This window comes from Leishmania mexicana, chromosome 34 (assembly GCF_000234665.1).
Source record: "Leishmania mexicana MHOM/GT/2001/U1103 complete genome, chromosome 34".
NCBI classification, from domain to species: domain Eukaryota; phylum Euglenozoa; class Kinetoplastea; order Trypanosomatida; family Trypanosomatidae; genus Leishmania; species Leishmania mexicana.
This window is the reverse complement of record NC_018338.1, coordinates 188,299-310,399: the sequence shown is the minus strand read 5'-3', so window position 1 is coordinate 310,399 and position 122,101 is coordinate 188,299. Positions and strand designations below refer to the sequence as shown.

At 60.6% G+C, this 122,101-nt stretch overlaps 27 protein-coding genes across 27 annotated transcripts in view; all 27 read right to left on the bottom strand.

Moving 5' to 3' along the window:
* Positions 1-4,413: 4,413 nt before the first annotated feature.
* Positions 4,414-5,652, bottom strand: LMXM_34_0820 (putative aspartate aminotransferase; the record flags this gene model as incomplete). Its single annotated transcript, XM_003879030.1, has 1 exon — positions 4,414-5,652. One exon carries the CDS (start codon positions 5,650-5,652, stop codon positions 4,414-4,416), a length of 1,239 nt encoding a protein of 412 aa, XP_003879079.1.
* A 634-nt stretch (positions 5,653-6,286) lies between these two features.
* On the bottom strand, positions 6,287-10,909 carry LMXM_34_0810 (hypothetical protein, unknown function; the record flags this gene model as incomplete). The annotated part of the gene is made up of 1 exon (XM_003879029.1): positions 6,287-10,909. The coding sequence occupies one exon, from the start codon at positions 10,907-10,909 to the stop codon at positions 6,287-6,289; it is 4,623 nt and encodes a 1,540-aa protein (XP_003879078.1).
* Positions 10,910-15,029: 4,120 nt separating this feature from the next.
* LMXM_34_0800 (hypothetical protein, unknown function) lies at positions 15,030-18,068 on the bottom strand (the record flags this gene model as incomplete). The annotated part of the gene is made up of 1 exon (XM_003879028.1): positions 15,030-18,068. One exon carries the CDS (start codon positions 18,066-18,068, stop codon positions 15,030-15,032), a length of 3,039 nt encoding a protein of 1,012 aa, XP_003879077.1.
* A 2,460-nt stretch (positions 18,069-20,528) lies between these two features.
* Positions 20,529-22,091, bottom strand: LMXM_34_0790 (putative actin-like protein; the record flags this gene model as incomplete). The annotated part of the gene is made up of 1 exon (XM_003879027.1): positions 20,529-22,091. The coding sequence occupies one exon, from the start codon at positions 22,089-22,091 to the stop codon at positions 20,529-20,531; it is 1,563 nt and encodes a 520-aa protein (XP_003879076.1).
* Positions 22,092-22,817: 726 nt separating this feature from the next.
* LMXM_34_0780 (hypothetical protein, unknown function) lies at positions 22,818-25,190 on the bottom strand (the record flags this gene model as incomplete). Its single annotated transcript, XM_003879026.1, has 1 exon — positions 22,818-25,190. One exon carries the CDS (start codon positions 25,188-25,190, stop codon positions 22,818-22,820), a length of 2,373 nt encoding a protein of 790 aa, XP_003879075.1.
* Positions 25,191-26,789: 1,599 nt separating this feature from the next.
* LMXM_34_0770 (putative rRNA dimethyltransferase) lies at positions 26,790-28,184 on the bottom strand (the record flags this gene model as incomplete). Its single annotated transcript, XM_003879025.1, has 1 exon — positions 26,790-28,184. One exon carries the CDS (start codon positions 28,182-28,184, stop codon positions 26,790-26,792), a length of 1,395 nt encoding a protein of 464 aa, XP_003879074.1.
* A 2,352-nt stretch (positions 28,185-30,536) lies between these two features.
* Positions 30,537-31,982, bottom strand: LMXM_34_0760 (conserved CBS domain protein; the record flags this gene model as incomplete). Its single annotated transcript, XM_003879024.1, has 1 exon — positions 30,537-31,982. One exon carries the CDS (start codon positions 31,980-31,982, stop codon positions 30,537-30,539), a length of 1,446 nt encoding a protein of 481 aa, XP_003879073.1.
* Positions 31,983-33,931: 1,949 nt separating this feature from the next.
* LMXM_34_0750 (putative proteasome activator protein pa26) lies at positions 33,932-34,624 on the bottom strand (the record flags this gene model as incomplete). The annotated part of the gene is made up of 1 exon (XM_003879023.1): positions 33,932-34,624. One exon carries the CDS (start codon positions 34,622-34,624, stop codon positions 33,932-33,934), a length of 693 nt encoding a protein of 230 aa, XP_003879072.1.
* A 563-nt stretch (positions 34,625-35,187) lies between these two features.
* LMXM_34_0740 (conserved hypothetical protein) lies at positions 35,188-37,965 on the bottom strand (the record flags this gene model as incomplete). The annotated part of the gene is made up of 1 exon (XM_003879022.1): positions 35,188-37,965. The coding sequence occupies one exon, from the start codon at positions 37,963-37,965 to the stop codon at positions 35,188-35,190; it is 2,778 nt and encodes a 925-aa protein (XP_003879071.1).
* Positions 37,966-40,000: 2,035 nt separating this feature from the next.
* On the bottom strand, positions 40,001-42,202 carry LMXM_34_0730 (conserved hypothetical protein; the record flags this gene model as incomplete). Its single annotated transcript, XM_003879021.1, has 1 exon — positions 40,001-42,202. One exon carries the CDS (start codon positions 42,200-42,202, stop codon positions 40,001-40,003), a length of 2,202 nt encoding a protein of 733 aa, XP_003879070.1.
* A 644-nt stretch (positions 42,203-42,846) lies between these two features.
* On the bottom strand, positions 42,847-44,352 carry LMXM_34_0720 (conserved hypothetical protein; the record flags this gene model as incomplete). The annotated part of the gene is made up of 1 exon (XM_003879020.1): positions 42,847-44,352. The coding sequence occupies one exon, from the start codon at positions 44,350-44,352 to the stop codon at positions 42,847-42,849; it is 1,506 nt and encodes a 501-aa protein (XP_003879069.1).
* A 2,573-nt stretch (positions 44,353-46,925) lies between these two features.
* LMXM_34_0710 (conserved hypothetical protein) lies at positions 46,926-48,521 on the bottom strand (the record flags this gene model as incomplete). The annotated part of the gene is made up of 1 exon (XM_003879019.1): positions 46,926-48,521. One exon carries the CDS (start codon positions 48,519-48,521, stop codon positions 46,926-46,928), a length of 1,596 nt encoding a protein of 531 aa, XP_003879068.1.
* Positions 48,522-50,755: 2,234 nt separating this feature from the next.
* LMXM_34_0700 (putative vacuolar ATP synthase subunit d) lies at positions 50,756-51,586 on the bottom strand (the record flags this gene model as incomplete). The annotated part of the gene is made up of 1 exon (XM_003879018.1): positions 50,756-51,586. One exon carries the CDS (start codon positions 51,584-51,586, stop codon positions 50,756-50,758), a length of 831 nt encoding a protein of 276 aa, XP_003879067.1.
* Positions 51,587-52,048: 462 nt separating this feature from the next.
* On the bottom strand, positions 52,049-53,902 carry LMXM_34_0690 (conserved hypothetical protein; the record flags this gene model as incomplete). The annotated part of the gene is made up of 1 exon (XM_003879017.1): positions 52,049-53,902. One exon carries the CDS (start codon positions 53,900-53,902, stop codon positions 52,049-52,051), a length of 1,854 nt encoding a protein of 617 aa, XP_003879066.1.
* A 775-nt stretch (positions 53,903-54,677) lies between these two features.
* Positions 54,678-59,267, bottom strand: LMXM_34_0680 (conserved hypothetical protein; the record flags this gene model as incomplete). The annotated part of the gene is made up of 1 exon (XM_003879016.1): positions 54,678-59,267. The coding sequence occupies one exon, from the start codon at positions 59,265-59,267 to the stop codon at positions 54,678-54,680; it is 4,590 nt and encodes a 1,529-aa protein (XP_003879065.1).
* A 1,535-nt stretch (positions 59,268-60,802) lies between these two features.
* Positions 60,803-73,315, bottom strand: LMXM_34_0670 (conserved hypothetical protein; the record flags this gene model as incomplete). The annotated part of the gene is made up of 1 exon (XM_003879015.1): positions 60,803-73,315. One exon carries the CDS (start codon positions 73,313-73,315, stop codon positions 60,803-60,805), a length of 12,513 nt encoding a protein of 4,170 aa, XP_003879064.1.
* Positions 73,316-74,049: 734 nt separating this feature from the next.
* On the bottom strand, positions 74,050-77,844 carry LMXM_34_0660 (conserved RING finger protein; the record flags this gene model as incomplete). The annotated part of the gene is made up of 1 exon (XM_003879014.1): positions 74,050-77,844. One exon carries the CDS (start codon positions 77,842-77,844, stop codon positions 74,050-74,052), a length of 3,795 nt encoding a protein of 1,264 aa, XP_003879063.1.
* Positions 77,845-79,808: 1,964 nt separating this feature from the next.
* Positions 79,809-83,099, bottom strand: LMXM_34_0640 (beta-fructofuranosidase-like protein; the record flags this gene model as incomplete). Its single annotated transcript, XM_003879013.1, has 1 exon — positions 79,809-83,099. One exon carries the CDS (start codon positions 83,097-83,099, stop codon positions 79,809-79,811), a length of 3,291 nt encoding a protein of 1,096 aa, XP_003879062.1.
* Positions 83,100-85,013: 1,914 nt separating this feature from the next.
* LMXM_34_0630 (conserved hypothetical protein) lies at positions 85,014-86,807 on the bottom strand (the record flags this gene model as incomplete). The annotated part of the gene is made up of 1 exon (XM_003879012.1): positions 85,014-86,807. The coding sequence occupies one exon, from the start codon at positions 86,805-86,807 to the stop codon at positions 85,014-85,016; it is 1,794 nt and encodes a 597-aa protein (XP_003879061.1).
* A 546-nt stretch (positions 86,808-87,353) lies between these two features.
* LMXM_34_0620 (hypothetical protein, unknown function) lies at positions 87,354-88,487 on the bottom strand (the record flags this gene model as incomplete). Its single annotated transcript, XM_003879011.1, has 1 exon — positions 87,354-88,487. The coding sequence occupies one exon, from the start codon at positions 88,485-88,487 to the stop codon at positions 87,354-87,356; it is 1,134 nt and encodes a 377-aa protein (XP_003879060.1).
* An 852-nt stretch (positions 88,488-89,339) lies between these two features.
* Positions 89,340-96,857, bottom strand: LMXM_34_0610 (conserved hypothetical protein; the record flags this gene model as incomplete). The annotated part of the gene is made up of 1 exon (XM_003879010.1): positions 89,340-96,857. One exon carries the CDS (start codon positions 96,855-96,857, stop codon positions 89,340-89,342), a length of 7,518 nt encoding a protein of 2,505 aa, XP_003879059.1.
* Positions 96,858-98,041: 1,184 nt separating this feature from the next.
* Positions 98,042-98,581, bottom strand: LMXM_34_0600 (putative 60S ribosomal protein L18a; the record flags this gene model as incomplete). The annotated part of the gene is made up of 1 exon (XM_003879009.1): positions 98,042-98,581. The coding sequence occupies one exon, from the start codon at positions 98,579-98,581 to the stop codon at positions 98,042-98,044; it is 540 nt and encodes a 179-aa protein (XP_003879058.1).
* Positions 98,582-99,224: 643 nt separating this feature from the next.
* Positions 99,225-101,375, bottom strand: LMXM_34_0590 (conserved hypothetical protein; the record flags this gene model as incomplete). Its single annotated transcript, XM_003879008.1, has 1 exon — positions 99,225-101,375. The coding sequence occupies one exon, from the start codon at positions 101,373-101,375 to the stop codon at positions 99,225-99,227; it is 2,151 nt and encodes a 716-aa protein (XP_003879057.1).
* A 1,470-nt stretch (positions 101,376-102,845) lies between these two features.
* On the bottom strand, positions 102,846-103,520 carry LMXM_34_0580 (conserved SNF-7-like protein; the record flags this gene model as incomplete). The annotated part of the gene is made up of 1 exon (XM_003879007.1): positions 102,846-103,520. One exon carries the CDS (start codon positions 103,518-103,520, stop codon positions 102,846-102,848), a length of 675 nt encoding a protein of 224 aa, XP_003879056.1.
* A 1,861-nt stretch (positions 103,521-105,381) lies between these two features.
* Positions 105,382-111,708, bottom strand: LMXM_34_0570 (conserved hypothetical protein; the record flags this gene model as incomplete). Its single annotated transcript, XM_003879006.1, has 1 exon — positions 105,382-111,708. The coding sequence occupies one exon, from the start codon at positions 111,706-111,708 to the stop codon at positions 105,382-105,384; it is 6,327 nt and encodes a 2,108-aa protein (XP_003879055.1).
* A 983-nt stretch (positions 111,709-112,691) lies between these two features.
* Positions 112,692-115,952, bottom strand: LMXM_34_0560 (phosphatidylinositol-4-phosphate 5-kinase-like,putative; the record flags this gene model as incomplete). Its single annotated transcript, XM_003879005.1, has 1 exon — positions 112,692-115,952. The coding sequence occupies one exon, from the start codon at positions 115,950-115,952 to the stop codon at positions 112,692-112,694; it is 3,261 nt and encodes a 1,086-aa protein (XP_003879054.1).
* A 4,946-nt stretch (positions 115,953-120,898) lies between these two features.
* LMXM_34_0550 (proteophosphoglycan ppg1) overlaps positions 120,899-122,101 on the bottom strand; it is a gene marked incomplete at both ends in the record, with an annotated part of 4,719 nt that continues 3,516 nt past the window's right edge. Inside the window, one exon of the mRNA XM_003879004.1 lies at positions 120,899-122,101. This exon is cut by the window's right edge and continues 3,516 nt beyond it. Coding sequence (XP_003879053.1) covers positions 120,899-122,101 — 1,203 coding nt within the window.

Sequence of the window (122,101 nt, the reverse complement as noted above, 5' to 3'; positions counted from 1 at the left end):
TGTTGATGAGTATTGGAGGAGGATGGCAGGGGGAGCGCAAACAACAACATATATATATATATATAACGGCAAGCAGCAGAGACGACAACAGAAACACCCAAAAGATACAAAAACAAAGGAATTACGGGGGAGGAGGGGGGAGAGCAAGTAGCCCATCCGAGTCAGCAGAGAAAAAAACAAAGAAGTGGAATCGACGTTCTAGTTCAGGAACCAGAAAGAAAATGAGCGCCGTGCCGTTTCCCTCTCTCTCTTTTGCCTCTCACTATGCGTGTGTACGTGCGCGCCGTCGTACTCTCCACTGCCGTCTGCGAAGAGAAACCCAAAATGAGGGAGAGGTAAGGTGGCGGTTGTGTGGCGTGAAGGGGGGGGGGCGGTAGTGATGGCGGTGGTGACTTGAAGATGCGCGATGAAGCTCAAAGAGAAATGGAAAGTTGAATACTTGTGTACCCCTGTGTGTATGTCGGAAGGGGGCGGCGGGGGGGGGGTCTCTTCGGAGAGGAGGAAGGGGGAGGGGAGGTGGAGGGAAAGCGCGACTATTCGAGTATTCGCGTGCCAAGAAGCGAGCGTATCAGGAGCTCATGGCTTCCGACACGGAAACCGGGCTGATCGTCACTAGCGGTAAACCAGAGGGTCAGGACACCCAACACAAGCTGACACATCGTCTGCTCCCCATGCGCGTATTTTCCCTTCGCCAGCCTGTTATGCCTCTTCTATGGTCCACCGTTTCTACTCGGCTTGTCTCGACGCACCCCCCTTTGCTGATAGTGGAAGTATTATGGCCTTTCCTTTTTCAATGTGCCCATTTTCTGCGATAAAACGTGAGCTCCAGTCCGATCTACAAGGCCTGTCACAGGCCTATCTCGTAGTACGAAGCGGCAGTGGAGACACGCGTTACAGCGATGCGCCGACTCAATCATCTGAATACGGCCTCTGCCTGAAACTCTCTCCACCCTCGTTCTGCAGGTTGCCACCTCAGCCGCCCCGCCAGTGGGCAGTGCGAGGGCCGGGCGGAATGCATTCGAATCACGATGCGACTCTCCCCATCGTATGGGTGGTACAAACGTGTTCACTGTCGCAGGTCGCTCCGACGTCACCCAGAACCGCACCGCCGGCATCAACAGCGATGAATCGCTCTGACTTTACCATGTCGTGGGCCAGTTGATCCTGCCACTACCCGAAATGGTTTGTCATCGGCAGGGGATAGGGGGAGGGGGCTGCTTGGATTCCCCCTCCCTCCCCACACACAGAGTGGGTGTACTGGAGCCTGGATACCACGCGCTGGAGCCTACACTGTCATGCGGGTAGCAAACATGTTCACTTTCAGTGTGGCGCTCTCTACCACAACTCACCCATACACGCATGCCCGCACGACGACAGCCCACCCACCTTCGCAGGGATTCGGCTCATAACATGGGGCCCTCCGGGGCAGAGCCGTCCTGCCGCCGAGCCGGGCTCTGCACCCAACACGCCTTCATTGTCCCACCCCGGCCCTCACCAGATACGTGCCTCGCGGCCGGCGCCAGGCGGACGGCTTGTGCGGGCCACGTCTTGGGTCCTGCGTGCGGGCGGGGGCGCTGGCTTCCAGTCGTGCGGGGTGATGGAAGGCGCCACCTTCCGGGCGAGCACGGGGGCGGGGGACTCGCCTGCCTCGCCAAGGGGGTCCGGTCCTCCCAGACCCCCTGAGCTCGGCCTGTATGCAATATTTCGCCTTGAGTCTCTTCAAGCTGCTGCATTCCATAGGGTGATGTGGAGGGCGTGCACATGGGAGTCAGGAGGACTCAGCGGACCAGTTCGGGGTGTCGGCATCACGCTTCCGGCATCTATGCCTCATCAGTCGATTCAGCAGGGAAGGGGAAAGCGAAGGGGGCCAACAAAACGACAGCGCCCACAAATGTGCGCCGCCACAAGAAAATCGAAACCCCCCCAAATGCAAGGGGAGAAGTGGAGACAGTGTGTGTGTGGGGGGGGGGTCGGTGTATAGGGCACGGGGGGGAGTCAGGGAGAGAAGGGATGTAGGAAGACCGAGAGAGGTTTCAAGGATGGGGTGCTCATACCGGGGCACACGCACAGAGAGACCCGCGCAGGGGGTGGAAGAGGGACAGGACAATTGGCAGCGTTTTTTTTCTTATTTTTCAACATGACGTTCTATCACGATCAAGTGAAAAGAAATACGCATGCAGCCACAGCTCGCCTACCTCTGGTGGGCTGCGGCTGTGTACAGGAGCCGGGCCACCCCCCAACACCGTTTGGCGTCGTTCGGCCAACTGCAGTTCTACTGCATACAGCGTGGGCTATGCCCAGGATTACGCTCAGCATCTTCGCAGCGCAGCACAAGCAGCGAAACAGGGAGCAGAGACATGAATTTGCCAAATCGCCGACACTATCCGTGGTGAGCTGGTCCAAACGTGGTCATGGTCACAAGTTTCATCCGCACGGCGCCAGCCCAGACCTGTCCTGTCGGCACCAAGAGTCTGCAGCTGTTACCCGAGGGCAGACGGTGCAGGCGCTTGGCTTCCCAACAGAGAGTGTGAGTAACTTAGGCCCTGATATCACATACTGAGGTGGCCGGCATTGTCAAGGAATTGGTAGCGCAAAAAATTCAGGAATTCACTGGAGATGGTCGGGCTACAAAAGGAAAAAAGAACGAAAGAAAACGCATTCGCCATGGAGAGGAGAACAGCTGAGGGGGTCATGTGGGGAAGTGGGTGACACACAAAGCGAGTTGGGGGCGGAAGGGAGGGGGGAACGTAGACGACTAACCACCGTTGTGCAGTTCATCTACGGTTGCGCCTCATCTCTTCCCCCCTCTCCTACCACTGCGTTCTTCCTGCGCACATTTTCACTCTTTTAACCCCCCTCCCATCCTTTGCGCTTGCTTCGCCGTGTCACACCCTCTCTTTGCGTGGCGCCATGACAAACTTTGTCCGCCTCACCGAGAGGTGCGTCTACACTTGTCGTCCTCACTCTCCTGCCCTCTCTGCCGACAACGCCTTCCTCTCCTTCCGGACCGCGACGAGACACAGAAATATGCATTCTTGAATTGAGAAAACCCAAGAAAAAACGGTACTTATTGCAGAAAGCAACAAAGAGATGAGATGGTGGAGCTCAGGAGCACGCACAACGCTGTTGCTACCAAGAAAAAAACGACAACTTCTTCCCCCTGTGCTTTCCTGTGTGTGTGTGTGGGTGTGTGGGTGGGTGTGGGTGAGTGTGCCGACTGTGCGTGCTGAGCGTTCTCCCTTTACCATCAGTAACATTCTGCTACAGAAAGAGAACCATGCGCCTCTTCTACACGCAGAGGATGCGGACGCTGGCACATACACACACACACACACACGTTCCCTCTCTGCTACTCTCCCGCGTTTTTTTGTTTCTCTTTATACGCTTGTCGTATCGCTGGATATACAGTGTGAGTGAGGATGGTAACAGTGGGTGTGGGTGTGGTTGTGGTTGTGGGGCGGTAGCGGCGGACTACCACACATGAAACGAGTTTAAAAGAGAAGGAGAGAGAGACAACAACAACGATGGCAGCCAAAAAAACCGGAAGAGAGAGGGGCATGGGAGGACTCTTAGCGCTTCTTTAACTTTGTTTATTTTCAAGCGAAGAGCGAAAAAAAATGTCGGGAGGGAGGGATAAGGGCTTACATGCATGTGAGCAAACCGAACAAACACAGGCCGCTTATCCCAATCTCGAGAGACCTACACACATGAATGTATACAGCTGTCACCATCATAGAAAAATGCATCCAATGGAAAAATAAAAACGTCAACAAGTACAATTAGGCCAGGGGGGAGGAGGGGGAGGGAGAGAGACATGTTCAGAGAAGGAGAGTGCGCTTCATGCGCGAGTGCCTACTGTACACGCTGTGGTATGAGATAGGGGATGGATGGATGGATGGAGGGCGGCGCGGGACCTCTCCTCTACGCTGCATCCTCATTTGTTGCTTACATACAATTCCCTCCCCGTCTCAACGAAACAGCGCCACACGCATCAGCCGCGGCGACTGGCAGGCAGCAACTAAAAGCCGAACAAACGTACCTACACACGGGCCGAAGGGAAGAAGAAGAGAAAGCGAAACAATGCAACAACAACACAAAAAGTATGGGGAGGGGAGGTATTACGAAACACACACACACACACACACATATATACATATACATACATGCAGGAGGAGCAAAGAAGCGTCGGGGCATGATAGGCACGACCGCTGACGTTGCTGTTGCTTTTCGGCACATGCCGCGTCCACCTATCCTCGCGCTTTCTTCTACTGTCTCTCTATCTCTCTCTCGTTTTCAATGCGTCTATTGCCTTCTCAAAAAAAAAAATAAGCGTCTTTTACCATTTATATGCTACGAGCTATTTCGCTTTCGTGTTCGGCCCGCGGTGGCGCGCGAGCGCTGCTCGTGTCCCCGTCACTTGCGATTCACATTGCGCACAGCATCGTTGATCGTCTGTGCCAGCATCAGCGCCGTCTCGTGCGTCAGACCTGCAATGTTAGCGCGGCCCGACAGCGTGATGAAGATGTTGTGGTTTTGGCAGTATTCGCACTGCTCTTTCGACAGCCCGAGGAAGGAGAACATGCCAATCTGGTTAATGACGTGTTCCCAGCGTCCGGGCGTCTGCAGGCGCAGCAGCTCGTCGTACACGGTGCGGCGCATCGTGCGGATGCGCTCCGCCATGGCCGATAGCTCTGCTTCCCACTCCTTTCGCAGCTCGTTGTTGCTCAGGATGAGGTGAGCCAAATGGGCACCGTGGGCCGGGGGGCAGGTGTACTCCGCACGAATCAGCGAATCCATCACGCTCTTCACATCCGCGCGCTTCGTCTTGTCCTTGAGGAGCAGCGACAGCGTGCCCGCACGCTCGCTGTACAGGCCCATGTTCTTGGAGAACGACTGCGCCAGCAGTACCTCGATGCCGCGGCGGGCAAACAGGCGGGCAGCATACGCGTCTGTGTCGAGGCTGCCGCTCGCATAGCCCTGGTAGGCGGAGTCGAAGAACACCTGATGGTGCTTGGCCAGCATCAGTGACGCGATCTCGTTCCACTGCTCCTGCGACGGGTCCACGCCAGTGGGGTTGTGCGCGCACTGGTGCAGAAGGAACACAGAGCCGTCCGGCGCAGCCAGAATGTCCTTCTTCATGCCCTCAAAATCCAGCCCGAGCGTCTTGTGGTCGTAGTAGGCGTACGTGCGGATGTCCTTCCAGCCAGCAGCCTTCACGATGCTGTAGTGGTTGGGCCACGTGGGGTCGGCAAGGTAGATGGGCGTCTTCTCAGCGTCGAAGACGTGAGTCAGCAGCTTCGCGCCGAGAGAGAGGGCACCGGTCCCGCTCAGCGTCTGCACGGCAACCAGGTTCTCCAGCTCGACGGTATCGCCGTAGATCATCTTTACCGCCTCATCGATGAAGGGCTGGTAACCGGAGATGGGTAGGTACTCGTAGTTAAGATTCATGTCCAGAAGAAGCTGCTCAGCCTTGCGGACCACGCGTAGCGGGTAGGGAAGGCCCTGCTCGTCGCGGTAGGCACCAATGACGAGGTTGGCCTTGGGGCCCTTGGCAGCGGCGGCGCGTTTTGCGAGCTCGAAGATGGGATCGGGAGCTCGTCCCTGAATCTTCTGCCAGCGCTCCGTCGTGGTCATGGCTGCCTGCGTGGACATCTGTGCCTGGTGGATGGGGGAAGAGCGAAGCTTAGGGGCGAGAGGAATGTCGGAATTGTTTCGGGGTGGGGTAGGGTGGAGTGGAATAGCGTGGCTGTCGGGAAGGGAGAGGGAGAAGGCTGTAAAGGGTGAGAGAGGGAGGGAGCAGAATGATGGCCGTGGAGTTTGCGTAGGCAGGCCCATGAAGCGTCCTAGTGGTGACGACCTACCCCCTCCCCCTCCTCCCAACACGTGCAGTCACCGCATCACTGGTGGCGGCGTGCAGGAGAAGTGGGAAGTGGAAGGTCGGTGGCAAAGGTGTGTGCGTGTGTGAGTGGGAGGAGGGAGGGGGGGGGTGGGCACCTGCCATCCAGCAGGATGACTAATAAACAACGATACATGCACGAGTTCTCCCCCTGCAATGTAGTCACGTAACGAGAGAGAGAGACGAGACAGAGGTTGCGCACCCTAGCTCACCACCCACACACAGTGGTGTCGCTCAAGTGGCGAGGGGAGAGTCACCAGCACGTGTCTCGGTTCCGCTCTTCTGTATACATTCTTTTATTTTTTTGTCTTGCTTGTGGAGATCAAAGGAAAGCAGATGGGCGCCCACGGAAACGACATCCGGCAGAGCAACGGCGACGCGCTGCGTGAATCACGAGCCCGCCGTCCTCAGCACATCTTCCAGACGCTCCGTTTCGGGAACGCCGCCGTACTCTAGCGCCATACGGCGTTGTTCCTGCAGGACCGCCAGGTGGACGTCCCTCTCGGTCCACTGCGCTGCGGTGGGAGCGCCTGGGAGCCGTCGAGTTCCCAGAAAGGAGGCCACGGACAACGCTGCGGTGCCTCTACGGCGAGGGCTAGCGTCGTGCGCGCTCAAGGGGAAGAGCCGTTGTCGCGTCAGATGCACACTCGCATCCGCGCCGTCTTTGAAATCGCATTCCTGAGGTGCCGCCATCTCTGCCGATGCACCTGCGGCGGTGCTGTCCAGCGCTTGCACCGGAACCTTGCCATCTGTCGATGCAGACGCCCCAGTAAGATGTGCAATACCAGCTGCCGTCGCGTGCGTGCGCCAGGGTACAACGTATCCGTCGTTTAGCACCCCAGCGGCGACACCAGCGCTGGCAGCAAAGGGCTGTCCGCCGGAGTGCGGGCCGAAGGAAGCCGATGCATCCATTGCATAGCTGCTGGTCGGACTGCCCCCGGACGCGCGGCTCATGAGGGAGGTGAAAGACAACGCCTCCAAGACGCGCTCCACGGTGGATAGCGACTCATTAGGGGCCAAGCGATCGACTGGCGACGCGCCATCCGCCGAGGTCGGCTCCGGTGGTGCAGCCGGTGAAAGAGGCGCGCCGTGCAGCGAATCGGACACGGCAGCTGTGCCGCCGAAGATGTCGCGTAGGACATCCACGACACGCTCTGCATCAACTGCAAATGGCGCGGTTGACTGCGTCACAGGAGCACTTCCTCTCTCAAGGGAAGCAAGAAGCGGTGCGCACGGCTCCCTCGTGAGTGGCTGGGAGGCGATCGGTGATGCCGCCGTTTCTGGCAGTGGTCGAGCCGAGGCCGCGTGCGTCTGCTGCTGGACCGACCCACCAAAGTTGTCGTCGGCGGCAGCCGTGGCAGCGCCTTTGTTGTTATCAGACGTGGGCGGGGATCGCGTCTGAGCCACTTTGCCACTGTGCCAAGTCACACCTGAGGTAGACGTGACCGGTGTAGCGAAATCAGGCAGAGCGAGCGAAATGGTGTTGGCGGGAGCAACCGAAGGGTGATTGAGGGAGATGCGGAGCGCGGAGCCGCTGTCGCCGCCACTGCCGCCGATAGCCGCCACAGTAGCGTCGTTGGTGCTGCCTGCAGCTTGCACACCAGCACGCCGAGACTGCATCAACGCTGCACGAGACGCCAACCTCTCCTTTGTGAAGAAGACGCGTCGCGCCCTTTCCGCGGCGGCTTCCACCTGCTGCTGAGCATGCGTCGCGCAGGACTCCGTACGCGTCTCCTCGCCACTGTTCACCGCACTCGTCTTGCTCCGCATGCTGTCGCTTCCACGTGACCAGGCCTCCCAAGCAGGGGCTCTCAGATGCACCGCCACGCCAGACAGCGGCGATGACGACTGAGCGCGTGAGTTTCTGTGCCGAAAGCGGAAGCGAAGAAGGCTTCGCAGCACCTCCGCCTCCTCTTCATCCACCACGGGCACATCGGTGACCTGCTGCTGCTGCCGCTCTGACGGGCCTCCTTCCTCGCCGTCTTTGTATTCCATGTAAGCATAGTCGGGCGAGAAGAAGTAGTCGCTGTCTGCCCACGGCGACGGAAGCGGCTCCACAAAGTGCGTCGTGGCCGGGGAGGCGAAAGTAACGTGGCGCGCTGGTGCCCGTGCAGATGATATCGGCTCGCCCCACATGTCGTCGTCCTCGGCCACCGCTCCCTCCATCACGAACGGACGAGGCCGCTGCGGCTGCTGCTCTGCGTCGCCGAGAATCGACCCGCTGCCATTCGACAGGGCCGTCACGGTGGAGTTCGCCAGCAACTCATCTGAAAACGTGCGAGACGTGGTGAAGCCTGACAAATTGCCGTTTGCGTTGACGGTGCCAGGGCGCTGGGCAAGCCCGGCACGAGTGTCGCCTTTTTCGTGCACACCAGAGTCGCTGAGGGGCGGACAAGTGGCGGAGTTGGCGGCGGATGTGGAAGTCACTGCGTCCTCGTATGCCTGCCGCTGCGCGGAAAACGGCAACGAGGACCAAACGACGCCGCTTCCGCTGCGGTTTTTACTACCGGCACCACCGCCGGCGACCGTGCTGCCCGAGGTTTCCTTGCGAAGAAGGGAGTCTATGGAGTACGCCCCCATTAGCAGATCGGGAGCCTCGCCGTATTTCATGCCCCCTGTTGGCTGAGGCGGCACGGCAGTGACTGTCGCAGCAGCACCAGGTGGATGCGTTGCTGCAGCGGCGCCGTGCACGGACTTCCCATTTTCGTCGTTTGAGCCAATCGCGCTATAAGCCGGCGACTGTGGGTGAGGGAAGGAGCGAAGCCCTGAGTCCTGCTCTGGAGCGGTGTTGAGCGACGGCGGGACGGCCTGGGTGTTGGGAGCGGAGGTGCTGGAGAGGAGGTGCGCCGTGAAGATTTTGTCCCTCAGCACCCCAGCGGCAGGAGACGGCTGCACATCACTCTGTGCAGCGAGACTGCCGATGCCCTGGCTGCTGACAAGGTCGGCACCGCTCGAGGCATTGACTCGCGCGGCGTGCCCCGTCGCTGCCGCACTCGCTCGCCCGAAGTCCTTCTCGGCTTTTTCCACTCTTGACTTTCCGACTAACGGCAAGAGACTACTGTTGCTGCTGCGAAAGTTCGCGTGGTCGTCCGCGACGGGGTCGAGACCAGCGGTCGGTGACCCCACGCCGCCGGCAGCTCTGTCTCTGTCGGGAGGACCGGTGGGGTTCTCCAAAGCGTTGCGATTCTTTGCGTCGCTGAGTTGAAGCCGGGACGGCGTCAGAATCGCGGACCTGCACTGGTTCGGCAGAGGTCCCTCGCCACTACTCTCATTGCCGCCCGCTTCACAGGCATTGCGAGCGGCAGTGGATGCTGGTGGGGGTCGATCACCCACACCGTTGCTGAGGTCTAGCATGGGCAAATGGGGCTGCGCGACGCCGGAGGACATGGTTGGTACAGCGCCACTTGGCGCTATGGAGAGGGGGGTGGCCGCGTCACCTTCCGCGGCCCGTCGCTTGCTCTGCGTACTCGTGCTAGCTCCGCCACCGCTGCTGTTGCTGAAGCTGAATCCCACTGTTTGCAGGAGCGGTTGCTTCATCTGCTGGCCTGCCGGGGCCCGCTGTGCCTCTTGCAGCGACACAGGGCCGACGTCACCGGGAGTGGCGTTGACTGTGGAGAGGGTTGCGCCGATGGTGCTGACAAGGGTTTCAAAGGTGCCCTCGAAGCTTTTGTTGTGCTGCCGGTGCGAGGGTGACTTTCTCAGGTTATCGGCAGCCGCTGGGCCGGTGCTGCTGGTCGTTATTCGAGTCGGTGTGTTGACGGGTTCGGCTGCAGCGCCTGGAGCGGAAGAGGTGCAGTTGAAGGAGGCGCTGCTGCCTTCCCGCGGATCAGTCCAGTCACTGCGACAGCAGGCCGCGGCAAGTTTGGATTTATCCTCGTCGCCTGCGAGGCACGGTGGAGAGGTCGAGGGCCCCGTGCCGTGGCCTCTGGGGGCGGAGAAGTGACTGCTGATGCTTCGACCAAGTGTCAACGAGGTGCTCTTCACGGTGTTGCCGTTGTTGCCACCACCACCGACACCACTGGCGGAAAAGGCGATAGTGCGGGGATTCGCACTCATGACCTCGGCGCCTTCGGTAGTGGATGCATCCACCGCCCGTATGCGACTTGGCAAGCCGGAGGTGTAGCTGGCGTCGTGCTCCGTGGACGTCAGGGTAGAGGTGGGGTCTTCCTGTGAGGGTATCCGCGGTTCTTTGCCACGTGCTGACGAGGAGGGGTGCACTTGCGCGCCAGCCACACCGTGAGCAGGTCTGCACGGGTCTTGGAGAGCGAGGGGGTTGCTATCATGCGGGGACGTCTGCATCTGTGCACCGGAGCTGAGTGGATGCTCACTAGCTGCGCTCTGTTTGCCCGCCGCGACGCCAATGAGTTCCTCCGCACCGATTGAAGCATCAGCCACATACGCCGCAAACCCCGTCGGTATCAGGCGATGGGGAGACGAGTTGTTTCCTAGGCTGAAGCCTGCAGATGGCGAGCTAGCGCTGAGGTAGTCGGTGGCCAGGTTCGAGGCGCCATTCCGCGGCGCAGCCGCAGCCGCGGATAGGTCGTCGCGTACCGTCGCCACAGGCACTGCCGTGTACGCATCCTTGCCCGAAGTGGTTGGCGACTGCGCCATAGCTGCCTGCGTCGCGGGTGCCGTCGTAGGACTATGACCGCCTTGCGCGTCCGATAATGCCGGTGGTGGTGTCACAGGCGCCAACGCAGAAGGAGTGGAACTAAGTGGCAGAGCGCAGGATGAAATCCGGTTCACCGCCCCACCATGGGTGCTCGGTGGATGATGGGATCCGGCAGTTGCAGCACCGAGGGCATTCACCGTGCTACTGTGCGCGGATGGCGACGGACTCGCCACAAACGGGGCCTCTGATCTGGGAGTCACCATCGGAAGCGGCGTCTGCCCCGACTTGAAGCTGTCAGCTGTATGACTTGTCTGACCGTTTGCTCTGATGCATATCACAGGTGTTTGATGAGGGTACGCCGGCTCTGCCGACTTACCTGATGAGCTTGCCGCGTTCGACATTCGACGACGCAGATGGCGCTCTCTCTTGCTGTCGTATGCACCCCAAAATATGTTTCTTTGATTCGTTCGTGTCCCTGGCTTGGTTTATGCGCTGTCGCCCGTCGCTGCTTCTGCGGGCCAGTGATGAGGCGGCTTCTTGCCAACGGAACACGGAGAAGAACACGCACACGCACACACAGGAAAAAAGGCACCGCAAAGGAAGAAAAAAAAGAAGGCACAAAGAAATCCGGCAGGCTAAAGGTGGTCGTGCACTAGGCTGTCAATGGTAAGGACACTTGACGGTATGAGTGAGGCAGAGTGAACCGCACAATGAAGGGGAGAGTTTCGTGTCACACGCCTTACTGACCGCGCGCGGACAAAAAAAAGAGGACGGCAACGAAAAACAAAGTTGAGCAAACGATGCACAGACCTCCGCCGGCGATTGAGGAGGTGTGCGCGCGTGCGTGCGTGCGTGTGTGTGTGTGTGTGTGTGTGTGAAGGGTACACACAGAGACGGGGAAAGCAGGAGGATGCACAGGTTAAGGATATCCGACGCACCAAGGATGCTTCACACACCCACACAATGCGGCTGAGGAGTAGAAGTGTGCAAAGGGGTACTTCCCTTTCCTTCGTCCGCGTGAGGGAGAAAGCGTGGGGGAGGGGGAGAGAGGAAGACGAAAACCGGGGAGGGGCACTAGCAAGTCAGTCCATTCGCCTCGAACGATTCGACTGCTGGTGCGGTGTGTGCGATCGTGCCGCCTAAACCAGGCCCATACACCGGCAGGAGTAGAGCGCGCCTTTCGCACAGGAGCATCGAGGTGCGTATGTGCTATGCTTCTGTGCACGGACGAGGGCGCGGAGCAACCCGTCCTCCTCCAGCTCCCTGTCTCAGCGGGTGGGGGGATGCAGGGTTTATCGAATGGAATGCGGAACTTCCTCTGAGGACGCGGACAGTGGACATCACAAGAAGAGACCAGAAAGTCACTGCAGCCCTTTATCCAAGTGAATGAAAACTAGAAGGGGCACTGAGGTGGAGAGCGAGCATCTCACTTTGGTTGAACAAGGAATGCCCAACCATCCCCCGATCTCGTCGCACCGCTACACCCCGAGAGCAGCGTACAAAGGATGCATACAAAATAAGCACTCAGCTGTCCGCACACACACGCGCATACAAAGACAACCGCTCCGCAGGGACAGGTGCACGCTGACTCGCTGGCTTCGGAGGGAAGAGAAAAATGCAAGGTGGAGGGAGGGCGAGAGTTGGTCGGCAGCATTCCCTGTCCAAGACACCCCTGCACCCTACTAGAGAGGGTGGCGGTGGCGGTCGAAGGGGTGGGAGGGAGCGCGCGGCGCCGTCTGAGAGGAGCATCCGAGACTGCAACGAAAAGAATACACGTACATAAAGTTGAACGAAGTCGAGTTGGTGAACGCATTGGCTTCGACACAGTGCGATGTGCTACAGCGAGACATGAAGCGATGCGTGCTAACGTGTTGATAGCTCGTCTGCCCCTTTCATTTTTTTTCTTCACGCAACGTGCAGAGGAGTGCTGCCGCCATCGACGTCACACCCGTGCCCATGAGCAGCTGTACGTGAAACAGAGCTTTTTTATCCTCTCACCGTGGACAGGACATACGACATTAGTGCACAAGCACCGTTTTGTGTTCGAATGCGCATGCGTTTGGTGGGTGGGGTCTGGAGAGTGGGGGAAGGGGGGGCAGGAGAGAAAAGTGGCACGTGTGTGTGTGTAGCAGGGGGTGGAGGAGACGGGGCGGTGTCTCTCGCCTTGGCGTTCCTTGGAACGAAAGAGTTAGAGTGTGGGTGAGCGAGATGACAGGAGGAGGCGCGCCTGAACCGATGCTGGTGGGCGACCGAGCCGCTACGTGATCTCGTCAAAAAAAAGGAAAAACATGAAGGCCGCAGACGCACGTTGTGGCATTTACGTTTCCTTCCGCGCCGCCGATGCGAAGTGCCTGTGCGTGAGTGGGCGCTGAGAAGAGGGCCGGCGTTTCGCATAAAAAAGAAAACAGCACACGCCAGAGAAAGGACTCATTCCAGCACACAAGAAATGAGTGAAGGCACGCCGCAAGATGGGGAGGAAGTACCCCCCTCAGTCACGGCGACATCCGCGATCGTGACGTCCGTGCCGGGGCCAAGGAAGCGAGCTGGCATGAGCAAAAAAAAAGTAAATGATGGCACGAATGGAGGAGCTGGAAATTTGCGCTCAACAGCTCCCCTCCGCGCGCTAGCCCCTGTTTTTCTCGGCATGGCTGGATTCGTGGTTCCGTGGCCAAAGCTGCCACACATTGTACATGCACACTCCCATACCTTCCAGAAGCGAACAAGTTCTGCACTTCCCCCTCTGTCAGCGTTCAAGAACTTCCGCCGCCATCCCCTCGGATCCACAGCAGAAGCAAGGCAGGCCCAGCGCGCTCCCTGTTCGCTGCGCCGAAGGTGAGAAGAGAGAGGAGAAAGAGGGTGAAGCCGTCTTTGATCAGCGACGTGATCGGCAGGCCGCTTGCTCCGCGAGAAAGACCCGATAAACACACATCCGAGCGCACACGTAGACAAGAAAGAAATTTTGCCGAAAAAGATGACACACACACACACACACACAAGCGCAATGGGATGTGAGCAGACGTCCAAGACAGAACAACAAAGAACGGAGTCCGACTACGTCGGTACACACGTGCGAAAAAAAAAGAAGCCCACAAAAAAGGGTCCGAGATGTCGTCTTGTGACAGGGTAGAGAACGTGACGTATGTTCGCTGACACCCCGGATAGTCGCATGCGCTTTTCAGCATTCCGCCACATTTGTGGGAGGATACGCTTCGCCACGTCTTCGCTACACTTGCGGGTCTCAGTTATCCGTTAAGCAGGCTTTTGGCCCATACCAGGTCTTGCCCGACTAGCGACGACGGGACACTGGCCGAACAGAGCGTCAGCTTCTTCTTGTGTGGGAGGGAGCCCACGCAGGCGCTACACTGCTCGCGAGACGAGTCATGACACATTTCTTGCGCCGCCGCACGTGCGCCTAAGCGTATTGGTGGTGGGGGTGACCCTTTCTTGTTGCGCAGCCCGTGTAGGCAGTGCCATACGCTCGAAACCACCGCGAAGGAGGGAGTGAGCTGTCAGTGTGGCTGCTTCCTCACAAAAACTGGGAACGGAGAATTCGCATGGCGACACGACTGCAGCACAGTTCGGAGGAAGCTGCAAAACGGCACTGTGGGCAGGAGCAAGAAGTGCACGGAGTGGTGAAGCAGTGAGAACGTGCCGTACAGGATCGATGAGTACCGAAGGCCGAAGAAATTATCGCCGCACGTGTGGGGTGCCCGCGAGCAGCACATAGAATGCCCAAGTACAAGTGTCATGCCTTCGAGGCAAAGGGGGCAGGCAGAGAAGGTACGCCATATGCATTTACGGCGGCGGCGCGTCTTCGTTGACGCATCCGATGAAAGATGAGGGGGAGGGAGGAACGGCAGATGAAGAATGGCTCCAACGACAGCGAGAGAGAAAATGTGTGAAAAGCGAGTCAGTTGGACGATTTTCGAAAACATTTGTTTTCGGGGGGGGGGGGTGGCCGCGACGACGTTTGAAGGGCGGCAGCACATCTTCAGCACTTTCGCCGAACATGTATTGCGTGCACAAAGGCATGAACAGAAGGGGAGGGAAGGGTGTGTAAAGGGATAGAGTCCCAGCCCCATTCACTTGCACCCTTATGGCTCCGTGTCCTCAATCCCGACTTGTTTTCGTCTCGGCATCGCCGCCCCCTCCCCCTCCCTCTTCACGTGAGCGTATTCATTCGTGTTCCGCTTTGCCCGATATTCGTTCAAAATTTACTTACAGCTTTAGTGGCACGCTCTAACCTCGCATAACTGTGGTATACACACACACACACACAGGGCTCCTTCCCCTCCCACCACACGCCGCCAAACAGCCGCTGTTTGCAACAGCGATATGGCGGAGCGAGACAAGAGTAGAGAAAAAAAAGAAGGAACACCTTTGGCTTGCACGCACGTACGTGGCTCCACCTGTGTCTGCTGTAGGAGCATTGTTGTGTAAGAGAGGTGCGTGTGGGGTGGTGGTGGTGGTCCCGGCTGGCCTCTTCAGCTGCGGCACTGGCGCTCACCTCTTATTCAGAGCTCACTCACCATGACGGCTGAGCACCATGCGCAACCGCTGCATCAGCTGCTGCTTCTCCGCGTGTGCTGGGGAGAAGTTGGTCGAGGAGGACTGCCTCTCTCCGTCATCGTGCTGCGATGACTGTTGCTCATCAGTTAGAGCCCTCTTACCCCCCGTCGAATGACTCTGGCGTGCTCGCAGTACTTCTTCAGCTCGGGTGAAGTTGTCGATGTCGCTCTTCGTGAGTCCTGGGGGGTATCCATCGGACGCCGAGGCGCCCTGCAACGCTATGCCTGGCGGGCTGCGTGCGGGTCGCATCCACGACATGGGAACAGGCAATGGAGAAGGGTAATGCTGCGCGTTGGCGACGAACGATGCCGCTATCATCTCTGTCGCGGATGCACGGGAGGAGGTGCCGTTCGCTGTCGTGCAGCTGCCCTTGTCCCACCTGCGACAGGCACTGAGGCCACCAGATGGCCTTGCTGCGGTCATGGTAGCGGCTTTGTTGCTGCTGCCGACATATCGGTAGGCGTGGCCCCCCTCCTTCGGCGTGTGATCACACCTGGGAGGACCCATGCTGCCTCCGTCCTCGGGACGCACAGTCCCGCGCGACACACTGTGAGAAGTGGCTGCTTCGCTGACGATACCTTTGCTTGACGTGGTGTGCGGGAACTCTGAGATAGCGGCGGTGGCGAGCCGAAGGAAATCCCACGAGTCGTCCCATGCCACACCGCCAGTCCCATCCCCACGATTGCCGCGGTCCTTGAGCTCAGGCGGGCTGTCGCTACGCTGCGCGTTTGCTGACCCGTCAGGGGTGTCGTCTGTCTTTGTTGTGCCCGGCAACGGAGTAGGATAGCCTGGCGTCCGCTGGTTCTGCCGAAGCGGCTGGGGCGAAGGCACAAGTGCTGACACTGGCACCCTGGTGCTGCCGGGTGCAGAGTGTTTCACTTGATCCTCTCCTACGCTGCACGCAGCAACCGCGGATGGCACTGCAGAGGGCTGAACCGATGATTTCCCAAAGACGGAGCGCTCCAGCACCTCTCGTAAGCGGCTCATCAGCTGCTCCTTCTCCGGATTCCTCGTCGGCGCGATCGTTGCCGCTGCCGCTGCCGCTGTCGCCGCGACCGCGCCAGCTGACGTTCTGGGATATGGCGGAACTGAGCCGCACTGTGCCTGTTGGTGGTACGCAATTGAATCCGTGCCGTCACCGCCACCGGCGCAGAGGCGATGACTGGCAAGCGGCTCAGACGCCACGCGCTGCATGGGGGCGGCTACAGTTGTAAAATAGGCTGGCCGACCAGGCCATGAGTGCTGCGGAGGAGAGGGAATGTGCTCGAGCTGCGCCACTCCGGCACCCGCCTTTTCCACGCAGTGTTGTCGTGGCACTAGGGCGATTGGAAGAGGGGAGCTCAAGATACCGAATGAAGGTGACAGCGACTTCACAACCTCTGCGTCTGTCATCTCGCTGTTGCCACCCGCTTCCGCTGCGACGCCTGCCGCGGCCAACGCACGCACCGCGCTGCTGCCGCCTCCGTGCGCCACCTGTAGTGTCAGAGAAGAGGTGCTAATGTTGGCGCCACTCGAGTCCAGCGGCGACGACTGCACCTGCCTTCCTACAGCGGCAGACAAGACAGGCGCGGGAGGGGTCGTCATGGAGGTGCCAGTGCTGGGCAGGTAGGGGAGCTGCAAGCCAACCATGGGGTCGGCACCGGGTGGCGGAGCTACCACGGCAAGCGAGGCTGACACTGCTCCACTGCTGCCGTTTTCCGCATTGCGCAGTGCGGTAAGGAGAGGGGCAGCCAGAGCACCCTTGACGCCGCTCGGCAGCGGACATTCCGCCGCGGCTGCGCTCCTGAGAGACGCCAGATTACTGTTCTGGCGGCTTTCCGTGATTGACTGCACGAAGGTACCAAACTCACCCCAGCGGTCATGGGCGGCAGCGGTGCAAGCGGTACCCGCACCTGGATCGGAAACACAGGATGCAGAGGCAATCGCGCTCGACACCGTACGGTGGGTGCTGACGCTGCGACTGAAACCGTTGCCTGATGCATAGAGACCGCCGCGCACGCCCTCCCCAGTGTAGTGGTCCGGCAGCTTCGGCGGTGCGGGGGGCGACCTCATTGCCACACTCTCGCCGCGCCCCCTGCTCCTCGTCCCGTTACCGCCGCCGCACCCAGAGTCGATGATGACCACGATGGGGGCACTGCCACTGTCCACACTGCAGCTGTCCACGCCAGCGGCATCGCCGCTGTACATAAGAGAGGTGGTATTGCCTTCCACGTTGCCGTCAGGCCTAACGTCAACGGCCGTGGATGGCGAAGAGGACGAGTATGCAGCATGCGCCGTGGTCGATTGCTGTGATTTGTATAGGATGCTCGCCTCACTTTCGCTGTTGGCCGTACACACGCTCTTATTGCCCGGCGCGATATGCTGCTGGTAGGCGGCCCCGAGCGGCGAAGAGGAAGAGCTACACATGGTGTTTACCTGGTTGCTCTTCAGAGAAATACCGTGAAGAGTCGACGTCGCCGCCGCTACGGGGCCGCTGCTCGCGACATGGCACGCGTTCGCCGCGCCGCTGCCGCGCTGCGCCTCGCATGGGGTTGCCAGATTTCCCCACCCGCTGCGGACTGGCCCACTTGAGTAAACACTGACATTGCTGCTTGTCTCCTCGTGCCGGTTCACGGCGTCGCTGGTGCATTTTGCACTGCCGACTGTAACAGATGCGGACGCAGACCCGCTGTTGATGCGGCGGCCTTGGCTTACACGCCGAGTTCCCACCAAAAGACCGCGTGGTGGCGCCGAAAACGGTGCTCGCTCGCTTTCCTTCGCACCAGCTGCCGCCGCGGCAGCAGTAATCTCTGCGCCCTCCTGTATTTCAGTGGGAAGCCGCACGCCGCACGTTTCGAGGTAGCGCTCCAAGCTACCCAGTAGTTCTTTTATATGATTCGTGTACTGAGCCTCGGTGGAGCGGTAGTGCTGATTCTCGCCACGCCGCAGCTCATCGTGTGCGCGTTGCAGGACGTAGCTGATGGATGTTGGGTCTGTGTAAGCGTACGCCATTACGCATGCGCGCGCGCGGGCGATACACGAGAGGCAACACAAGGGAGAGGGGGCTAGTTAGACCCAGGTGAGCTCGTGAGTACACTCAAGGAGTGTCAAGGACACAAACACCGGGGCGCACACACTGCCCAAATGTTTGACGAACACTGTCCACTATGCCGTTGATAGGGAGTAGAACAACAAAGCAGAGCGAAAAAACCCAGTGATGAGACGGAAATGGCCAAAATGGAAAGAGAAGGAGGGAGGGAGGGAGGGAGGGACTAGACCACACACGCACACAAGGAGAGGGAGGGAGGGGCCACCAAAGACACGCCCCCTTCCGTTCACAAGAGCGCAAGACCGAGAAGAAGAAAGCGGAAGGAAACACACAAGCAAACGAGGAAAAGGCTCCACGTGTACACACACCCACACCCACCACAGCAAGAGGTATAGAGGTGGGGGAGGGAGGGAGAGAGGAAGAGGGAAGAGACGGGCTATCGAAAAATAAAGGGGAAGAAAGAAAAACAAGGTTCAATCGGAGTAGCCGGCAGAACAACAGGTTGTTTTGTCGAGGCGTCTCTTACACGCCTGCCATAAGTGATGTAAAATTGTTTATTGATGTTTGGTGGGAAGGTCTAGAACGGACGAAGCGGAGGCGTGTTTGTGTGTGTGTGCGGGGGGTGGGTGGGGAGGGGAGGTGAGGGGAAGAAAGAGAAAGGACGAGAGCACACAGACAGACAGACACACACACACACACACTCATGCAACACCGTAAATAAACCTTCAAGCGCACGACGTACTGCGCGCACCACCACCACCACCACCAAGAGCCAAACAAACAAGAACAGCAACTAGTTTTAAGAGGGTAGAAGCGAAGCCAAGACACACACACACACACGCGTACACGCTCACACGCACGCACGAAGAGGAAGAGAGCAGGAAAAAAAACAATCAAGCGAGGTAGGATATAACCAAGCAGGAAAAGACCAGTTTGGTGATGATGACAGGGGGGGAGGAGGACGCTAGGGCTTGTTTCCGAGATTATTACGTTGCGTGTGTATGTGTACAAATGTGTACGAATGGGAAGGCGTACAGAGGGAGAGAGCACAGAGGCGACCAAAGACAGCACCATGCAGCAGATAGATACAAGGAAAAGTGCGGGGGAAGGCGTGGCGCCGGAGGGAAAATGGCCGGCTCTTAGACTAGGCACGCAGCGACTGGCACAGGTATCCCCTCTCGAAAAGATGAAAAGCACCGGAGCCAGGGGCAAACGCGCGATAGGGACGATCAACAACGGAGAGGGTGAAAAAGGGGTGTGGTGGACAAGAAAGAGTCCTCCTGCTGTTGTTGTTAACAACTTGTGGACTCCTGCGGGAGAAGTGGCGCGCAAGAGGGGGAGGAGGGGTGCGGTGCGGTGCGGTGAAGAGTGATGGGGCGGAGGGGAGTGGGGAAGGGGGAAAAAAGAAATTTGCTACAGCGTCTCCTTCTCGTGTATAAGTCACTCGTGCGAATGCGTTAGTCTACACGAGGCAGCGAAAGAGGGAGGTAGTAATGACGAGGCTTCCGATGTTCCACGGGACGGGCGCAGTAGACGCACGCGCACCCATGCACAGTCACCCCACACGCCTTTTTTTTGTTCTCTTTTTCGTTCTTTTAGTCCGCGAGCAAACAACAACAGGGACAAGAGAAAAGATAAGGTGAGTGATGCGCGCCCTCCTCTACGCGGGGGAGCCTTGCTGCACCACCGCCTGTGCGAGCCCGAGACGCAAGTGCGAGGCCGCACGACCGGGAGGGTGACGAGAGCCGGAGGGGCACCCAACACGGAAGAAAATAGGAACGGCACACCTCCGAGGTGAACTGGCACAAAGGAACAACAGCAAAAACACAAGGGAAAGGAGCAGAGGTAGAGCAAGCGAGCGATGGATAAATGAATGCATTGACTGAATGAGGTATGCGGTGTGCTTGCGCGCGGGGGGTGGGTGGGTGAGAGAATGTCTGTGGATGTATGATGAGTGCCTGCGTGCGACGACGGAGCCACAACCTCCCCAAATCGCATCAAGAAGAAACGACTGTGGGAGGGGATTGGGCGTAAGAGAACAGAGACAGGAACGCCAACAACGACGCACACAGGGCTAACTCCCTCATGGTACGAGCGCAGAAGAAAGGCAGCAGAGAAATGGGGAGAGGGCGGAAGAAGAAAAAATGGGAGGAGCTCGGCGGTGAGGGAGTGAACATACGCGATAGCAGAAGTAACACATGGACTCACGGGTCGCCTTAGCTCAGGGCGCCCCGGAGGGAGGGGGTGGGGAGCGAGAAGTTACGAGGCGGACGCGCACACACCAGAGCACAGAGGGGAAGAGCACACGCCACGCCAGTTTCTCCTTTCTTTTTTTTTCTGCACTCCTTGGTTCGTATGCTAGAATTCATCGTGAGTGGATGCACGTGGCTCTGACAAAGAAGGCGCAGTCGTCATGACCGCGTCTACGTCAACACTCTCCTTGCCAGAGCTGCCTCACCCTCTTCTTCGTAGGCCGCGCGCGTTACGACCATGCTGCTCGCAAACGACGATATCTGCGCCACGTAGCTGGCCCCCATCCACGCCGCGTAGGCGCGCTGCTCTGGGGCGGACACGCAGATGCGCTGATTCGAGGAGCCGTTGGTGGACGACGCAGCACTTCCGCGAATACGCTGTTGCATCTCCTTGAAGAAACGGTACCCGAAGCCAGCGCTGCAAGTCGCACCACCCGTCACGACAACGTTTCCGAGCAGCTGCGGCTGCAGTTCCGCAGGAGCGGCGGCCACCGCGTCCAGCACTACGTCAACCACGCCGCGGCCCTCACTCCCCATAAGGACTGGGTAGAAGAGCACCTCTGACGCCTGCGCGGCTTCCGCGGCGCCGACTTCGAGAAAGCTGCCATCTGGGAGCGTGAAGGGGTGCGAGGACGGGGTGCTGGCGTGAGCCGCACCGCTGCCGCCAGACCCGCTCTGTCGTGTGCGCTGAGCAGAAGCAGCAATCAGCGCAGAATTGAGCTCGTCGAGAGACGGCGTGGCAGCGGTGCTGGCGTCTGCCGCGGCGAGGGAGGATTTGGTTGAGAAGAGCGGCGTGGCAGACACGGTGCAGCACGCCTCCTTGATCGCGTAAACTAGCTCGCGTTCTTGCTGGGTGCCGGCGCCAGCACCGCTACTCAAGCCGTTTCTCGCGGTGCCCAAGAGCGATGGCGGTGCTGATCGCCTGAAAGCCGCCGTCACCGCTGCTGGGCCGAGTACGCCGCTTTGGTACAGTAAGCGCGTCAAGTACGACGTAACGGCTACCCCCGTTGCACCGTCCGCCTCTCGCTGGAGGCACTGAGGCAGAACATAGCCGTCGGCCGCCGCTGCAGTGCTTACAGCGCCGTCGCCGACGTCGACGACGACACCAGTTGTTTGCCCAGTGGCATACAGGGCTAGCAGCGGTCCTACGCCGCAGAACACACCGGCCGCACGAGGACCCACGCGTTGCTGCTTACCACTGTCGCTCACGAGAGCCTCTTGGTCGGGGCCTTCAAAGAGGAGTTCCGCCAACCTGGCCCGCTGGGGTCGAGACGCAAAGGGGGTCTCGACCAGTGAGTAGAGGACATCTTCGCCCTCCTCGAATGACTGTCGCACCACCAGTGACGACGGCGGAGGGACCAGAGCGTTCTGAATGCTCTGCCGCAACAGAGGTCGCGCCCCGACCCAGTCCATGATGACCCCTCCATGCTGTATGGGCCGACTGAGCCGCAGCACGGCGCGGCGAGAGGCAGCGTCGCTTCCAACCACAAAAGAGCTCGTGCTGATGCTGCTACTCTGATTGGACGACGACGATGCCTGTGGTAGACAGCGCGGGTATTTTGGTGTGCCGACAAGAGCGGGTGTGAGGTGCGGCGTTGTCGCGGTGTGCAGGCCCGACTTGATGGTGCGGCTGCCCAGGTCGAGAATGAGCACCGGTGTCGAGGAGACGCCTGCTCGGCTAAGCGCCGGGGACACTGTGGAGGATGCGGGGTAGTGGTACTGCTGCGACTCCATCTCCGACTTTCTTCGCGACGGCGGTACGCAGAGAGAAAAGGAAGGGCTGAAGAGGAGCGGGTGGCAAGCGCATTGTGACTCAACAGAGCGGCTTCTCAGCTCTCGGGTGGCGTAGAGGAGCCAAAAACGGAGTTGGACGTACGGATGCAGATATCGACTAGCGCTTGATTCACGGGCGACAACTCGACCACACTGCAGAGTGTTTCCTTTGCATGGTGCGCGTCTGCGCAAGGCCACGGACAGGACCCGCACGATCACGCAGGTGATTGCGGTCGCCAATCATGGCCGTTGTGTTTCTTTGCGCACACATGCCACTGCTCGGCGACGGCCGCGTTCAGATCCCTACCACGATTGAAGTGCGAGGAGAGACACATGCTTCCACAGACGCAGACAGTAGAGGATATTGCGCCTCAGAGAGAGGGAGAAAGAAAAAAGAATAGCAGCGCGAGGCGCACTCGTGCTCCAAATGCACGCACCTCGCGCGCACCGGCGAATTGCTGTCGCCGCAACACATCAGGGTCGCCTTGTCCAAGACCTGAGAGTAGCTTCTCGTCGAAACGGTGAACACACACAGACACACTAAGACGCAACTTGTCATACGTGTGCGTGCAGTTGACGGCATCTGTCGCTGCTTGAAGCGGTGCATCACGGCAGCACTACCATATCTGCCTTGGCCTTGTCCAGGTCCTCCAGGCGCTTGCTCAAGCGCTGCTGCCACACAGCTGATCATCCTGCCGAAGGGATCGTGTCTGGCAGGGGTGAGGAGGACGAGCGGATCGCCGTTGGGATTGCCGTAAAAATGACAGCCGCGCGCCCCCGCGCGTTCGAGCCGCTCCTCCTCACCGCGACGTGCCCCTCGTCATTGTCATCCTCTCTGTCACTGACACTGTCCACGGCGCAACTCATGACGTCCGCAGCTTTCACAGGCAGAAAGCTCACAAGACGCCGACTCGCGCTGGAGGCGCGTGAATCGAACGAGCGGCAGGTCGAGTCTCTAAGGTTAGAGGTGTCCGGCACTGGAATGCCGAGCTGAAGGTCCTGCTCTTCAGCCGCCGCGTCGACGTTAATGCGGTCCGCGGCGCTCCAAGGACCACCTAGGTAGGCGCGCCATTGCCGCGCGTTCTGTGGCGCCGCCGGCTCGCTGGACGGCTGCCGTTTCGACCCGTCCGGCACTTGCTTTGCATATTCCTTTTTCTCGTCTTCATAATTCTCCGCCGCGGTCGAGTCCCCGACGTTCACGGCCGTGAAGAGGGTGCGAGCGAGCGTGGACGAGGGCGAGCGTGACGAGGTCTGCAACATGGTATGCTGCGCCTTACCCTTGTGGTAGATCTCCTCAGCCGCCGAGACACCACCTCCGCTCCCGCCCTCCCCCAGTAAAGTGTGCCATTCCATGTGAAGTGCTGAGGGGTTTGTGGCGCTGCCGCTGCTGTTGTACATCACGCCTCGCGTGTTCTGCACCCGCTGAAGACGCTTTTCCAGCAGTGCTACATTGCGTGCCGTCTCCTCGGAGGTTGCGCCGTAGACCTCCTCCAAGTGAAGGCGCTGCGCCTGCTCCTGCTTCAGTGCCTGCCGCAACTGTGCAATGCGGCCCAACAGACACTGCTGCTGCGCCGAGACGGTGGCGACATCGCCGTCTCCCCCGACTGGTGCCTGGCGAGGGGTGCTGGCATTGGACGTCCCACGGCCGGGGGTGAGCGGCAGCGGTGGAGGCCGCCGACGTTCTGCCGGCGCACCGCTGGCCCGCTGCTCCGCGGCCTCGACGCGCGCGCGCATCGCCAAGAGCATGCGGTCGGCATTCTGCATGAGTTGGTCCATTTGCTCAATGACGCGCCGCTGCGTGATGACCTTCTCTTGCAGCTCAGTGACGGTGTCTGGCACTCGTGTGACGCCCCCCACCGTTGCTGCTGCGCCTGGGCCGCTGCCGAGGTTGCAACGAACGGCACCACCGTTGCCGAGGGTATCCTTGAGCCGCTTGTTCGCCTTCTTCAAGGCCTCCACAGTGGCGACGAGCTCCAGCACCTGCTCCTGCTGCGCCTTTACCGTGTTGTAGAGCTTGTGAACAATGATGTTGCCCTTCTCTTTGAGCTGTCGCAGCGCGGCTAAGACGACGGCGCGCTCGCTGAGGACTTGCTCATACGACGGACGATCCGCCGCGTCCGGCTGCTGCTGCTGCTGCTGCCAAGGCGAAAGAACCGAGCCGGTGAAAGTAGTGCCGGGGTGTGGCGACTGCCGCGGGTGCGAGCGGCCTTGTGACTGCTTGTCGATATTCGAAATGGCGTAAACCAGTTCTTCTTCATCTTGCCGCTGCCACTGCATCAACAGCTCGATTTGCTGCCGCGTCTCGATGATGTTGCGCAGACGCGCGGTGAACGTCGCTGAGGCAGATAACTGCGAGGTGGAAAGCCGCGTCGCAGAGAGCTCACCGGTAGAGGGTGAGCTGCTCTTTGCGTGCCGCGCCTGATCACCGGTGCGGCGATTAGCGTCAGCAGAGAGCGGTCGACGTCCGCGGAGCTTGGTCGAAAGCGAGTCATGCAGCACGTCAGGTTGACCTGGCGCACTGGGACGGCATCGCCTGTCGACTGTCTCCCCTAGCACTCGAGGAGGCGGAGAGAGGCGCATTGGCGGCTGCCCCGCCGCTGTCTCCGATGTTGTGACAGTCGAATGAGGAGAGGTAAACCGCTTTCGACTGGCTTTGAGCAGCGGCGGGGAAGCTTGCTTTGGGGTGTGCTGTAGCAGTTGGAAGGCCTGTCGAGGCACCCCTGCACCGCTGACGCTTGGCGTTGTCTCACACCGTGCTGCGGCACTTGCGCCAATGATCGAATGTAGGTGCCGGTAGCATGTCGTATAGATGTCATGCGAATCCGATGCGGAGTCGCCACTGCCGCTGCTGCGCTGCAGCGAGGAGTTGCTGAGACAAGGGCCACTGCCACCGCGTGGGAGCGGCTCCTGGTATTGCGTGTCGACCATCATGTCCTGCAGCCGCACCGGGGTGCGACCGTTATGCACTGCCGCCGATGCAGCATAAAAACCATGAGGTGGCTGCTCCACCTCGTGGTAATGCAGCTCTACACGATTACGGTGTTGCTGAGCATAGGACATGATGGGCGGGAGCTATGCCGCACACGCACACACACACACACACACACACACGCAAGCAGCACTAGGCCAGGTTGAAGGAGGAGTGAGGCACTCGGAAAAGAGAATAAATACAAACCAAGAAAAAATCAAACACTGTTGACGTTATTCACATCAGCAACAGGGACGACGCGGATGGCAGCGTGGGATCGCCAGGAGGCGAGAGACCCATGCACGCAGTGAAGGGGATAAGAAGAGGCTATCGCGCTCTATGGTACATAGTGGAAAACAAAGACGCTCTAGCAGAACTGCGAGTCGAGGCGGTGTGTCGAGGAGCAGCTGCAGAGAGAGACAGAGAGCACACAAAACACACACACACACACACGTCATGTGCAGGCGTGTACACATATGTATGCGTGTCAGGTGTGGGGGAGAGCAAGGCAAGGGAGAGAGAAAGAAAGGGAGAGGATCACAGGTGCATCTATTCATACAAAGCCAAAATACAGGAGGTGCGTGCGCGGGCCCTGTGCCACCAACTCGATCGACACGGTCGAAAAGCCCCTTCCACACCGTCGATGCATCCCCTTCAGCGCACGTCGCGGGTGCAGTGGCACGCTGGCAGTGACAGCATGGCTGCGTGAGTATCAGCGTGCATGCCGTGTGATCGACTGCCTTCTCACAGGCGATCAGTTTCGCACTGTTATCTGTGACGAGCTCTACAAACACACACACACACACAAGCGCGAATACACGCCTGGCCTCTCCCACTTGTGATAAAAGGAATGAGGCAGAGCTATGTCCATCACACACACTAGAAGAACTCCAGTGCCTCGGCATCCGTGGGGAGGGGGAGGTGTTGCGGGAGAGCGGAGCATGAGAGATGATATTGGCTTTCTAAACCACGTGCCATGCGCGCGCCGTGCGATCGTATACTCGGACGGCAACCTGGATAGGTCCCCTTGCCACCTCTGTTCAAGGAAAGGGGAAGCGGCGCGGGCGAAGGCGAAGGCGGAGGCTGCGTGTGCGCAACGCATTCATTTCCGTCCACGGATACGAAGCTGCGCTCCACATACATCATATGTATCTGCTTAGCCTGTGCATGGGCGTATGTGGGAAGCCGCTCTCTCTCACACCCCCTCTTCGGCCTATCGAGTCCCGCCTGGTCCGGCCTTGGGAGGGAGGGAGGAGAGCCCCTGATCAAGAGGGAACGGAAAACACGTGCGCTACCAGAACATGGATGTATGCGTGTGAGTCTCAGGAAAGTAAACGTCTTCTCACGTGCGTGCTGCTCATGAGCGATAAACATCGCGACGCTGCCCTTGCCACTGCTGCAGATGAGAAAGCGCAAGCAGGCCAGTTGGTCTCTCCACGTGCACAGGTGCCCCTTCCTCCAGCAACGGGCGACGTCAACGACAGCAGGATTAAAAAAAAGTCATTACGATGACGATGATGGCGGTGCTTTTGCCCAGAGTTCAGCCGCCACGCATTCGCCGATGCGAGCGAGTTCTATGCTGTCGCACACAAACACACACCGTTCGTGCCCGTCTTTCTCTCTCCCCCGCTACTTTGTTCCGTTACCGAGAGCTGGCGGGGCGCAGATCCAGTGGCTCACAAGTCGGACCACTACACGGCGCCATTTGGGGATCCGGCGTTGCAGCTCCCAGCTTCTGCCTCGGCACCGTCGCTCTCCTGCTGTGGTTGTTGTTGCGACATGGTCACAAACTGCTGCCACAGGCAAGCCAAGCGGGTGACCTCGACCACAGACAAGTCCAGCACTGTCATCGCGCCGTCCATCCGCAGCTCCTGCAGCATGTACTGCACCAACTCGGCAGGTGCGAATCGAGAGAGCGACTTGTGCACAGTGGCGGCGCGCAGTCCCGGCTTCATGAGCAGGTTGGTAAAGTGAATCAGGGTGGACGCATCGAGGCCGTGTGCGAGTGGCACAGAGCGGGGCTCCAGCGTCAGCATCGCGCCCTCCACCTCTGTGCGGGGGTAGTACGTCTGGTCTACAAATGTCTGCTTGAGGCGAACGTGAAAGAAGCACTGGCAGAGGACAGAAAGGCGGCTGAACTGCACGGACCCAGCCGGTGCCAGAATGCGCTCGGCCACCTCGCGCTGGGTGAAGACGTGTACCGGCACACGGCCAAAGGCGAAGAGCCCGCGATGCTGCGAACAGTCCGCTGCGTAGCGCATCAGTAGCTCCGTGATGATCTCGAAGGGCAGGTTTGCAATTACCTCGACCTTCGCATTCCCGTTGGACCACCAGTGATTCGTCACATCGAAGGCAGGGTTAGGCGATGTTGCTGTTTCCGGGTCTGCCACTCCTCCAGCACCGCTGTGGTGGGTGTCGTCACTGTGTTGGTAGGACTGCCGCGCGCGGCGCTGACGCAGCAGCCGTTCACGTTGAGCCGAGCGCAAAGGCGCACCCTCGTACCCCTCCGCGTCGTTCTCAGCGGTGTCGTCAGTAAAGGCCGCTCTCTGCGCTCCACTGCTTGCAGCAGGGCCGGCTGCCGAGTTGGCCGCCCAAGTCTCCTGCCCAGGGCTGGGTGGCCGCCTTACGTTGGCCTTGACAAAATGCGGAAAGGCCGAATTCAGCAGCTCCAGCTCGTCCACCTTGAGCACGTCGGCCGTCACCCATTGGAACTTATTGTTTGTGTAGTTACGGATCTGCTCCAGATGTGGGTTGAAGCGCTCGTCCACCTCGATCCCAAGGACGCCGACGCAAGGCCGCGTCAGCAGACTCCGTGTGAGTGACCCGACACCGGGTCCCAACTCCACCAGCACCTTGTCCGGCGTCGTGAGTGTTGTGCGACTAAGATAGCTGACGAGTTGATGAGTGAGCTTGAGGTTTAACATGAAGCGCTGGTCGTACTTGGCAAGGAACCCTGCGTGCGGTACTTTGTACAGCTGCTTGATGCCCTCTGCCTTGACACGCGGTCCGCCAGGGCAGCGCAGTGGGGGTAGCGCAACTGGCGCCGCTGCCTGCGGCGATGACGACGAAGTCGAAGCGCCGTGCATCACAGAAGCGCTGATATCGTATGTGGTGGTGGAGCGCTTCGTCGCGGAGGGGCGCCATGACGTCCGCTGCTGCTGCGCTGCTGCCCTGCTCCATCGCGCCTCGATGCGGGACCGACAGAGCCGTGGAGACGCGGAGACCAGCCCCGCGCCGAATCCTCGCTTGCTCGCGGAGAGGGCCAGTCTCCACGACCAGTGCGGTTGGCCCCGCGGGAGTGCACACCGCATCGAATCCGTTGAGAACAGTGCAAGCACAGATTGACTCCGGGGAGGGGGGGGGTAAGAGAAGATGGGTGGAGGTGCGTGTGTGTGTGGGGTGTGGGTGGGTGGCGGGAGGGGCTGTTGTGCACGGTGCACGGAAGACGAATAGAGAAAGCGGAACGAAGGATGAAGGGGGCAAGTTGATGGCGGTGAAGAAGGGGAGCGTCAGGTGACGCACAAGCGCATTTCCGCTGTTTTCAACGTGCCCGTTTCGATGTCACACACAACGTGAGGCCAAACCCCACTCTACCACCGGCCTGCCACAGACTCCCACATCGCGTGGTGCGAGGCAGCGGGTAGACACACGTCGGTGCAGCAATGCGCCGACTCAATCGTCGGGGCACGGCCTCTGCCTCACACTCTCGACTCAGCATCCGCTCTGCAGGCCGTCCCGCACATCCGCGCCCCCCTCCCGCATCATGCCGGCCACCACCTCGTGCATCCCCTCGGAGCGACACTCAGGCTCCCCACACCGACAGGCACTGCGAGGGCCGCGCTTGGGATACGCTCGAGTCACGTTGGCACTTCGCCTATTATATGGATGGCACAAGCGTGTGCACGGCCGCAGGTTGCTCTGACCTATCGCCGTCCAGGACCTGGCTGCCGGCATCAGCAGCGATACATCGCACTGACCTTCCCCCTCCTTTAGGTCGTAGGTGCTTGGCCCTACCACCACCAGAGGTGGCGCAGTATTTGGCAGGGGATAGAGGGGGGAGGAGGGTGCTGCTTGGCGGCACCACAAAGAGTGGGGGATTGGACCCTGAGGTGCAACGGTGAGGTGTGTTCCCCGTCATCAGTGGGTGGCATCCGAGCAGCTGATATGGAAGGGGTGGCGGCGGCGGAGGTGGCATGCATAGGGTTGCCAGGTCTTGTGCGGGGTGACATTGAGGAAAGACCTGCAAGCAAGTCGACCACACAGGTCGCGAGGTGGTGAAAAGATGCAAATGGCAGAGCCTCGCTCACTGTGAAGGAGGCGCGTGCGTTCGGCGTGTGTCGTGCGTGGTGGTAGAGGCGACCGTTGGTGACACAAGACGTTCTTTTTAAAAAAACATATATTCTTCTTCTTTGTGGAGCAAACAGACGAGGATAATACGAGCGAGGCGGCACACGGGCAAATGGCGCAAAAGGCAAAGCGGAAGAAGAGGAGGGAAGAGGGGCGGGGGGGGGGGGATGGGGTGGGGTGGGGTGCAGGGGAGGCGACCTTTTTTTGTTTCACAAATTGCGATCAGGGGCACACACCGTCATGCAGAGACGCGGTGAGCACTAGCCACTCCTGTGCGACGAATACACATGGCAAGCACCCCCGCAGGACAACAGCGAAAATGGAAAGAAAGAAAAAACCCAAATTCGTGGATGTGGCTCCGCAGCTCTCAGCGTCCGATTCTCAGACGCGTGCAACTTCCTTGAGGCAATTGGGGTGCGCACTTGGCACCCGTCCACACACACACACACACACACACACACACACACACAGACAGAGAATAAGAACAAGGAAGAAAAAACACATTGATCACGGAAAGAGGGGTGAAGCATGTGTGCCGAGAACAAGCTGAGGGGGGGGGAGAACATAAACACATACAGACAGGCACACAGAGAGTAGGTGGGGGCGTCATCCCTGTATCAACTCCTTGTTGTGCACCTGCGCCACTTCCTTCCCCTCTCCCTCTTCTTGCGTCTACTCTCTCTTCCCTTGTCCCACTCCGATACACCGCGACCACCACGGCACCGCAGAGAGCAACCGCCCAACGAACGAGAAGAACAACAGCGAAGATATGAAAATAAAATCGTCAAGCAAAGCTCAACACACACACACACGCACACACGGAGGCAAAATAGCGTAACGCAACAGCAACAGCCGCCGCCCTCCACACACTCGCCACACACACACACACAAACACAAACATAAACATGCGCACATACACGCCAGCACCACGGCTAGGCAACCGCACGCTTGTCTTACATCGCCAATGCACGCCGATGGCAATCCTATAACTGTGTCCCCCTCTCTCTCCTTCTGCAGTCAGCATGGACAGTACCACAGCTGCTTTATGCACTTCGGGCTGTTGTGAGGGAGGAAAGGCGAGCAGGTAACGCTTAATCGCTGAGACCGAAGACCAGAAAGTACACGAACTCTGCAACGTTCAACTGCCCTAGCAGCCGCCCTGTGTCCGGGTCCACCATGAAGAGCTCCTTGACGCGGCGCCGCACAAAGTGGGAGAAGATTTCCCGCAGCGTATCCTTCTCGTAAAAGACAAAGATGTGGTCGCTAATCTTGCTCGCCAGCGCCTCCCGCACCGTCAGCTGTGTATCGTACACGCCCTGGTTTTCCATCCGCAGCAAGTCGCTGCGACTGACAACGTCGATGATGATACCTTCCTTCGGAGAGCAAACGGCGATGCTCTCCGTGTTGTGGTCCAGCATGAGCGTCAGCGCCTCGCTCAGCTTCTGCTCCATCGTTGCAAAGATGGGTTTCCGGCGGTGCGCACCGACTTGTGGCACATACGTGAACGGGACATCGAAGATAGAGCTGTAGGGACCGACGCGCACATCAGAAGCGATGCCAACGCCACCAGACCCGCTCGCCCCGGCAGCCTCTGCCTGGGTGATGATAGACGCGACGTAAGGGGGCAGCACATAGGCCTCGCCAAGAGCAAAGACGCCTTGCGGGTCGTCATCGTACTCGTCGAAATTGTTTGACCTGATCTGGTGACTGCTGCTGTGCTGCGGTGAGGAGAGGCCGCTGTCGCCGGCGACGCTGGCCGTGTTTGTCGCTGTGGATAGCGTCAAGTTCGTGCGGTGAGGGGCACCAACACCACCAGCGCCGTCACCTGCTGCGTCGCCGGTGCTGCTGTTCGCGCCGCCGCCGGCCCGGCCGATCAAACCACCGGCCTTCTCAATATGAAAGAACATCACGCCAAGGTACTCGACAATCTGCTCCACATCCATCATGGCGACGAGGCTGAAGTCTTCGCCCTCCTTCTCCGCTAGGGCGATGATGCGGCGGACGCAGTGCTCCCGCATCATCTGCAGGCAGTCGTGCAGCGAGGTGTCTGTCTTGCATGTGATGATACCGCTCTTTGGTCCTGACGGCGCACCCAGCTTTTCCTTTGGCCACCCGAGCCCCTGCGCCGTCCTCACCTCCTGCCAGTGCTCGATCGTCCACAAGGCCACCGCGTCTGCTTCTTTCGGATGTGCCTGGCAGTACAGGAGAATGCAAATGTAGTCGGTGGAGGTGAGTACGCCAACGTACTGCCGCTTGCGCGGGTCCCACAGGACGCAGCTCTGGATGCGCGTCTCCTGGGCGGCGATGAAGGCGACCGACAGCGGCGCCTGCACGTCAAGGACCACCACCTGCGTTGAAACACCGAGCATGTCGTAGCAGCTGCAGTTGCGCAGGAAGCTGGCGATCGGTGCCGCGAGGGTGGCGCACTCCTCATCTGTGGGTCTGTATCCGGCCTCGAGGAGAGAGGAGCCGGCTTGATAGCTCGTGTGCGCCGCACTCGCGGGGTAGTAGGAGTGCTGCACCTCAGACGCAGACATAATTACACGTGGGTGGGTGGGAGAGGGGTGGGGGCACGAGTGATAGCTGAAGGTAGAAGGGTTAGCGAAAAAAAACCAAGAAGTGATAGAGAACAGCGTGTGTCTGAGAGAGAGGGGTGGGGGATCCGCGAGACGTGGGCGTATGGGAGAAAGCGGAAGAGGAGGAGGGAGACGGCGTTCCAAGGCGCGCGCGCACACACCCTAAGCACAGAACGAAACCAAGCCAAGGTAATCAGCAGCGTGCTCTCACTCCAACAGAGGGGGGAGGGGGCGAAGGGGGAGGGAGGGCGACAGAGAGTGAGCGATGCGAGTGTAGAATCGTAGCGAGGGGACGCGCAGTGAGGAGGCGTCCCGAGACGTACGCCTCGCGGAGCTCCGAAAAAAAATCAAAAATGGCGGAGAAGAAGAAAACAGAAAAGTGCGCACGAACAAACTACGTGGCGACTAGGGCGGAGGTGCGGAGATGCGATATGCGCACGTGGCCGTGTATGCGTACGGTTCAGCGTGTGGCGTGGCCACGTAGGGAGTGATAAGAAGAGGGATTCGGGTAATGGTTATCATGGCGGCTAAGCTCGGTGAATCATGGAGCGCATGGATGACGGTCTTCTCTGCACCATGTCACTTGTAGAGAGCGCTCTGAACAAACGACGAGATGGAGGCGGAAACAAGGGTCGATCCTGGGTAGCGCACTCTCCGTCTTTCTTTGTTTTTCGTCCTCGTAAGTTCTTGCGGCAGGCGTGCGTTGTGTCGCTGCGACGGAGACGCCGTCACGTGTGCGCACGCAAGAAGCCACACCGTCGCCGCTAAAGAGGGGTAGAAAGCGGGACAAACAGCTGCGCTCCACTGTACATGGAGACACAGACACACGCACACGCACACACACCCAGCTCCACCCCCTCCTTTTCAACGGGGACCGTTTTTTTTTTTTGCTTCAACGTGTCACTCTACCATGAATATTCCAACACATATACGCATGCAGCCACAGCTCGCCTGCTTCTGGTGGGCTGCGGCTGTGTACAGGAGCCGGGCCATCCCCAACACCGTTTGGCGTCGTTCGGCCAACTGCAGTTCTACTGCATACAGCATGGGTTATGCCCAGGATTACGCTCAGCATCTTCGCAGCGCAGCACAAGCAGCGAAACAGGGAGCAGAGACATGAATTTGCCAAATCGCCGACACTATCCGTGATGAGCTGGTCCAAACGTGGTCATGGTCACAAGTCTCATCCGCACGGCGCCAGCCCAGACCTGTCCTGTCGGCACCAAGAGTCTGCAGCTGTTACCCGAGGGCAGACGGTGCAGGCGCTTGGCTTCCCAACAGAGAGTGTGAGTAACTTAGGCCCTGATATCACATACTGAGGTGGCCGGTATCGTCAGGGACGAGCAACGAAATAAAACTAGAATGAGGAGACGGACGACAGCAGCGTCAACCCCGAAAACTGATGAATAAACGGCTCGAAAGACCCGGCAACTCGTGGGGTAGGAGTGGGGCGCAAGACGAGGAGCTGTGGCTGAAGAGAGGGCGGAGAACAGAGGGCAAGTGAACACTAGCAGTGCTGACAACGCACTCCCCACTGCCACCACCACACATACAGACACACGCACACACGCACAGACACGCATACTAGATAAAAAAAAACAGGAAAGAGGTAGCGCCCTCCTTTTCCCCCTTCTAGAGAATTGTTACAACCGTTCAAGTGGGGAACACCAAGACGTGTGGGTGACGACCACGAGTACCCCTGACGAGGACGAGATGGGAAGAGAGGCAGGGAGGGGGAGGTGCGGATGTAAAGTGGGCACGACCCGGGCACGGGTACAGCGGAAGTGCAGCGTCGTCCTTGTGCAGGCGGCCCCGCACCTGCACGAGATGGAGAGCGCGGATGAGATGTTCCCGACGCCATTGCCCCTCCATAACTCGAGGGTGTCTCTTCTCCGTCACTGATACAACATCTAGCTGATGCTTTTCTCTGATGCGTTGGAGCGCGGCTGGATCAGCTTCTTCCAGTTGACTGCGTAAGCGTTGATGAAGGAGCGGATCTGGGTCGAGATCTGCGTGGCGCTGAGCTCTAGCCTCAACAGCGCATCCGCATCAATCTGCTGCAGCTCCATCAGCACCGACGGTGCGGCGGACTTAGTCTTTTTGTCGTCGTCGCTGACCTTGCCGAGCACCTTGTCTTCCACAGACCCGCGCGCGGCAAGGTACTCGCGTGCCGCGTACATGCCCGCCACACCTGGCGCACCGCCTTCCTTGTCGCCACTGGAGCTACCGAGCAGCTTCCCTTCCAGCGAGTCGATCATCTTCAAGACGGTCATCTGCACCTCCACGCCGAGGTTGTCCTCCGCCTTTAGCTCCGGAATTCGGCACGCGATGACGGTGCGGATCGTTTCGGCGGCGCGGTACATGTCGTGCAGCTGCCCTTGGAATTCACGAAGCGACGCGACGACGGTGACCGGGACCGTTTCCGCGGCGTCGGCCGTGTAGGGCTTCGCCAACACTTCCAGCCATGCGTGGTGTGCGTTCGAGGCGCGCGCCTCGAGGTCACTCACCACCTTCGAGGACCACTCTTCCACCACGGCCAAACTCGCCTCCTCAGTGAAGGTGTCGCGGATTGCCTGCGCCAAAGCACCACGCTTCGGTGGCATCTTTAGAGTACGTGCGAAGGAAGGGGGAGGGAGGGAGGGGAGAGTATGGCAGTGTATGAATGTATGTGCGTGCGCGTGTGGGTCTTGAATAGCAGCGGATGTGTAGCACGCACAGAACCGGATTTGTTACAGAACAAAAGGAATACGAGGGTAGGAGGGAGGGAGGTAGGGAGAGGAGGGTGAGCGATGGTGGTGGGTGGGGGGGGAAGGGGGATAATGAACGGCGATGAAATCAACAGAGCTGTTTTTGCGAATGGCGCTTGTCCACGATGGGAGTGACTGAGCGTGGCGTCGTGCTCTTCGAGAGATCCTTATGCCGGCACACAGACACAGAGGCGCGCATGCAAGAGCAACGGATGCACACGTGACTCGGCTCGGCTGTATCGCGACTTCTCGGGGACTCGTTCACTGCTGCTACTCTAGGCCTCCCTGCTGCTCATGTTTTGTTGTTGTTCTTGTGTGTCCTCAAGAGGTTTCTGTGAAGGAGAGGTGGAAGAGGGTCCAAAGTACCGCACCCTGTTTCTGCACCTTGCCGGATGAACTCCCCATCATCACGGCGTTGCCTACCTCGAGTTGATGCGTGGAGTCGTCTTGGCATGCCGTGATGGCGTCGACTTCGTTGTTGGCGTTGGCGGCAGGGCTTCGGATGCTACGGAGGTGCCATCGGCACGGGCCGCTTTCGCCACTGCCGCCGACGGCATCGCCTCAGAGGCGCGTCGCTTGCGCGTGGCTGAGGCCTTCTTGCCATGCCGTCGTTTTCGTGTCGTGGAGGCACACGGCATCTTCTCAGCCTTCTCTGACTCATCGACCCAGAGGAAGCTGTCTTCATGCTCGCTCGAATCCGCGTGTGACTCATGCGAAAGCGGCGCCGCTGTTGTGGGTACCGGCGACGACGGTTCAACAAACGCGGGCAAAGGATCACTCGCTGCGCCGCCACCGGTGGTCTCCCTCTGCTGACCGTTCCGCCAACGACCACCTTGTCCCCGCGTGCCTCCTCGCGATCGTGACTGATGATACTCGACGGCGGCGCCAGGGGAGTGATTGTCTGTCTCGTCGTAGTAGTACACAAACTGCTTGGCGTTGCCGAGCCTCGACGTAGACCCCGACGCCCCAGCGCCGCTAGCGTGACCTATCACTGTTGGAGAGGAAAAGGAGTGTGCGTATGTGAAGACACTCTGCTCGCGCGTGTACACGTCGGGGCTTGGGCTTCGGCGAGTGAAGACGTAGACCGGGAGCATTGCCGGTCTGATGCGCACCGCTGGCACGCGTGTCGGCATCCCGACAGACACCGCTGGAGAGGATAGACGCTTTAGCGGCCACTGTGATGCCTCTGCGCTCACAGGCCTCGCTGAACAGTGTGTGCTGTTGTTCACGTACACGTGGATCGGATCGGCGTCCAGGCAGAGAGTTCGGCGCACATCTGGCGCAGCGCGAGCAACGTCAGTGCCCACCATGGGCATATTCCCAGACAACGGAGGTAGTAGAGCGTGCGTTCCCTGCTCGCTGGCGGGGCTCTTCTTTTTGCTGTGACTCTGCCGCAGCTCCTCGAGCACTGTCTGCACCACGCTTGCCCCACGTGACGGCGTGGCGGTGGGCGCCAGCGACGCACCGTGGCCGGTGGCCACGGGATCGTCAAACACAGTCGACACGGAGATGCGAAAGCGCTCCGCCACGTCGTCAGATGCGCTCTGTGGAGAAGAGGAGCCGCCAAGTTGCGGGGGCACACTGCCGGGGCCCGCGCCTTCCCGCTTTTTCAGCGTCGCGGCGCACGCCAGCCCAGCGGTGGTCGTCGTCTTGTCTTCCAGCTTCACCAGCGAAGGGCTGAACGCTCCGCGTGCGGCAGGACTCGAGGGCGGCGGCTGAGGTGTCGCTTGCTGCCGATGGTGGTGGCGAACAAGGCGCCAGAGCCATGCACGGTCCAGCACCAGCCGCGCTGCCAGTGGCGAGTGCACCTCATCCGCCACCTCCTCCATATCCTCCGTATCCTTCAACCACTGCCGTAGCGCCGTGACGACAGCAGGGGTCTTTAGGAGGTCCTCGGAGAAACGGTGCTGCTGCTGTTGCTGCATATGGGGCAGCGGAGACGAGCTGCGACTCCCCCTGCCTTGGGAGCAAAGAGGGGGAGGGGAGGAGGAGGGCTGCCTCACTGTTGCGGCTGAGGTATCACAGGCACCCTCCACTTTGGCGCAAACCGGCGTTACAGGTCCGACGCCGCTGTTAGCGATACTCGGCGCGCGTACGAGGTGGTTGCTGGACACCATCCAAGAAAAGGTAACGCCCATCGGCTCGACCGGGGGTGATGCGGGGTGCCTGCCGTTCACGTGGCGGTGCTCGAAAAGCTGCGTTGTGTGGCGGTGCCACCAACGCATGTACTCCTGAACTACGTGAGACACTTCGTAGAAACGACGTGTTGCCACGGTGCGGTGAGGTACACGCACTTGGAGGGCTGTGAACAGCGGCGATGACGATGATGGCCGCGATGCGGATCCTACTGCAGATGTATCGACGCATCGCCACAAGGACTCCTCCGCGAGTTGTTGAACTTGCTCCACCGTCGTTGCAGCACACTCCACTGCTTCCGCGTCGATTGATGTGTCCCTGCCATGCCCCCCCGCACCATCGCCACCGTCGGCGACGTTGGCTTCGTCGAGAACGCCGCTGTCTTCGTCGAATGCACATTCGAGGAAGCTCAGCACGTCGCCCTCCTGAAGCTCCACGCTGCGGCCCTGCGGCACCCGGTCGGAGCCCACAAAGATTGGATTCTCGCTGTGGTTGATGAGGAGGTAGTACGAGGTCTTGAAGACAGTCGGCGTAGGCTGGCCAGCGACACCTGCTACAACAGCATCGCCTCGTGTCGTTGGCTCAACGATTACCACGTCGTCATCGTCCCCGACCTCGTCAACCGTTATCGCATGTGTCCTGCTCCGTGGCAGGGGTGGGTACGCTTTGTAGAGCTGCCGGTGCACGGCTGCTGCTTGCACGTACACGACGCGCGCATGAAGCCGCCCAGCACACTCGTGCCGCAGCCTGTAGACGGCCGGAAGGGCCGAGTGGCGGCCAAGCACCACGTGCGCCACCTTCGTACACCAGTAGTCGCTCTTCCATGGAGACGTTGTGCGCAGAGAGGCCGCAGCGACGGTAGATTCGAATTGGACGTAAAACGGGGCCAGCAGCGCCGGCGTCGGCAGCCGAGGAAGTCGCACGTCCTCGTTGCACAGGCAAGAGTTGACCACAGCCAACTGGAAGGCAGCCGGTTCACCGGGGTGCGAGGAGACGGGGCTGTCATGCGACGCGGCAGCTACAGGGGAAGCTGCCTTTCTCGACGCCTTCTTGCGGGGCATGACACAATGTCACTGCGTGGAAGAAGAGAGAACCGACCAGAAGGGGGCTCTCTTTTCGGCTGCGATCACGCACACGCACGCGGAGAACACGATGGAGTGCGAGTGACGACGCGCCGTCTATGTAGCTAGAGTTGACTGCTCTATGTATAGGTGCGCCTGTGCGCGGGAAGCACACGCCACCGGTTAGCTCTCCCTCTGCTCTCCTCCGGACCCACACACAATGTGCTTTGAGGAGAAGGACAGATGCCGTCAATTCAGAGGGACACTCGCGTTCTCGACTTGCAACGGGCTATATGGCCATTGGCGCACACACTTTGTGCTTGATCCTCCTCTCTCCCCGCTTCCTACGTGCGGTTGCTGCGAGGGCGCACGAATCGTATGGCTTCCGTTGTCTTCCTCCTGCTGGTTACTGGTTCCGTGCGTGATCCGTGTGGGCTGTGATGAGGGGGTTTGCACGGCACGGGCTGGTCAATTGGCAAGGTATGGCGAAAAGGAGAAAGGCCGGAGGTGGGGGTACGAGGGAGTGGCCGGGAAACAGAAAGCCCTGCAGACCGAAGGAGAGGAGGCGTGAGCTCAGAGGCGATGCGTGAGTAAGATGACGGCGTGCTGTGCGAGACACAGGTGGTGGTGGTGGGATGTCAGCAACCTCAACTGCGCCACTCACCCAGCCAAAACATGACCTCGAGATAACCCACGAAAAGGGCAAACCTTTGGACAACTCGCGCACGCTTGTATCGCTCGCTTTTGTGTTGCCCCTTGGCACAGCATTCCTCTTTCATGTCTTTTCGCCTTGCCCCAGTCTACCGCGGGGGAGCCGGGGAAGAGAGAACGTGCGCGCATACATGTTGTCCACCTACGTCTCCTTCGGCGCACTTCTTTCTTCTGTGGCGCTACAACCTCGAGCTCCCCCCCTCTCCCCCGCAGTCAGCGCTACCGCACCTTCTAACCCGAGAGCCGCGGTCTGGCACAGCTACGTGGGAGTGTGAGGAACCACACCCTGAGTCTGATAACGAAGGATCAGTCTTCCCGCTTCTGCACCCGAACGTTCCTTGAGGCAGTGTGTCAGCTGGGTGCACTCTCGTCGTGCGCATCGTATGCACATGATCCGGGCACTCAAGCCAGCAAAGTGCCTGCCCGTGTGCACGTGCAACACAGCTGCGTTGGTATGCGCACTCTAGCAGAAGAAAATGCAGCTCCGCGGCGTGTCGTCTTCCCACATGACACGCTACCACCCCTGTGAGCATCTGATTGTCCTGTCCTGTCCTTCTCCGGGACACTCGATGGGCAGCCCTGTCTTCAGAGCTCTTTGAGGGGTCGTGCGGCTGGTGCTGCTCCTCGGCGCGGAGAGGGGTTTGCCAGGATCTTCGGCCCGCTAGTGCCTCTGCTGCCTAGTCCGCCCTTCACCTCTCACGCAGAGCAAGACGACGCTTGCATTCGCCTGTTGCCGGACTTCGGTGCACCCGACATGCTTGACGGTAGCGGTCTCTGTCGGTGTGGTGACAGGTGAGGCGATGCGCCTAAACATTCGCTCTGTTTACGTTGGCGTGTCGTCTGTGGCAAGAGAGGGGGTTAGAGACTGCACGGAGCGAGAGGGGTCGTGTGGATTGCAGCTGCCATGCTGTGCGAGCAGAGGACAGGACAGTCGCCAGAGGTCATGCAGGCAAGGAGGGGGTGGGCCCTGTCCCTGGGCCCTCAGGAGACGGAGTGACGCGTTTTCTGGACGGCGGTCGCTTGGCCAGTCTGTAAACAAGCCCAGCAGCGTGTGAGAGCGATCTCGGACTTCTCGCGTCACCAGCCCGCGGAGATTTTGAGGCACAAGAGGGCAGAGACGCAGGTTGACGACTGCTGATCGCAGCTCTCCACCCCTACGACACGTAGTAAATATGAGGTGCGTATTTTCTAGCTGCGCACGTCCCATGGTGTAGGGAGCAGTGCCACCATCTCGCGAGAAATGCGCACATTGTACGTGATCATCATTGCTCTCACCTTGATCACCTTCCGTACACCGCACTGCACACAGCACGACATGTGAGCACTACCGTGGGGGTTTCGCTTGCGCGTCCATGACGTTGATAATGTTCATCGGACCACGGTTCTCCGGCTCGTACAGGCGGTTCAGCCGGTCCTCCTCGAGCATCTCAAACAGTCCGACGCGCCGCTGCTTGCGTCGCTCGACAGCGCCTGCTGTTATCGCCTCCACGTCGATGCCGCGCGCACGCAGTTCTTCCAGTCGCTCCTCTTCCGACATGGCCGCCAGCTGCTCGTAGTCGTCGTCCACTGCGTTTTTGAGGCGGCGCTGCCGAAAGACCATGATCTGAAGCACGATGCTCACCACCACCATCGCGACAATCATCTTCGGCACCCGCGCGTACTTCTTGTCAAGCACAGGTGAACACTTGGGGCACTTGCACCAAAACCGATAGCGGTCGTGCAGGACGTACTGCCGGTTGTCGAAGGACCACTGCGGGGGCACGTAGCTGATGACAATCTCCTCCCCGGCCTCGATCTCCTTCTCGGCCCGGCAGCAGAAGAGATACACCGGGGCGTCGGCCTCGGTGAGGTCCGCGTAGGCCGAGAGGCGATCCTCGTGGCCAAAGAACGCCACGTCGCCTTGTCCTTCTGGCACGCCGTCACGAACCGCGACCTGACTGGACGAGACGTCCCCCCCTGCAGCCGGCGGCTGTGCTGCGCGCGCGGGGCACGGGGCGGCGGCCGTGGAACTCGTGCCGGAGTCGTCGTCGTCGGCAGCAGCCATGAAGGTACCCTTTGCATTCTCTTCCTCCTCACTCTCTGTCGCGGTTACCCTTGTTGCCTCATCCAGGTAGTAGTCCGTGCCGCCAAAGACGTGCTCCGGCATGATGTCGTACGTCGCGTTCGGCACGCAGCTGTGATTCAGGAAGCCGGCCTCGGGAAAATAGGCCATGCCCTTGCGCTCCGAAAAGCTGCTCTCAACGAGGAAGCTGTTCAGGTCGATAATGGCGGCCATGCGCGCGATGTGGATCGGGTGCAGCTCCAGTGCGCGAAGCACGTCCTCCCCGCCAATCGCGTCCATCACACGCGACGTGCTTGAGGCAGGCCAGTGCTCCAGCAATGAGGAGGGCTGCCCAGTCAGAATCCAGTCGTGCAGGTAGTCGCACGCACGCGCGTCGCCGTCGCGGCAGGCGGCGAGGATATCTGTGCACATCTCCTCCAGTCGCTGCAGTTCGCCCTTCACACCGACGTTGCGTGCGGTGCTCTGGACAATCATGATTGTCTCTCCCTTCGCAATGCGCCGCGTCGCGAAGACACCTCGCCCGGTCAGCGTGAAGCTGTGCTTAATGACAGCCTCCTGAAGCACGCGACCGTTGTCCTGCGGGAGCTGCCGCTGCAGCGTCGACCGGTGCTGCAGCCCACGGTACGACTGCGGCAGCTTCTCATTCACCGAGCTATCGTCGAAGTCTACCTGCCCCGTCCCGCCCGTCTGGTGGATCTGCCCGTCGCCGTGAACGATGAAGGGACCAATCGGGGTGTTCTTTCGCACCCACGGATGCTCCTGCGGCGGGGGCAGCTGCATCACTTGGTCTTTTCGGGCAAATGTGGGGTAATCTGGGTCCGGCACCTCGATCTTCATTTTTGCGTGCCGCTTGATGCGACGAAACGCTGGGCTGTTCGCCTCCGGCTTTTGAGGAAAGGGGATGGCTTGGTTGCGCGCGTTCCGGGCAACGTCGACCTGTCGCTGCACCTCGTCGAGGAACTGCTGAACCTCGTTTCCTTCCACTGCGTCGCTCAGCTGACCGCAACCGTCTTCCCGTGTGGCGAGCGACGTTTGCGCGTGGGAGCGCCGATGACCTGGGAGAATGGCGGCGCCACCCCTCTCAGCAACTGTGGGGAAGTGGGCGATTACCTGCGCAGAGCCGTCCTCTAAGTGAGGACGCTGCTCGTCGCCCGTCTCAGCCTCTTCGAAGGCTACAAACCCTCTCCGCTTGTAGGGGCGCTCCTGCGTTGTGGCACGCAGCTTAACTCGAGGATACAGCGATCGATAGGGGGGATCGGCGCCTCTGTGCTGGTCTGTGGAAGAGCCCGAAGGTGCTGCCGATGACGAGGTTGACAGTGGTGGCGCCGTTGACACACTCACCTCGGCATTTGGGGCTGTTTTTGACGGCGATTCTCCAGGGGCCGGCGCAGGGGTGCTGTGCTGGCAACGCTGTGTACGCAGAGGGAGTGTGCATAGCACGAGCGTCCGTGATGCGCGGCGCATTTAGGAGGGAGAACGAATGTGGGCGCGATGTAGGAAGATGTGAGTGTGGTCGCTGCTGACGGCTTCCACAGCAACACATCTGATTCTCAAGGGTGTGTCTCCGCGTGAGGTGGCGGCAACCGTGACACCACTGCACTCCTTTCCTCGCTCGCGAGACAGTAGAGTTCCGCGCGGAAGGAAAGGGCAAAAATGGTGGTGGGAGGGAGGGAGGGAGGGTGCTGCGCGTTGCACGAGAAAGCTACCCGCACATACACGTGCGCGTGCGTGAAAGCGTTCAAACCATCAGGGAGGTAGGCGTGGAGGGGGGGAGGAGAGGTGGCTGGTCAGGCATACAGCATAAAGATGAGCCTTCGCGAGAGAGCGCGCAGGAGCGCCCGGCACCAAACTCAGCGGAGCAGTAACAATAAAATGAAGGAAGAGAAGAGGGGTGCCGCTGCGCCTGTTGGCCTCAGGCACCCACGCACAAATCTTGGACCACCTCGACTACTCTGTGGTTGCTTCTTGTCTGTTTCGTGCACAGACACAGCGAGAGACCCGCGATGTCTGTGTGCATGTGAGTTGATGTGATGACGAGGACGGCGCAGACGGCGTTGCCACCTCCTCGCTTGCCCTTTCTCCACTTCATCTGCAGTGTGTCTACGCCATCACACTGCGGAGGTGGCGGCTGCAGTGAAGGCTTCTGCAGCTTGGCTGGCTGCGATGGCGGCACTCGCGTACTCGGCCGCCGTGCTCGCGCTGCCGAGATGGTAGTGAAGGGTGGTGCTCGAGCGACGAGGACCACCGCCGTAGACACCGCCCCACCACACCCGGCGGCAGCATGGAAAGCCGCGGTGGGCTTGCCACTCGTGCAGCCTAGACGGCGTTTGTAGCGCTGCTGCGATCGTTGAATCAGCTGTTGCGTGCTTCACCGACACTGCCGAGGAGGCGTGTGCGAATTGTGCCTGCTGCACGCAGGCGTACGTCTCCTCGCGCGTACGCCGTGGTCGCACATCGGGCTTCGCGTGCGCCGCGTCCACGTACAAGACGTGCGGCAAGCCGCTGATCCCCACAGGGATGTAGTACGCCTCACTGTCGACGGCGCACTCAAGCTGGCTGGTGCAGGATAGCACTGGGTACCCGAGAGAGACGTCAGCCGCCGTCATCATCGGCACCGCTTCGCCACCTTCAGTTCTCCTTGACAGGCGTTCCCGCTGTAGCGCCTCCAGGCGACGCCAGTGCTCAGCATACGTCGTAGTGTACGCGGCCGCTGAAGCAGAAGGGCCACACCAGAGCAGGTCGCACCACCGCTGCCGCAGTGCCGGAAAGGTAAAGCTCGATGCGCCACCGTGCTGCGGCGCGGCATTTGAGGAGCATTCCATGATGGGGACACCGCGCAGGAGTTCCAGGTGACAGGTGTCCACGCCCTGACACCCCGCAGCTGCTGGCTGGCTGGCGGTCCGACGATGCAAAAGTGGGTTGTTGGGGCAGGCCCAGAAGCCGACCTCTTCGATCCAGTGCGTCGCGTTGAGGGTGATGTAGCCGCGAGACAGTTCGCAGGCAACGCCACTGCTGCAGTTGAGCAACTCCCTGTCTGGAGCTGTTAACAGCACCTTTATCTCCAAGGCTTCGACGATACGAGTGGACACGCTGTGTTGGAGCCAGGCTTGCCAGTCCCCAGAGCCATCCCACACCCTCAGCAGCGGGCTGAGCACGCGGAAGCAGAGGAGGTAGATCACAAAGCACGCAGAGGACCGCAGCGTTTGCGAAAAGCTAAGAGGAGCCGATCGAAAGTTGAGCTCTGTGCAGTGCTTCGACTCCCAGATGGACAGTTGCTGAAGCTTTGCACGCAGGTCCTTCTCGGTGATGAAGTGGTGCGGGAGACCCAAGAGCACGGCCCGCATACGCTGCACATCGCAGAAAAAACGAATTTTTTCCGCATTGGTGTGCCACGCCGAGGTGTCCGGTCGCGCGCCTGCCGACGATGACGGGAGAGAAGACGCAATAGCCACCTGGTGCTCGATGGTTCTCTGCAGCCGGGAATAGGCGTGAATGACGTCTTGATACGGCAGCTTGCACTGCTCCAACCGCTGGTCAGCCGCCAGCTGTGCAGCTCGCTGTGGCACGTAGACACGATAGTAACCACCGTATGCTACCCCAAAGCCGGTAAGCATACCAACGGCCCAGAATGAGAGCCGGGGCATGCTGTCCGTTGGTTTTGATGGTGGAAAGGAGCGGGGAAGTTGCTCTGTGTGGCGCTCCTCGGTGGCTCAGTCAGCTGTGCTTGTACCTGGTGCAGAGGGGTATAGGACAGCGTTCAGGGGGGTGGGGAGTAGTTGCAGATGGTGAGTCAAAGCTAAGATGCGCTAGATAGGAGGGACAGAGAGAGAGCGGAAGGGCAACGTGCATCCGCGCGAGTGCGACGACTTTGGGTTGTGACTCGGCGAGGCAAAGCACGTGGCGGGTGCTGGCAACAACCAGCCGTTCGTCCTGTCGCGCGTTTTTTTTGTGTGTGCTTCTTCCGTGTAGGCCCAATACATACACCGCTCAGAAAGGAAAGACCAGCGAGGCATCAGCGAGCAAGCATGAGTCGACGAGACGGAGAAGTAAACAAAAATGTACAGAGGCGCACACAAGACAAGTAGAAAGACAACGAGGAGAAGGGGAGGGGGCACAACGACAACATCAGAAAGTATGGGCGGGGGACCGGCGTTACAGCTCGCTTTCTTTGATGAATGTTGCTTCTCCCTATCCATTCCCCCTTCGCTGGACTCTCCTCTTTCGCCACATCATCTACGCGCGTGCTGAGATGGGCAGGGGGATAAAGGGAGGGGGAGGGTAGTGGTGGGAGGAAGAAGGGCCGCGTGCTTTGATTCAGATTTTCTCTTTTGGTAAGAAAACAGTCATCGGTGACGACGCAGGAAACTACAAATACACAGCGACATGTGTTCAAAGCCATGCGTTCCCCTCGTGAACGTGCACGTTGGCACATGCTTTGAACTGTGGGGGGGGGGCGATAAGTGATCATTATCAGAAACACCCACACACCCACACACGAAAAAAAAGCACTGCAGAACAGGAAAACCGACGACGGCTCCAAAAAAAAGATGAAACGGTGCACGTACGCGTAGCGATGCGCGGAGGCAATACGAGCGAGTGGTGCGGGACAAGGTAAGGTGAGGGAACGAAGATGAGGCAGCACGGTGCTCATCATTCTGCGTTGCGCCTTTGTATCGAGCCGCCGCCACTCGTCGTGTTGCCTTCTCCCTCTCACATTAACGGGATGGCGGCAATGCCACACACATACACGTAGAGGAATACCGTTACTGTCTGCCTACTCCCTCTTTTTTCTGCCCCGTATTGCATGGGAAGTGTATTGGAAGATACAGAGTGTGGTAACTGAGAACGATGCACAATCACAGATCTTCGCAAGTCGGTGGTGCACTGGAAGAAGCGGTGTGAAGAGCTGCCTCGACCGGGCCCGGTGATCTCCGATCACCCAACCGCGTCATCATAACCCCGGTCTTGACACATTCGGGGCAGGAAGTCCCATCTTCCCTCCTCCTCCTAAAACTCCCGCCCTGAAGCAGGGGGAGCGGATGAGGGGGAGGGGGTCAGAAACGGACCACTCGACACGACCACGGACACAATGAGCATCAGCCCGAAAAAAGGCACGAAGAAAGCGACGGTGCAGCTTTAGGGGGCAGGGAGGGGGGGGGCAGACACCGACGAGGAGATCGTCCATGTCTCGCCGTTCTCCCCTTGGACGGAGAGCATGCGACGGCGACAAAAAAAGAGGAGAACGCTAGCTGGCGGGATAACAGGACAGACACGGGAAAAGAGACATGCAATGTTGGCGATGTTTATTTTTTTACGATATCAACCTTCTTATTATACCACCACGAGCCAGTCAGCCAGAGTGCCCGTGGACACACAACCACAGCTCGCCTACCTCTGGTGGGCTGCGGCTGTGTACAGGAGCCGGGCCACCCCCAACACCGTTTGGCGTCGTTCGGCCAACTGCAGTTCTACTGCATACAGCGTGGGCTATGCCCAGGATTACGCTCAGCATCTTCGCAGCGCAGCACAAGCAGCGAAACAGGGAGCAGAGACATGAATTTGCCAAATCGCCGACACTATCCGTGGTGAGCTGGTCCAAACGTGGTCATGGTCACAAGTCTCATCCGCACGGCGCCAGCCCAGACCTGTCCTGTCGGCACCAAGAGTCTGCAGCTGTTACCCGAGGGCAGACGGTGCAGGCGCTTGGTTTCCCAACAGAGAGTGTGAGTAACTTAGGCCCTGATATCACATACTGAGGTGGCCGGTGACAAGGGCGGGGTGGGGTGGGGAGCAGCAGCTCTACATTTCACACAAAAAAAAAACAGAAACAGAAAGGGCCAACGAAAAGAAAAAAAGCAAGAATGGCAAACGGACGGCGACACACAGACACCGCTACTTCGCTTTTCCTACGCACACGTTGCCTCCACGCCGTCCTCGGAGACTGCGCGTGTGCGTGTGTGCGTTTCCATCTTTAGTTTGCCCTTTATTGTATCTTGTCACTTGTTGTCTCCGCGGCCGCACAGGTATACGCGCACGTGCACCATGTAAATACGCATCTGTCGATTGAGGAGCATTCGAGTCACAGCCGTGCATGTGGCATGTGGGGACGGGAGGCGAAAACGAAAAAACAAATAACGCACGGCGGTGCTCAGCCACCATCAGGGCCAAAATGTGCGACGTCGTTGTCTCAGCGCAACATCTTGTACTTGTGATAGAGCCCCAGCGCGACTGCGGCGACGGGCAGCGCACGTGTCAGGATGAAGAAGCCGACCGCTGCCCAGTCGGCTGTGTACGTGGCGCCTTGAGACGGGTAGACGTCTTGTGGTCGCCCATTGTTTTGTCGCACTGTCATGACGAGCCCGCGGTGATCGCTGGCGGTGTAGTTTTCATTGAAGAGAAGGTAGCCGTCCTTCGGCACGTACTTCGCTGAGGCTTCATGAGACTGCGCCGATGCCTCGCGCGCCTTGTCGTGTGAGCCGTCGTAGATGGAGTGGAGGTAGCGGGCGGCGTACGAGGCGGTGGAGATGCTGCCGTTCTTCTCCAGGACAGCGATGTCGATCGGCTCAGCCCCGTTGCGGGCGGTGCGGAACGGGCGCGGCTGCAGATTGCTCAGCAGTATCCAGTCCAGCTTTCCACGTGCGAAGCCGTAGTAGTCTGGGTGGTCTAGCGTAATGGAGGTGACCTTGTCAGACGGGTCGTACAGACACAGTTGCACATTGGACATGCGATCCTGCTCCGATTTTGTGAAGCCGTAAACGTATTGCCATACCAGTGAGTTGTTGCACAAGAACTGGTGCACACGCGAGGCGGCGACTGCCAGGAAGTGGTACGAAAGAGGGCAGCAGCTGGCCTGTAGGTGCTGCATGTTGCGTCCTAACACCTTGCGCTGCAGCCAGCACGCCTCGACCTCGCCAAAGCTGAGCCAACGGAGTCGATCGGTTGCGTAGTGCCGACTTAAGCGCACAATACCGTGTGCTGTGGTGTTTAAGTCCCCGGCGAGAAGGAAGGCTGGCTGCCTCGAACGCGCCCCGTTCAACGCCGTTGACACGTGCGTGATGTGCTGCATGTCCGCCATACAGTCCGCCAGCTGCCTCACACGCGCGAGGGCCCCGCAAAACACTTCAAAATGGCAGCAGTAGATGTACAGTGGCGCCATATGGGCCGAGGTGCGGTCTACCGCGTCGACGCGGACACGCAGGGCACCGCGAAACCCTTTGCGCGGCTCTTTGCGCCGATCACCCGCCTCTTCCCACAAGAAGGGGCTGGTGAGCGGAATTACGGTCGGCTCGCGCAGCGTGACATGGCGACTGAGGATTGCGTTGCCGTGGAGGTGGTAGCTCTTGACCGGCTTGTGGGTGCTGCCTTCGTTTTCTCCAGAGTTTGGTGGCGTCTCCAACTCCAGCGCCGGCTGCGAACGCGGACCGACGGCGTTCACAGGGCTCCGTAGGCTTGAGTCCAGCTCCTGGAATTCGCACACGAAGTACAGGTCGGCTTCCAGGGCCTTGGCTATTTCTTTTGGCATATTTGCGTAGTTGGAGCGGCGACAGTTGGTGTCGAGCTCCTGCAGCACAATGAAGTCAGCGTGAAGCGCCTTCAAGTCCGCGATAATAGCATCCAGCTTGACGCCGCGCTCGATATTCCACTGCACCACGGAGAACGTGTCGCCAAGCTTGGCCCTACTGCAGCCATGCTTTTCTACATGGCGATAGTCGTAATGGAGTAGGTCCCCTGACTTCATGGCCTTGAGCACCTTCTCGTCATTTTTGTTGTCGAAGATGGGCATAGTGATGTGTGACAGCGGCTGAAAAGGGATTGGCGGTGGTGGGGAGAAGGGCAGGGGCGACAGGAGGCGATAGACTTCGTACAAAATACGCACCACCACAGAATGCGTGCGGAAGCGGAGAGAAAACGGACGAGCAGTAGTAGTAAAAAAAAGTGCACACGCAAGCACACGGACAGCGATAGGCAGACGATCACCCAGCACCCATCAACAACACCAAAGAGAGAAAAGGCAGTATAAATATGTGTGTGTGCGTGCGTAGACACAAATATATATGCGCAAGTAAAAAAAACGATAAGGGCAGAACAAACACGCGAGGAGGGGGTTGGGCGGGTGGGTGGAGGGGGAGGCGCGGTGGAGCTCAATCAGCCAGGCGGAAGCCTCCCTTTGTTGTCTTTCCCTTTCAGCCTTCTGTTTTGGTATGTGTGCGTGTGTGTATGGGCGGGCAGCAGCCGTGTGCAGGGCCTTTTGTGCGTGCGCACGCGCGTGTGTGTCTATGCGCGCCTTCACTGGTATCTTGACTTTCTTTTTCGTTATGTTCGTTTCGTTGGTGATGCGATGGAGAGCGAGTAAGCGGGGAGACTGCCAGAAAGAGGAGCGCAGTGGGGGGGGGTGGACTGAAGAGCAGGCAGGAAATGCAGCGAGGGAAGGGAAAAGGCGCAGGGAGAAGGGGAGGGGTAGTGGTGACGGTGATGGTGGCCAGCTGGCCACGTTGTACGAGATGGGCGGCAAACCGGTACGAACGCGAAGAGAACGAGAACGCTGAAGCAGAGGCTTGGCTGGCCTGTGAAGCACAACAACAAACACGCAAGACTGCAGATGATGGATGCGGCAACGAAGCGGATATATATATATATATATATATATATATATATGTAGGCCAAAGAGGGCAGAGGAGGAACGCAAGAAAGGGATGCTGCTGAAAGAACAAAAGAAAAAGGCCATGGATGGACGGAGCCATGTAGGACGCCTTCCCATCAGTTGGGAGGGAAAAGGATGCACAGCTAGCGCCGCGCCAGCTGGAAGCTATGATGGGCGCCATGGCGCCTCGTTACCGTAGCACACGGTAGTGCTCTCTCGTACTGTGGTCTGAGGCCAGCCGCTTCTCTGGCGTAGCTCCTCCGTCCACGTCCATGGCTCTTGCGCGCACTTTGCAAATGGAAGCTGTTGACCCTTTTTTTCGCTTTATTTTCTTGTGTAATTCTCCTGGTGCTTTCACCGTCGCTAAGTACAGTACCCCATGTGTGGCGGGCAGGCGGGCGGGGGGGGGAAGGAAGCGGGAGATGAGCTCTGCTTCAAAGTGCTTTGATTTTCCCTTTCAGAGTGCCCGTTTCGAAGTCACACAACGTGAGGCCAAACCCCACTCTACCACCGGCCTGCCACAGACTCCCACATCGCGTGGTGCGAGGCAGCGGGTAGACACACGTCGGTGCAGCAATGCGCCGACTCAATCGTCGGGGCACGGCCTCTGCCTCACACTCTCGACTCAGCATCCGCTCTGCAGGCCGTCCCGCACATCCGCGCCCCCCTCCCCGCATCATGCCAGCCACCACCTCGTGCATCCCCTCGGAGCGACACTCAGGCTCCCCACACCGACAGGCACTGCGAGGGCCGCGCTTGGGATACGCTCGAGTCACGTTGGCACTTCGCCTATTATATGGATGGCACAAGCGTGTGCACGGCCGCAGGTTGCTCTGACCTATCGCCGTCCAGGACCTGGCTGCCGGCATCAGCAGCGATACATCGCACTGACCTTCCCCCTCCTTTAGGTCGTAGGTGCTTGGCCCTACCACCACCAGAGGTGGCGCAGTATTTGGCAGGGGATAGAGGGGGGAGGAGGGTGCTGCTTGGCGGCACCACAAAGAGTGGGGGATTGGACCCTGAGGTGCAACGGTGAGGTGTGTCCCCCATCATCAGGGCTCGTCTTCCACGAACACATGCGGAAAAAGAAAACCACTCCACCAAACACACCATCCTTCACCCAAATTCAATGACCAGCACCACCAAGACACACACACGCACACGCACATACACACCACTACACTCATACACAACACTTCACGAGGGAAAGTTGATAAAACGGCAGGTCAACGACAAAGATGTACCTTCGTCATCAGCTACGCAAAGGTAAGAGGAGGAGGCGAGGCTGGCCCTCTTGTTCTACCAGTTTCATTTCGCCCAATGACACGTTTTTGCTTCGAAAGACTCGTCTACGCGGTGGTGTTCCCCAGACTGATTTACACCACCATGTCCGCCTCGACCACGCCTCCGTCGCGCTGGACCATGAGGAGGTTGCGCTTCCGCGTCCGCTCCGCCTCGATGTCGGCCGCTTCAGCTTGGCGCGCGCTCTGCTGGATCTTTGCCGTGATTTTCTTTTTCTGCACCATTTTAAGACGGAAGAACTCCTCACGCTCCTGCTCGTCTAGCTCTGAAGCGATGTAGCTGAGGGTGTTCTGCACGCGCGGAATCACTACCTTCTCCAGGGCATTCACGCGGCGGTTCGTCACCTTTTGCGCAATGTCGAGCGTAATCCAGCTCGTCTGCAGGGACGCGATCTTGACGAGGAGCGAGAGGGTGTGGCGGAAGGCGGCGTAGGCCTCCTTGATCTGCTCGCCACCCTTACCCAGACCAGTTGTGAGGGAGCCGGTGACGGCGCCTGTGGAGTACGAGTTGTAGCCCTTCAGGCGCGACTCCGCCGCAGAATCGCCTTGACTGTCGGCGACGTCGTCGTTTTGGGTGTGAAAGCTCGGCACCTGCACGCCAGCAATGTTCTCCACATGCAGCTCCATCCGGTACGTCGGGATCTTGAGCGACTCCTGCACGGCAAGGCTAATATCTCCGGCAATGAACTGTGCCTGCGTGATGGTGAAGTAGGAGCCCTTGATCTGGTTCGCTATTTCGAGCTTCGCTGTGCGCAGTTCACCCATCACCGTCCGGTAGCGCAGCGCCAGGGCATCGGCCTTCTTTTTCAATAAGCTGTGCCCCTTCTGTGCACCTTTCAGACGCGTCTTGAAGGCGATGAGCGACATGCGGCTCGGAAGGGCCGGGTAGCGGCTTGTGCTGGACATTGACGAAATGCGCAGCACTACTGGTGAGACGTTGAGTCGAAAGTCTGGAGGAGACGAGGAGGAGAGAGACCTCCCCTTGCAGGACCCGTGACGCAGGTGCGCAGAGCAATTCTTTCGGGGTCGTGCTCGACGACCGAACAAGGACAATACAGAGGAAGGGGATGCGCAGCGACAGTGACAGGCCGTGCACGCGGACCAGGGCCAAATGTGGCGAGAGGGGGAGAGAGAGGGTGACGACATGAGCAGAGGCATGCGAGATTGCATCGACTCTTTTGTTTTCTTTCTCTCTCACACACATACACACACACACATGAAAGACTGGGGGTAAGGAAACCAGGGCGGAATACATCCAGCCGCCCTCCCACCCCGCTGCGTCTATCTCTTCACATCTTTTTCGAGTGGAATGGAGATACACCACCTCGCGCGCCATGTTGGACGCCACCTCCGTCGAACCACACTCGTTCAGGAGCCGGTGGCGGCCGTGGCCACGCTGCTACCGTCCCCGATCATCACCTGCGCCTCAGCCCGCTCCTCGTTCGTCCACTCGTCCATAGGTGGAATCATCTGCTCTGTCTTGACGATTTCGTTGCGCAGCGGCTGCGTGATTTCCACGTTGAACTGCCAGACAAGCCGCCGGGCCTCCTTGACATGGCGGTACGCCTTGCCGTAGCGCTTCATTGTGACATAGACGCGCGCGATTTGATTCAGTGACTCCGCCACGGCCGTTTCCGTCGTGTCGCCGCGCGTGCGACGTACGTTGAGCGCCTTCTCGTGCATCTCCAGCGCCTTGGCAAACTGGCTCTGCTGGTGGTAGCACTGACCCAGCGTCGTGTGCACGTCGGCCTGAGCCAGCACGTTGGAGCGGGCGGTCTTGCCGTACATGTCCAGCGCCGCCTCCGCCATTTTCTCGCAGTTGGCGTAGTCCTGCCGCTGCAGGTACAGGAGCGCGAAGTTGCTGTACGAGTACGCCACTGTGGCGTGATTCTCGCCGAGCATCTCGATGCGGGTGTCAAGAGCCTCCTTGAAGCACTTCTCCGCCTTCTCGTAGTGTTGAAAGTCAAGGTAGAAGAGCCCCAGGTCATCCAAAACGTCCGTCATGTACGTGCGCTGCAGGGGCTCAATCGTGGCGTTCTGCTTAAAGGCATCCACAGCAAGGAGGAAGTATGCCTCCGCGTGTGGCTCCCGGCGCATCGCGTAGGCGTCCCCGATCTTCTGGTACAGGTACGCTAACTGCGGATCATGCTTGTCCACACTCTTGCGAATCCGAATGGCGTCGCGGAACATGTCGACGGCTTGGTCAATATCGAGCCTTCGGGCCAGTAACGATCCATAGAAAGTGTTCGCCTCCGCCAGCTGGAGGCTGTTCGGGCCAAAGCCTTTCTTGATGATCTCAACGCCGCGCCGGAACGTTTTTTCAGCGTTGACGACGTCGTTGCACAGCTCCTGGCAGCGGCCGAGTTTCATGAGCTCCTGCCCAAAAAGCGGCGCATCCTTGCCGAGCGCCATGGCGTACGTGCACGTGCTTTCCTCGTAGAGCCGTAAGGCGTCGCGGAACTGCTTCTTGGCGGCGAGCAGTCCTGCCTTGCTACTCGTCGCCTGCGCCGTCGCCGGGTGATCGCGCCCGAGTGTCTCGATGCAAATCTCCAAGCATTCGTTGATGCACATCTCCGCGCCGACAGCGTCGTCGAGTGACTTCTTGAGTTCACAGAGTTTGTTGAGCGTCTGCGCAATCATGGGGCGGAACTTGACGTGGCGACTGTACAGGAAGCGGCGTATCTCCAGCGCCTCCTCGAGAAAGGCGACGGCTTGGTGCTCCTGGCGGCGGAACAGGAAGAGCGCCGCGCAGTCGGCTAGAGCGTGAGCTGCCGACGAGAGCGGGTGCTTGTTCGGTTCCGCCGGCGGTGTCTTATCGTCCGGCAGCCACGAGTTGTTGCCGTAGTTGTAGCACTGATCCCGGAAGATGCGAATGCTATCCTTGAAGGCCTTTTCCGCCTCATCAAGGAACTTGAGATGCGTGTAGCAGAGCGCGAGCAGCTCCAGCGACTCGGCGTACTCAAGTGACTTGTCCCCCTCCACTTGCTCGTAGATGGCGGCCGCCTCTGTGAAGGCGTTCTCGGCGGCGCCATACTCCTTCATGTCGATAAAAACACGGCCGATGTTGTGCAGCGTCGCTGCGCACTTCTTGTGAATTGGCCCGTACTTCTCGCGGCGCATTGTCAGCGCCCTATCGTACAGGCTGATGGCGTCGCCGTAGTTCTTTGTCTGATGCGCAGCCCTGGCGAGGTTGTTGCACTCCTCGCCAAACTCGAACGTCATTGGTGCACGCCCGGCAGCCTCACGGTAGCCCTTCGGTGAGTACTGGCGAGGGCCGACAAAGCGGCGCTGAGTGGCCACCGCCGAGGTGCTGCCGGTGCACAGCCCACCGTTGCCGCGGACACGCAGAACAGCGGTGCCTGTGTGGTGGTTGTACCACGTCGCACCGAGGCGAGCCGTCCACAATGACGAGCGCGCGGCGACAGACGTGACGCGCGGAGGCATGCGGGGTGGAGGGCAAGAAACACACCAACAAGACGCTCCCTCACGAGCTGAATTCGCTTATCATGGGCGATGGAGATAGCCAATGCTTGTGCAGATGCGGGTGGAATGGCGACGGGGTTGAGTGCCTAAAAGGTGACATTCTTTTTTCTCGTCAGGATGGGAAGGGAAGAGGAGAGTGGCGCCATCAAGTGTGGGCTGCATTTCTCTCTTGCTTCCCTCTCTCCCTGTGTGTCTGTGTGCTATGCTGTGAGCACCATCGATAGAAATGACTTCCCGACGAAGTGCGAGCGACGGGGGAGGGGGGAGGAGGATAGGCACCTCTGCTCAGCGCGCGCGCGTGGTGGCGAACGACCTTCTTAGTTTGATGGTATCGTTTGTCCTTGTTTACGTAGCTGTCAAATTCATGTAGTCTAAAAAGTTGAATGTCCACACGCGCGCATGTGCCTGTATTTTGGTGTGTGTGTGTGCGTGTGGACGTCTCCACAGCATCCGTCCTCTACACGAGGCCCCCCAGTTTCCCATCATTAAGAGCCCCCTCGGAGTCGGCGCGTTCCTACGGCGCGTCATTGACGAACATGAGTTCTACGGCACGCAGCTCAGGGTCATGTAGCTTCAACACTGGCCGCACCGCAGCGGATCGAGCGGCGGCATTTCTGGTGTGCTTCGGTGCAGCACCGTCTGCCGTGTCCTCACCGGACGGCGAGGTGGACCGTCCCATCACCGCCGCGATAAGCTGGGCGCCAGTGACTCGCTTTTTTGTGTGTCGCTGCGCTGCAGCAGTCAGCGGATGCGCACCACTTGCCGCATGTGCTGCGTCGTCCTCGCAAAAGGAGGTCTCCACCTGCAGCAGCGATCCCAAGAGATCCAGCACGTACTGCACGTTTTGACTGTGGTAGCTGCCGTCGTCCAGGGGATCCTCAAGCTCCACTGCGTCTTTGTCGTCCGCCGCATTCGCGCTATACCCAGTTGACAGGCGGAGGCTGCGGCGAATCGCGTGCTGCAACGTCAGCGGCGTCTCCGGGACAGGCCCCATTTCCTTCGCGGTTACCGCGTCAACGTTGCGGTAGCGCTTGAGGAAGACGTGCACGTAGGCCTGCAGCTCCTCCGCCATGGCCAGCGAGAGGGCCGACGCCATGGAGAGCGGGCTCGATGTCGACTCTGTCGGCGACACCACTGGGGATTTCTCTCCGTGCGCAGACTTCTTCGTCTTGCGAGGTGCAGTGGCCGTGGCTGCGCACGCCTGCTGGACAACATTGAAATCGGACGGCGCTGCGGCGTGAGAGGTGCGGAACGGACCCCAGCGCGGCAGCGTCTTGCAAAGCTCGACTTCAGCCATGTCAACTGTCTCGTCGGAAGCGGTGCTGACTTCGTCGCCGGCGCTGTCGCTGCGGCTGGGGGTGGCTGCCGTTGTTGCCTGGGGCTGGAGGTGCTGCTGCACGCTCCGAAGCAGCGAGCCGCGGCGAGTGGCGTTTCTCGAAGATGAGCAGCTTGCCGTGGGGCTGGTGGAGCGCATGCGAATCGGAGAGTTGCCGGTCCCACCTACTGCACCACTACCGCTGACGCTCACTAGAAGACTTGCGTTGAGGGAGGGTTGGGCGGTGCTCTGCCCCGCGAACTCCGACATCGGGCTAGGCGCGTACCACACGCCGCCTGCGGGCAGTGACTTAATAGATCCCGACTTCTCCGACGGCATCACGACATTGACGAGCAGCTTGCCGTCACGTGCAGTGGACGTGGCACTGCCGAGTCCCACCGCGGGACCGGCAGTGGGCGAAGTGAGACCTGAGGCCGTGGGAGACGGTGAAGGAACGCGGGAAGGTGAAAAGGTCGCGTATAAGGCAGGACCACCGTACTGCACGGATGGTCGACGAGGCGGGGTGCTGCCGATGGCTGCAGCGTTGGGAGGGGATGCGGAAGGGGACGGAGGCGGCGCTGCTGCAGCAGTTGAAGTGGATGTCAGCGACCGCCACGGAGCCGCTTCGTCGGCTTCTGCCAGATCCATCTCCAACGCTCGCGCTGCAGGTGGCACCTCAGCCCCTGATCTGTGCGGCTTCTTGTCCACGTCGAGAGGCGGCACCGGGGGCGGCGACTCGTAGGGGCGCGACGCCGAGGACTGCGGCGGCGGTGTCGCGCCTATGCGGGCCAGCAGCGCTTTGCGAGCTGTATACTCGTCGTTTTGCAGCACGAGCCGCTGATAGTTCTCCTCGCTAATGAGAGGAAAGAGCGGGTCAAGGAGGAGGAGCCGCGTGGCTGCGTCGATGGGGGTGGCCGTGGGACGCTGACTCGCTGCGGGAACCGATGAAGGTGCTGCCGCTCGCATCTGCCCGGTGCGAACCGCGGCAGGCTGTTGCTGTTCTTGCCGCACGAGCTCCAGCCGCACTCGCTCGGCGACCGTGCTGGGTGATTGAAGGCTGCACATCGCCACCGTCACGGCTGCACGCCGCTGCTGGCGAGCAGCAGCTGCTGAGGCAGCGGGGGGAGCGCCAGACGCGAATGCACTGGAGTCCAAGGTGGGGCGGGCCGAGGTGGGGCCCGGAGTGGCGCCGATTCCCACGGGGGAGCCCGGTTGCGCTGGACGAGAAATAGAGACAGAGCGGCCAGGCTTCTGGCGAATAGAAGAGGCGAGAATGGGAGTGGTGCCGCTGCCCGCCAACCGCCCACGCTGCTGCGTGACGTCTGCCGCCGGCGACTGCTTAGGCGGCGCTGACTCGTCGCTACTGGCGCCGCTGCGTAGGTCGACGCTGTACACACGCTGTCGTGGCCGCTTTCCTGCAGATGAGAACGTCGGCGACACCGGAACCATCTCGCCTGCCTGCGGGTCGACGTGCATTGTCAGCACCGACGACGCGGAGCCTTCCAGAGCGTTTGCGTCGCTTCCATCGTTCGTGTTGGGCATCGAGGAGACTGCAGCAGCAGCGGCGCTGTTCTCTTCCGTCACCGCGGACGCCGCCGGCGGTACCGCAGACTGCATCAAGGCGCGCAGCATCTCTTCGCGCACCCACGTCAGCCTCGTGAGTTCCTCTTTGCCCGCGTAGTATGGCCCGTTGCTGACGCCAAATGTGGTGTTCAGCCCCGGCGCCCCGGCGCTGCCGCGAGGGCTCGGCGTTGAAAACGTCCGCGGCGACGGCTTCGCAAAAAGCTTTAGAGAGGGCGAGCGCCGCTGACCCATGATGTCCACCGGCACGGACGCACCGCCAGGCAGCTGCTCGAGCAGGGGGCGTGCACTACCGCCGCTGAGGCGACCACCGCCCCTCATCATTGTGTTGGTGGAAGCCTCTGAAATGCGCGACGGCGTCGGGGAGGCGGAGCCGGCCGCGGTACCGGGGTGTGATACACGTCCGCCATTCATGCTCCCCCCGTTCTCACCTGCTGGTATCGCCATCGTCTCCATGAGCGACCTTTGCCGGTCCTCATCCTCCTGTCGGCGGCGCTGAAGGCGCGTTCCGCTTCGCTTTACGGTGGAGCCAAATCGAGAGCCAGAGCCACCAGACGCTACCGAGACGGCGCTGCCGGCACCCACTGACGCGGCCTTGGTGCTGCGCCACCCCGGCGTGGGTGTCTCGGCGTTCCGTAGCCGGAGCACCGTCTCTTGGGCATGACGCAACTGCGTGTCCTTAATCGAGCTTCGCACGGTGCTCGCTTGCCGAGTCGCGCTTGCCGCGCTGCCGCTCATGCTGATACCTGACGGCGTGCAGGCAAAGCCAGAGTACGTCGTCGCTGCTGGAGTTGCCCGGTACAGGAGATTTTCGTCCCCGGGCTTGATGATGCTGCGCGCCCACTCCTCCGAGACGACAGGACCACGGGGGAGGGGGGTGGCGGTGCCGGCAGACACCGCGCTGCCGGCGTTCGTTGGCGTCTTGACAGCCATTGGGCCGGTCGTGCGCGCCGTGTTCAGCGTCGTCGAGGGTGCACTCTCCGCGTCCAACGTGGGCGCTACGCTGCAGCTGCTTTGCGGCCGAGGATATAAAACAGACGAGTCACGTGTTGGGGCGGCCGTGTTGTCAGCCGTGGCGATGCAGCCGACAGAGGGCCGCCGTGATGTGGCGGCGCTCGGTGGCCGACTTGTGGCTGTCCCGATACTTGCACGACGCATCACTTTCTTCTTGCCAATAACACTCAGGGACGGCGTTCTTGACTTGAGGGACGCCTGTGCCACCGACGATAAAGAAGTTCCCGGCGCCGCTGTGGAGTCCGTTGACGGATCTGCGGCGCTCTTCGACTGCCCGTTCGGCTTCGAGGCGACGGCGAGGAGTGCGCTGGCAGGCTGGCGCGCAGCCGGTGCCTCTCTGAGGTCGGCTTCGGCTGCAGCGGTCTCAGGGGCCGACGTTGACGGAGTCGCCGCTGCAGCTGACACGTTGCTCGTGGCTTTGACAGCGTTGGAGGACGACGAGGATAGACGACGCGGACCGCTTGCTGGCAAGTTGTATCTGGCCTGAGGTTTTGCGGCCCAAGAGCCAGCCGAAGCCGGTGGCACAGGAGTTCGATTAGTGTCGACGTCGGCGTGGTGGGTGGCGCGCTTGGCTGTTGGGAGCGACGGAGGACCTGTCGAAAGGGTGGGCAAACTCGTCTTTGGGATGACGTTCGGGGCTGCGGGTGAGGCCCCGGGTGGGTCTACGGTAGCAGATGGGGCACTGGCGCTCGCGGTGCTGATGCCGAAACGCGCACGACGAAAATCACCGGCTATCATCGTGGCGGAGCTGCTGCCCAGAGGTGGTGCATTCTGCACCGCCGCTGCAGCTGCAGGAGGAGGCGGGGATGGCATGAATTCACGAGCGGCAGGCGGCGGTGGCGCTGTGTGATTCGCCGGGATGGCAGCGACCCCTCGAGGTCGTCCAGAGGACGCCTTAGCGGTCGCTGCCGGCATCTGGGTACTGACGTGGGGTGGATGGGCGTCGCCGCTGCTGGTCACCGCGACCGCTTGCTGCGCGCTGAAGGAGGTGTGGCCGATAGAGTTACGCGATTTCATGCCGCTTCTCTTCAGAGGTTGCGCTGCGACCGTCGCCGCGAATGGCAGTGATGCCGCGCTCCCTCGTTGTTCACTGCCATTTGTGCTGCTGCCCAGTAGGCCTGAGGGGCGCCGGCGAGGGGGATGCGTCGCCGTACTAGACGCTTTTGTCGCTGGGCTCAGCTTCTTTGCTGGCATTTTGCCCCGCACTCCCTTCCCTCGCCCTTAAAGAACCGAGCGAGCCCACGAGCTGCTGAACGTGACAGCCGGTGTAGGGGAAAGAAAGAGGTGTACACGGCGTAGGCTTGTTTCCTCCGTCCGGGTGAGTGATTCGGTCAGGAGTAGGCACGGCGGCGGTGCTCTTGTGCTTGTATATGTGTGTAGGTGGGAAGGGGAAGGAATTAAAGCCACGCGCACCGGCAGACACGCGGAGTACAGCACCAAAGGTTGAGAGCAAAGAGGATAACAAGAACAACAGATACCGCGATCTATGGAAGAGGGCCACCACCACCACCAACACCCCAAACCAACGACGAGGTCAATGATACTGTCACCGTATACGCGCAGGGATCGCTACAGACACGTACTCGGCGGACGTGCACTCGTCGCCAGAGCTGTGAAGCTCGAGTTGTTCCTTTCGTGTGGCGATATCGCTGTCCTTTCCCGTTTTGCCTTTGCTCTGTGTTGCTGACCACCGCGCTGTGCGGTGCAGACGTGCACCTGCAGCCGGTGTGTGGAGAAGGATACGGTGATGGTGACGCGGTGACGGAGCCCCGCTGTATGCCGTCCAATGACTCCCTTTCTGGCAATCACCCGTTCCTCCGAGAGAGTACCTGAAGAGAGAGGAGGGAGGGAGGGAGGGAGGGGAGGCGAATGGGCCAAATAACAACACATTTGTATCTGATACGTGCGTGAGACAGGGGCGTGAGGCGATGAGGTGGAGGGAGGGAAGCAGACCAGTCGGTGAGGGCGCTTACTCTCGTGACCTCAACACTCACCCACCCCCTTTCGTGTTGTCTGGTGTGGCCCGCACGCCCGCACGCCCGCACCCATTGGGTGCGCTGGACTGAAGGGCAAGGAGGCAGGAGTCTTCCTTCGGCAAGAGAGGGATGGGGTGGGGGGGCGGGAGCCGTCTTGCATGCGTTGCTGTTGTTTGTTGGTTGTGAGCCGAGGAGCGCACCTCGCCGTGCAGCCAAACGCGCCTTCTTGTTGTGTATTATGCGATTAGACAGTGTTAAACATACACGAGAGAAACAGACAGAGGGGGAGGGGCAGCTACCATTCTTTCAGTCCGCACCGAGCCCACTCCAACTCTCCACCACCACCACCACCGAAAAAAAAGGCAAAGCAGCGCGGGCACAAATTCCCACACCTCAACCCGAAGGGGGGGGGTGGAACAAAGCAAAAGGAGACACAGCGATGGCGCTGGGCGTGACAAATGCCGGGGGATGGCCTGGTGGAGGCACGCGTTCCACAGTGCGCACTTCCCGAACCCGAGATTTCCCCCTCCTCCCCCCTCTGCACGCAGGCCTGTTTCTGCGTATTGGCCTTTCCTACTCGCTTGCTTGCTTGCGCTGGTGCGCCAGGAGGGAGAGCGAGGGAGGCTCGAAGCAGTGAGGGAGCCCGTCCGTCGACGAAGCGCTGTCGTCAACAAGCACGAAGAACAGCACTGGATGCGTTGATGCACCAAATACGTGCGTCACTTTTCCGCCTTTTCGCCTGTGGAAGAGGCACTAAGCGTTGCGGCGGGACTGCTGCATCTGGTTGCGTTCCTCCCGCTCCATCTGGCGACGGCTGCGCTTCAGAGCCTTCTTTGTGTTCTGCGTCACTTGCTGATCGCGGCGAGCCTCGTGGATGCTGGCAAGCTGTGTCTTGAGTGTCACGAGCACCTTATCCAAGGGCACACGAGCAGTAGCCGCATCCGCTTCGTCACTGTCGTCAGCTGCGGCCACCGCCGCCGCAGAGCGTGAGCGCTTCTTGCCTAGCGGTGCTTCATCGTCCTCCTTCGCTACCGATGCGTCCGCTCGAACCGGCGCGGCCAGCTCGTGGCGGTGCCCCTCCAGCTGTTGCACCACAACCCCGGTCACCTGAAAGGCGATGAGCGAGATCTTCTCGGAGATCGGCTTCGCCCGCAGTCCTAGCCCGAGCAACGGCACCACACACTCGCGTAGCAGCGCCGCTGAGCAGAGTTGGGTCTGCGTCAGCCACCGCACCTGTGTGTTGTGAACGCTGTATGCCAGGTTCGGCTCCGCGTCGTCACTGGCATTGGCCGTTACCTCGTGCGGCAGCACCGACGCCCAGCCGCCAAACAGCTGCAGTAGCGTGGTGCTGCGTACCATGTAGTTCACAAGGCTTTCCTGCTGCACCACTGGAGAGGTGAGAGAACAGAGCTGATGCTGCAGCGATGTGTACACGGTGTGCACACGCTGCTGAACATCTCGATGGTAGCGGTGCCGGCCGGTCGCGGCGGCGCGTGTCAGAGCGAAGAGCGCCAGTTGGACCTGGGCTCGCAGCACGTAGATGGCGACCTTGAGCAGCTCGCTTCGAAAGGGGTTGGCAATGGCGCTGTGGGCGTTGTACATCTCCATCGCCACATCAGATGTGCTCACGATACCGAGGAGACGCTTCAGGAGGCTGGAGAAGGCGTGCAGTGTCTGCAAGGCTCGTGCGACGGCCGCCTTTGAGGGCATGCTTGCCGCTTCTGTGACGAACAGGAGAGCGGCTACGTCGCCGCAGCTTTTGCTCGCCGTGGCGTCGTCGTCGGTTGGGTCACTGTCTGCCTGCTGGCATGCGGACTCCTGCCACGCGTCCTCTTGCAGGTAGTGACAGTGGCGTTCGACGTAGGTGTAGAGGTAGTGTCGCAACACCCGCATCGCCACCGCACGCACCCACGGATGGGTGTGCAGAATGAGCACTTCGGTGATGTGGGGTAGGAGGCGTGACGCCAGCAGCGGGTACAGCTCGTGCGGCAGCGCTGTCAGCATCGTCTCCGCGGCGCGCAGGCTATAGAAGATGTACGTCCACCCTTCCATCTCCACCTTTTCACGCGACTTCGCGGATAGCTGATTGAGCTGCTTGTTGCGACGCGCGGCAGCGAGTTGATCGAACATGCATCCGTCAAGCACAGCCTCGACTGACCATGCGCAACAGGCCTGGAAGGCAGCACGGTTCTGCGCCTTGGCTGCTGCTGCGTCCTCGTCGCCGTCTTCGTCTTCGCCGCTCTGGTCGGCGCCGAGCTCGTAGAACTCTGCCAGCGCAGGGAGAATGGCGGCCCACGTTTGCACACCCATGCTGCGCGTCGCCCGCGGCTGCGCAGCGGTCATCCACGACGACAGGATAGGGACCAGTACATCGACGCCGGCGCAGCGTGCCAGGTGCTGGAGAACGGTGCCGCCCTGCCGGCGACACTCGACCCATTCACTGCCCGTCACTGTCGCCGCTAGCGGCACTAGCAGCACCGGCGCCTCCTCACGCAGGATGACAGCGGGTAGTCGCAGAATGAGCGCGTCGAGCAGCTCCAGCAGCGCCGTGCGCCCCGTCAGCTCCGGGTAGTCGAGGTTGCGGCAGTAGAGGTCGATGTGCGACTTGAACTTCTCCGGCGTCAGGCGGTACTCTAGGAGGAAGCGGACAAGGATGAGGATGCAACGGCGCCGAATGACGCGGTGCGCGCTCCAGTGCAGCAGCAGCTCTGTGATGATGTCCATCAAGTCGTATACTTCAGCGATGTGCACGTGCTTGCCGAGGACGGCGTAGAGGAGACTAAGGGAAACAGACATGTACTCGTTCCGTTCCATCAGCTCAGCACGGACGAGCTTCACGAGCTGAACTGCGTTGGACTCCGAGACGACGTACTTCTGGTGAGCTACCATGGCCGCCGTGAGGCGGATGGCTCGCTGCTTGATAACAGAGCCGCGCTCAATGAAGCTGGTCACGGTCTCGAAGAGCTCTTTCTGCAGCCCGTTGACAGCGTCGAGCGGTGGTCGCAGGGAGACAAGTGCGAGCAGGCAATCGAGCGCGTTCGCCACGACCGCGTCGCTGCCCTCGCCCTGCAGGCAAGTAAGAACGGCAGGGACGAGCGACTCGAGCAGGTCACGGTGCTCGCGCGTGAAGGTGACCGTGAGATCGCTTCCAGGAGCTAGGAGGGCCGTGGCCAGGTGTGCCTCGCCACGCGCCTGACGGGCAACGTTCTTCGCGTCCCCTTCTGCCACTGCCTGCGCCTCCGCAAACGTCCCCAGCCCATCCACGTTCTCGTCGTTCTCGACTGCGTCAGTGCCCGCTGCGCCACCCTCTTCCTCCTCATCCTCCTCCGATCCGCGCTCTGTGTTAGCCTCCTGCGCTTCATCGACGTGATCCTCCTCGTCTTGGACGCCCTCGTCGTCGCCTGACATGGCACCACCCTCCCCATCTGCCTCCCGCTCCTGCTGCCGCGCACGGTGGTGGCGCAGCATGTCCAGCTTCATGGCCGCCTTCGAGTAACGCTTCTCCTTGCCGATCCCTAACACCTGCTTCAGCACGCTGAGCAGAAACTTCAAGAGGAACTCGTCGAGGGTGTCGAGCACAATGGCCGTGACCGGGTCCTCGCGGTAGAAGTTCTTCGCCGCCTCCATCACTTCTTTCCCGTACCGACCGCGATACACCCGCAGCTTCTGCTTCTGCTGCGTGGCCAGGATGGTATGCGCACTGAAGTCGACGTCGACGCGCTCCGGCACCGGGGCGACGAGGAAGTTCTGATCCAGCTGCTCCTTGCGGCTCTGGTGTACTGCCGTGTGCAGGATGATGTGCGCGTTGCCGCGGATGCGACGCGTGCCATTCTTTGCCTCGAACGCGACGATCTTCTCCTCGCGCGTGCGATTGTGCTGGTCGAGCAGGCGGTGCACCTGCTCAAACGACTTCTCGACCGACATGGTCGGGTTCGTCATGATGGAGCGTGCCACGCGCACGGCGAGCAGGCGCACCTTGTTCACGAAAATCAGATCCGCACTTCCGCCCTTGCTGATGGTCAGGTACTTGCTCTTCATCTCCTGCACCAGCAATGCGCGGGCTCTGGCGCTGCCATGCAGCTCTTCCGCGCTGATGGCGGTGTCGGATGGCGGTGTGAGCACCCAGGTGATGCGGTGAAGGAACGCCTTCATCACTGTCTCGGCGTCGCAGTGCTTGCCGAGAAAGGCGAAGCCCTGCAACGCCCGGTTGCGTTTCACTTCGACCATGGTGCTCATCACCTCCACCTGCTCTTTTTGCACACCCACCTCGCCAAGGTAGTCGTCCAAGAAGATGAGCAGCAGGTCCTCCAACACCTCTGTGAGGCAGTCAATGCCGTGCCGATAGTCGAACCTGGCGTGCGTGGCGGTGCCAAGCTCTTGCAGCAGTGCTTCCTCCGCGCGCTCGACGACGGTGTCCTCGTCTACCTCCTCGGCCGGTGGCGCCTCTGTTCCGCTCTTGCCATCCTTGTCTGATGCCTCCTCTGTGCGCTGCCGGCGCGACGGGGGCGATGACGGGCTGTTGCGCTGGTGCTGTTTCTTTGCTCCCTCAAGGGCCTCCTGCACTGGATCATGAGGAGCACTACGAGCGGGCGAGTGGGAGGCGGCGGCCACTGCAGCGAACGAGGAGGACTTGGACGGTTGCAGGAGCTTGCTGTTCGGCTCATAGAGCTGGTGCAGGAGGGTCACGAGTGTGTAGCCGAGCACGTGAAGTTGGTAGCCGTGAACGAGATTGTCCTTCAGCTTTGTCACCACGAACTTCAGCTTGGACGGCCCCGTCTCCTGCAGCATCGCACCAAGGATTCGGCGCGCGCTCTCCCGATGCTTGTCATTCTTTGTGCGCAGCTTCTTGATGAGCTCGTCGAGCAGGTGGTCGACGTGCACGTTGAAGCGGTCTTCTGGGAAGTGCTTTACAATCTTTGTGATTGCCATCGCCACTGGCAGCTGCAGCAGCGCATTTTTCGCCCGCGCCGACGCCGCGTCTTCGCGCTCCTGCTCCTGACGCACGGCAGTAATGCTGTGCTGGTTGACGGCGCCGCGGCCACTGATTGCCTTGTTCGCTTCCTTGTCGCCCAAGTAGCTGTACAGTTGCGGCAGCACGTCGACCTCGAGCACTCGCATCACCTTCGCATGACGATACTCGCGCTGCTTCGCGGACAGCTCGGCGCGCACCGCATCGTCCACGTCGTTGACTTCGTCTTCCTCCACCTCCCCATCATCGCCAACGGGGGCCGCCGCACCTTCGGCGCTGGCCTCGGCAGGGTCGTCCAGAAAATGGAAGGTGCTGAGCACCTGCACCACGCCGCGCAGCATCGTCGCTCGCAAGTTGGCATTCGCATTCGCGTTCGAGAGGAAGAGCGACAGCACGCGGTAGTACGCCATCCAGGGCAGGCGCGCTGCAATGGAGCTCACTGTGAGCAGCACGGCGTCGCAGTAACCACGCGCGCGCCCCTCCGTCAGGTTGGCCTGGTTGCGCTTGCCCTCCGCAAAGTCCTTCACAGCGCTCAACAGAAACGGCACAAAGACGCGCAACACGTCACGCACGTTCATATCTGGGGCGTGCTGCCGCAGCACCGCCAGGGCGTGTAGGCGGCACCTATGCTGGACGTGGCCGACGTTGGCGTAGAAGTTCTGCTCCGTGTTGGGGGAGTACAGCAGGGCGAAGCTTGGGAACTCAGCGCTGAAGTGACGCCCGAAGCCCTCAAAGGCCTGCATGTGCGCACAGCGAATGTGAACATCCTTGGCCACGACGCCGCGCCGCAGGGAGGCGAGAACCTCGTGGCGTAGCGTAGTCTCCAGCAGCTGTGTCCTGTACGCTAGCTGCTGCTCCGTGAGTGCTACAGTGCCGCTGCTGCGCTGGCCTCCCAGGGAGGCGTAGCGCACCATCGAGTGCAGCAGAGGCAGCACAAGCGCGCGGATTGTCTGCTCGGGGTCTCGCAGGAAGAAGACGACGTTCGCGGCCAGAACTGCCATTGCCTCGGCCCCAAGCACCGGCGCATGCTCCTTGTCGAGAGGCAGCTGCACGTCCTCCGCACCGTCATACGCGCGCACCTTCCGCACCGCGCTGGTACCGCTTCCGCCTTTGCCGTTGCTGCTGGCCGTACAGCCGCGGTGAAGGGCGCCGTAGTTGCCGAAGTGGGCGAAGAAATCGTGAAGAGAGTGCAGGGTGTGGTAGCGCAGTTCGAAATCGTACCGCTCAAACGCCTCGTCGTTCTCAAAACTGTTCAGGCAGGCGACCGCACGCGCCGCCGCGGCGAGCTGGCGACGGAACCACTCCACCCGTGACGGGCCGTCCGACGGCGACGAGGTTGGCAGTGCGAGCTTTGTCACTGCCAACGACAGTATGGCGCAGAGGGTGTGCCGGGCATGTGGGTTGACGACCAAGTTGAAGAGCCGCACCAACGGCTGCCAGTGCGCTCGGTAGTCAACCTCCGCCACCTGCTCCATCAACGCCTGGGCGATGCCTGTCACCATTTGCGTTGTGGGCGCGTCCGTCATGCACACGGGGTGGGCGACCATCTTCAGGGCAAGCTCGAGCAGGCGGTTCAGCATGCTCGTCAGCGAGGACGCCGATGCCGACGTCACCGAGTCGACACGCAGGAATCGCGACAGCTGCGCAATGGTGCGCATCACCTCTCGCCACATGGACACACTGAGGGACATGATGGACGTTGGCCTTTCTCGGTCACGCGCACTTTGGCGGCCCTTTGGCGAGGCCGTGCGGGTCGGCTTGCCGCTGCGTGACGACCTTCGCTGCGCTGCGCGGGCAGCCACTGGCTCCTCCGAGCCCGTTGACGCTGCCGCGGTTACTGTGGTCATCGCTGCCGCCGCGGCTTCCTTTTCCTCTCGCGCGGCGCCAGAAGTGAGGAGGGTGTAGAGGGAGGTGAAGACGCGCACAATGTGCTTCTCCAGGAAGGCGTGCCGAAACGTCGTCCTCACCGGCCGGCGACTGCTGCACACTCCGCCCTTCTTTCCCGCAACAACCGCAGGTACACCGGGGAGCTCGTTCACCGGCTCATCTGCGCAGCTCAGCAGCTCCGATACGCAGCGGAGACCTTCGTTGAGAGTCTGCATCGAGGCACGGTGCACGGAGGCCGCATTGTGGTTCACGGCGAACACCTCCTCCAGAGTCCCGACGGCAACGTCGGGGTAGGCGGAAAAGAGCGGAAGAAGGGCCGGGCTGCGGACCCACGCCGTCAAGAGGCGCAGCACCGGGCTAACAGAGCTCTTTGCCGCCACCGCAACAGCGCCCCGCCCGGGGCGTTTGACAAGCGCGCCACTGCCACCGTCCAGCGTGGTGCCTTTCGAGTTCTCAAACAGCATGGTGAGATAGCGCGTGAAGAGAGGGAGTGCTGTCGCGGCGGCGGCATGGCCCACTGCGCTACTACTCCCGCGGACGCTCGGGTCACTCCTGCCACGCAGCACATCCATGACGTCCTCAGGGAACTGCTCGAACAGCAGCGCCACAATCGCCGTGGCGGCGCGGCGGACGTGGGTCAAAGATGTCGAGAGAGCGCTGGTGGCCAGTGACTTATTCAGCAGCGCAGCCCACCGCCGCGCTCGCTCCCCCTGCGGCGTCGCTTCGTGGCTGGTGAGACTCGCAAGCAGGTCGTCCACCGGTGCACGCAGCGACTGCTTGCACGCTACAAGGTAGGCTTGGAGGGCCACGTGAAGGCACGTTGACACGTAGACGGAGAAGCGCTGCCCCACGGCGTGCAGCATCGCCTCTAGGAGGCGCAGCGCTCTGCTGAGCTGCTTCAGGAAGCGCTCAAGGCGTCGAATACCATGATGGCTGGAGCGCCGGCGCGGCTCCGAGACCGTGGCCGTGCCCCCGGCACAGTCACTGGAGCCACATGCCTCTTTCGGCGGCGACATGCCGCACCCTCCGTACACAATGTCCTCCCATACGTTGGCGAGAAAGTTGTATACACCCGCGCCGTCAGCAGCCACAGACGCCAACGTCGTGGATGCCGGCATGGCGAAGGACAAGAGGCGATGCAGCAGCTGGTCAAACACCTCTGCAAGAGGGTCCTTTGCTGCAGCGCCGGGGCTGCTGCTGCTGCTGCTGCTGCTCACCGCCGCCGATGGGGTGAGATGGTCGAGGTAACTCATCAGCCGCCGACTCAGCACCGCCTGGTCCTTCAGCTTCTTCTTGGACACCGTCGTCAGCAGCTTCGGCAACGCGAGGGACAGAGCTGACGAGACGTACGCGACAACGTCGTGCGTCGGCACGTCGCTCTCGACGTGGAAGGTGCTGAGGAAGGTGAAGAGGTTCTTCATGCTGTCACAGTACGGGACGAGCTTTGCGTGATACGCGTGAAACGGCTCCACGCGCAGGCGCTTGAGGTTGTCCACGGCTACGCGCTGCAGCCGCGGGTTCGCCTCCGAGAGGTACGATAGGAATATGCCCTGCAGCTCCGCATTTCGGGCGTCAATGTCACGCTGCACGGCCTCGGTTACATGCCTGCGCTGATGGGCCGTCAATACCCCACTCGGCGCGGCGGCGCATGCCCGCATCGCGACCTCCAGTCGCTGGTCGAAGTTGCGCAGCTGCGAGCCGTCGACGCCGCTTGCATGGCGGTTGCGCTCCACCGCGACAAGTTCGAGCACGACATCCTCCACGAGGTGCACCTTGCGATCGATTGCGGAGCTCGACTTCACCATCGCCTCCATAATGGAGAGGAACGTCTGGGCAAGAGTGGAGCGGTCAGTGGAGGTGGCGTACAAGGCGGCCGTGGTGACGCCGGTGCCTTGCTGCTGCTTGCCAATGGTCGTCGCTTTCGCTGCGTCGACCGAATTCCTCATGCAGCGCTGCGACAGCATCCAATGCTGATCCCACCGTACTACCTCGTAATCGGCCTTGGTGCTGTTCAGCAGAGTCACCGCCGCAGTGCTGTACTGCGTGCTGGAGAAGGCGCGGCTCACCAGCTCACCCTTAACGTGGCGCTGCTGGTCGGTGAGGTGGATGCCGTAGAGGCATGGCAGCTGGGCCAGTTGCGCCTGGCACAATGCGGTGGCGGCCGCTGTGTAGTCCGTATTGTCAGCGACCGCGTGTTCATCCCCACGCAGGCGCACCGCCTCCACCGATGAGCTCGCATCACCGGCGGCGACTACATCACCCATGACCAGTACTCTAGCGTAAACGCCCACGACGGAGTTCCACACCACCGGTTCCAGCCGCCGGAGACGCTGTGGCATGTGGTGCTGCGCCGGCGTGGCGAGGCTTGTGCTACTACTGCCACCTTTCAGGGTCTCTTCGTCTCCGTGCTCAGCTCGCCTCTCCTCAGTGTCGCGGCCGTCGTCGTCGTTGTCGAGGTCCTTGACGTGCATCAGACCCGTCTGCTCCTGCGCCACCAAACTGCACAGCACCTTTGACGCGATCTCCCACGCGCCGGTGAACTTCATGTAGAGAAAACCAATCATTGTGCGCGCAATGAGTTGACGATGGAAGGGCTGTGTGATGGTGCCAGACTCCACTTGGTATGTCAGTAGTGATAGCTCCTGCTGCATGCCGTCGAGCTTGCCAGTGTGCGAGAGCGGGTTGAAGCGCGCGGCGCTGAGCAGTGCATCAATCAGGTCGAGCGGCACTGCTGGAGCACCGACCAGACGGTCTGCCATGTCCAGGGATGGATGGCACACTAGGCGTAGCAGCCGCAGCGCCAGTAGGCGGAGACTGGCAATCGGGGCGGCGAGACACTCGAGGAGCACATCCTGCACAAACGCTGTGTGAAGGACACTTGGCAGCGCCGCACGCAGGGTGCGCAGGACTGCTCGTGTGTGAGCAGGGAGCGCCTCCGCTGCAAGAGGGGGCTTGCCACGCATCTGCGCGACCGCAGCGGCCCCGGTTCCAGAGTCCTCCCCGTAGAGCTGACTGTTCGAGTCGAGACTGAACATCCAGAGCAGAGCGTGCAGCAACACCTCTGCGCCGTGCAGGAGCTGAACGCGCGTCTCATCCGACACGGCGGTCGTGGCTGCCGCAAGCACCGTGTCTTCGTCGACGGGGTTGTTGGTGCTGCTGCTTCCCGAGGTTTCACGGGGTGAGGTGGCCGCGCGAAGCTGCTGGAAGCCATGCACGAGCACCGCCACGGTGCGGCAAAGGTGACGCAGGCCCTCTTGCTCCTCGTCGCGTGTAGCGCTGTCGTTGTGCACATCGTCCTCGACCGCGTGTTTACTCTTCTTCAGTGCCTTCTTCAGCAGCTTCGTGCCACTGCGTGCGGAAGGCCCGATGGTCAGCTGCAACAGCATGGCCGCCACCTCCGCGTACAAGGCATAGACAGCTGGGTCCAGCACGGTGGCGCGAACCAACGACGACGCCGCTGCGGCTGTCCTCGCTGCCGGTCGAGACGACTTTGCATCTTCCTGGTCTTGCTCCTCGATACTCTGCAAGAGGCTCAGGAGGGACGCCTTCACGGGAGAGGTCGAGGATGGCGTTGCCGCTACTGTGGTGGATACCAGCAGCTGGATGAGCGGCAAGGCGCAAGACGCGTAGGCCATTGCCTCTGACGCAGTCGAGGACGGTGCTGAGCGCTGCGTTACCTTGTAGTACTGGAGAAGCTCCAGTGTCATGGACTCGAGTACGTCCCGCATCGACACTTCTTTGTCTGTTGCTGCAACGGCGCTGTTTCCTTTGGTGTTGTTCCGCTTGACTGCGGTGGACGGCATGGACTTGAGGCGCAGCAGCTGTTGCAGCGGGCTCACTGCCATGTGCTGCGTGTGGTCCTGCAGGAGTCGGCTCAGCAGCACCGCACGCCGTACGCTTGACTGGCGCAGCGCGGTGATCATAGCATCGTCGAGTGAGGTCGACGGCTCGGCCGTATGAGTGGCTGCACTGCACAGCTCGCGCACGTTGGCTGTGGCGCCCTGCCAGAGGGCCATCCCGATCGTGTGCAGGAGGGTGAGAGCAAAGGGGGTAAGGTAGGACGGGATGCGCAGGTGCTCGCTGCGGCGCTGCGCACGCTTCGCGGCGTAGGTGCCCCCCGCTTCTTCCCCATCGGCGTCGTCATCATCGGACGACACGTAGGCGTCTTCGCGGGTGTCGTGCAGGCCTGCGGTGCTGCCAACACGACGTGCGCCACCTTCCCCTCCCGCGAGATCACGCGCGTCAGCCTCCTCAGCCATGCGTCGCTCTTGCTCGAGGGCGAAAGCGTAGTTCTTCTGCAGCACATCTTGCGCGAAGGCGAAGAGGATCTGCTGCGCCTGTTCACAGCGGTGACACTGCGCGACGTGCGGCGACGCCTTCGTGGCCGCCTTGACGCACACCTGCACCGCTGCCTTGGCAACCGGCACAAACCACTGCTGCAGCTGCAGGATATGCGAAGACGCATCCGCACCGGCGCCCACGGTGGAGCCAAGGCAGGGAGATAGACAGAGCGGGGAGAGGAGACCGAGAACGGCAGCCGCCACCTCGAGCAGAGATGTCGCACCCGCTGCAGCTTGCGCCTTTGCATCGTCAGTGTCCAAGGAGGCACTGGAAGGTGGGTGGCGAAGTACTGCGAGCAGCTGCGCTGCGAGGCGCTGCAGTAGCGCTGACTCACGACTGTCAACCCACAACGCGAAGTTCACCGATCCCATCATGGCCGTAAGGAAATCAATGTACTGTGGCCAAGACGGCGAAAAGCAGGTCGAGTCAAGGCTGAGCACGGCCGCTGCGAGGATGCGGTGGCTGGGGCGAATGGTGGCGCTCTTCACGGCGGAGACGCCACCGTCTTCCTTCGCCGCCGCCGCCGAAGCGCTGCCGTCGAGCTTGTCCTCGTCGGAAGAGTCTGGCCGAAGGAAGGCAGAGTGCTTCTTAGTTTCCCGCAGCACTATCGCGGTGGCATTTCCGAGTGCTAGGCTGCCGATGTTGCGCAGAAGGTACTGGGCCCCCTGCACGTCACTGTTACTAAGCACGGTCGCACCCTCCTCCCCTTCCTCGCCGTGATCTGGCAGGCTAAACACGGCAGACCAGCGCGTGGAGTGAAGGTTGGCAGACCGCCGCATCCTCCTGTGTTGCACTGCCGCATCCTCTTCGTCCTCCTCGCTGACCGCGTCGAGGAAGGGGGCAAGCGGGTGTCGAAACTGGTGCAGGAGCCGCACCACATCAACGGGCGAGCGCGCCTCGTCCAAGTCCCCGCCTTGCCGCGTCAGGAGCTGGAAGGCGTGCAAAAGGCGCACATAGTGGGTTTCAAAGGAGGAGCTGAGGGAACCACGCACGCCTCGAAACAGCTCCCCGATAAAATAGGTTAGTCCGTCCACGACTGGATGGTGTGGCAACGTCGTCCGCACAAAATCCAGCAGCTGCGCACCGTTCGCCCAGATTGAAGTGGACGGCGCCGCTTCAACAGAGTTCTGACTGTCGTCGCTCTCCTCGTCACCCAGGCCGTCGTCGCCATCGCGTTCACTGGCGCTGCCGCGACTACTCGTTTCGTCCCAGTCCCGTTCCACGGCTGCCGCTGCAGTTGCGGTCTCTTCGTAGCTGCGCAGCACATCACCACAAGCCTCCTCCACCACCAGCGGCAGCAGAGGATGGCTCAGACGACATAAAAAGGCGAGCAGCTCCGCCGACAGCCGCCGCACGTACTCCTTCGTGTCGTGCAGCTGCGCAACGTATTGCCGAATCACCCGACGAACGAGAGCGGCTTGGGCTGGGTCGGCCCAGGACTCACGCAGCTCGCGACACCACGCCGCCTGCACGGCGAACACTAGTTGCAGCCGGGCCGTGTCAACGATCAAGTGCCCATAGTGGTCATACATGCCAGCCTGCACTGCCTGCTGAAAAATCTGAAAGTAGGGCAGGAACTTGCTGCCCATGTCCCGCACGAACGCAATGGTCAGTCGTGCAAAGGCCTCATACGCCTGCGTCGTCGATCCGTCCCCGTGCTGCCGCTGCACCGACGCGGCTTGCGTGTTTTTTTTTGTGCCTGCCGACTCATCAGTGGTCTCGTCGACGTGGTGCGTTCTGCGGTCGATCAAGCACGCCAGCAGTTTCTGCGCAAGCTGCCGGTGGTGCAGCTGAAAGAGCGAGTTCGTCTCGCACAGTTCCAGCACTTCCCAGCGGAACTTTTTGAAGTCCTTAGAGGTGTGAGAGAGAAGCTGCTCATTAAGCTCGACATAGAAGGCAGGGCGGCCTGCCGTCGAGCTGCCTTCCGCAGCGCTGGTACTCGAGACTGCAAGGCCGAGGCTGAGGTTGCCGAGGACCGTGTGTCCCAGGCCTAGACGCACATGCTCGACGGCATGTCGGAACACCTTTTGCCGTCCCACGAGGGTGTGACCCTTCTTCTTTGGCGGCATTCCGACCACTCGCTCTTACCAGGCGCGGAGATGATGATGCGTCGCGTGTGCGCGTGCGCCTCCCTAGTTTTATCCGTTGCTATTAGGATTAATTGTCGTGTTATCGTATATATATATATGTCGGTGCTTGTGTTGTCTCTTCCCCCTCCACTTCTGTTTCTTCTTCAAGGGGGCAGAGGGGAGAGAAAGGCGCCCAATATTTGGGAGGGAGGCAGGACCCACCCACACACACACACCTACATACAGGGCGCTGCCGCAGTGCGCTAGACACCTGTCCACTTGCTGCTGATGTATATATGTAGATGTGTATATATATGTATATATATATCTTTAGTTGGAATAGCGCATGAGAGGACGCACACTTCCATGTGCCGGCAAGCGAGGGGGAAAAGAATGCGAGGACAGAGGGACAGTCATGCACAGAGGGAGGGAGGGGAGGGGAGGGGAGACGTGTTTAGTGAAAGGAGACGTGCGGACGCGCCTCACCAGAGAGCGGACTCAATGGCATGCACCCATACAGGCCCACATGCTCGCGCCGGGGTGGTCTGCGAAACGCAAACAGCACACATATACGTACACACCCCACGTGGCCTGTGCGTGCGTGAGCAAAGCGCACGCCACCACTCAGGTTTTCTTCTTGTCGCGTTGCATACTTCTGTGCACCCGGGGTGAGGGCAAATGCATGAGCACGGGCCGAGGCGCGTACTCGTAACCCGAGCAGGGGTGCTTGGCCGCTACGGAGTGTCGGTGTAGAGCAAGCTACGGTACACTCCTGCTCGCTGCGGTGGAAGCGGCGCAGCTCCTTCGACTTGCCGTTCGCCGCTGCTCTGCCTTTCGCTTGTGATGATGGATGAGGCACTGCCATCGCCGGCAGCCTCTTGCGCTTGCGACAGCGCCGAGATGTTGACGCTGCTGCCGGCACTGCGGCGCCCTTGCGCGATGTTCTCCAGTAACCAGCTGGACGGGCGAGCCTCCTGCCGGTGTGACGCGCCTCCATACAAAGAGGCGCTGCCAGGAAGAACCGGCGCCGCTACGAGGGCGATGAGCGCTGCGAGGCGATCGAGAAAAACCTTGAAGCGTCGCAAATAAGCCAGGGTGCGAGCGGTGCTGGGATCTCCTGGCGCCGGCGACGCAGACGTCGGAGACGCTGAAGAAGAGGGTGAGGTGCACGGCGTTTTCCCGCGCCCATTCTTCTCTGCTACCAGCTGCACGAAAACATCACGTGCTACCGCCATGCTGTAGAGGAGGAAGAATGTGTGCTGGGCACCGCGGGAGTGGACTGGGGTCGCTCCCGACAGCGGCGGCGATGGCTCACGCCAGCAGTCCGCTACATCTACATGGATCCACAAGCTGCTGGTGTCACTGGTGCGTCGATGCCGAAGGTGTGAGGCCAGCGAGTCCACCATAAAGTCCGTGTCCGCCGCGCTGCGCCTTTCCACCACGCTGTCACCGGCTTCCAAGGCAGCGGCAGTTGCTACGAGGGCCTCGAAGAGCGTCCACGAAAGCTCCACTGCTGCACCACCGGCCACCAGCAGTAGACGTCGCCAAGCTCGTTGTGGGTGACCGTCCGTCGCCGACCAGTTGCCGACGCCGTGTGTGACGCCGCTGGCACGCACCCCATCTCTGCGCCGCTTGCGCGACAATGATGAGAGAGGCCTCAGTACCGCTGGATGCGCTTCCTTCGCCTGCGGTGACTGCCACAACTCTTCACGGGTCCACTGATGATAGAGCATTTCACCCAGCTGCCGCGCGGCACCGTCTGGCAGGAGAAAGAACACGTACGTATCTACAGCAGCGTGGGTCACAGTCGTATCAGCGCCGGTTTGAATGTCATGCGCTTGCGCGATGGGGTGCAGGTGGGCCAAGAGAGCACGCTGCGTTGTGGCCATCCACGAGGCCGGCAGTGGCTCTGCGAGGCGCTGTGGCTGGGAAGAGGCGCCAGACGCCGCCGTCAGCCGCTCCAGCGCGTTCTGGAATGCGTTCGGCCTCTGCTGCTCACTCCCCAAAGGGGATGGTGTGCCGTCCACGACGGCGGTGCTCGTCTGCCACCCAGAGACGGCGTGCGCCGTCCAAGGCGAAGACGTCGGTGACGCAACCCACGTCATGTCCACGCATGGAACACCGAGCACGAGAGCTGTACAGGCGGTTGGGGTGAGCGTAGGGAGGAGGCGCAAGCCTGATGGGTTGCTTCGACACGACTGCTGTGGGTATTGCCCCACCACGCACCGGATCGGCGGCGGTGGGTGCGGAGCATCGTTGCATGCCGAATCGGATGCAGACTCACTGTCATCCTCTTCGGCTGCTACGTCTGCCTTCCAGCGAACACGACCGTGCCGCAGGACGGCAAAACACGGAGACAGTCGGGGATGTCGACGGACCAGTGCTGTGTGCAACTCCCAAACATCCTGCATGTGCACGGAGGTCAGCGCATCCTTCACGGTGTGACGGCTCACGCTTGCGAAAGCACCCGCTGTGACAGGGCGTGAATGTTCGCGAGGGACACCTCCGTTGCCGCTCATTTTGTTCCGGGCAGCGCACTCATCTTCACCCACCTCAGCGACTCGTACAGTGGAGTAGGTGCATGGACTCGTCGGTGCCCGGGTAGCGGGACAGCCTTCGTCGCTGCCACCGCTGTCGTCGCTTTTCCTTTCTTCCACCCCGTCCCAGATGACAGACCACCCGGATGTGGAGGAGGCGCGCGCACGCAGAATCGCGTCGATGCTGCCGAGTGGCGCCGGCAGCCGCGTTGATGGCGGCGCCAGACCATCCGCCCCCTCCCTTGTCGTTGGAGACGTCGTCACCGGCCACAGCACGTCGCTCTTGTCCGGCGGTGTAGGGACAGTGTCACGTAAGAGGCAGTGGTGGCGTTGAGCTGTGAAAAACGGAAGCAAGGGCTGAGGAGCGTTCGTGTTGGCTGCCGTGACTGCGGTGCCCCGCGCACCCTTCGCATGCTGGTGGACAGACGCCAAGTGAAGGTTAACCACCGCATCCACGTTCCCCTTTCCACCCTGCTGAGTGTACTCGTCTGCGTTGGCATCTGTAGGTGAGTGCCCCAGAACCTCCTCTCGGCACAGCGGCGTTGGCTCCAGCGTGTTGAGCGCCGCACCGCGCTGCCACAAGCTGGATGACACTATGTCGCGCGGCGCCTGCGCCGTTGCCGCGGAGAACGCTGGAATAGGGATGCCACCTGGCGAGGGAATCAAATCGGCACTGAGCTGGAGGACCGTCGCCACTGCTGCTCCTGCGACGCCGCCGTCCTGCTCCTCAGCCTCAGCTGAGTTGAACGCCTCTTCCTCGATGGTTTCTACGCCGGCGCTGCGCGCCACGCATGCGACATCAGCGGCAGGGTCAGAGGCCTGATTCGCAGTCGCCTGGGTGTCGGGGGCGACCGGGGCTGGAATGGTCGACACCCGTGATGCGATGTCGGCAGCAAACGTGATTTCCTTCCGCGGCCCCCCGGTGCTGCGGCGACGGCGCCGCCCCGCCTCCTCGTCCTGACTGCTCCGCCAGTCTTCAGCACCGGGCACTGGCGGGCGAGGCACGAAGGCGGCTGTGATGAGGTCAACAGAATCGCTGGCAGGTCGCACGTGCCACTGCATGTCGCTGTCGATTTGTTCTCTTGCCTCGTCACGGTTTGCAGAGACTGCCCGTGACTCCGTGATGGACGCAGCGCTGTCCGACGTGTTTGCTGTGAGCCGCCTAAGCGCCCCCTCCAGACCTGGGTACGCCGAATGTAGAGAGTTGCAGAGATCTGCGAGCGGATGCAGAGAAACGAGCATCCACTTGAAGGCAGGGCCAAGACACAGCGGGCACATCTGACGCACCTTGCGTAATTTGCGCGGCTGACGTGACGGCTGTGCATCGATAGAGCGTGCGGCCCGTGGTCCTAGAGGGGTCGCCACTTGCACCTCATCGCAATCGTGGTGCCCATCTGCAGTCTCCTCGGTTGCGTGCGGAGCGCCTCCTGGAGTGCCTGCCGCTGTGCTGTGGCGCAACGATTTCGCGGGTGTAGACACTACAGTCGCAGCAGCCCATCGCGCCTCAGCAGCGCCGACCTCCTTCTCCAGTGTACACCACGGCCATTCTATCATCCGCGGCGCACACCCATTCTCCAGGGCGTTGTTGATGCACTCGTAGCAGAAGCAGTGGCCGCAGGTTTCGATGGCGGCAGGCTGGTGTCGCAGTAGTCGACCGCAGAGAGCGCATGTTAGACTTAGCTTGAGAAGGACGCAGTCGTGCAAGGAGAGAGTGGCGGCGTTGGCGAGGGGCTTCGTCGTGTGTGGCATTGTCGCAGACTGCACGGCGCTCGACGTTGATGTGGCGGTTACAGGGGCCGCTGCGATGGCCTCCGCAGGGGCGCGCTGCTCCTCCGCTGCCGCCGCGTCCAACGCAACGAAAAATTGTGTAAAGGAGAAGTTGGCGAGGGACATTGGTGAGGGCTGGCGCGTCGGTGGGGTGCCGGTGGTTTGTTCATCATGATGATCCGGCGGTCGCTGCGCAGGCGGTGAGGCTGCGAGCTGAGTCACCATGAAGGCGCTGTGTGTATGTGTTTATGTGCGTTGTGATGGTGCCAGATGCACCCCATTTCCTCTATGAGCTCCTCAGCGATGGAGGCGTTTATAAATTGTCTACGGTGCAAAAAAAAACGTTACGCGAGTGCACTGTGGGGCTGTACAGCGGAATCATGTGTGCGCCTGTGTGCCGACAGCAGAGGGTTGGCGCGGCAGAAGCAAGCACAAGAAGGAGGGGGTCGGGGAAAAGGGAAGAGAGCACCAGCTAGATGGAGTAGCATACACAAAGCCACGGCGCTGGGACTCGGGGGCGGGGAGGGGGGGGGGCGTAGAGCTTTCCATGAAGCCACCGCCGTTTTTTTTCCTGTCCGTTTGGCCGCGTGCGCAAGGGTGTGACTGTGGGAAGACGCCCCTGTGAGGCTTCGCGGAGCGAGTGTTTGAACCCGCCAGCTGTCTACCCCTCCCCCCGCTACGATTCTGGCGTCTACCCGAGGTGGACGAACACGATCGCGTGCTGGCATTTTTCTTTTAAATCTTCTCAGTTTATGCGCATGCGTGTGAGTGCGAGGAAAATAACCCCCCCTACACAGACAGCAGCGTACCAAAGGAGCTAAATAGAGGGGAGCGAAGGAGGGGAGAAGAGAAAACGACACGGCCCACGCGCACACGCAGCTCCTCCCTGCGAATCTCTGCGCCGCCTTCGTTGATGGCATGCGCACCGGCACCAAATAGAGAGAGGGAGAGAGTGTGTTTGTATGGGTAGAAGCGGAGGAGAAAAGAGCGAGGGCAATGTGGGCTTCGTCGCCTCCTCTGCGTGCGCGTCTCTATGACGAGTGAAGGAGGTGTCGAGTCGAGCACGAGTGTTGCCCCTTTCACCTCTTCCCTGCTCGCTCCCGTTCAAGGGCCCTTCCACACCCGCACGTCTCTCATTGACTACGCGCACACGCCCAAAATAAAACTACGCAGAGTATCAAAAATTATTTGAACGCAGAAAGCGCCCTCCTTTTGTTGACCGTGTTCAGTTCACCACCACGCACACGTCAGCCAAGAGCTCACGCCGACACACAATCACAGCTCACCGTAGTACCTCTGCTGCACCACGGCTGCATCCCTGGCCCTCTAGGACGAACCATCTGCCGTCGAACCGGCGCCATGCATCTAACGGGCTTTCCCTCTCCTACCCCGTCCAGGGTCCTGCTCGAGGGCGGAGATGGTGGCGTCCGTCGTCCGGATAATAAGAGATGTCGGCCTGGCGCCTGAGATCTGTGACCGGGTCCGTAATGTGTGCAGATGGCGTCGGTTACTCTGCCACTGCCGGTTTACTGCCAGCTTGTCAGCTTCGCCCCCTCCCCCCGTGTTCCACTTCACAACGAGCAGTGACAAACGGAAGCGAGGGGCGCAGAGACGACGGGCTGGCAGCGCAAGCACCTGTGCACAGATACGTCGCAACACGCCACCCTCCATCGTTGTAGGATCCGTGCCGAACGCCATGAGGAGGTGGGGCAAGTCCGCAGCAGGTCAAGCCCCAGCTCCACTGCTTCACACTCAGCGTGATTGCTGCAGGCAAGGGGGGTCACGGCCTGCTGTTGCTGTGTCCATGGGTGCTTTAGTAGCATGGAGCACCGCGGTCACACCTGACTTGATGTCTGTCTGCGCCGCACCACCTATCCACAACGGGTAAGGGAGCCTCGCGAGGCGGGAGAGTCACTGCCTGCATAACCCAGTGGAGGAGCTGCCGGAGCGTTGTGACGGCACCGTGGTCCGGCGTGTGCATACGTCCTGCGCCAACAAGGAAACAGACAGCTAAAAATGCGCCACACATGGAGCCGCCGTATAAACGAAAACAAAAAACAAGAGGTGAGTAAAGCCCCAACGCAGCGAGGAAAAGGGGGGGGGGGCTGGGCACGGGCGAGCCTTGGAGACACGGTTTGCCCTCCACCCCCCTCGCCTGCTAGCCTGCATCCGAGTGCGTCGCGCTCATCCTACCTGGCGACACTCAGAGCTGACAGCAGGTTGTAGTAGCTGTTTGTGAAGTTGAGAATCACATTAGGGCCAGCCTGCGCGGCAAACGCTGAGTCCATCGAGAAGATCTCGGCCGAGGCGGTGACGGTGACGCTGCCCATGTTCTTGCTGTACACAGCGATGCCCGTCTGCGACTCACCGCCAGGGAGGTAGAGGCGGCCAGTCATGGTCTCTAGACCGCCATCCTTGAAGACCTCGATGACGCTGTCGTCAACGAAGATGTGCAGACGCACCACGTTAGGGTTCGTCTGCTTCACGGGGGAGCGGCCGAGGAGAGGCTGGCTGGAACCGATAGAGCCGGAGTGAGTGCGGTCCATATATAGCAAGGGGATGTTCACTGTGCCGCTGTGTGCGGTCGCGTTGTACACATGCCGGCTCGTCTTCCAGTACAGGGCGCACGTCGATGACGGTGAGGTGGTGTACGTCCACGAAACGCACGTGCGCTCCTTTGCGCATTCCGCGCTACAGTTGCTCGCGGGATTAGTGCTGGCGCCAGGGTACATCTTGATGGGTGCCCACGTCGTGTCCTGCGCGCGGTTGGAGATCGGCTGCCGCACCGCCGCCGGCATGCGCACCGAGACGGTCGTGTACTGGCTGAGGTTCGCGTTGGTACGGATCATCACACCGAACTCGGGCGCGGCACTTTCGGTGTAGTAGGTACTTCCTTTGAAGGACTCCATGCTGGAAAGCTTGAAGGTGACGATAATCTCGTGCTGGCGAGTGGCATTCGTGCCAGCCGCGATGAGGACCTGTGGCGCGCCATCCACCAGCAGCAGCGGGTTGGACACCGGACGCGAGTAGAGGTGGTTCAGACGCAGCCCCTTCAGCTCCGCGATTGGGTACGTCTTGAGCTTTTTCTCGACACTGTCGTACTCTATGCCGCGCAGCAGGTTCTGCACGCCGGACCAGCCCTGCGAGGTGATCTGCTCGTTGCTCAGCTCGTCCTTGGTCCAGCCCCACATCATGCGGCATTTGAGGACGGGGTCGTAGAAGGTCTTGGAGGCGTAGAACGGGCCGTAGTCGATGAAGGTGAAGCTGCGCGTGGGGTCTTCGACGAAGACGTACTTGCCGGTCGCCGGGTCAGCCTGGTAGGAGCCGTAGATGATGTAGTCGCGGTGCGAGGGCATGGTGGAGACCTTGAGGTAGTGCTCGCCGCCCTCTCTCAGCGTGAAGAAGTCGGGGCGCTCAAACATGTGGTCCAGGTCGTACTTGTAGACGTAGAGGCTGTGGGAGAAGCTGTAGCCGCTCTGGAAGCTGGGGTCCTCCGTGGAGAAGACGACGACGTGCGCGTTGTCGCCCTCGCGGTCCTTGACGCGGGCGGCGAAGGCGATGAGCCAGCGATTCGGGTTCGTGGGATCCTGCCACCACTCCGTGGGGTCGCGGAAGTTGCCAAGACCAACCAGCCCAGGCACGCTCTCCTCGGTGAGGACGGGATTCAGCGGGTTCTTCTCGAACATGCTCAATGTGCGCTTGCCGGCCAGGTCACTCGGCGAGATGGTTGCGATGCACTGACGCTGGATGTTCTCCGGCTCGGTGCAGGTGTACACCATGACTGGGTCGCTGTAATTGTTGTTCATGAGGGTGCCGGAGTAGACGCCCCACTTGTCGTACCACCTGTCGGCGTACATCGCGATCGGCGTGCTCGGGATCGTCCACTTGACGTAGTCCTCCGACGTCACGTGGTACCATGCAATGTCACCCCAGAGCGGGCCGTTGGGGTTGTACTGCATGTACAGGTGAATCTTGCCGGTGACGGGGTCGCGGTAGGGGCCGCTGGGGTCGTTGATCCAGTTCGTCGGCGGACGGATGTGATACTGTGGCTTTGAATCGATGTGCATAGACGGGTTAGGGGTCGGAGCCGGGGTCGGGGTCGGGGTCGTGGCGCTTTTACTGCTGTCCATTGACTCCGACGACGAGGACGACGGGATCTGCGAGCGCAGGCAGCTGTTGATCTTGTCGTGCGTGGCGTAGAGCATCGCGCAAACCGTGTACACGCGGCAGAACGTCGTCGTGCACGGGTCGTCGATCACGCCACCAGTGCGGAGGGTCATGTAGTTCTCAAACAGTGTGTCGTTTGTGAACATCTTCGCCACTGCCGCATGGATCGCCGAGACATTGGAAAAGTCGGTGATGCCAAGGGCGGCGGCCACCTCCAGACCACTGTCCCATTGAACAAAGGCGGTTCGGGCAAACCGCTGCCTCAAGGTCTTGAGCTTCCACGTGACCGTGTCGAAGTCGCCGATGAGGTACGCGGGCTGGTTGCCGTACACGGGGCTGATGGCATTGATGACGATGAGCGGCACCTCCATCTCCGCGTCGCCGAGGATAGCAAAGCGGTGGCTGTGACCGAAGAGCTGAAGGGCAATGATGTCCTTGTTGCTCGACAGAAGGGTTGTGTAGGTGCTCTGGTACATAGGCTTCCAGTACATGTCGTCCTCCACGGCGCCGACGGCGCCGCGGTTGATTACGCGGAAGACGTCGGGCTGTGGAGGGATGTGACCAATGATGATCACCTTCTGCCCTGCAGCGCGAGCCGCGTTGATCTCGCTCTCCATCCAGGCCAGCTGCCCACACGGGTCCGTCTCGGTGTCGGAAAGGGCCGGTGACAGCTTGTACGTCCACACCAGGGTGTGCACGCCCAGTACGCGCAGATGCGCGCTGGCGATGGCGCTGAAGTAGCCGCACTCGGACATCACCGTTCCTTGCGTCGTGTTCAGCAGCTTGTAATGCTTCATAATGTCGATCTGCGTATTCAGGGTGGTGTGCGGAGTGGCCGTGATGTTGAAGAAGTAGTTTGGAATGACGTCGTTGTTGCCGAGGACGGTCGTCGCGCGCGGTTTGTTGAAGGTACGGTCCGCAGAGACATCCGTGATACGCGCGAAGTACTGCGACATCGGCTTAAACACGTCGGACGTCGTCAGCGACGTGGAACTCATTCCATGCCGCTGCCAATCACCCGCGAAGAACGTGTAGGCGGGGCGCTGCATCATGATGTCGCTAGTGGCGACGGCCAGGAGTGCTGCGGGCGAGTCACAGCCGGGCTGGCCGAAAGGCGAGGCCGACGTGGTGTTGCAGGTGCCATGCGCGCTAGCAGTACCGTAAGTTGGATCATAGTGCACATCGGAGACGAGGCTGACCTTGATGGCTGCCGCGGCACCTGCACAGATGACGAGAACGGCGACGGCGACGGTGAGCGCACGGACGGCTGCCGACACGGTGCCACCAGCGTGAAGATGATGTTGGCGAGACATACCGAACACAAGGGGACGAGTGTCGCAGCTTTTACCGTTCGGTGGAAAGTGCTGCAACGGCCACCGGAAAAGGTGGAGGGAAGGGAGGGAGGAAGAGATGGGGGAGGGGGGAATGCGTGCTGCTCACGACCTTTTCCGCCCTTTTTCCTGGATGCTTCGTGCCACCGGCTTTACCTGCGAGCGTCAATGCTGCTGTCAGTGTCACGTGCGCAAGGAAAGCGTGGGGGTGGGGTGGGGGGAGCAGTGATGCTGACATACAATAGCCATACCTGTTTGCATACCACTCTCTCACCTCCCCACAGAAAAGGAAGAAGGAAGAAGGCACGACAGAGCAACACTGGAGGAGGACGATGCGATTTCGAGGGAGGGAGAGGAATAGAAGAACAACAACAGGGTAACCGAAAGTAACGAGAAAAGAATAGGGGAAGAGACAATCCTGTGTTTTTCCTTTTATTGGTGGGGGTGGGGAAGAGTTAGCGTTATGGTGCCCACGGGTTGCAGGGTTGCACTTATCTACGCGTGCGTCACACTTCTTTTCAACAAAGTATGCCTGGTGGACAAGGGAGGTGACTTCGGTGCCCAAATGAGAGGAGGAGGAGGTGAGAGACGCTGAGGGGTGTGGAGGAAGACGAGGAGTCGGCGAACTGGAAAGGACGAAACAGTAGAAGAGTTCCGAGGTACGTCTTCGTTTGGAATTGAGAACCCCCCAAAAAGGCCGGCGTGCGTGCTTGAGCTGTGGTGGTGGTGGTTGGAGGGGGGAGGAGAGAGGGGAGGGGAGGGGCGTGGAGAGGCTGATATGACAAGCCGAAACAGAGAAGACGCTGGCGACAACGCACTCGAAAAAGGACAAGAAATACACACACGAAAAAGGTCGATTACATGGTCGAAAGACCAATGCGGACGGCGCGGGGTGACGGGGACCGAGGAGCCTATTGTGCACGGGCAAGCGATCCGAAAACAAGAGACAAAGAATAGGCAGGCCAAACACGGAAGGGATTAGAACGTTTTTTTTCAAGGAGGGTAGAGTGCACTGAGAGTGTTGACTGCGTTCTCTTTCGCCCTTCGTGTGCGTCGGGGGTACCTTCGTTACACGTACTGATGATACACAAGCGCACCCACAGACAGACAGGCTGGGTTAAACGATGGCTGACGCAGAAGAAATTGTGTGCGTACGTGTGTGTGTGTGTGTGCTGGCGCCGTCAAGTAAGAGACACACATATGTGTGATGAGCAAGGGGCGTAGGACATCATGGCGACAAAGTAAGGGCCGGGAGGTGAGTGGTTCGGGATGCGCATGCACGCGGCCATGGGAAGAGGATGGCAACAGAGGAGGATGAGAGAACGAAAATTAGGGTGGTGGGGGGGGCGAGATGGCGTCAGTTGCGGGATGCATTGCAGGATGCGGGTACGGCGGGGAAGGGATGCCCAAGTGCGATGACGAGCTTTATGTTCGCTTCCGACAGCCGCTGGCGAGTGTCTGCGCGTCGAGCGGGGGCGGGAGATGCACGTGTCACAAAATCACTAACAACGCTCTCAGCTTCCATCTCATGCTCTGCCACCGCACCTCCACCTTGTCATGTATGAAATGCCGGACTCCAGAGAGCGTGGAAGGGTGGGGGTGGGGTGGGGCGATGAGACAAAGCCGCGTCGGATGGCAAGGTGGGAAGAGCGCATGCGTGTCCCGTGATTTCGGTGTAGCGCAGCCACACCCACACACAGTTGTCGAAGTAGAAGATTTCTCTGCACGCGGCTTTCAGGCAGGTGCCGCCGCGTATCGTGTTGGCTTCGATGCGATCCCCGATACCGCGAAGCCCGCATCATCATCACGACCACAATCAAACAAACCCAGACGCGCACGGACAACTGGGCAGGCGCCAAGCATTGCTCCGCCCCGTCACGCACGTTGCTGAGTCACCTACGCGTACCAGTAGACTAGCACGACGAACATAAAAAGAGAGAGGGAGGAGTAGCGCGCGAACCACCATGCAGGTCTCCACGCCAGCAGCACCGGTAGCTCTTGACGGCACTCCACCGGCTGCTGCGCTTCCCACCCGGTGGGCCGCTCCCCACCCATGACGCCTACCTTCTCGAAGCCTGCCCACTGCGTCATGTCCGCAGCGGCGACGTCGAGACCACCATCGGCTTGACGTCCCGGCATGGCGCTCACGACCCGCTGCCGCACCAGTAGACTCTGCTTCAGCTGTCGAAGACTTTGCTGCGGGTACGGATTATGCAGGACGAGCCAACTCCACAGGGCCACATCAACGTCCTCCGGCTCCGGTGCAAACGGGATGTACTTGTACAAGAGAAATGACATGTACTCGAACGGTGACGCGGAGGCCGGTACCACGTCGGCGGCACGCAGCGATCGACGCAGCTTCCACCGTAACGTCTGCGGTATTACCCTCGGTGGCGACAGCGGTTGCGTGGCCGCGGCAGGGGTGACCCCACCAGGCGCGGCGGCCTCGGGCTGGCGCCGACTTGCCGGTCTCCCCTTCAAGAGAACGGCCGATCGAGATGGTAGGAGCTGCGCCAGCATATTCCACAAGGTCCATGACAGGAGAACCAGGAATCGGAGAGGGTAGTAGAGAAAACGCGCCCAACGCGCGCTGGGCGAGGACGAGCACGGGTGAAAGAAAAGACTGAGCAGCGTTGTGTGCTGCCGGCCAGCGCCGTTGAAGCTGCTGTGGAGGCTGTCGGAAAAGAAGCTGCCTTCGCAGTGGTAAGCCCCATTGTAATGGCCGTAGTCTTTCGAGCCCGACATCAGCGGATGCGCCGCGGCGGTTGAGTTACCCGACGCAGCGTCGCCCGTCCGCGCAGAGACGGACGCCAAAAAGCGGGATCGTGACGTCTCTGCTGTCGTAGAGGGATGGCTGACCGATCGAGCTCCTGATGGCCGTCCGCGATGACGGGGCAGCAGCGGATGCGCGGCAGCGTCCTCATCGTCGCCACCGGTCGCGGCGGCTGCATCAGAACCACGGGCGGAAGACTCGAGCGACGGCGGCGTAGACGAGCGTGGGCTCGGCAGCTCGCTCGCGTGCAGTGCCTTCCCCACGGACGACACTGGCTCCAAAGACGCACCACCCCGGCCCCGTGGCCGCGCCTCTAGTAGCTGACGGTGCAGACGCTCGCGCCATTCAAGAAATATCTGATCTCTACACCAACCAACAGCCAGCTCAAGACTGCGCGGCGGCTTCTCTGGCATGCCGCTTGCGTTTGGGAAAGAGCGTAGACTCTCTGCGGCCGTCCCCTTCTCTACGTTGAAGCTGTACGACGAGGTGCGCACCGCCTGCGCCGCTTGCAGCGGGGACGCAAACTGAATGTACACCTCCGACCGCGTAGATGTGGTGAGGGACAGGTGGTGCGCCACGGTGCGCCCGACGTAGGCGTCGAAGTACTCGCGCACATCAAGGATGTCATCAGCCGGTACCCCACTCACAACAACCCACGTCGAGGCAATGAAGCGGCCCAGCGTCTGCTGCTCCAGTCGTGTGTACTGTGACGGCTGCGGGCGAGTCTCAGGTCCATCGGATGCCGGGTACGCGGACTGCGGCACATGATCGTGGAACTCGCGCGGCAGAAAGCCTCGCAGGATGCTCTCCGTGGCATCGGCAGAGTCGGGCACGTTAGCTTGAGGAGATTCAGGGATTGGCCCCCCGCGACGCCGCTGCCGCCGCTCCTGCCAGTCGCCGACTGTCTGCTTCCACATAGCACGTTGGCCAGGAAAACGAATGAGAAGGAAGGGCAGTCCACCGGCGCGCAAAAAAAGGAAAAACAAGGCTGTCTCCCTATTATGCGTCGTGCTGTGGGTGAATGATGGGGGAGATGAGGAGGAGGGGGGAGAGGTGATTATGGACGGCAACAGGTGTGGACGTGCGTCTGAGTGCATGCGCATGCGTATGTCTCTGTGTGCGCCATGACTTGTTGCGCCACTAGCTGATGGGGTTGCACCTCACAGCCACCCTTCTCAGGTGATTCGTGAAGGGCGCAAGAGCAGCGAAAGGCGCACATGGGCGTTTCTCCTTACTGCGCTACGCACAACGCACGTTGGTGTCGTCGCCGTTTATGTCGTCTTTGCATGCTCCCTCCCTGTCCCCAGACGGTCCGTGCCAACGCGAGAGAGGGGTGTGTGGGGGACCAAAGATGATGAAAATGCGGCGCCTCGCGTTGGCAACTACGCCAATGTCCGGTCTTCTGGGGAATGGGGGGGAGGGGGGCTGCGAGGCAAGACGGCCACCGCCCTCCCCCATACACTTTACCCGCTACGCAGACAGGCGTCGGCGCATGTTTGCGTGCTCGCCTCGAGTTGAGCAGGATCCACGAGGAACAGCGGTGTCGCTGTGCCGCTGGTTGGCTCCACCAAGGCAGCTGGGGGCTGCACCCCGTGCTTGCTACACAGACACAGATACTGCGGTGCCGCCTCCTCTTGCACGGTGGTCACGATGGGTGCCATGGCACGCGCGGCGCCAGGTGTAGCAGTCGAGTCAAAACTCATGCGCAAGGAGCGAGAGAGCGGCGCCTGACACGCGGCCAAGGCGCGGCTGATCGCTTCCTCCTCCGCATGGCTGCACTTGTGTCTGCCCGTCAACCACAAGAGGAGCGCAGCCAGTACGCTTTCCGTTGCTGCTCGCCCATCAACGGCATCGACTGCCATCTTGCCAGCATCAGAAGGCCCACCAACGTTGATGCGGTAAAGTCCTGTCTCTTGAGAAAACGTCTCCTGCAGCGCTTTAATCAGGTCCGTTTTTTCTTCATAGTTGATGCCCTTGGCACCTTCCTGCAGGATATCGCGCCGTAGGGCAATCAAACATTTTGCCGGATTCAATGGGTCTTTCGCAGCATCCACCGCCACCTCACTCAGTGTACGAGCACGTGGCGCGCGCTGCTGCGCGTCGGGTGCCTCTGCAGCGTCGCCGAGGCGCGGCCATAGTACTCCAACGCCACCTCCCGCGACCGCTCGGACGTATGGGTGCGCAAAGACGCCATCGAGGCGCGTGCGTGACGACGGATGCAGGTAGAAGGCCAGCGCAAAGTCGGCAGTGACGTCAGCGTCACCGATGTTGTCGTCTCCGCAGCTCTCGGGGCGCTTGTCGACCCAGCGCGCTGTAGTCCACGTCCTGAGGCGCTGCAACGCCTGGTCCTGGCGCATGTGGAGTTGTGTGAGATCTACCGTCGGTGCCACAAGTCCGAGCAGCTCGCGCTCGCTGTCGATACGCAGGCGTCGCAGCGAGGCGTAATGATAGGGAACCAGGAAAACCGACACAAGAATAATCCCCCAGAAGAAGTAGAAGAGTGCCTGACGGCGGCGCAGCGCGGTCGTGCGACGCAGTGACGGCGCAGCCGCGTGCAGCATCTCGTCCAGCTTCCACAGTGTGCCGTACGGTAGCATTGCGTGCTGGGCTGCCGTTTTGTATGTCAAAGATGGAAAAGGCGCTCGCGTGTGCGAGGGAAAGATGAGGCGGTGCTGCTTGCCGACGTCCGCTCCTGCATCGCCACCGGCGAATGTACGGGCACGGGTTCTGGAGTGGGAAGGACTGAAGACAAGGGCACACAAAAGGGCTTGCCGGTGAAGAAGAAGCGTGGTATGGGGGTGGGGTGAGTGCCGCCTGGTGCACAAATGGGGACGCGTCCCTCGAGGTGGGCACTCTGCAAACGGCTGCCTGTTCGCTTCACCCCGCCACGCCAATTCCCATATGGGCAAAGTTGTTACCCCTCCACGCGCCCGCTTTCCCAGAGCCACACACACACATACACCGACTTACACCATCTTCATCCCCTACTCGCTCCTGCAAGAGGGGGAAAGGGCAGGGGAAGAAACGCCTCGTTTTCTTTTTAGTGTGGGCGGGGGCTCCTCACATGTGGGGCTATCATGTGCACATCGCTTGGCCGGAACACACACGTGAACACGTGCGGTGTCCTTATACTTTGCTTTACCGTACATCAGCGATGCCCACAAACGGCTCGGCCAGCTGTCGAGCGGGGCGAGAAGAAAAAAAACGAGAGGATGAGCGAGAGCCGGGTATGGAGGATGAGGACACGACGCCACCCTACTCCCTTTCCGGTTGGGCAGAGACGCGCCAGCGCGCACGCAAAGACGTCACGGCGTCGGGACTGGAGACTAATCCACAAGAACGACAGCGTGTGTTCCAACGGGCATACACGCACAAGCTTCATTTACATCCGTGAAGAAAAAAAGGAAAGAGTTGGCTGCTCGTCGAACAGGCGTCTGCGTCTAACCGTCCTACACCACTACGCGCTCACTCCTGCCGGGTTCACCAATCGCGGATGGGAGGGAGAGGCAATTCACCTTTGCTGGTGGCGGCGCCGCGGACTGTAGACCACGTTGCAGTTCCTCAAAGCGCATTTCCAGCCGCACCTGCTCTTCCCGCGCCGAGGCTGGCATTTCCATCGGCCACTGAGTGCTCAGCACACGGTGGTAATGACTGAGCTGTGCGAGCTGCTCGTGCCGGTACAGCTCCCTTCGCGCCACCTCTCTCTGCAGCGCCGCGCGCGAGGTCCTCAAAGCCGTGAAGGGGTTTACGTGGTCCACCACATATTGGACATAAGCGGTGTTGGCCGCCGCGTTGGCAAGGGCAGCCGTTGAATCTCGCACCCACGCCACATCGGCGTACTCCACCTCTGTTCCAGCGCTGAGAGAGGGTCGCTTCCTCTGATAGGCACCAAACTGCTGCGGTGGCTGAAGGGTGGGAGGGAGCCAGCGACTGCCGTGGTTGAGCAGTACGGCCAACGGGGGTAGGGATGCCGCGTAGGAGCTACTGCTTTCAGGAGTGGGGGAGGGGGCACCAGAGGCAAAGGATGCAGGCAAGGGCGGCCGGATGGCCGGGGGTATGGCCGGAGCCAATACTCCACAGAAGAGCAGAGAGAGTCGGGCAACAGTCGCCAAGCGCTGCCAGAGGACACCGCGATTGCCGCTGGTTGCGGCCGGGTGTCCGCAGAGAAGAACGCCAATCGCGTCAGCACCGTATGCGTGCCTCGGAGCGGTGCTAATGTACCCTAACACACTGCCCGTGGCGATCCCAGGCACCAGGCGCTGGATCACCTGCGGCTCCGATGCTGCTGCCGGCGTGGACGATGCGCACGACCCGGAGAGCGAGGGAAGCACCTCGCTCACGTGCCAGTAGCGGAGGGCCTCGCCATTATCGAGCTGACCAAAGCAAATCGGTAAGACGCGCGACATGCACTGCGGTGCAATGCCTGTGGAAGAAGAGCCAGCCCGCACCGCCGCCGCGGCGCCTCCTTTGGCGGAGGTGGAGGGGGCTGTATCAGGAGCGCTGCAAGCGCAAAAAGCTCGTTCTTCGGCTGCAGCTGCGGCAGCCTCGATGGGCGCCAGCACATCCGTGCGGAGCAGCTGCGCAGTCCGAATGAACGGTTCGGCTATCTCACGCATCCGCCGCAGAAGAGACGGGCACCACCCAGTGGCCCGCTGGCGCGCGTACGCTGCTGTCTCTCGCCGTTGCTCGCGCGCATACATCAGCTGCGCCGCCCGGGGCAGACGATGAGGGCTGTAGTGGGGACTCACCAGGGCCTGTAGCAACTCCTCGTATGTACTTGGGCGTTCCGGGTGTAGCACCTGCGGTCCGTCCTTGGTTTCCGCCAACCCGCGCACCTCCCAAACGCAGCGCGCCCCGTCCACCATGCGCATGCCACCGCCGCAAGCTAGATCAAAGAACAGCAGTCCCTGCCCCACCGCGTACGCAGCAGGAGAGGCATGCGTGATGGTGGCGAGGACATCAGCGGGCTCAATCGTGGCAATGGCGTGCTGATGAAGGATGCGCACGGCGCTAGTCGAGGGGCGTGCCAGTACGGTTTCAAACGTACCCCCGCGGTACGCGGGGGCGCTATTCGCGCCGCCTTCCCCGACCTCCCCACCCTCCAAACCTTCATCCTCGCTCGCGTTTACCTCGGTGCCTACGGCGGAGAACGCGGCTGGAAGCGTCGGCGCGGCCACCCATCGCCGCTGCAAGACCGTGCCATCACCGAAGACGGCAGCAAAGGGGGCCTTGCACTCCCCCGTTTCTTCGCTGCCCCCCACCGGAGCGGGCGCAAGATACACTCGAGGCATGGTCGACGCTTCCACGCACCACCGCACGGAGAGCTCTGCTCCGTCAGCCGCCGCCCCGAAAAGGCTGTCCTCCACCGCCTGCAGCTCTTCCAGCAGCGCGCACAAGGTCAGGGAGGAGATCGACGCTGACACGGAAGTGCCATCGGGGCGGCACACGAGCGCGCGCCGCCGCGATTCGCGCGGCGCCACTGTCGTGATGGTGGTGCCGTCTGGAAACACGACGACCCGGGCAACCACGGCGCCCGCGCGGGCGCCGTTCTGTTTGGTGTCGGTGTCCGCGTAGGGGGCCAAAGACTCGTACTCTGCCACCGTCAAGCCGTCTTGGCGGGAGCGCATATGGCAGTGGTGCGCCGCATCGTAGGTGATCTCGGTGTGCATGAAGGGCGGGGCCTGCGCGTCACGGGCGCTAGTGCCGCTCTTCATGCCTTGGGAGTTAGCACGCGCGATGCGCACCTGTACGCGCTGAAACGCGCTGGGGTGAACCGTCTTCGAGCCGGCAAGGGGTGCGCTCGCAGAGGTGTCTCCGCTGCTACTGCCGTTGCGCACGAAGCATCGACCGTCCAGCGTCACCAAGGTGTCATAATACTGCGCGGTCGACTTGGGCGGCGATGACTTCGCCACGACCGGTGTCAGCGGCCGCCGTACCATGATTGCACCGCTAGGAAACAACAACTGCTGCATCCCCGATTCGTAGAAGCGTTGCACCACGCCGGTGCGCTCGTCGACCTCGCAGCTCGTCTCCTTTTCGGACGACGCTTCCAGCTTCACCGATGTTGCTGCGGTGAATTCTGTTGGGCAGTGGTGGACGCAATAGAGGGTGACGCGCTCCTCGAGGAGGGCTGCGCACGTCTCCATGACACCACCTTGCGGCAAGGTCGCTGTCTGCTGCCCGCTCAGTTCCTTCAGTGACACCCCGGCGGCCGCCGTGGTGCTGGATGAGGTGTTTGGGTAGCGGCGAAGGCGGATACGTGATTCACCTTCGCGCCACTGAAAGACCGCATTGCAGGTGGTAAGCGTTAAATCGATGGGCGGAACCATACCGCTGCAATCTTGTCTGCCGCTGCCGCTTGCGCACGTGAGAAGAAGTCCGTCATCCCAGTGAACGGTCAGGTGCACGTTGTTGACTTTCGTGCTCGACGGCGTCGCGTGCAGAGTAGCGATGACTTCGGTGGCCTTAATGTAGCGGCACAGACGCTGCGCCTCACTCACCCACACCTCCAACACCGCATCGCCATACGGATAGAGGGTCTCGTGAGTATCGAAGCGCATCGGGGAACTCTCTGTAGCCATTGCACTTTCAGAAGGCGTCGCGGGCATGCCACTCGCGCCGACAAGTGACGTCGACACCTCGGCGTGTCGCTGCACGTACTGGGAGATAAGGTCGCGCATTGCACGCATCGTCAACTCCGCCGGCCCCACGCGCAGCCGTGTCGTCGCGTCACTGCCTTGCTGCTGCTGTAGCAGCGACTGCCACAGTGCGTAGACTTCCACCGATGTCACAGTCCCCGCGCGGGGGACCATGTCCACCCACCTACGCGAACGCCGCTGTCCCAGCGAGGGGTGGCTGCTCTGGCGCGCCTTCGCGTCGGACTTCGGCCCTCTCCCTTTCTTGATGTACTCTGCCATCTGCACATCCGGCACTGCCACCCCGGCAACCCACATGTGTGTCACTCTTCGGGTCGGGTGCACGTTGAGGGCGTTGTGCGCGTAGGCAGACGTGCGGTGCACCTCACTATCTCTGTCTTCCTCAGATGACGCAGCTGGGTCGATACCTCTGCCGGCACTACCGGCCGCGGTCGCGGTTGGTGACCGGAGGGGACGGTAGTGAAGGGCGCAGGAGTGCCGCGCAACGTTGTGGGCACCAAAACGCTCCTGAAAGTCGACAATGGACGCCGCGATGGCCTGCACTGGCAGCTGCTGTGTCACGCTCCAGTCGTCGTCCGCGCAGACAACTTCCTCCCTTGCCGCGGCGGAGGTGTGACCATGGCTGGGCAGCGAGGCTGAATGGCGCATCGACTCTAACTTGGTCTCTCGCAGTAGCTGATACAGGAATGCCTGCTGAAGCATGTGCTCGTGAATGCGGGGCATGAGGTTCTCCGCCGCCGCTCGTGTCGCCAGCATTTCAACTTCGTCTTTATCCTTGCTGTGGTGGAGCTCCGGCAACAGCGCGAGGCGCTGCAGCGCCACTGGCTTCGACTTGGTTTCCAGGCGCGCATGCATCGGGTCCACGGAGACCAAGTAGCGCTGTAGTAGGTCCAGCGCGCTAACCTGCTCCGTGGCAGCAGTGTTACAGTCGGCTGACCCTCCACGGTGCTGTTTCCGGCTCTGATGCGACGGTGCCAACACGCTTCCACCGCGTCCTTCTCCGGCGGCTACCTCACATAGCGGGGCAGCCAGCGTTGACTCTAGCACCTCCTGTAGTGTCACTGTCGCCTCAGCCAGCGGGCGACGACCAAGAAGATTGCGCGCCATCTCCTTTATGAGATGTACACCCTGCGAGTAGGGCTGAAGCTTCGTTGCGACGCCAGACGTCTGCCAGCGCAGCCGGCGCCGCTGCTGCTGAAGAAGGAGCCCGGTGCTCGGTGTCGTGATGGTCATCGTGGCCATTGTGCTCTGGCGCGTTGCGAGCGAGGAGGAGCCCCCCGTTGCCAGGTCGAGCATTGAAGGTGGCAACCCCATGCGGGGCGCCGTGGGAGTGACAGTGTCGGTGCCGCGGGCAACGTTCACCTCGAAATGTCCCGCGTTCTTGGCGATGACGTGCCGAATCATCCACGACACTTCTTGAGGGTAAGGCGGCAGCACCACATTCGCGTTTTGGTGGTGAATACGCGCTGACGCTGTCACAGCGCACCGCTTCCCCCTTTGCGCTGCCGCTGCCACTGCATCACTGATCCGTGTTTCTGTAGTCTTGGGAAGTCGGGGAACGATGGCCGCCAGAGTCCCAGTGTTCATGAGGGCCTTTGCGTCTCCGCTACTCGGCACCGACAGCTTCTGAAATGGCTGCGCATACCGTCGGAACAGTCCGGAGGGCGGGATTGCCATGGCGGTTACGGTGTTGCGGACGAGATGGCCTCCCGCGCTGCGCGACACCGGCGACTCTGCCGTCGCACACAAAGCCTTCAACTCACACGAGGGCTCTTGGAGAAGAAGTGACTCGCTCACTGTGGCCATCCACGCACACACGGCGCTCATGATGTTGAAGACGCCACCCGTGCAACACGCCGATGCGATTGGCCGCTGCACAGTCGTCGACGCATACACGGAGTGGTCACCTGCTGCCTTCTCTGCGGCCGCGCCGCGTGTGCCGATGTGGCCGTCGCTACTGGCGCCTCGCACCGGGGCCAGGCTTTTATTCAAAGACCATTCGTTGTATGCATCGATGAGGCGCACGAGGCGGCTCAGCAGCGGCATCAGTGGTGCCTTGCTGTTCCCCTCTGCGCCACCCGCAGTCTTCCCACAATCGACCACAACCGACAGCACAGCAGTCGCCCACTGCACGATGCTATCCGTCGCGACGCTTGTCGACGTGGCAGCATCATCCCGTCCGCTGCAGCGCAGCGTCAAGGGAGGCACTGGTGCGATGGGCAACGCTGCAACTTTCCACAGAGGCAGGGGCCACCTGGAATCGTCAGGCAAAAGTCGGGATAGCGACAGGTGAACAACCTTCTCAAATGCGGCAGAGGGGAGCTGGTGCCCCGTTCGAGGAGCGCCGTCGGCGTAGCTGCTTTCCTGCTCCGCCGCTAAGCTACTAGTCGAGAGCACGGCGGCTGAATTGCTCAGGTACGCGTGCACCCACCGCAGCAGGGGCGCGTGCGCATACCACATCCGCTCAAACGCTCCTTCCATTGCCGATCCCGCCATATCCGCCTCCGACGCAGTCATCACTGCCTGTTGAAAGGCGGCCATCTTGCTCAGATACGACGTCAGCTCTCCCTCGAGGCCTGCTGGCGACGGCGAGGGGGCTGCCAGCGCTGCGACCTGTGGTGGTGGTGGTGGTGATGCTGCGCCTCTCGAGTAGAGGTAATACGCGAGGGAGCGAGGGTTGGTAGTGCAGTACGGGAACTCAGCCGGTGTCGCCTGCAGGTCGATTCCCATATTCAGCTGTCGAGACTGTAGCGACGTTTGATGTGGTGCAGATGGCGCGAGTGCCGACGCATTCACTGCTGCGGCGCCTGCTGCCCCGGCTGCCCCTCGCCCGTTGCGGCTCTTAGAACCTCGCGGTCCGCTGGGCGCCGGCCCGCTCGCACGATTTGCTTTCGGCGCTGCCCCCGTTTTCGCACTGGCGCCACCGCGCGACGGTGGCATCGGCTTCTTCGTGTTTCCGCCGCTGAACGGACGGGATCCCCTCGGAGAGCTCGCTCGTGAGAACGTCCATTTTGCCAGGTGAGCTTGCAACACACCGAGCGTGTCTTGCACAGCAGCGCTGGTGGCCGAGGGGTCATAGAGATAGAAAGCTGTGCGTGGCACCAGCCGCACCCAGCGTTCCACGGCGGCTGCCTCATCAGGGCTGCGCATGGATGAAGGGCTCACAGGAACGGGGCAGGCGTACGGCGATAAAATGTGGTCCGTGTCGTTGGAGGTGTAGGGAAGAAAGCCGCTCAACATTCGCGGATCTGCCATGGCCCACACAACAGGTACGTGAGCCGGAGCAACGCTGCTGTTGGTGGCATGCAGGTGGTCCCGCAGGATCGGCCGAATGGTGTTCCAAAGGGCGCGTGTGACAGTCGCGGCAGCCTGAAAGACGCACGTGTCGCGCTTCTCCTTGCCAGAGGGCTCGACGCTGTCCGCTGCGGGTGCATCCGTCTTCTCTGCGCTGCTGCTCTGCTCTTCCGCAGAAAGGGCCGAAAGCTCGGCGAGCACATCCTCCTCATGAGCCAAGCGGTACACAAAAATGACGTACGAGGGAGCGGACACTGGAGTCTCACCTGGAATCATGACCAGCTCACAGGGTGGCAGTTCTTTAGCTAGATAGAGCTGACGCGTCTCCCGCTCCATTTCACTCATGTGGCGCTGCATCCCCGAGAGCACCGACGAGGAGCGCATGGAGCTGCGCGAGGACGAGAGTCTGCCGGAGCTGGGGTGCTGTTGCTGCGGTGAGTTTCTGCGGTCATCGCTGCCTGCTGAGCGTTGAGCACCACCCTCCGTCGCTCCCGCGGCATACGAGGATGGCGTCGTGAGAGACAGCGCTGGAGCCAGGCTTAGGTAGCTGTCACCGGCGTTGTCCAAAGAGTGAGGGGGCAAACGGTGGTCGTGTGGATGATCCCCTTGCACGGCTGCAGCTGCAGCCGCGACTTCGAACCACGGTACGGCATTGTCTCGTACGGCCTTTGCCATTTGGATGCGCCGTGCCGCGTCCGCTGCCCCGCCTTCGCTGGCGGAGCTCTGCTGCCGCAGGATGGTGCACAGCACACGGGCCACCGTGTCCAGTTGCTCCACCGCTGTGCTGCAGCTGTAGACTTCGACTTTTTCACTTCCGGCAACTTTTGTATTCGTGCTGTTGTTCGCTTTGATGCTCGGTGGCGCCTCACGTCGGTGCCCGGAGGCGGCGTTGTTACTGCTGGCCGCCGCGGCATCGTCCCTCTGGGGTGCCTCAGCGTAGTGGCTTGTGAGGAGTGTGACGTGCAACGTCGTCGCACAGGCCAAAACGTGGTGCCGTTCACTGATGCTGTTCTCCATTCTGTGTCCGTGAGTGACGCAGAGTCAAGGTGAGGGGCTCTCAAGGGGGACGGAGGGGGAATGCCATGCTAGAGGCAGCAGTGCACCCTACATACACAGTGCTTGTCGCTGTGCACTGCTCCACCGCTTCCGTTGTGCTTAGCAATACAAGCGAGCCGCAGATGTGTGGGTTGGAAAGGAAGAAAGACGGAAGGGAAAAATAGCAAACACACAGGGAACACTGACCCGCGTCCTTGCTGAGCTGGTATGCACCTCCCTCCTCCACAAGTGGACGCGAAGCGAAGGCGCACCAGAAGCGAGAGGCGGGGTGGTGTGTTTGGCCCACAAGGCCATTTCCCCGCCTCGGAGGCTAAGCACCGCAGACTGCGAAGAAAAAAAGCTAAGTTCTTCCGCGTCTCTTGCATACGCGCCCCCGCCCCCGCGGGCCAACATCCACACCCACACCACCGATGTGGTGCGGGGGGAGGGGGCGGGTTTTGCCGATGGTCCATGAGGCGCTTCTCCGCTTGTTTTGGTTTGGCGTGTAAAATGACGGAAACAAGCACAAAAGAAAAAAGGAAACAAAGGAACGAAACACGCGAACAATGACGTCACGCCAAAGTTCGAGAACCTTCACGGAGCACACGTCAAGCAGCGCGGCACGCCGTCCCCTTTATCTGCCGTTGTCCGCCGCTTTTCCTTTTCTCGCTTTCCCGATTCCCTTCCTTCACCGCTTGTCGCCGGCGGCCAGTGCCGATGTTCCCCCGCCCGGCAACAGCAACACATGCGCGTATGTGTGTCGGCGGAGGTGGGGGCAACGCCGCTGGATCACCACCGCGAACCAACGCAAAGACGTAAGCCAGCAGGATCCAGAGGGGGGAGGGAGGGGGGCGAGAAAAACGAAAGGCGAGAGAACATCGGCAGTTGTGCACCCACGCCACCCGCAAAGAACGAGACAGCCGCCACAATCGTACTTGGCAAGCACCTGCCTGCACCGACGACGACACCGACACACAAACACGCACACACGAGATCTGCACCCCCTACCAGCAGCCAGGAGACAAGGGAAGAGGGCAGAGGGAATGGGCGTGTCCACCTACACCCACAAATCACATACGGATACAATCCCATATATACGCATGTGTGTGCCGGTACACTCCCGTTCTCCCCCTCCTCCATCTGTTCTTGCCTCACTACATCCTTCCTCACGCCACCACCGCGCGCTTCGTGTTCTTCTTGACGAAGATGGCACGGTCCTTGCGGGCCGCCTTGGTGCGGCGCTGCAGGAGCGGGAAGGACAGGTTCGGGGCGTGGTACTGGGCAATGCTCAGGTGCTTCACCTCGTGGTCCGGGATGCTCTTCACGTTCAGCACCTCGATGTTGTGGTAGCGGGCACGGTGGCGGGAGGCCAGATCGTGGTACGCCTGGCTCACGGCGCCGGTCTTGGAGACGTCGCGGAACTCCTTGACCATGCGCGTGTAGCCGCAGCGCTGGCTGTAGTACGCGATGTCGACCAGGTAGTTGCGCGCCACCAGCTTCGCATCCTTCACGACATTGCAGGAGAGCACATCACCGTGAGTGGACTTGACCTTGTTCTTGACCCTCATCATGCGCCAGAAACGGCTCTTGGCGACGACGAAGTTTGGGGCGAACACCTCAAACTTGTACACGGTCGGCTCAGGGTTCTTCTCCGAGGGCGACTCGCGGCCGACCACCTGGTAGTGGCGCAAGTGCGGCTTGACCATTGCTTCCTCTTTGGTTCACTACACCAATGTGCGCCGGGAAAGGGTGTGCCGAGGTGTGTAGAGATGTTAGGGCAAAGACGAAAGAGCGAGCAAGAGGATGAAGAGGTCCGGAAAGGAATGGAGGACTGGGAGGGTTGACGGCAATGGTGGACACCGCAAGACGCGAAGGTCGCGAGCGTCAGCATGTGCAAAGATCCAAGCACACGGAGGGCGTTGGGAGCGTTGTCATGCCCCTTTCCGAAGAGAGGGGGGGGGAGAGGGCATGATAAGTGCGTGCTTGGACATGCGTGGAGACTGCGCAATGAGTACGCACCAACATCTCGGCAGAAGATGGCAACCTACAAGCATTGAAGGCTTCGTAGTCGCGCGCGCTTGTGCAACGGCGACTTTGTACCTCTCTGCTCTTTTTGCTATCCGCTCATGTGTTTGCGCAGCAAGTAGCAGAGAAAAGACGTGAGTGCGGCGTGTCTGGGTGCGTGAGGAGCACCGGACACACACCGCCGCTCTCAACACATAGCAGCCGAAAGACGAAAACAAACAAAAAGGAAAGCTCATGTAGTGACTTTAGGAGAAGGAGGGCGTGAGAGGCGCCCCGCGTGCGAGAGGGCAGCTTCACTCACCTCTGTCGCCCTGCATGCCCGCATCACGGTGCCCAGTGCTGTTGCTGCTCGGCAAAGAGAAGCTGCAGGACTAGGTCCATGCATGCGCGGTAATCGTCGCACCAGCGGCGGCTCTCCTTGACTGACATGCGAGGAAGTCGACACGACGCGGAGATGCACCGCATGCTTGACGCGACTCCATCGATGCTTGGTGCTCGGCCACTGCCGTCAGGAGCACCACCGTTAGTGTCGCTGCGCGTTGACCGTGCTCCAGCCGATGCATCATAGTCGACCGTCTTGTCAGCATTCACGTCACTTGGTTCCACCGTTGGTGCACACACATTCCAGCACAGCATCCGCTCTTGGCTGCGGTGAGCGCATGTCACGACGATTGCGCAAGCCACACAGAGACGCACCAGCGGCGCCGGTGGAGGTGCCACGGCTGCAGCAGGACGCCGACTGCTAGCACAGTCCCACATCTGAAGACTCGCCCACACCTGGTGGGCGATACAGCAACGGCTCCATCGCCGCTGCGGGCTCGCTCGTGCGGCTGTCTCAGACACAGCTAAGAACTCCGCCGCCTCCTGGCTGAGCTGATTCCACCAGTCCCTCAATAGCGCTGCGACGAGTACGGTGGTGTCCCCTGTGGATGTTGTGAAAGGGGTTGGAGAAGGCTCGCGCTGTTGCAGCGCAAACCCCTCGACAGTGCCAATGCTGCTGCTGCGGCGGCGGCGCGTGCAAAACCAAAGTGCCAGAGAGACGGCGATGCCGTGGAGAAATACTTCCTGCAGAGCCCTGCGGCGTGCTTCATCGGAACCGGCCTCCTCCGTGCCTCTCACCTCCAATGTCGCCGCCGCCGCTGCTCCACCGCTGCGTGGTACGTGAAGGGCGGATCGGCACGCCGGGCGCAGGGCAAGGTACCAGCGCGCAAAAGACGACGACTGCAGCACTTCTTCAACGTGCTCACTCGAGGTGTACAGCGGCGGCTGCGGCACATTTGGGGATTCGCTGCACTGCTTCTGAACGCCTGCGGGGGCTGCGGCAGTCGTGGACACTGACCCCTCGCCGCTTGCGGAGAGGCAGTCGTGATGATGCTTCAGCCCAAGAAGGTACGCACAACAGATCGAGTCCAGCGCCACGGCGCTGGTGGCGGTTGTTGTGTCGACCGAGCACGAAAGAGTGATCGCTCGGGTGGATCGGTGGTGCGTAAATGACGAAACTGCGTCGTGGCGAGCCCGCGCACTAGGGCATTCGCGTCCGCGCTGCGACAGCCAGCGACGCCGGCGCTTGCGGCTTCCACTCACGTGCGGCCGCCACATATACGAGTTCTCCGGCGCCACTACTGAGGTGCATTCCACTCCAGCGTTGCCGCACTCCTTGGCCGTAGGTGAACCCGCGTCATGGTGTGTCAGCACCTCTGTTTGCGCCTCCTCCACACCTGCCCACTCTACTGATAAAAGGGGGTCTTTTTCACACCAGACGAGGTGTTCGTCGCTGTGTCGACAGTGGTGCACAAAGGCCTGCGCTGTAGCGTAGTAGTGACTGTGGTGCAGCGCGGGAAAGAACGTGCTGAGCGCATCCATGTCTGCTCTGACAGTTGCCTCTCTCTTCGCGCCAGTGGCGCCGAGATCGAAGGAGCTGTCAGTCGCTGTTTCTTCTCGGTCTTGCTGAGACACGAGAAACTGCCAGTCAGAGGCGTACAGGACAGTGCCCAGTCGAAGACGCCACGCCATCCACTGCTGACAGGTACCACCACCGCTTCGGTAGCACTCGAGCCCAACTGCGCTAGCTGTGTGCGGTACACAGCGCACTCTCAGCACCGCCCAGTGAGTAGAGCACGTGACGCTTGATGGTGGTGCTGCGGAGCTGGCACCTGAGCCCCTGCCACAGCGGCAAAGAAAGAAAGAAGCCTCATCGCCACGTGCAGGTGCCGCTGCGTGCTCTGAGCACGAACTCCACTCTGCCACGACCACCGCCGCGGCGATGTCGGCACATCGAGCCTGCGCCCGAGCCAGCTCATATGCCGAGCGCCGGTGTACTCGCAGGAGCGTGCAAGAGGCAGAAACGCGGTGCGGCACAGGTGTCTGGCCGACAACCTCGAGGTCGGGGAGCTGATGCGGAATGGACACGGGTAGACATGACGCGTGCACGCCCCTTGCTATGGTGTGCTCGGAGAGTATCGCCGGGTAGGGCATAGGAAAAGGAGAGGCTTTTCACCGCGTACCGAGCGTTGGGTTAGTCGCCCTTGCGCGTGGCAGCACACGTACGCACGTCCGTGAGAAAACCACGGGGTGGGAGGGGGAGGGAGGGGAGAATAGAACAGCGATAGGGTGGCTGTGGCAGCAAAGTGCAACGGTGCCCCTCGCAGGTGCGTCACGGGGCGAGAGGGACGAGCACAGCAGTGGGTCAAACTGCAGCTCATGTGCCGACGCAGTCTGCACACAGGAAGGGAGACGGAATGCCCGAAGAGCAACACCTCTTCGTTGATCCCAGTAAAGGGGAGGCTGTGTGAATAGGTGCACTTTGAGGCCTCACGCACTCAAAGACCGAGCTCATCGACAGCCCATACCTGCAGGTCTTGCTAGTGTTGACAGAACGGCTTTCCAGTTCCCTCAGGCGTTTTGCATGTGTGCGACACGGCCGCCAAACAAGAAAAAAGGAGAAGACACGCACGCACGCACACAAATCACATCACAACCGTCCATCACCCGTGTGTAGGTGCACGTCTCCACTGAAAAGCAAACGAAACGTTCATAGAGGGAAAAAGACGACGACATGAAGGGACGCGCACGCACACGTATGGACCCATGCAACATACCAGCGCACCTGCCCATACCCCCCCTCCTCCACAAGACCGAGGGGGAAGTTGAGGGTGGGGGCAGTGGCGATGGCGGAGTGGAGGGGTGGAGTGGGGAGGAGAGAAGCATTTGAGAGTGAAGAACACAAGCGAAACGGAGGAAGGAGAGACGAGGCGGAGACAGGAGTAGGGCACCATCGACCCCTCTGCGCCGAAGCAGACACACTGGAATCCACGATCGTTTCAAGCGCGTGAAAGTTTCTGGCTGTGCGCCACCCTCCCCCCACTCCTCCTCCGTCCCGTGCCCTGCCGCCACAACCGCTGACGCATGGCGGCACAAGTGAATTACTGATATATCCTTGATTCCGGTATCGCTGCGTGTGTGTGTGCTTGATCTCCTCCCTCCCCTCATGCACTGTCGAAAGAGAGAGGATGGCACTACGGCTGTGTCGAAAGCGAGAAGGAAAGGGCGGCGAGCTAAGCGGAGGCTGAGCAGATATCATACAACACGAACAAGCCCCCCTCCACCATCTGAGCTCAGCTTCTCTGCTGAGGACCTCCCAAGGCTGTCGGGGAGGTTGAGGTTGAGGTTGAGGGTGATGGAGACAGCAAACGTGTTGGCTTACAGCTGCATTACAGCTGTACCGAGTCGTCCTGCCCGGGACACGTACCCAATACACACTCTTCGTGGACGTCAATGGACTTGAGGCACCTATACGTGGAGAGAGGTGCGTGCTGTTCGCGTTGACGACGCGACAAAAAAAGGGGCGGGGGGAGAAGAAGCCGCGCCCATACAGAGTTGACACCGATTCGATCGCGGTGTCCTCGCAGGTGCATTCTTTCCGCCTTCCTTTTTCCATCTACCTTATCACAGGCCCAGCTGCTGCTCGAGGCTGTACGGGTCCGCCGTACTCGACTCCTTCTGACCGCCTGCATCAACCTTGCTGTCCGTTGGCACGTCGGGCAGCTTCGTACCTGGCATAGCCAATGCTTCAGCAAGGTAGTCAGCGTCGTTTTCCTTCTCCATGTCGAAGTCGAGCGCGTCCAGCTCGCCAAGCATCTCGTCCTCGTCGATGTCTTCCGGCACGCTGTAGGCGCGGCCCATGATTTCCTGAATCTCCTGCGTGTCCGCATACAGGTCGGCGAGTTCGTCCTGCAGGTTCTCAACCTTGTCCAAGTCCAGCTTCCTCATGCCCTTGCGCAGCTCTTTGTTCGCCTGCTTCATCGCGTCCACCTGCACGTGCGTGTCCTTCATCGTCTCTGTCGTGAAGTGCAGCTGATCCACATTGAACTGCTGCTGCATCATCATGTCCTGCTGACCCTGGTACATGCGCTTCTGCTGCAGCAACTGCACGGCTCGCTGCTTGTACCGGCTCTGCGTCATGCCCCGCGAGCGCTGGATCTGCTCCTTCACCTTCATCAGCTCGGCATCGATCTTGGCGATGCGGGCATCGACGACGTCTGAGCGGCAGCTGATGCGGTTGCTGGCATCCTCCAAGGTTGCCTTGGGGGCGTTGTTCGCCTTACCGAAGAGGCGGTTCATTTTTCGTTTTTTTTTCGACGCTGTTGCTGTGAAGGTGTGTGTGTGTGTATTCGTGTGTGTGCTGGGAATTAAAAGGCAAAGGAAGAAAGGACGGCGAGGCAGCAGAGCAACGGCAACAAGAAGAGGAAAAGAAAATGAGAGGCGCTCGCACCAGACACCAAGATCAGCGCCGGCACAGCGGACCAAACGCGCTGCAGCGAAAAACACCCAAGAAAAAAAGGGGATGCGGGGAGAGGGCAGTCGAAGATGCCAATGATGAACAGCACAGGAAGAACAGGATGCGTCCACGAAGAGAGACAAGAGGGGAGAGGGAGGGCGAGATGACGTCGTTGGCGGGGGGAGGGGGAGGTAAACAAAACAGAAAACCACCCCCCACACACACAGACACACGTACACACGCGAACCGTGAGCACCACCACCACCACCACCAAGCAGAAAACGAAGAAAGCCCAAAAGGCGTGAAGGGAGGACGGGGGGGGGTGAAGAGGGAGAGGTGTGAGGGAGGGCAAGGGAGGTGCAGAGCAGAAAACAACGGGAAAAGGGGAAGGCTGAAGACAAAGCTGGTGATGAAGGGGGGGGGGAGAGGAGCAGCATGTGCGGGGGTGCGTGTACGTGGGCGTATATGAGGCGGCGGCAGCAGCACACCGAGGGAGGGGGAGGGAGAAAGAGAGCGTCAATGGCGGAGAAGTGTGGTGAATCAGCAAGTCTGCACATGGAAGCGCCAACGATGTGTTGCGTGCGTGTTGTACTCTTCCCTCTTTATTTTCTTCTGTTGTGAAGTGCACCAGCGCCACATCGTCCTTGTCACACGAACGTGTTGGGGTGACCGCGCAAGCGCACACAGACTACGCCGTCCCATTCGGCAGACACCGTGTTTATTTTCACACGCCCTGGAGAGGGTAGGCGCACCACTTCATCCTTTTCAACGTGTTTCCATTTTATGCGAGAGAACATGAGCTGCGCTCCACTCTACTGCCCAGATGGCCTGCCGCATGGACACATCCGCGATGGTGAAATGCAGCGGTAGACACACGCGTTGCAGCAATGCGCCGACCCAGTTACCTCAGCACGATCTCGGTCTCAAAATCTTCTCACCACCCGCCTCGCAGGCCGCTCGCCACCCCTGGTACATCCCTCGGGGTGGCTCAGGCTCCCCACATCAGTAGGCAATGAAGATCGTGTGAGATACTTTCAAGTCACGCTGGCACTGTGCCTATAACATCGATGGCGCAGACGTGCTAACCCGGTTGCAGGGTGATCCGACGGCACGTCATACAGGACCTGACCGCCACCATCAGCAGCGATACATTGCTCTGACCTCCCCCCTACGTCGTACGTGCATGACCTTGTCACCCACCAGAAGCGACTCGGCATTGAAAAGCGATAGAGAAGGGGTTGCTGCTGCCTGGCTTTCCCCCCCACACACATTGTTGCGGAGGGGGGGGCCCTGGACCCTGAGATACCGCGCACTGGGGGGTGTCCCCCCTTCCCGTCATCAAGGACACTGCTTTGCCCTCTCCCTCGCACGCCATCGCGGAGTCATGCGGCGAGAGAAGAGGCTCAAAACGCAGCACGCACACACGCGTCCATTCGCCACAACTGTTTGTCTTCCTGCTAAAAAAAGCGCAGTTGGATGCCGTCGGCGCTTGTGCGTGCGCGGAGGGCAAGATCAAGGCAGCAACCGTAAAACCCCCATCAAGCAAGCAGCGTAGGTGGGGAGTGGGTGAGAGGGCCTCTCGGTGTTACATGAGCCAGCTGAGTAATGTACATCCACCACGAGTAAAACAAAAAAAACTGAGCAAAGAAAGAACAGAGGTAAAGAGCGAACGGACGCTTCCCCCCTCGCCTAATTCCCAACCCGTCACTTCCGGCGTGGCGTGCTGCTGCCAAAGAGCTCTTGGCGTGTGGTGGCAATGGGCAGCGGCACAGTGGCCATGCGGCGGGGCTCAGCCCCTTCGTGCGGCTGCAGCGCACGCCGCGGAGTAAACCCGGACTTTCCTAGCGGCGTAATGGAGGCAGCGACGGGAATCGCATCATGCGACATCGTCTGACTTTCGTGAGAGCGCTGGCTTGCCACACCGGTGCTGGCAACCTTGTCGGGCCCACGTTGCTCTTCAGAGAGGCTATCGGTGTCACTACTGCCGAGCACCTCGGCCACGTTCACGACGCTGTCGTCGCCTACCTCTACTGCAATGGCTCGGTGCTCGCGCTGGTAAGCGGCTCGGGCCCGCACGGATTGCCGCATACGCATCTTCGCAGCTGCTATTTCGGCCCGCAAGGTTTTGCGTGAGGGTAGCCCTTGACGCACCGCGACGTCGATGGCGGTTGTCGGCGACACCCAAAGGAGAGTCGTGAGCGTCGCCGCGGCCGCGTTGGGCGGCTCGATCGCCTCTTTTACGACGGGGAGGAGTGCGCTGTCAGTCGAACGGCGTAGGGACAGGATTGACGGGAGGTGGAGAGCCGGCTGCGAGGCTTTGGTGCCGAGGGCGATCGTGTGACCATCCTCAACACATCCCTCCGTCGCGCGTACCGGCTCTGCGACGCCGCTGCAGGATTCCACCGGCTGCGTTGTCCACTCCAGCAGCGTCTTCATCACCCTCTGCGAGTTCCACAGACGCGCCTTCTCGCGGGCAGCGTCGCGGCGCCGCTGCCGCTCCACATACCACGCCGAGTTCGCCGAGTCGGGTACGAGCGTCGACCCAAGCGATGCAGCCGTGACGCTAGTGCTGACTTTCTGAGCAGCCGCCGCGTGGTCCGGCAAGACAGCGCTGGAGACGCCGACACGTCTTAACACTGGTGTGAGGTAGGCGTCGGACACCAAGACCTGCGCAGCCGTCGGCGGATTCACCATAACTGCTTGTGGCGACGGACTTTTCTGCGAGGAGCCACCGATGCGTGTCTTTGGCTGCTTCGCCATCGATCTTTCGCACTGACTCGTCGCCGCTGACACCTGTCGCACGCTGCACTGCGGGAGACCCAACGCAACCGTGCCGCTTCGCAACGCTGGAGGGTTCACGGCATCACCAAAGAGTTTGCGCTTCATCTCCGCTGTCTTATTCCCTGGGGTGCCGAGATCCGCCTGCTCGAGAGTAATCAGACGCCGCAGCGCCTCCTCACGACGCCGGTGGTGGTTGACTTGCTGCATGATCGTCGCTGAGACGCCACCGCCAGCGAGACTCCTGTGAGGCGCGTTGGCTTCGGTGCCCAGATCGGCGTCGGTGTCTACGAAGTAGTCATGTAACAGACGCGCTGCCGTCGCCGACCCACTCATCGCCGCGTGGCGCGCTTCCCCTGGTGTTCTGCTGCGGAGGAGGCAACCGTTCTTTGCGGTCACACCGGCCCATCGGTCTGCAGATGCGCGCCGGACCCGTGGTGCGTGTACGCGGTACCCCATACAGTGCGCGACGACCACACGAGACGACTGATTTTGAAAGGCTGCCGTTGGCGCTGGGCGCTGCGTCGATCGAGACTTGTCACTCGCATCCGTGAAGCCAAGCTGGCGCCGCGGCGTAGCCCCGTGTTTCGCCACGGGTTGCGACAAGCCGTTCGGTGTGACGCCGTAGAAAGACTCACCGGGTGCCGTAGAGATGGGGGCACTGGCCGGCGGCGTCCCTGACATCTCGCTGTTCACAACGTCGATGTTGCAGGGCATCGAGTCGCTGACGGGCGATGCTTCCTCCGGCAGCCGCGGTGGCGGCGACGGCGTGCCATCTGTGGACGCGAAATGGTCTGCAACGGGCGGCAGCAACGATGGCCCTAAGGGAGTGCCTTGCGTCTGCCGCGTCCCTGTCCATGCGCCAGACGCGCACTGCGGTGAGGAATTTCTGACCGAGCCGCGCACGACGACGCGTAGCGCCTGGCGCAGACGCTCTCGCACGGATGAGGCACCCGTCTCACACTCTGACAAACGCCGATGGTGCACGGAGCGGTGTTCGCCTACAGCACGGCCGGCACAGCAGCGGTCAGCGAAGGCGAGAATGAGCGGGGAGGGGAGCGGTGCTACCCTTCTTGCTGCCTCTGAGGGGACAAACGGGAGTGTCGCAGACTCACAGTACGTGCTGTCCTTGTCTTTGTCGCGGTGGGGTCGGTGCTTCGCGGCGGGCGGGCTGTTCGATAATGTGGCTGTTGTGATTTTGGATGTAGCATCCGGTAAGAGGGACATGCACCAGGCGTGCACCACGGTGCGCGGCCGCGGTGCTACCGCTGGTGCCTCGCCTTGGGGCTCCACAGGATCCACAAATCCTGAGAACGCGCGGACATCAGCAGTCAGCACTGCCCATGCGCCATCGATGAGGCTTGCCTCCTCCTCGCTCTCGTCCTCGCCGAGTTCCGCGTTCTTCGATTCGCTTGCTGTCATGCCACTCCAAGATTTGTCGTGCGTGTAAAATTGCGTCAAGGCGGCCGAGAGCTCCGCATCTTCGCCGCCTAGCAGACGCTCGCGCACGTACTGCTGCCGCCACGGCTCGTACGCCTGCCTGGCGGCCCTCGGCAGCTTCGTCATACTCGGCTGCACCCGCACGGGGACATCGTAGTGACGGCGTTTGTTTGCGTCCGCACCTTCACCTGGACGGAGCAGTGGAATGCCGCTGAGCTCGTCATTTCGTGCGACGTGGGAAACGGACGGCAACGTCCACGACGGCAGCTCCCAGAGCATAACGACAGAGTCCTCTCCGGTCGTGAGAAGTTGGGGAGCAGTGACAGCCGCGTCCCCTACATCAGCTGGCACTGTCGTGAAGAAAGCGCCAGAGACGGCGTCCGCGTGCGCCAGCCAGCGATCAAGCATGCGCCCTTCCCCACGCACCAGCCCGTGCCGCGAGCACCACCTAGTGGTGCTCGCGGCTGGCTTCGGCAGCACCTGCGCGTCTGCAGCGACCACCTGGCGTGCGGCCTGCAGGATGCTGGTAATGTCGAGCAACGTCACTACACCGCTCTGGTCGCCGCAGGCGACCAACCACCGCGCGGCGTACTGGTGCACGGCGAGTGCGGTAATGGGCTCACGCGTCGGCACCGCGCGGCACTGCCACAGCTCCCGGCCGTGTTGCACGTCCCAAAGCTGCACGAGACCGTCGTTGCTGCCGGACAGCACCAGACACACGGCCGCCTCGGCGCTGTCCTGCGCCGAGGCGGCCGTGTCGTGGGGGATGTGCATCAGGCGCGACAAGAAGCCCGTCAGCGATGAGTCCACGAGTTCCATCGCGACCGCAGAACTACTGTTCGCCTGGCCTTCTGTCTCCTCATCTGGCATCTCAAGAGTGGTCGAGTCATCCAGTAAGATCAGAGGACCGGGAAAGACCGCCGTAGGCTGTGGCGCCCGCATGGACAGGTTTGAGCCTCGCCAGCTCAGCTGCTGCGCCGCAGCCCACTCAGGGGGCAGCGAGTGGCACGGGACTGCAGACATGGCAGCGCTAGAGAGGGGCGCCGTGTACAAGACACGCCGACCACCAACGACAAGCAGATCGACACACGGAAGGCCTAGCACGCTCACCATGCTGTTTTTATCGTCTGCACGCGAGTCGGAAAGGTGGAGCTCACGCACCGGTGCAATCGGCTCAGTCGCTCCGTCAACAGTCGAAGGTGTATGGTTGCTTCCCGGCCCCGTCGTGGCACGCGTCAGTCGCAGCGGGTACGTATACAGGCGGCTTTCCTCACTTGCGGCATGCGACTCCTCGTAACCCGTTCCACGCGTGGTGTGACACGCAGCGAGGACGTAGGTCGTCACCACCCCCGCTGCGCTGCCTGCGTGCGTTGCGTTGGCCGTCCTCGCCATTACAGTGACCGCTGCAAGCGCGTCCACGGAGGCGCAGGCGACATCAGTGCCGGCGCGGAGTGACAGTTGCCGCAGAAGTCGAGGCTGGGGAAGCTCAGCCATACCAGGTACCGGTGAGGAGTCGCGGAGAAGGCAGTCGTACTGCCCAATGACAGGCTCTGACCCGTGCACAATGAACAGGGACGGCTGCTGCAGATGCGCGGGCTCGTCAGTGGCTGCCGCGTCGCACAAGGCGACCGATCGAACGCCAGCCGCTATGTACCATGCGCGCAGCACCTCTGCTGTAGGGTTTCTCTGCCTTCCAGCGCGTAGCCGCCACAAGAACACGTGGTGCGCATCCGCCGTCACGGCACACTTCAGGGACGCGCACCAGGCGGTGAATATGATCGACGCTGTGTGCCCGCGCGTCACACCAGACGCCGCTGCATTGGCGAGGTACCACGGCACTAAACATAGTCCACCCAGCAGCACTCGGTCAGCACCGTTTACGCAGTCGTAGCGGGCAAGACGCACATCTTTGGTCACGCCGCTCACACTGTCGACCGTTCCAGACGACCCAGCAGCGGCAGCGGCCCGTGATTCGATTTCGTAGGTGATGAGCTTGCCCGAGAGGGCATCGAAGATGCGCACAACTCGCTCTGTGTCCAGCACGAGCAGAAATAGGCCTACCTGGAAGCTGCGTGGCAACGAGCTGCTGCCGCCTGCGTCGCCACAGCTGACAACGTCCGGCGACGCCTCGTTGTGACACTCGGCGAGTAGCTTTCGACGGAAAAGGCTCACGTCCACCGGGTAGCCGCCTCTGGCCGCCATCGATGGTGGGCTGGATGGTGATGAGGTGCCGTCAGCGCTGCCCCTCGGCACCATGGTGGTCGCGGTGTCGCGCAACGACACAATGCGTATTGGAGTAGATGAGCTGCCTAACATGAGGCTCCACCAGCAGAGTGTGTGGTCGGAACTGCCAGTGATGAGCAACTGTTGCTCAGCATCGACACAGCAGCATGTGATAAGCCGCGAGTGACCATGGGCGCTGCCTACGCGCTGCCGCAGCGCTGGCGCTCGTGGTGGGACGGGGATCAAGGAGGACGGGAGCACACGGGGCATCGGCGTGGGCAGCGAGACGACTACGTTGAGCTGCCGCAGTGGCGCACGCAAACACGAAAGCCGTCGCAGCTGCGTCGTACCGTCTTCACTCACAGAGACGACCACGTCGCGGCTCACGATCACCTCTATGCAGAGCACCGCCGCTGAGTGGAGGAGAGCCGAGAAGACGGGAACGCGCAGCGCTGGCGGGTCTAGACGCGTCTCGCCGTGCTGGTGCAGGGCGAACCAGCGCTGTGGCAACACATAGACCTGCACGAGGCCCTGCGGAAACCCAAGCAATAGAAGCGGATCCAGGGCTGATTGGGACGACGATGACGCACCGCTGCCGCACCCGCCGATGTTGCTGGCGTGAATCACGGCGGGCGCTGCGGCGAGCGCGATGGCGCACGCGTACCATTGCCGAGGCATGGCTGACGTGTGTGTGGAGGTCATCGAGGCTGGGGCGACGCTGAAGTGCATCAGCACATCTGCGATCATCATCTCGTGCGGCGCCAAGTGCTCGTAGGTTGGCGCGACCGTGCGCAGGCCTTGGAAGTATTCGTTCGAAGGACTGGCGCGGGCCTCACGGGCCTCGTTTCTGTACGCGCGCACGGTGTAGACGGGCCTGCGCACAACCGCCACGTCAGAGGAGGGTGCAAGGCGATAGCTATACGTGTCTGCCGCGTACCACGCCAGAACCTTGGAAGAGCGTTGAGTAAACTGCCGGCTTCCCTCGGCCAGCGCGCCATTGTCATTGTCCTCGATGGCGTCCTCCGGTCCCAACCCGGCGCGCGTGGGGCCGCTTCCTGTCTCCGCGACTGTGCCACAGCGCTCCAGCGATTCCCCACGTGCCCCACGCAACGTGCGGATGGTCTCGCCTGTGCCAGTGCGGCACAGCGTCAGCGTTCCGTCGGTAGAGGCGATCACCGCCACCTCAGAGTTCCCGACCTCCCGGCAACTTGTGCGCAAGTCGGTGACGGGGCCACCGAGAGTGGCGACATGGGCCTCCGGAATGAGCGCGGGGCGTTCCGCAGAGGACAAGGAGGCCGCGTGCGAGGAGGATACGCGGGGCTGCAGCTCCGATCGCCACAGCTTCACTGCCCCGTCGGCGCCACCTGTCAGATAGCGACACGCTGCCGCACACCACACGAGACGCGTGATGATGTCGCGGTGGAAGAGAAGGTGGATGAAGGGATGTTGCCGGGCCCAGTCATCGCGGTACACGGGTGCCTCCTCTAGCCAGAATGGCGCGGGTGGGAGTGTATCAGGGGTGAAGTTCTGAGGGGGGGACTTTAGTGGTGACGGACTAGTTGCTAGCGTTCCAGACTGGGATGAGTGCATGCTTGACAGGCAGGGGAATGATCAGAGGGCTGGCGTATTTCTGTGGATGTGTCGGTCCTGGTAGCTACGGCCTTGGGGTTCGAGCAAACGCGTCCGCGCCCACCTTCACATGTGCGCAGAAAGTCGAAGGAAGAGGTGGGGGGAGGAGGGGAAGGGGGATGTGGTTGCCAGATACAAGCGAAAGCGGGTGCAACCAGACAAGTCGAAGTCCCCGCAACAAGAGAGGGGAGAGGGCAGGGAACGCCCTTCCGCACGAACCCCCCTCCCTCTCCAACACAACCACGACGACGAGCACAGAAGGAGAGACGCCGAATGTGGGTGCACGCAAAGCGATTGTTCCGTGAGGTCCCTTGCCGCACATGCAAGCAAGTTGTGGTGATTTGTGTGTGTGTGTGTGTGAAGCAGGCGAGGGTATCGGTTGACTCCGCAAGCCTGGATACGCTAGACGGAGAAAGGTTCGAGGGAGTTCACACAGAAAAAACAACATCAAGCGCAGGACACAGACGAGAACGCGAGAAGAGGCACAAATGTTGCGGCGCACAGCGGTGCGCCCGCGTCGAGCAAGCATATAAAAGCGAGGAAGACTGTGGAAGCGTGAAAGAAGAACGGGAGCGCGCGGCCATGCGCCTGCATACATGCGTGCTGCGATGGTCACTTGGGTTATCTGTGAGAGAGAAACGCGAAGGCAACAACAACAAAAAAAATGCAGCAGACCGACGAGAAAATAATGGGAGGGGGCGGGGCCACAGGAGAGAGAGGCAGGGACACTGCGCGCTCGACGGCAGCCGTGGCGGTGCTGCACCTCACCTACACCGAAAATGGTTAGGAGGGCGGAAAGAGAGAGACAGAGAGATGGTGGCTGTGGGAGATACACCAACAAATTCACGACGAGAAGGCAAAAGCAAAAAAAAGGCCTGCGCCATCCTGCATTCATCCGCGGCGTCCAAGTGTGCTGAGCAGGGGGCGGGCGGGGAGAGCGTGCTCTACACTGTGATGCGTTCCAGCACCTTGTACAGCCTCTCCGCATACTTATCTGGCGCAATCACGCTGATGGCACGGCGATCGTTCACGAGGCCCTTCGCAAAGCTCTCCAACTTTTTGACCGAGTTGTATGTCTGCAGCACATCGATGATGCCGAGGTAATACACCTCCTCACGCGCGGTCGTGTCGTCACCAGGAGTGTAGATCGGCAGCGACAACAATCCACCGTCACATCCGTGGATGCAGACGTAGACATCATTGTCATAGTCGCTTCGTTGCACATCAACGGAGGACGGCGGCAGCGTCGGTTCCATTGCCCCCACACTAATGCTCTCCCCGTCTGCGGCGGCCGTTTTGTCAGTCACGTACATGACCTCACCGCAGGTTTCCCCGATGTGCCCTTGTGTCGCGACATCGCTGCTGCCGAGGGGGTTCACGTGGCCGTCATGGTGCTGACGACGCAGGAGCAGGAGCGTCTTGGAGGGACCCTCTTCGCGTGAGAAGAGGCGACTACGGACACCAATCATGCAGCTGTAGTCCACCACGTTGAGCTGACGCAAGAAGTCAACGTCGGAGCGTAACTGGGCAAGCACGATGGCGCGCTGATACGTGCCGCAGATGATGAGCTGCGGAGGTAGGTCGTTATCCTTGAGCAGGAGGGCGCCGAAGGCCGTACGCGGCGGCGGTTTGCCCGGTTGGAGCGCCGTCCGGTTCACTGTGCTGCCTTTCACATCGTAGATGCGGTGAATGTAGTACGGCGTCGCGAAGACATTCTGCATTAGGACAAAGTGCTGCACCACTCCCGCCTTCCACCACCGCAGCGTCGCCAGCGCGTAGAAGCGCGGCAGCAGCGTATGCGGGTTGCGCTCGCAATAACGCACATACGCCGGCAGGAACTTCCGTAGCAGAAACTCCATCTCTCTGGGCCGAACCGTTTTCATGACAAAGTCGCTGAAGTACAGCAAGGTTGTCCCGCTCTTGCCAGGCGACACGCTGATGCGCCACGCAGTGGTCTCGTCCGCACCAGCTAAGGCGCCGACACGGAGACGCTGCTGCGCCTGTGCTGCGCGCCAGCGCCGAGAGTCCGTTGCTTCACCGCCGCCGGCATCGGACTGCGACGGCGACGAGGCTGGCACAAAGGATCGGCGGAAGCGTTCAACGTCCATGCGCAGGAAGTCGCGGATTTGGTTGAAGATAACCGGCGCGTGCATCTCAACCTGCACCTCGTCGAGGCGACTGAAGTGCTTCTTGGGGACGTGCACGCGGCGCTCGCCGCTGGCTGCCGCCACGAAGGCGACGCCGGCCTTGGAGCTTGTGGGGCTGGATGCAGCAGACGCGTTGAGGGACGCTAATGACAACTGCTTGGCCCCATCCTTTCCGCTGCTGTACTGTGACAGTTGCCTGCCTGTCCAGTCTGACTTGGCGGTCTTCGAAGGTAGACCGCGGGAGAGACGAGCGAGCAGTAGACGGGCAAACGGGTCGAGGTTGTCGTCGTTGGCGCCGAGGATGTCGCTCTCCCTCTCTGGAGCCTCTTCGTCGTCGTTTCCGGCTGCAGTGCTTCCTAGGTCCTCGTCGCGACGCGCACCGCCGCTGAGCAACGCATCCTTGCCGGTGCCCTCCGTGAAGCAGCGGCGCAGCTCTGCGTCACGGTTCTCTGCCTCAAACGCCGGCAAACTCTCCTCCGCCGCCTGCGACGACGTCAAGCGCCGTGGGGCGTCGTGCACGCAGCGAAAGGGCAGGAGCAGCGACTCCTCAATGGCTCGCCTCAGCGCCGTGTCACTCACGCCCTTGGGGTAGAGCAGCTGGGGGACCTTTACGGAGGTTGGAGAGGCCGCCATCGACTCGGGCTGCGGCATTACAGAGGCGGTTCCGGTCGTCAGCGTCGTGGAACCGGAGGTGCCGCCGGCAGCACGCCTGTCGGATAGAGGACCCAACAGAGAAGAGGCTGAGGCAGACGAGGAGGGGGACGATGGCATCTCCGCAAACGACACCGCTCTCGAATGCGAGCCGGGAGGAAGATCCTTCTCCGGTGTGGCGGCCTCGTTTGCCGGCCGCGCTTGAATTGTGTCAAGCAGCGCCGCCTCCAGCACCTTGCAGAGGTACCAGCTGTTGTTTTTCACAGCGTCGCTCACGGCACGGCCAATTTGATTCGGGTTCTTTGTAGGCCCACTGTAAGGGGGTGTAGCGGTTGCCGCAGCGCTCTTGTGGCCATTTTCCCTGCCGCGTCTCGTGCCGCTGTCGATCCTCCTCACCCTGCCATCCCACGCCGCCACGCTGCTGTTGAGAGGGGACTTCGCCCCTTCTTCACCCTGTCCGGCACCTGCACCCCGCGGAACGGCAGCGAGGGGCGTCATTTCCGCGTTGGAATGTTCACATCTCGGCCCAGCGGCACCGCTGCCTGCCGCGTCGTAGCTGAGACCCAACATCTGCTGCAGCCGCAGCCGGCGCTGCGATTTTCGGTCCTGAAAGCGCTGCAACATCGCCTCAGCCGACAGGTCGTCAACGGCGTGCGCGCCGGAGAAGGCGGGCATGCCAGATGGCACTCGCGAAGCCGTCGCTGAGGAAGGGCTGGCGAGCAGTGCATGTTGCAGATCTATTTGATCGTAGTCGTCCTGGATGATGTCCAGCTTTGCCGCCGCCGGCGCCGGCGGCGGTGGGGGCGGTGATGGTGGCGCTGCTGCCGTCTCCATCGACTGCGCCGGCGCCGCTTTTACGGGTGGGGACACGGGCGAGACCGGTGTCACCGTGCCGCTTGAGTTCCTCCGCTCTGCATCAAGTTGCTCCTGCTGAGGGGGCTCACTGTGCAGCTGCTCAGCGTCGCCCAGTAGCGATCGCGCCACTGTGGTGCGCTGCCGCCTTTCCTTTATCCGTTGCAGCATGCGGGTGCGTAGGGCTGTGGCTTCGTCGTCTGTTGTCTCGGAAGGCGTCCGCTGCGGTGCCAGTAGGTCTGACGATACCGCGCACTCCTGCGGGGCTGCCTCTGCAACGTCTAATACGGCTAAAGCACTATTGGAGACAGGGCATACGACCGCTGCACTCGTGTTCGCGAGTAACTGGTGCTGCTGTTCGCGCAACTTGAGGAGTTGCAGCCGCAGAAGATGATTTTCACGCCGCAGTCGGCGCAGCTGCAGTTCCTTCTCCCTCTCGTTGGTGCGCGCAGAGTGTGTTGCCGGAGGAGGTACCGTGTTTTCGCAATCGCGGGGAACGGCTTCACCGGCGCCGCCGTCCGCTGAGACCTTGGCATGCGCATCGCGTGACTCCATCTGCTGAACCGGTGTGCCGTGTTGCGGTTTCTCGAGTAATCACCAGCTCGTAAGGGGGAAGGGCGAGAGGCAGCACGCCCACGAGACGGTTAAGCGGCGGTGCGCGGTTACACCTGTACACCACCAAGTGGAGGGGATTCTCAGGCAACGAAGGAGATCACGCGCAGATGTGGTGACAATTTGGCTGGAGTACGGGAGCCGCTCGCACGTGTGTGTGCGCGCTTGGAGGGATGCATGTACACGTAGCCGCACACCTCTACGTGGCGTGTGGGTGTATACTTATGTATTCGAAGCGAGGGAAGAGGAGGCGATGGTGATATCTTCCTTGACAGAGAAGTTAGGAAAAAAAACAAAGAAACCTGCACCTGTGTAGTATGCAGGTGCGCGAAAGGACGAGGAACAGTACAGAGGTGTGTTGAGATGGGCGTCTTTGCGCGTCGACACGTGCGCAGGTCAGATTGCACGTCGGCGGCGAAGGCAGCGGCATGCCGAGAGAAAGATGGCGGGAGGAGGGGGTACATGAGGCACATCCCTGCGGCGTCACCGCAGACACACACACACACACACCTACGAGACGCGTTCTCCTGCCCCCCCCTCCGCCCCTGCCTCTCTCTCATGTCCTTCCACAGGAGAGCCAAAGAGAGACAAGGGGACATCGAACGCATCAGCGAGTGTGCGGGTGCGTGTGTGTGTGCGTGTGGGTGTTTCTTTTTTTTTTTTCGCGTGTCTTTCATCTGCGCGACACGTGACCAACTCGTCGTCATGCCTTCGCTTGTATATGCTCGGAGAGTCACGTCAACGGTACCCCTCGTTGGCTTAAAGTGGAGGAGCGGCACACGCACACACAATATATACACACACATGGAGAGAGGACGACAGAGAAAACGAAGAAGCGAGGAGATGAGCACAGAGGGAAAGCAGCACCGAACGGAGACAGTCCACAGGAAAAAGAAAGACACAGAAAAATACCACCTTCAACACAACACGAAGATGACAGGACGTGAAAAAAAAAACGAGAGGAGCAACACACACTCACACACATATAAACAGATAAAAGAACGCAACAACAGCAGCCAGAGGACGCACAGCGGTTCGGGAAACTGCACAAGGAGCCCCAACAGTGGACGGGGAGCGGGGGAGATGGAAAGAGGAAGTACAAACAGAGCGGTAGCTCTTCCTATCGCACTAGGCTCATTACACACACACACACACACACACACCCACGCAGACGCACACGAGCAGCAGCGATGGCCTCCTCTCCTCTCATCCTCTTTTTCTTTTGGTGCAGACGCCAGCGTCTGCTGAGCGATTCGATAAGAAGAGCGGGACATAAAACGAGGCGGGAAGGCGGAAGCACACCAGACCAGGAAAGTCGCCACGAACGCCGGCAATACACAACAGATGAAAACACACACGCACAAAGGAGTAGGGGGAAACTAAAGATAGAGGGTGTCTGTCTGTGTCTGTGTCTGTGTCTGTGTGTGTGTGGAGGCGGGTAGGTGGGTAGGCGGGGGGGGGGGGAGGGGACAAACCTAACAATGAAAAAAAAGCATATGGAGAGGAAGTCCGCGTGCACCGCTTAGACGAAGCCCCTCTGTTGTCACACTGGCAGCAGGGTGAAGCACGTCGCGGACACACATACGCCCACACGCCCAAAAAGTACACGCACATGCACACATGCACGTGCGTCCCGGAGAAGAACAAGAGGGATGACTTGGGAGTAAGAGCGAGGGAGGAGCAAAAAAGAAAAGGGCGCCGCACGCAGAGGTGACGGGGACAGCCGCCGCCTTCTCTTCTTGGCACTGCAACTGTAGTTGTCCGCTTCTCCTACTTTTTGGTACTTGCGGTCACTTTTCTCGTCCGACTTGCCACATCGCGGGGCGTATACACAGACGACAACAACATAGAAACAAGAAAGAGGTACGCACGAGGTTTTATCATTACCCTGGGGTCCTCTCGTTTTTTTTTCTTGTCACGGAGCAAGCAGCAACGAGACCTACAAGAGCAGCCAACGTGTGGTGAGAGCAAACGTCTTCCATTTTCTTCTCTAGTGAGGCCCTTTTCAATGTGCATACTTCCAGCGGAGGCAGAGCGAGTACGGGATGTGTGTGTGTGTGTGTTGCGGCGTGGCCTACGAGCTCTTCTTTTTCTTTCGATGGGGGGGGGGGAGGGGGAGGCGCAAAGAAACGTAGACAACAACCAAAAACGAAAATGATTCGGAGAGAGAGAGACGTGCAAGCAAAATAGAAACCGCATCGCACACATCGACTGGGACACTCGTTTATCCCTTCAACGGCTATGGAGAACAAAAACAAAAATACAAAAGAGGAAAAGGGAGCATGTGAAAAAGAAAAAAAGGGCACGTATATACATACATACACGTACACATATATGCAAACACACGTATATAGAATCGAAAAGGGAGAGGGGATGGGGGAGGGGATGGGAAGACAAGCCAAAGAAAGAAAGCGGATGGAAGGATGACACAAGCGCACGCATACAGAAAATGATGAAGAAGCAAAAGCAAACAAAGTGGTAAAGCAGAGGGCGCGGATACCGGGGGCACATGCGCATGCACACTCACGAATACACCTGTTCGGACAGCACGAGAAAAAAAAACGAAACAATATGTACTGACGAGGCTACAAAAGGCGCGCGCACGACCACGCAGAGCCGATCGCGTCGTAAAGGAAAAAGACAACAACAACAAAAGAAACAGAAGAGGCACGAGGGGGGGGGGAGAATGAAGGAGGCGCGGAGTGAAAAAGGGGGGCGCGATGAATGACAATAAGGCGGGATAAGAGAGGCGTTTGGTGGGTGGGTAGCTTCATGAGGGACACACCGCACGCACGCACACACTCGCACTCTCGCTAGCATCATCGCTTGGGCACACGAGAAAACAATACAGAATGACAAATGGGGGAGAGGAGGAGGAGTGGAGGGGAGAGGACTCCCACCCTCCCTCTTCCCTCTCGCCTCCACGTACAATGTGTACGTGTTTGCAGTGTCTGTGTGCAAGAGGGCTTGGATAGTCGGACGACTCTCTGAGACGTTGGAAAGACACGAACAAGGAAGACCAGAAATCGGTCACGACAAAACAAAATTGTTAAAAGAGGGCTGCATCAGTACGGAGGGATGGAAACTGGTAACCGGTAGAGGCAAGCGTGCACACCACATCCCCACGCACATACCCATTCGGTCAGACCTCGACAAAAAGAAAAAGTAAAGAATAAGTATAACAGGTACTGCCCTCTCCTCTGGAGCTTCGCGTCTTTATTCGCGCGATATCAAGGGATATCTGACCCTTCTGAAGGAGGTGGTGATGGTGGAGAGCAGAGAACGCGGCAGCTAGAGGCACCTTGGCTAAACGCCACCTATTATTCGAAACGTGACGAAGAACACTGCACTTGAACAGCGAGAAAATGCCTCACACGTGGTCGTTTTCCTCACTTCGCTATGCGTCTCTGCGTTCCTCTCTCAGAGCGTCACACTTCCCGTCCTTCGCTGCCGTTCACACGAGCACGAAGAAGAGAAACTGTTTGTCGCCGCTTCATCTTCCCCTCTTGCCGAGTTTTCTTGTGATTCTTTTTAACTTTGCTGCTCGTTTCTTTTCGGAGCTTCCGATTATCGACTACGCTTGCAAACGGCGCCTGCGTGCACACGATACGACGCGCCACACCGCTGTCCCTCCCCTCTCCTTGGACAGCACAGCAAGTATCCAGAGCATGCTTGAAGGGTGATCGATGAGGAAAACGAGGCGAACAACAACAAAGACAGACGTGAATGCCCGCGCAGGTGTGCTCAGTGAAGGGATGATGGATGGTGACGACTGCGTGTTGTTTTCGAGGTTGTACGACGGACATCAGCCTTAGGGACCCACTCTCGTGCTTTGATTGTCGTCTCTCTATCTCGCTCCCTCTACAGCAGTGTGCGTATTGTGTGAAGTAGAATCAACAAAGGGAGGGGAGGAGGGGGGAGGCAAGCACTCTGCGCACCTGCATTGCCTCACCGCTGTCCGCCTGAACCTATGCATGAAATACTGTGGAGGCGTACCGCAGGCCCTCTTCCATGGCGCCACACGCGAAAAGGTATGGGGCGGAGTAGCGGTAGCGTTGCCTCAGGAGGAAGAGGGAAGAAGTTAGGGAGGGAGGGGGGCAACACGGAAAACACGCCGTGCCAAATAAAAAAGGGCCAAGAGCAGACGTACCACGTGCAGCACCAAGAGGAGTCCTTAAGATGCCAACGGAGAAGCAACCAACCAAACGACGCAACAGAAAAGAAAAAAACATGTATTACATGCTGGTGCATTTCGTGGACACAATAGTACGAAGAAATTGTCTATACGGAGAAAGAGGGATGGGCGTCCGTGTGTGCGTGTGTGCGTGTGTGTGGGAGGGAGGGAGGGGAAGGCATGAGGGCCAGGATTTGGGGGGGGGGTGGAAAGAAAGACAGAAGCAAGTGACTTTTTTCCGCACCTTTTCAGTTCGCTCCTGTGCCCCCTCCCTCCCTCGCCCTCCTCCCCTCATGAGGCATTCCCTCGTGCCTCCCCGGGCGCTTCACCGAGGAAAAGTACAACATACAGATAACGAGCGAGGGAGACACACACACGCACACACGCACAAAAACACGACAGGGTTGCACAAGAAAAAGAACAAGCAACCAAAGAAACAGTGCCAGAAACCCCCGACAACTGGGCCGTCACCCACAGGAGCATGAGGGACGAGTCTGGAACACCGTGATGAGGATCCCCGCCGCTCCCTAGTGTCGGCTTTGAAAAGCACTGAGAGCCGCGCAGAAACGAGAGAGCACGGCCCCTTCGCCGTTTCAGCTGTCTTCGCTGTGCGCCGAAAACGATGCGAAAGCGATGTCGTCCGAACACGGGCGCACCAGCTCTCCCTAGTGCGAACCGCGCAAAAAACGAAAGACCACGTCTGCACGCCTCACGTCTACATTACCCCAATCACAATCACGGCGGCAAGCGTCACCAAGAGACCGCCGCCGCTCGAGCGGATATTCCACAACGCCGCACGGGCTAACGGTCCTTTCACACCATCCACAGACGTGCCCTGGCAGCGCGTCCCCAGGAACTGTCCGACACCATCCGGCCCAACACTGGTGCAGCATGAGAAGTAACCTCGGCTACCGAGAGCACCGCTACAAGTCACAATGGCATTCGCATAGTTCTCAATCATGTCCCCGCACGTGGTATTATACTCGCTGCCATCCCACTTGCTGCAGCAGATGTCCTCCTTATACATAGAAATAATATCAACGCCGGCCTCTTCCACATTCGGGCACATCAGATACAGATTATCATAAAAACTATCCCGCAACGAAGAGGCAGACGAAAACGACGGCAGAACGGGGTTCCCAGTTGGTTCCACAGTGGTCGTCGTCGAGGACGAAGACGACGAGGACGCCGAGTACGGCGCAGAGCTGCTGCTGGACGGTGCAGACACCGAGGACGACGAGGACGGCGCGGAGCTGCTGCTGGATTGCGCGGACGACGAGGACGGCGCAGAGCTGCTGCTGGACGGCGCAGACGACGAGGACGGCGCGGAGCTGCTGCTGGACGGCGCAGACGACGAGGACGGCGCAGAGCTGCTGCTGGACGGCGCAGACGACGAAGACGGCGCGGAGCTGCTGCTGGACGGCGCAGACGACGAAGACGGCGCAGAGCTGCTGCTGGACGGCGCAGACGACGAGGACGGCGCGGAGCTGCTGCTGGACGGCGCAGACGACGAGGACGGCGCGGAGCTGCTGCTGGACGGCGCAGACGACGAGGACGGCGCAGAGCTGCTGCTGGAGGACGCAGACGACGAGGACGGCGCAGAGCTGCTGCTGGACGACGCAGACGACGAGGACGGCGCGGAGCTGCTGCTGGACGACGCAGACGACGAGGACGGCGCGGAGCTGCTGCTGGATTGCGCAGACGACAAGGACGACGAGGACGGCGCGGAGCTGCTGCTGGACGACGCAGACGACGAGGACGGCGCGGAGCTGCTGCTGGATTGCGCAGACGACAAGGACGACGAGGACGGCGCGGAGCTGCTGCTGGACGGCGCGGACGAAGAAGACGGCGCGGAGCTGCTGCTGGACGGCGCAGACGACGAGGACGGCGCAGAGCTGCTGCTGGACGGCGCAGACGA